This window comes from Lonchura striata, chromosome 5 (assembly GCF_050655825.1).
Source record: "Lonchura striata isolate lonStrDom1 chromosome 5, ASM5065582v1, whole genome shotgun sequence".
Taxonomy (NCBI): domain Eukaryota; kingdom Metazoa; phylum Chordata; class Aves; order Passeriformes; family Estrildidae; genus Lonchura; species Lonchura striata.
This window is the reverse complement of record NC_140707.1, coordinates 18141238-18285416: the sequence shown is the minus strand read 5'-3', so window position 1 is coordinate 18285416 and position 144179 is coordinate 18141238. Positions and strand designations below refer to the sequence as shown.

The 144179-nt window shown below is 38.0% G+C and overlaps 3 protein-coding genes across 11 annotated transcripts; 2 read left to right on the top strand and 1 right to left on the bottom strand.

The window, feature by feature from the left end:
- Positions 1-26397: 26397 nt before the first annotated feature.
- Positions 26398-30663, top strand: SVIP (small VCP interacting protein). The gene is made up of 4 exons (XM_021528540.4): positions 26398-26539; positions 27123-27173; positions 29008-29118; positions 29908-30663. The coding sequence occupies exons 1-4, from the start codon at positions 26477-26479 to the stop codon at positions 29920-29922; spliced, it is 240 nt and encodes a 79-aa protein (XP_021384215.1). The 5' UTR covers positions 26398-26476; the 3' UTR covers positions 29923-30663.
- Positions 30664-34801: 4138 nt separating this feature from the next.
- GAS2 (growth arrest specific 2) lies at positions 34802-138110 on the bottom strand. 9 transcript variants are annotated; one of them, XM_085579891.1, is made up of 12 exons: positions 121236-138110; positions 110518-110676; positions 102577-102701; positions 86035-86176; positions 84174-84193; positions 82102-82163; positions 79890-79967; positions 79292-79332; positions 76809-76872; positions 72180-72324; positions 68893-69000; positions 34802-36122 (listed from the first exon to the last, which is right to left on the bottom strand). In XM_085579891.1, exons 2-12 carry the CDS (start codon positions 110657-110659, stop codon positions 35904-35906), a joined length of 1146 nt encoding a protein of 381 aa, XP_085436017.1. In that variant the 5' UTR covers positions 110660-110676; positions 121236-138110; the 3' UTR covers positions 34802-35903. The 9 variants fall into 9 exon arrangements, with proteins under 9 accessions (XP_085436017.1, XP_085436009.1, XP_085436010.1 ...); XM_085579883.1 differs by lacking the exons at positions 79292-79332; positions 79890-79967; positions 121236-138110 and adding an exon at positions 119677-119800 and having other exon boundaries at positions 82034-82163; XM_085579884.1 differs by lacking the exons at positions 79292-79332; positions 79890-79967; positions 121236-138110 and adding an exon at positions 119265-119494 and having other exon boundaries at positions 82034-82163.
- Positions 138111-140525: 2415 nt separating this feature from the next.
- FANCF (FA complementation group F) lies at positions 140526-142023 on the top strand. The gene has a single exon (XM_085579882.1). It carries the CDS (start codon positions 140534-140536, stop codon positions 141752-141754), a length of 1221 nt encoding a protein of 406 aa, XP_085436008.1. The 5' UTR covers positions 140526-140533; the 3' UTR covers positions 141755-142023.
- Positions 142024-144179: the final 2156 nt, after the last annotated feature.

Below are 144179 nucleotides of genomic sequence, written 5' to 3'. Positions count from 1 at the left end.
TCACCTCAGCTTTTAAAGCATTTCAAGACTTGTCAACTGACTGGCATTGTGTATCCTCAAATGTATGCATAAGTTACAAATTTATAATAAAATTCAGAGTAGAAAGGGAAATAAGCAATGCCTATGCTGATCTCACAGATATAGGCTCCTGCTTGTGAACTAGTTTTACAATTTTCTTCACAAATGGCTTAGAAACAGACCCAGCTCTGCAGAAGCATTTATTTGAAAGAACACTCTGTGGCAATGCCAATTCTATTTTAACATGCATTTCTTGACTGATGTGCCCACTTGAAAAGTAATCTGAGAAAAATATTGAGATGTTATAAAATAGTTCAAGCTATTTATACAGTCATGCTGTGAAACCTGATAATGGAATGCCATTAATAAATATAAGAACAGCAGAAGAGTGGAAGCCTGAGTGTTGAACCAGTCAGAGGATGAACAGCTGCTAAGTCACAAATAATATTTTTGATTAATCAGAACTAGAGGAGGTCCCAATATCCTTCTTCAGTTTCATTTGCATTCAGTGACCACCACCACATCCACATTATAAAACACAGTCCAAACATTTTTTGGGAATTAAATGCACTTTAGAAGATCTATGCTTTGCCCTTATCTAAAATTTGTGTTCATAAAGCAATGTTGCAGGTATCATCTGGCTTGCTATGGAGCAGTTTAAAACCAATAGCATGGCTCTTAATTTCTCCTATCAACATTTAAGCAAAAGTCCCCAAATTAGATTCATCAGACTTGTGAATATCATTACTTTGTGATCTACACAGTAGTGAAATAAAGGCACAAATAAATCGAAAATATTTATATTATTCAAACTCCTATTATATTTCTAACAAGCATGCCAAGAGGTATTCCAAATTATGCAGATGGAAATATACTTAGTGTGTTAAAGTTTAGGACTTGTGGACTTGATCAGAAAGAAATGGAACATTTTAGCTATATAAAAGGAGACATTGCTTGATGTTGTCTAGAACTAAAGCACAACTACCTACATTGAAGCATCTATTATACATACAAAAACCACAAACAAGTAAATCATGCTGTATGACCTAGTCAATCTCTTTCCCTTGTTCTTCATAAAAAATATTACCATTTTTTTCAAGAATAAAAATGTGAAAGAGACATACATAGTCTGAGCAAAGATGCACAAAGGACACTTGAATAAAGCAACAGACCCTCCAGAAACTGAGCCCAAGAGTCTTGAGACTACATTGTTCTGATGAGATAGTAAGAATGAAAAAGAAACCTTGTGAAGAAAACCTTCAGTCCAGCAGGTTCTTTTCTACCAAGCCTTGTTTCCAGCCATGTAAACAGTGAGGATAAAAAACATTGATTTGCATTTCTTCAGCATATAGTCTAAAACCAAAAGCAGTTTATATGGTGAATAATATAGCACTTATGGATATTGCTATGCCAAAATTTTAACAAAATACTCTTTTAAAAATATTGTTTAAATAAAAATGCCAGGTACTATCCTACCCAGTAAGAAAGTTTTCAACTTTAATATAGGACAGATCACAAGTAAATTTTATGTTTTGTAATCTAACACTTCCAACTACATTTTTTCTGAACAGAAAGGTATTTGTCTTCTCTCTTTCATTGATTAAACTCAGAACACCTGGTGTCCAAATTGGTAATTTGCCTTCATTATCACCCCATGCATTTTCTAATGATCCACTTGCAAATCTGAGGGATTTCCAGCTTGTACAATTAACATGCTTTAATTTTTTCAGCTCCCTGCTGTTCAAATCTAAGCAAACATTTTTGTCTGTGCAGCACTCCCCTTTCTTATATGTGAGTTACAGACCACATATTTGTAGATTGTTCAGACAGTGTAAAACAGGAGAAGAAAAATAAAATCTTGTCTCTGCTTAAGTATATAGTCATGTGCTTTCTCCCATTTAGCTCATGAGCTCCCTGTTGGGGCTTTCATACAACACAAAGCAAGATGAAGGAGCACCATCTGGAAAAGTGTTATTTCTATTTTCTGCAAAGCCTATTTTATATATTCCTTCACCACCTCCTATTAAAGAAAAAGGACACTTTGAGCTGTGCTTTTTTTACAAACACTAGAAGTTCATAGCTCAAGTGATGCATATTCAATGTACAGGAAAAGTTGTCTAATCTTTTCAGCTTCCTGGAATGTTTCTTCATTCTCTGACTGCGCAAGATTTTCTTTCTCCCATCTTCTCCACTTTCCTTCCAAAAGTGTGATCAGTTGTTTCTTGATATGAACAGTTCTAGTTGTCATCACCATCCATCTAATATGGATTTGTGGTCATGTGAATTACATCATAAACTTAGTGGGTGATATGAGCTTATTTACTACGTGCCCTTTTCCTACCATGGAATTCCTTCCAGACTAAAGATCTTACTTCCTGTAGTAACCTAAGCTGCCTCCCACTAAAAGGTACATAAACCCACTTAAATTTAAAGTTGTATAATTCATTTTTGATTACCCTAATTTAATTTTGGTTTCAGAATTTCAATATCTCAACTGAATGAAAAATGATCCTGGAACTTTGATGCCAAGAACTATTAAAATTTGAGAAATCAAAAACACTATGAGAGATTTTTATTCCACTGCTTAAATCATATGATAGACTATGACCTTTAGCCTTCTCATTATACCACTTCATTCTACTGACCACAACCAACTGACAAGTATTGCTTTATCAATAAATTCTCACAACCTGCAAAGCACATTCAGTATTATAATAGCACAAAAATATCTTCTCATCTCTTAATACGGAATTTAGATCAATTTAGACCCGCAGCAGAATTCCCTCTATGCAGGCACCAGTAGTGTGGTTATGGTGCTGTTAAATGCTTACTGGAAAGAGAAATGAGAGAGAACTCTATACCTGGCTGCAGCTTCAGGGAATGCTGAAATGCCTGCTTGCCCAAACATGCCATAGGTAAACACAACTTTCAGATATAAAGCCTACAAGTATGTGCAGAAGCTGTAAATTACAGAATTTCCTTGTCTTGATAAGCACACTCTACCCAGAAAATTTCAATTAGGTGCCAAAACAAATTAGGTGCCAAATACAATGGTATTTCGATGGCCTCTTGAGCTGCTGTTTTAGGTGGCATGGAACAGCAAACTTCCTAACCCCAGAAACATCTAAAATATGTACATAGAATAAGAAACTGGTCGCTGATAGAACTCTCTTCTTTTGGTTTCTTTTTTTTGTCTCAAAGGAGTTTTCAAGGAAACATATTGTGAATATGGTGTCCTTCAACAATACTTTTTTCTTATTGAAGCTCATAAAGTGTTTGTTTTGATATTTATTCATATGGTGTGATCCAAAACCAGTAATTTTCTCATTTCCTAACACTATAATAAGGAAGCGCAAAGATTTTTTCATACAAATTTTGGCAATATATGCTGGTATTTTAATGTTTAAGACTATGCCTTTTGAAGTCAGCAAAAACCCCCAAACTCCAGCAAAAAACACTGCACCATTGATTTGTAGCAAAGTCGGTAGTGATAAAAAAGATATCTACTGGATTCTAGCCAAAACTGGAGTAGACAGGTGCTGCATTATAAGAAGTATTTTCAGTTTGTCATTAAGCAAAAGTGTTTAGCTCAGTATTTTATATAATCATGGAATGGTATGGGTTTGAAAGGCCATTAAAGGGATGTGGGTAGGTACACCATCCACTAGACCAGGTTGCTCAGGGCCCCATCCAACCTTGAACACTTTCCAGGGATGGGGCAGCCACAGCTTCTCTGGGTAACCTGTGCCAGGGCCTCACTGTTCTCACAGTAAAGAATTTTTTCCTAATTTACATTCTAAATCTGCCTTCTCTCAGTTTAAAGATATTCCCTTTTGTCCTATCAGCATATGGTTTGTAAAATGTCCCTCTCCAGCCCTCTTGTAGTCCCTTTAGGCACTGGCAGGCACCGGAACATCTCCATGAAGCCTTCCCTTTTCCAGGCTGAACAGCCCCAACACTCAGCCTTTCCTCAAAGGAGAGTCAGCAGTCACTTTCTTCACTTAAAGAAGTGAAGAAAACATTTTTAATATGTTTCAGCAAAGCACATGATTTTGATAAAAAGATCTAAATAAAGTACCATAGGGTACACACATCATGTCAGAAATACAACAAATTTTACCATACTAGTATGTATCTATGAAGTAACTCAGATTTGAGCATAGAGAGGAAAACACACTGAGCATGCAACCATTCAATCCTTCTGCATTTGAGGAAGTGGGACCTAATCCTAAAACCCATACTGCATGTGTCTGCAAAGTGACATTATTACCTAGAGTAACCCTAACAAGCATATTGCTTAAGAGTCTCTAGGAAAAATCATACATTCCCCCTACTCAAAATAATAGCAAAATACACAAAAATAGCATATAAAACACCCTTCTATTAGAGATATTTTTTTATCTTTAAAACTCTGTACTCTAATATCCTATGTCTTGTTTTTAATCCCTCAACAGAGCATCATTTGCCTTTTTATTTTTGGAGATACTGACTTTGAAAGGATGAGGCTTGCTGTCGTCCTCAGTCTGGCCATTGCTGTGTTTTTAGACACGTTCTCACAAGGAGAAGCAGAGTCAGAGTTCAGCAATGTACTTTGGAGTCCCAGCCTGTCAGTGGATTTCCTTTTGGGCACCATCTGCTCAGGAGTCTGAGGAGCTGAGAAGGAGGAGGTTTACTACCATGACAGCACCAGCTTTGGCAAAGGAACTTCATTCCTTCAGTGGAAATACCCATTTCAAAAGGCTTGATGCCAACCATACTTCAACAGCAGCCTCAGGTCTTTTTCTCTCCCCAAAGAGCACCCTTTTCTCAAGCCTTTGATAAAATTTTAACTGTTAAATGACACTGACTAAGCCTTTGTCTCTTTATAATTTGAATGGAAAGTGAACAGAAGTCTTTCTGATAGAAGAAAAAAATAGGGCTCATAAGCTTTCATGTTCACACTAAAACATGCTGTGGATGGGTGATACAGAAAGAAGTCATACAGCAGAGCTACCCAAGCTAAATTATTTTGCCAAGGCCCAGTGAAAGCAATGAGCACAGAGAACTATGCATTTACTTGTTTTTAAAACAATGTATAAAAGCAAAACTTCATCATTCTTTCTAAATCTACTGGCATAAACATAAAACAAAGGAAATGGCTCTTACAATTACCTTCCCACAACTAGTAGTTTAATGTTCAAGACATTTAGCTGGCACAAACAGATATAGAGATAGGATTTAACCATACAGCTCAGTGTATTCTTTTACATGGTTCTGCAAAAAATATGCTCTATCTTTCTAAATTATGCTCACTTAATTACTTGCTAATGTTAAATTAAGCCTAATCCGAGAATTACAATGACAACAACAACTACAAGGGGCAGTCATTATTCATTTAAACAATCATGACAAATAATTTGCCTGGTTTCAGACTCAAGATCCAAAATTAAATTTTGAGCAGTGAGCAGAGGATATGAACAGTGAATAACACATGGATGTAAAAATTCTCTGAAGGAAGGCCACAAAGCAATAAGAAAATTTTCCTCCTGGATATTTTTACTAGCTATGAAACTGAATTATCTACCCAGATCTACAGCTCAGTGACATGCCTTGTAAAAACTATCCCAGATATTGAAATAGAGCATTTAAATACTAAGGCAGAGTCCATTACCACGTCTCTCAATGACTGATTATATATATATATATACATATATATATATATATATATATACATATACATATATATATACATACATATATATATATGTATTATGTAATATCTTGTTTCTTAAAAAACCCATCAGTATTGCAGTTTCTGTAAAGATATTCAGAAGACACTTTCCTTGTTCTGATTTCTTATTAATTTATATGTCAAAAGCAAAGGCCAAAATCTCAGCTGTAATCTCAAGTGTAAAAAGAAAGGATTAATGCTTTGAAGAAGTCTTACACAAGAAACATTAATTTAGAATATTGATTCAAGATTGAGGTTATATACTCAGCCAGTGAAAAATTACATTATAACATCTGAGAGGCTAGGTGGCTCAAAGGCCAACTCTACTTTAGACTCTAAAATGAGCCACTTCTAAAACCAGAATTTTTAACAATGCTTCAGCATCAGGTACATATAATTTAACAGCTTTTAAATTATATTTTAATCAGAAAACTATCTCTTGATCTACAGATTTGTAACAGAAAAAGGAAATATGTTTTCCTTTGCATTAAGGTACACTAGATTATCTTATTTTCTTTCTTGTGGTGCAAGACTGACTTTCAACCTGTTTCATTTTAGCTTGCTAAAAATAAAAAATATCTTGCACCTTCAGGAACCAAACACCAGTGTCCTACAGACCTTGTCACTTAATGAGCACCATGACCAAGATATTGCTACACTGGAGGACTGGTTCAAATACATTCTGATACGATGCTACCCTATACATGGTGTTCTATGTAACACAGAATTTAATTCCCTCAAGAAAACTGTTTCTTTTTGCTCCTGTTCATTGTTCTACTAAATGGAATTTCACAGAATAGCTAAAATAATACTGTTTTTAATATTTCTTTCTATATATGTTTAAAAAATAGAATTTTATTTGTTTAATCTGTCCTGTTTTTAACTGTTCTTGTGAGATGGGAAAAAGACATTACATGTGTTAGGAAAGCTTTCCAGACATTCTGGACAGAAAAAAAAATGCACTGAAATTAGCTGCAATATACAGTAACAGTATAATCCTGCTACATCTCTCAAACTAAAATTAATCTTGAAAATTTAAAGGTTTACATTGCATTTTGTCTTTCTGGCAAGTCTCACTCTGCTTCCCTTTGAGACTCATTAGCCATTTAGAGGATGGCTGTGGTGCTACAAGTAAAAAAAAATTTTGGTCAATTTAATTGGTGATGACTGAATAAATTTTGGTTTGAGTAAATAACAGAATATTTTAATGATGTCTGATTAGATATAAAAATACTTTCTTGCTTGTTAACCACACACTAATATAATACAATGTACTGTAAGAGAGCCATTCCTAGAAAATTCGGAATAATTTAAGAACATTGTTAGACTTCACACAACTCTCAGGAAGAGTTTTTATTTGTCAAAACAAAACATACTAGAAGCTTATTAAAAACGGAATATTCAGGAAGAAGCAGCAGAATGAGTGACCCAGGTCTGTAAAGCAGCCCAGCTGATTCCAGCAATATGATTCACTTTAACAGGTGTGACTCTGCTTCATATGCACATTTCCTTATAAACTGATTAAGTCATACTGAAATAGCACCCAAGATCAGCTTTAAAAAAAAAAAACAAAAAAACAATAAATTCTACAAGGTGTAATGCAAGTATCAATTAGCTAGCCACGGAATGAGTGGAATCAGCACACATACATTCACCACCCTTCCCCCTGTTATAGATGAGTAATGAGATGGTTGGCTCTCACAATTAAGGGGTATGTATGTCAAGAGAAGTTTTATTATTCTTTTATTATATATGTCCAGAGAAGTTTTAGAGATGCATAGTTATGCTACTGCAAAGTGTTTCACCCCCCCAGCTTTGCTATCCCAGGATTGTTATCCTTGTTTCATGGAGACTACAAGGCTGTGCCCTTGAACTGCAGCAGTTTAAATTAGCTGAGCACAACTGAGAGCCAGAATGATTAGGTGAAAGATGTGCTGGAATTATTAAACTAACCAGACTCTCAGAAAATTCACGTCTGTCCCACAAAGACCTTGAAAGCCGACATTGGAGGTTAGGATTTTTCCTTTTTTCTCTCTGTGAATTTTCCCCCATTTGTTGCTTAAGAGATGATAACAATGATACTTAAGAGACAGAAGATGTGGCTGGGAAGAGGAGGGTGCGGGTGGCTACACTCCTGGCTGTGGGGCTTTCTCTTGGGAAGTGCAGATACCCCGAGATTTTGGATTTGGGGTGTGGGGCTGGGCTCGGCCCTTGCTCTGGGAGGTGAAACAATCATGGTTTTGGTGGCAGGCGGCTGCTGCAGGGACAATTCACTGCCACCACAGAGCTATGTCCTGCACTGCTTCTCCTCACTGTGGGTGAACCTGTGCCCATAAGAGCAGCTCTTCAACAGGGACCTTTTCAACACCCTATCTCAGAAGGGAACAGAACCCTGTGGTTCCATTTGCTGTTGCTGCCAGTCTTGTTGTTTGCCTTGATATACATACATATATTTTTTTTTCCCTACTAAAGAACTTTTCCCATGTATTTGCCTGACAGCCCCATAATTTCAAAGTTATAATAGTTTGGGGGGTAGGAGGTCACATTTTCCCTTCCAAGGGAAGTTCCCACCATCCTTGGCAGACACCTGTCTTTTAAACCAAGGCAGCTGCAAGAAATGCTTTGACATTCTCTCTCTCACAGATGCAGAATCATAGAATCACAGAATATGCCAAGTGGGAATCCTGATCATTCAGTCCAACTCCTGACCCTGCACAGGACATCCCAAGGGGTCACAACTGTGTCTGACAGTATTGTCCAAACCCTTTTCAAATCTGACAATCTTGGTGCAATGACCATTCTGGGGCGCCTGTTCCAGTGCCCAGCCACCCTCTGGGTGAAAAGCATTCTCCTAGTAATAAACCAATAGTGTGATGTTTGCTCTCGTGAATGTTAAATGTATAAGGTTAAAAAGTTCTGCTAAGATCTGGTGGTTTTTTATATAGGTTTTGTAATGCTGAAAGTTGATCTCTGACCACTGGGAAAGTCAAAGCAAGAAGGACAGCACAGACTCCAAGAGGTGGGATGAAGGAGGAGCTGTGTCAGAACTGCAGGAGTGTGGAGAAGGGTGGCTTAGCAGGGGCTAATTTACATTCTAAATCTGCCTTCTCTCAGTTTAAAGATATTCCCTTTTGTCCTATCAGCATATGGTTTGTAAAATAGCCTTTGTAAGGATTGTTACAAGTGTGGCTGGTGTGCCCCGGCTGCAGCTACATACCCAGTGCTTCCCCTTATTCCTTGTTCAGTCCTTTGTTGTGGCTCAATAAACCTTTTAAAGTCTTAAAAATTGAGGCATTGTTTCTCACATCCTGATACCCAGCCTAAAAATCCCCTCACACAGCTTCATGCCATTTCCCTGAGTCCTGTCAGTGGGCACCAGAGAGAAGAGATCAGTCCTGCCCCTCTGCTTCCCTGCACAAGGAGGTCATAGACTGATGAGGTCTGACCTCAATCTCTGCTTCTCCAGGCTGAGCAGCCCAAGGGACCTCAAGTGCTCCTCAAAGGGCCTCACTGATTAGTTACAGCCACCTACCATGGTATTGTGACACACAGCTCCTTTCAGAGGTCACTCACTGACAAGCAATAGATTTAAGCATTCTGGACTGCTCCTGAACATATTCCGTGACACAGCTTCACTCTGAAACTGCTTGGCTTATGACCACTAGCTCATGGCACTCCAGCATCTTCTACTTCAGGCCACTGTTGAATAATATTCACATGTTCAGACTTGAGTTACCTGTTGAAAAAACTCCTGGGGCTATTTCATGCTTGCCACATTTTGCAACCTGTGCTCTTAAAAAAATAACCCTAGTAAACACAGAGAGGACTGAAATGTTCATGCCTGAAATCACTCTTTATTAGCAGAAATTCTGTCCATAAAATTAAAGTAGAGAAGGAAATAACAGACATCAGAAGACGTGACCCTAGTTTAGTACAAAAAAAGGGGCAAACCACTTACTTCTTCCCTTCCCAAACACCCATCAAGCTAAAAGCAATTTACACTAGGTGGAGTGTGTCAGGTTCTGCATCTAAACCAGGAGCAAACTCTTAACTGAAGCAATTAAGCTTTTTTTTAGGAAATAGTGTAAAGGCTGCTTTCTCCGTAGGTTATCTTTGAGAGAGGCAGTAGCCTCTTCAGCTAGAACATCTTAATACAGTTGGGGAGGAGTAGTAGACAAAAGGATTTGTTATGATTTCTTTGGTCGTTAGCACAGCACTAAGACTTTTTTTCTCAGTTATTCAGAACTTGGAAATTGAGGTGCAAATACCACATAAACACATGGCAATTATTTTAAAGTAAAGGAGTTCCAGAGCATATGTTGTTTGTGTAGCTCACTTGGAAAAACATAGCACACAAATTTTTTATAGTACTTTTACTGCAGCAAAATTTAGCATTCTGTGCTAAACTCTGCTTGCAAATAGAGCTGAGATAATGTAGAGAGTGACAGAACCCTGGACAGAAGCTATCATACTCTCAAAATGTGACCTGCAGATGTCAAAGGCAGTAACAATTTTAGGAGTGCACTAACAAAGTACACCATCCTTTGCTTGAAGAATTCTGCAATTACACATTTCTAAAACCAATCATATTTATTTAAGCAAAAGTGTAACGAAGTTTAAAATGTGCTTCTTGGTTCACGAGTAAAATTTTAATTTATTCAAACTAACATAGGATTAAGTATGGTTGTTCATAAAGCACAGTTTGGTGGTTTGGTTGTTTTTGGGGTTTTTTTTTGCAAGATACTATAATATCAAAACAACATTAAACAGTGGACAAACACAAGAAATTCCAATATTTTGGGACAGTACAGCATACAGATCTATATTCTCAACTAGAATGACTTATTTTTAGGCATTCAGGTCTCACCCAAATATTAAAGATGTCCAGATCTTAAAAACTACTTAAATGCCAGCTATTTTGTCATAGTTCAAAATCTCCTGTTATTGTTCAGGTCTTGTTTGGAGACCCTGGGGGTGTCCCCTGGGCTGGGGAAACACAAGAAGCTTCCTTCAAAGCTGGCATTGGCTCCTTGCCCTGTTCTGTGCCTGTTCCATGCCCCTGAGCCACTCCCTCCCTGCTCCCTGACCAGCCTTTGCCTCTGCACTGCCCCGAGACCACCCGGCCCTGGGGAGGGAGTAACTAAATTATGCTTCACTACATACTTCAAACACTCACTGCTTTTGCTGCAAAAACATGGAACTCTGGTCATATTTAAACAGCAGCCTCATTTCACCTGCTTAATGTGGAGTGGTGCATAAGAAAGTAGAAAGTCAGGGTAAGTGTGCACGGTATTATCCTAGTCACAATCATTTTACTCCATTTAGTCCTGTTTCTTATCTACACACAAATGTATTAAAGATTTAATGGTCTTACACAGATGGATGGTTTTGAACTACCTTCACATTAAATTTTTCAGTAGACTGAAGAGCTGAACTAGTGCTTTTTCTTCCTACATCTGTAGGAGCACTAGAAGGATTTTGTATTTTTAAGAAAAATGGAAAATTATCACATAGCCACCAAGAAGGACACACTACCTGGCTTGTTCCCAACACAAAACAGTTGCAGCTCTGAGGGAACAGCAGCAACCAAGTACTTTAATGGAAATCCTTTGGTTCCTAAGCCAACCATGCTTACCTTTTGAAATGAGTAAAAATTCACACCTGATAGAATAGCCCTTCTTTCTTTGAGGATTTCAAGGAAAGTTTTAAAACATCTTTTCTTTCTGCTAGGCTTTGCCTTGCCAGGGGGCCCAAAAACCAGCCTGCAGCTGCCTTGCGCTGTCCCACTGCCTCAGCACGTTTTCCTCATGGACAGCGCTCAGCCTGAAGGAGACAGAGCACTGAGCAGAACCATGGAGCCATGGTCCCCCCCACCCTGATGGACAGCTCAGCAGGGCCCTTTCCAGAGGATGCTGGAGTCATATTTTGGCAAATAAAAGCATGCTTCAAATGGCCCTCAGATTTTATATAGTTATGAAGGTATGAGTCAGCATCCTCTACCTGTGCAATATTATTTTTGAAGTAATATAGGGGTTTTCTTTCCATCAGTCTGACTGCTATCTGCCAGGCTGCAAAGGCACCCTTGTCACATACTTGTCACTGGCTTTCTGGCACCAGCCTCTCAGCTGTGACATCTCCCACCACCAAAGATAGAAGATGTGTTTTCCAGGGGAACAGAAGTAGTGGAGATGGATGTGATCAACAAAGCAGCAACAGAAATGGTCAGCTGAGAAGCAGGAGATGCTCATCCCCTTTCTTGCTTGTCTTTCCCTAATGAGCCCATTACTTCATTGTCAGGTTCTGGAGGGCACATCCCTCTTGCTTGGAGGATGGTTTGATTTATTGTTACCCTGAAACCAGAAGCAAAATTTCCATGAATACAAGGACAGATGATCTGTTGACTGACTTTGCTGTATAACTTAAATCTCGGGTCTAGATGAACCCTTTCAAACACACAGAGTTTCCAGCACTGGGATATGCAGAGGGATTAGGCACTCAATTAGCACTTTAATCCTGATACAGCAAAGTACTTAGCACTGTTTATCTTTTAACACATGAAGACTTAGAGTAGCTTACTCAGACCTACTAAAGCTAATGACATATTTCACTGTCCTGCATTACAGCCATGATGCTGACAGGGCACATAGGAGCCCAGTGTTCTGCCCAGGTTCACAGGCATGAGAGCCCACAGTAAAATTCTGGTCAGCCCTTTCATTCTCTCACCATACATCACACTGTCTAACAATAAAACACATCTGGCTGGCTGTAATATATTATTGTGTCATTTTCCCTACCATACTAGACACTCCATAAGAAATTATTCTACAACAGCATTGATTGTTTGGGTCCATGGACTAAACTCTGATGATGTACTCGTGGAGAGATCACAGAACCAGAGTTAACTAGGTTGGAAAAGACCTTTGAGATCATCAAGTCCAACCTATGACCTAACACCTCCTCATCAACTAAAACATGGCACTAAGTGCCACATCCAGTCTTTCCTTAAACATGTCCAGGGATGTTAAATCCACCACCTCCCTGCGCAGCCCATTCCAGTGCCCAATCATTCTTCAAGTGAAGAATTTTTTCCTGATATCTAACCTAAACTTCCCCACGTGCATCTGTGTCCTCCTACTCTTGTCAGTTTTTGCCTGGGAGAAGAGACCAACCCCCACTTGACTACAGCCACCTTTATAGAGTCATAAGGTGTGGGAACTCAAAATGTCTCTCAAACATTTTTAGAGGTTCCAGGCCTTGGTCAGAAGCATTTGAGACCCTGGCAGGCAGTTGGAAACAGCTGTGATTTTGAGTTTGAGCCATGGAATGAGTTACCAACTTTGAAGGTGGAACAGGCAGTCACAAAGGGTTAGATAGTATAGTAAAAGTAATTACAAAATAGAGGGGAAATTTTTTAGTATTGTACAGGGGGGTTTAGCACCTGTCCAGGGTTTTTACTTTGTACATGGGGGTCAGAAGTTCTAAGATGGAGGAAAGTGGGCTGATCCAGTTCTTCCTCCTTTTTCCTTACCTCCATGTTCTTGGTGATGTTGGCACTCACAGATTGGTTTAGAGTAGAAAAGCACCTTGTAACATAGGTAGTAGGTATTGGGGGAAAACTATAAACTATATATATTATATCTATAATATACCATATAAAAAAGAGAGCAGCAGCCCTGGGTGGGGGGATAGAAGAAGAAGACAGCAGACAGGGAGGATGTCAGGGTGTGTGTGTGCCTCTGCCCAGGCCGCTGACCAAGCAGCCACAGCCTGAGAAGACAATCTTTTAGAGAACTACCAATAAACTGCCTTGAGACTGAACAGCAAGAGCCTGTGCTGTTTTTCTTTGGAATCACGGGTTGGAGGAGGAATTTCACCACCATATGGGACCCCAGAGCAAGGCTGGGGTTCTCACAATAAGGTCTCTCCTGAGTCTTCTTTTCTCCAGGCTAAACAGCCCCAGCTCCCTCAGCCATTCTTCATAGGGCTTGTGTTCCAGACACTTTACCAGCCTCGCTGCCCTTCTCTGGACATCCTTATTTCAACAGAAAAGTCCCCTGTACCAAACAGATAACCCAAATTCAGCCAAAGACCACGTGCTTAACTTGGCTCCTGGTCTTCCCATTTTCATGGATATTGAGTTCACCTTCTCAGCACGACCCAAGGTGCTGCAGGAGTCCTGCAGCTTTATTATGCAGTGACCAGATGAAAGGGAATAGCATCAGACACTGACCCAGGACTGTGACTGCAAGCAGGTGACTGTGCAAGCCCCAGCTGCAGCTCTGCTCTCCCAGGCATGCTGTCAGCACCAGCCTCCTTCACAAGGCTGTTCTGTGACAGCCACAGGGACAAAGCCTTTCCTCCTCATTCCAAGACTGACGCTTCCTAGGGCTCAAAATTAATTATTTCCAAATTATTTCCAAATTATTTCCAAATTATTTCTTTCCAGAGACATTCCAGGGAACAGTGAGCCCTTACTTAGAGACTATTCTTATCTGTTGGATCTCAGCTTTTTTAGAAGGACAGAGCAACTGGGCAGAATCCAGGACAGCTATGCACATCCTGCTATTCTGATACAATTTTGTTGCAAACGCTGCTATTCTGCACAAGCTGAGTATTCAACCCTTACTACTTCTGACTTTTTAATAAGAGACAACTTTCAGAAAATCATTGTTATCTCCAGTTTAACATCTAAGACTTGATGATAAGGAAGAACTCGGAGGGATTTTTTTTTTTAAAGACTCACTAGAATAAAAATTATTCAATTGAGGCCCATGGCTACAGGCTGTCATGCATGCTGAAATCATTCCATACTCACCATGGCATAGGAACACTCAGTTCTAGTGTAATCAGTCTTTTTACAGTATAGAGCTATCATTATAAAGTGATTTTGTTTTCAGAAATGGCATTGCAATACCTCACTTAAAAATATCCTCCCTGAAAATAGGATGCTAAGACTTTTTTTAGCAGAGGGACAGTAAGTTAGGCATCAAAGCAGACCTTGGCAAGGAGGAAGCCAGTCACTTATCTGGCAAGAGACTTGGCTAACAAAATAAGGATGAAATGCATGCTGAATTCTGCTATGGAAGACTTTCATACAAGTTTTGAATTATGTTTTTTGTACTAAAGAGAAGTAAGGGGGAAAAAAGGATAAGGCACAATGGATTGTTAAATAGCAAGCATGATGTATCCCTTCACTAAGCACAAGCCAGGACTGAGGCATGTGTCAGATGGTGCAGGATGTGTGATTCATCTTCTTCTTTCTAACATTTAAAACACTTTCAACAACTCAAGACTATTTTCTGCCACCAAGTCTCTGATGGGAATGTAAGAGAGGCAGCACTGACGTTCATCACCTGCTCTCAGAAGTGATGTTCCTTCTCTGACCCAAAGCCATAATATAATTATTTTCTTTCCACAATTCAGCTGAGTTACTGCAAGAACAAAACACTCTCCCCTTTCTTGTTATGCACACCAGGCATCATATATATTTTTTTAATCACCAAAATTTATATATTTTCTCCTGAAAAGGCCAAAGAGGCAGCTAATCCTAAACCTGTAAGTAGTTTTGTAATGATCAAAAATATTATAAGGCTGCTCAGCCAAGCACAAACAGCTGTGATACCAGCAGTAAATCTATTTTCACAAGTTGGCTGGGCTTGATAAACCAAAATATAGACAGAAAAGTAGTCATAATTCCTCTCTTAGGAATAAAAATACTTATTTTGATTTAAATATATGTATGCATCTCACATAAGCTAACAAGAACTTGAAAAGACATTTTTGTTATGTGTTTGGACACATTTTAAGGTTTGTGAGAGATTGCCAGGTTACATTTCACTCATCTTTTATATTTAAGTACTTAAATGACAATGCCTGCAGCTGGTAGCTTTTCACATAGCCAAGCACGGTTCAAAGTCAGAGTGTAGTTCCAGGTCATGCACATTTTAAACACCCAAAAGGTAAGAGTAATTTCTTCCCTTTCTATCTCTATTAGGTTCTACTAAAACAAATGAAACATTTTTTACCTCATTTTTAAATTCAAATCTGCAAAACTGATTCACCTGAAAGGTAATGTCACAACTCATATTATCATAGAACATCTTATGATGGAAACACTAATCACCCTAAAGTATCTCCTTGTATTGAACTAAAAATCCTGTAACTGCAATACTATTCTGGGAAAGGATTCAAAGATCTGCCTTAAAAAATAGATTATTCCTTTAAAATATGCACCTTTCTAGAGTAATTTATGTAGAAAACCTTATTGGGCTCCTTCCTGTAAAATGCCACAGGATTCTTCATAATGGAGTTAATTACAGAAGAAAAAATGCCATTTAATTTATGCAAACACATGCATTAATAAAACCATTTTCTGGCCTAGATTTAAAAAGGACAGGACCAGCCTAAAATGAAGACAACTCCACTGAGATTTTTTCATTCCTTTGTAAATTACAGCACTTGTTTAATAGATGAACTTACACATGAAATTCAACTCAGACCCACATCTTCTCATTCACACAAACAACTGAGTGTCCAGTATTTTAAAAGAGAACTAAAGCGGAATAGTGAGCATAGAATAAAAGTATTAAAAAACAATGAGCATTTACAAGTAAATAAAAATGCAACACTTCTTCTGCTGCAATTCCTAGAAAGTCTCCAAAACAATGGTTTCTACATTGAAAAGAATAATTTAAACTATGCAGTAATCCTAAAAATCACTACTTAATCAAGAATAGGGAAAGAGGTGAAACTTAATAGCTCTCAAAACAAGCTCTGCAAATTAATTAACAGTTCCTGTTAATCCAGAGATTAACAAATTTGATAAATGAGGTTTGTGCTGTATTTACATCTTCAATGAAAAGAATAACAAGAGGAGCTGTAAAAACACAAATAAAGCTCAAAATATCTTAGATGAATCATCATGTGAAGATGCAGGGTGCACAGCCTTAACAAATAAGTTATGCTTCATTCTGGAAAAGTCTCAAGACAATTAGTTATATACCTGAAGAACAATACCACCCATTTGCATTCCAATTAAAATTTCCAACCTCTTAATTCGATAAAATAGATAAAATACATTGCAGCACTCACTGTGGCCACGGATAGCCAAGGCACTGGGCAGCTCTCTGCCCGTGGGGCCGGGGGCACCCCCAGAGGGGCACCCATGGGTCTCTGTCAGGACTTTGGGTGGCAGCGCTTGCACGGGAGCACTGCCAGGACCCGAGGCACAGGAACGAAGGAGAGGACACCTGGGTGAGCTCCAGGGAAGCTTCACCCCCATGATGGGCCAGAGAAAGCACCAGAGAAACAGGGGCTGGCTAGGGAATATAAAGGGAGCGGGTGTGAGGGCGGAAACATGACCCAACCAATGGGGAGATGCCAGGGAGGAGCGGGAGGAGCACAGGGCTCAGCACATCCAATGGGGATAACAGGGCGTGGGCTTCACAGGCAAATCCTCCTCCAAACAAGGGGGACTGGCACAGAACATTCTGGAAGAAAATGGGTGGAACTGGGCTGATGGGCAGGAGATGGGGGCAGCACAACTCGGATTGACATGAACGTGTAAGGGTAGAAGGGGTGGAACAGGGAGATGGACAACTTGAGGGACAGCCAAGTGGCCAGAAAACTAAGGAGTAAACACCTTGGGACAAACTGTTGTGAGGGGTACACTGTGGAAAACCACTGGAACTAACTAACATCCAATAACTGTCATAATAAAACAACTGTAAAGCTATAAAAATACACCACCATAATATATAAAATATATAATATATATATAATATATACACTATATATAATATATGCAATATAAATAATATATATATAATATATGATATATGATATATGATATATGATATATGATATATGATATATGATATATATTATATATATTATATATACCATACATATTATATATATTATATATATTATATCTAATATATAATATAATGTATAATATAGATAATGTTATAAATTTTATATATATAATCTAGATAATATATAATATACAATATATATTATAAATATTATATAATTACTGCATTTTCTGAATTATAAAACACATATTTTGTAAATATTTGAGGTACATACATATATGCCTTTTTCACACAGCTCATTTGGAAGTCATTCATATGCAAGTTCTATGGAAGGGATATGCATCATGCCAACAGCTGTGGAATATCTTGGTCTTTCCAGGAATTTTTAGCTTTTTTAAGGACTCAGCGTGGGGCAATTATGCTTTCCACTTACTCTTCCACTTTTTCCACCTGCACAGTGTTTTCTCATAACCAGTCACAAAATCTCCCATGTGCTCCCAGTGCTGCCAAGGGCTGGCTGGCATCTTAATCACTGCACAAGTCCAGCATTTCCCTGGAAAGGCTCATTGCCTGCTGATTTAGAGCTGGTAATGAACAAGAACACATTTGATTCACCGTGAATGGGAATCAGAGGACAGTAAAAGCCTGGGAACGTGAAATCCTCTTCTCATTGCCACTCTTTTCTAGTATGGGATTAAAACATTAACATTCTCAGACTGATGTGCCCTGAAAAATATGGTAACCATTTTTGGAAACACCACTGAATAAAGATAATAATTGCAACAAGATTTATTGGCAACACAATACATCAGCAAAATTCTGAAAGTTAACCACATCTTTACTTATTTCCTGATTTTCACTATGGTTAACGGGATGAAACCTATATGGCCTGTGTGATGATTTCTGTTCAATTATTCCTAGAGACTTTGCTAAATATAGTCAGTCACAAGGAAAGCAGAAGTTTGATATAATTTGATGAAATTTTTCTTCAAATCATGCTATTTCAAATTGAAAAATAAAGATATTACATGGTTCACTTATTGTTAACTGACATACCAGAATTGTATTTTTTCTACCAGTGTGTCAGATGTTCTTGCTTTTCCATATAACTCTGGCACTTTAATTGTTAGAACTTCCTAGAACTTCATTATCGTGTTATATAATTGATTTTTAACTTTAGTTTTCCAGTTCCTATTCTCTCTTGATTTGACTTTGATGTAGCATTTCACTGTAAATGAAATCCTACAATTATTATTCATGTATTTATCACTAGATATAGTCCATGTGTCTAGATAAAGTTTAGGTATATTCTTTTCTTCTTTTAAGGACACAATTGAGGGAAAGAATATTGGTATTTAATGGAATCATGTGTTACTTTACATTTCTTATACATGTCAGAACATGCACCTATGGTAGCAGACTAATGTATATATCAGTAAAAGTTTTATCCCTAGGATCTTGTCTGATACTCTTGTCTGAGGCTGGAAATACAAGATGTGGGCAGGGGTGTGTTTTCTATTGCCACCTGTTAGACGTGGGGCAGTTACCTTCTGTTAATTGGGCCACCTCTTAAAAACATTTGCGGCAGTTTTCTTTATCTCTTCCACAACCAATCCTCCCTCCAGAAAATATCTTCTGTTCATGGCCCTGAGTGTCCCTGCATGGCTGAGAAAATTCCATCATCCCACTGGGAGATGCTCTGCCCAGGGGGAGGAGCCAAGCATTCCTACCTGGATAGGATCTGAGATTTGGAACACCGGAGGCAACCTGTTCCCACTGGATTCACAGAGGAGCAGCTTTTTTCTACACTGGATTCCCAGAGGAAGACCAGGCCCATCTACACCACCACTGGACCTTCAGAAGAAAACTCCACCCTTGTCCAGGATCCCTGCTCCAGCAGAAGCACAGCTGGCACTGCAGGAGCACTGCAGCCACCATTTAATGGGACTGCTGCCACCACCCTGACCCACAGGGTGTCAGGCCCTGTTCTGACTCTGTCACTGTTGTTTTGTATTACTGCATTTTTTTTTTCTTTATAAAGAACTGTTTTTCCTTGCTTGAGAGCCCCTTAATTTCAAAATTATAACAATTTGGAGGGAGGGGTTTTTACATTTTCCATTTCAAGGGAGGCTCCTGCTTTCCTTAGCAGACACCTGTCCTTTCAAACCAAGACAACTGTACACAAAAAAATGAAAGAGAAAAGTGGTAGATTTTAGTCAGACATTCCATCATGTGTTGACTGCAAGGATTAACTTGTGATGCTTTCTTTTGGTAGAGAAAATCTCTATTACTTTTGTCTTAAAATAAAGGTTTAGCTTTTAAGTCACATTTCCAGAATGAAAGAAAAAGAAATGCAAGTTTGTGTCCTTCCCTTTTTGCATTTCTCCCTTTCCCTGCAACACTTATTTAAAACATGTGAGTGAATCCAAGTGTTCCCCAATAAGCAAATTAATGAGTTTTTTATAAAAACCCAACAATGGAAATGCACTCAAACAGCACAGTTATGTATTAAAATACAAGAGCCTTGTAGAAGACTTTGTAAGATGTCCCTGCTCTCACAGCCCACTTTTTCTATGCCACTCTCTTTGGCTAGGGTCAAAGCAATTCTCAAGTCTAAAGATGCAACTCTACAGAGTGACCCAAATTACTGAGCGGTCAACCAGTGGAAAAAGAACCAGAAGGTGTTAGAGCAGCAGTATCAAGCCAATTTTGAGCAGGACAAAATTTCAGACAGAATATATTTTCTAATAGGGTGCTTTATGGCTGTACCAGTCTCTTAGAATCCAGACTTCATAGCAGGAAATTCTCTGTAAACCTGTGTCAGACTGGTGAGGGTTATTTGACACACAGAAGCAAGATGTGCAAGAGCTTAATTCCTTTTCATATCCAAGATATGTAAGTGGTGCCCCAGGCAGGGCTAGAGAATATCAGGCGCCTACAGAAATCAAGCAGAATCTATAAAAGCCAACAATATCTGCTCCCATTCTCATCCAGATGTGGGGAAAAATTTGTTTTAGAATTCATTTTATAGCAAATAATTCCAAGTCTACCTCTGCTAACATGCTTGAGGGAGGAAGCATATGCATTCCTGTATAGCTTGGAAAGGAGTCTGGTGCACAGTGATTTTTCAGACTCTGTAGCAGCACAAAGGCAAGCAGAGTTCAAAGTGACCTTGAAAATAGTGAAATCTTCCTCTTAGTTTTAACTGCACTTTTACTCAAACAGAAGCTAGTTTATGAAGCAAATTTATGCTTAGATATGGTAACTGTAAACAGATTTCTTTTTACAGTCCCTAATTACTGTCTAACTGAGGTATTCCGGACTGACAAAAGCATCTTATGAACATACTCAGCACAGTATCTATAAGTTTAGTTAGTATCTAAAAGTTTGGTTTAGTAAGAAATTGGAAAGGAGCATCACGAGAATTCAGAGTTTATCATTATATGCTTTTATAGATTTTATTCAAGGATATGGTGCTACTGAGTTTTACACTGAATTTTTCCAGACTTTCCAGTGCTTCATACATATGCTTTTTTGCACATAAGGAAAAGGCTTGTATTTAGTGTGCATGTTTTCAGTCACCAACTAGCAACACCCTTAACCCTGTAAAGCTGTCTTGTTTCTGTGGAGCAGTTGTGACAATTTATAAGAAAAGATGGGAAGCTAATAAAAAGGGATTCATTGCTGATGAAGGAAAGCTTACAAAGCAATTTAAGACATAGCTTTAAAAAATGTTCCGTTTTCATGGATCTCAACAAAAACTGTATTTTCAGAAACCTTATAGAGATTGGACAGCAGTCTGACATTCACAGTGACTTCTACACTAAAATGTAAAAGGAAATTTGAGGAAAATCATGAAGTGAACAATGAATATCTGCATCTGTGCTTAGAATTAAGCACTACATCATATTTGCTCATTTCTGATTAGAAAGTTTGAATAGTAAATGAATTTTAAAAAACAAGCCTTGCTACTGTCTTTTAAAAAAATCTCAATGATATTGAGAATTAATACATTAAATTTGCCATGAACTATTAATCGTATATATTCATCAAACTGCTCCTTACAGATCTCCTGTCCTTCCCTACATTTTAAGTTGAATCCCATATAAGTAGAGGGAAAAATTAACGTTATTATTTACCTGCTAATATTCTACTAAGGACATACATAATATCTTCTGTCAAAAGTTAGGGATATACCAGATAGTTTTCCAAAATTTCCAAAACCAGCTACTACCTGGAAATCTTTGTCAAATGTTTCCACATAGGTAGAAATCTAAGGTTCTTTTCAGAAGGAACTCTTGAAAGTTCCTCTAAGACAACTCAAAATACTAAGTCACTAAATTGTTCTCATCCTCTGCAACCGTCTCTTTTCTCTTGGCCCACAATCAATTGATTAAAATAAAAAGACCCTAAGGTGGAAGCAGTAAGAAAAAATCCAGATCTTTTTTTCATAATGAATGCCAGCGAAAGTACCATAAAGTCCTGAGGTGACATAGAACTTATGTTTTAAAATTCCATGATCTTTGTGGAGGCAATCAACCTCCTCATAAATAAATAAAATATTACGAATAAAAATAATCAGTCACATTGTTTGTTGATTCCTGACAGCTATACTAAGAGCCTGAGACTCCAGTAACCATGCTTTGGATGGAAGACTTTGTGCAAATGGCTGCTCTTGATCCCCTCAGGAACAAAGGGGCAAGAACAAAGTAGCTGAGGTTCTAAAACAAAGTACTATTGACATCTTCAATCTGTTCAGCATGCCTGAAGTGGAGCAGGGTTTTTTGGCTCAATTATACATATTTTATAGAGTACTGTCCTGGTTTGACACTGGCCCAACACCAGACACCCAGCAGAGCTGATTGCTCACCCTCCCCTGCTAAAGCTGGGCAGCAGAGAGGGGGAAAAAATAATGAAGGGTTAATGAGTGAGATAAGGACCAGGAAAAGTATTTCAAGGGCAAAATAGGCTCAATGTAAAGTTGCAAGGTGCATTTATTACTAACAGAATCAGAGGAGGATAATGAGAAGTAAAATAAGCCCTTAAAACACCTTTTCTTCCTTCTCCCAGCCCCTCCCTCCTTCCCACCAACAGTACAGGGAGACAGGGCATGATGGTTTTGGTCAATTCATCACCAAGATTTTCCTCTGCTGCTCAGGGAGAGGAGTCCTTTCCCTGTGAGGCTGTGGGGTCCCTCCCACAGGAGACAGCTCCCAGTGAACTTCTGCAGTGCTCTCACAAGCAGCAGCCAAACCACCCCTGCTGCAGCCTGGATTCCCCCACAGGCACACACTGCTCCCAAAGCTGCTGTGCCAGGCTCACTCTGCCACGGCTGCAGCCTCCAGGGCCAGGCTGCTCCAGCCTGGGAGCAGGGCCCCTCTCCCACCGCTCTGCCATGGATCACAGCCTGCTCCAGGCACCCCTGCTCTGGCATGGGCACCTCCCAGGGGCTGGGGGTGATCTCTGCATCCCCATGGATCTCTGCATCCCCATGGATCCCCAGGGGCTGGGGGTGATCTCTGCATCCCCATGGATCCCCAGGGGCTGGGGGTGATCTCTGCATCCCCATGGATCCCCAGGGGCTGGGGGTGATCTCTGCATCCCCATGGATCTCTGCATCCTCATGGATCCATAGGGGCTGGGGGTGATCTCTGCATCCCCAGGGATCCCCAGGGGCTGCAGGGACACAGCTGCTTCCCCATGGTCTGCAGAGGAATCTCAGCTCTGGCACCTGGAGCAGCTCTCCTTCTCCACTGACCTTGGTGTTTTCCTCACATGTTCTCACCTCCTCCTCCTCTTTTCTAACTAGAAGCAAAACCCACGTGACTTTGTTTTGATTTTCTTCTTAAATATGCCACCCCAGAGATGTTACCAGCCTCTCTCGTTGTCCCAGTCTTGGCCAGCAGCATGTCCATCTTCAGAGCCACCAGCCTTTGGCTCTGCTGGACATGGTGGAAGCTTCCGGCAGCTTCTCACAGGAGCCACCTCTGTGACCGCCCTGCTGCTGAAAACCAGGCCTTGCACAACCAATCCAGGTACCAAAATGGTCCTGAAGAGGCCATTACAGAGGTGGAAATGCTCCCTTCCAGCCTGACCTGCTGGTCTGTACCAGAAGGACTCCACAAGTACACCCATCTGAATTAGAAGTGGCGTTTACAGAGATACAAGAGCTCTTTTACAGACAGAAATTGATTATCCCCTTTGATTTACTACCCTTCAAGGATGGTGTCATGTAACCATACAGACAGAGAGGGATCAGCAGAGTGGGACTGAGTGAGTGGAGCTGCTGCAGAGTGCCAGCCCTGGAGCCTCACTGAGCCAAGCAGCCAGCCAGCAGCCCCACATCGCTGTCCATCAGCGTGCATCTGCTCCCGTGGCACCAGTGGCAGCACTGATTCCGTGCTCCTACTGCCATTTAAACGGGTGGCTAATGACTGAGAGTGACATCAGGGCCACAGAGATGTACCTAAGCATCTACAGATGCTGCAGTTCCTTTCCCAGCAGAAGGCCAGGCACTAAGCTGTTCCTTTTTCTTTTCCTGCAAAGCAATCTCTGTCCTTATTGCTCTAAGGCCTGCCTATAACAAGAGCAAGAATTTCTGACTCCCAAATATTGGGATATTGGGACACAAGACAGATGATGGACTTTGGCCCTGGTTAGCACGCGAGATTTGAAAACAGGATGCCTTGGCAATAGCAAATAGAACTTTGAGTATTAAATCAAGATTGCAAGAAGATTAAATCAAACTGGTTTACCGTAAAAAGAGAATTACATCAAACTCCGCAAGCAAGAAATGTAAAATGCATAAGTTTGTTTATGTGACTTTTTAACCTAATCGTTGCATTTAAACATTACTAGACTTCCTAAAATACTATATAAGCATTTGTATCCCACAATAAAATCTGATTCTTTGACCATCTCACCGAGTCCCCGTCATGGCCACTCTTACAGGCACTTGTTTTCTCTTGAATAAAGAGTCCTAAATTTTAAAATTCAAATTACTACAAGGTATATTAAGTAACTGAACAGTCCCAAGTTAAAATCCAACTATCATTTAATCATGAATGAGTTTTAATTTTTAAATAATTAAATAGGCATGATAACTTAATAAACTATCAGCCAGAACTGGTTTCTCTCTCCAGGCTCACATGCAATAGAAATAATACAACTGCCTGTAACATCAAACCAGAACAGTAAACTGAAGGTGTGATTACTGATTTGGAAAATACAGGATAATTTTGTGTCAACAGTACCACCTGCTGGATATCATGAAGATAAGAGGCAGAGACTAATCAACATTTATAAAAGTCAGATTGTGGCACAACTCAGTACTAGTCTTGCACAAATGCCCGCATAACTAAACTGTTAGAAATGAATAGATAACAAATTTTCAGATCTTCTAATGCACTCCCAAAACCCTGCATAATGGCCACAGACATTTTCAATACATATTTTTTCTTAAATCAGATATTCAAAACTCATTAAGCATAATTAATCAGATGAATAAAAAATTCAAACCAATCCACCTAACAGCCTAATTTAAAAGCAAAGCTACTACTATTAATGACTGTATTAAGTATAGGTTTTTTAAACTTAATTACACAACTAATATGTTATATCATTACAATCTTATTTAGCAGGGTGGGAGGAATAGACAAAAACGCCCTCAAAGCACTAAGACAAACAAACCCGCTCCCCCCATCTATTGCTATTAAGGTACTGAGAAATCCCAAAAATAAGCAGCTATTAAAGGACCTCAATCCAAGTGACTTCGCTGAAAGGTTAAAGCTTCAGCAAGAAAATAATTAACCTTGAAACTCCCTAACATATAGGCCCTCTGAAAAAGAAAATTGTTATCATGTTTCTGCTACTTCTCAATAGAGAACTTTCTGACTATATTATTGTATTGGTTTTGCACAGCCTGGTTTTCATCTGCTAGATGTGGGGCAGTTACCTTCTGTTAATTGGGCCACCTCTTAAAAACATTTGGGGCAGTTTTCTTTATCTCTTCCACAACCAATCCTCCCTCCAGAAAATATCTTCTGTTCATGGCCCTGAGTGTCCCTGCACGGCTGAAAAAATTCCATCATCCCACTGGGAGATGCTCTGCCCAGGGGGAGGAGCCAAGCATTCCTACCTGGATAGGATCTGAGATTTGGAACACCGGAGGCAACCCGTTCCCACTGGATTCACAGAGGAGCAGCTTTTTTCTACACTGGATTCCCAGAGGAAGACCAGGCCCATCTACACCACCACTGGACCTTCAGAAGAAAACTCCACCCTTGTCCAGGATCCCTGCTCCAGCAGGGTGTCAGGTTGTGTTCTGACTCTGTCAGTATTGTTTTGTATTACTGCATTTTTATTTTTTTGTTTCCTAATAAAGAACTGTTACTCCTACTCCTATATCTTTGCCTGAGAGCCCCTTAATTTCAAAATTATAACAATTTGGAGGGAGAGAGTTTTACATTTTCCATTTCAAGGGAGGCTCCTGCTTTCCTTAGCCTTTTCAAACCAAGACAGGGGTCATTAGCATCCCTTCCAACCCAAGCCACTCTACGACTCCACCGCCACGCGATTCTATGCTTAATTACAGATGTACGGAACAAACACGACGCCTTAAAATTTGTACTTGACAAAAACTGACAGAAACAGAAGAGCCAGAAAGCGGCTTCAACCAGCGGAGCCGAGACGGAGCAGCGCCGGTCGGGCGGGGCAGAGCACCGGGAGCGCCGGTCCCGGCGCTCCCGGTGCTCTGCCCCGCCCGACCGGCGCTGCTCCGTCTCGCATTCCCGGAATCACTGCCGGGGCACGGAGCACCGCCGGGACATCACTGCCCCGTTCCGCTGTGCCGTCACAGAGCGGAATCACTGCCGGGGCACGGCGCCTCCCCGTGCCGTGCCGTGCCGTGCCGGGCGGGCGCTGCCGGTTCGCCATGGGGCAGTGCCTGCCCTGCTTGGGGGATGCCGGCAAGGACGTGGTGGAGACGCCGGACCCGGTGAGTGCGGGACCCCGGGTTATCCTTTCCCCGGGTTTATCCATCCCCGGGTTTATCCTTCCCCGGCTCTATCCGTGGGCACCGGGAGCTCCGCCTTAGTGCGCAATTGTGACCCCCGTTTTGACAAGGAATAGGAAAAGCTGCGCTTGTTTTTTGTCCCGGTGGATGGTGATGCTCGCTTCTAACTACCCTTCACTGCATGACGTTTTTTCCTAGCTAAGACCTCTGGTTTGTGGGACAAGGAGAGGAGCCTGCTTTGCCTGGGAGAGCAAGCATTCCCCCTTTCCTGGCTCTAAAAGAATGTTTAATGCGCTGCTTGCCATTTCACTGCAGTCCGGATGTTTTGAGTGGAGGCGCAGAATAGCGGGTTTCACTGTGTGTATGTCAGCAGCTGCTCTTCTGGCGTATTAGTCATTAAAAACACTTTTCTTTCTTGGCAGTGCAGGAAAAGATTATGCTAATTGAAGTTGTCATTTTGTGGGAGGTAGCATCAGATTTGAGTCGTACTTAAAAATTAAGACTTTAAAAAGAATGCAAAGACTATATTGAAGTAGAATTTCACCGTCTTTAACATTTTATCTAGGAAATAAAAAGAAGACAACTAGCAGAAGCCGCTGAAAAGAGGCAGATGGAGGTAATGTCTGATAAAACGTCATTTGTTGAAATGATTTCTAGATAAACTGCTTTATAGGGAGAATGGCTGTGGCTTCTCTGGGTATCATGTTTGGATTGTGGGAATTGTAGCCGAGTACTTTCCTGGTATTATTAATGTTGTACATTTATATGTTTTTTATATATATTAAGAATTTCACAGGTAGGTGCTCTAAGACCATTGCAAAGTAACTGAGCTTGTTTGAATGGGAGATATTTTACAGTAGTTTATAAAACAGCCTAAAAACTGGAAGAGCAACTTCAACATTATTTTTTTCCTTGTTCTAAGAGTTGAAAACAAGAGATGGAGAAGTATTCATATCAGAGTGGTCAAACAATTGTTGCAGTGGCAATTTCAAATACACTTGTACTTTTCTTAAAAACACAGGTTGTATGCACTTGCAGGTTATTCTTTATCAAGAAAGCAACAGTTTGAACATGTTTATCAGCTCAGATTCCAGCAAAGATGTAGTATTAACTTAGTCTTTCGTCTTTTTAAAGTTGCCAAGCTTTAACTGCTTAGGTATCTTTAAAGTTAGAAGTAAGATACAAATGTTCTAGTAGAACAGCCAGCCTGTATTTTTTCCTTATATGCCTCTAGAAAGACTTACAGCATATACTTTTATTGCAGATTTTGAATTATGTGTCTTAGAGACCACAGCTGAACTGTGAAGAGAAAGGATTGTTATTTGTGTGAATGTTGGTGACATTACATATTGAATTATGAACTGGCTGTTATGCATGAGGACCATGTTGACCTGGGCTACCTTTGAGGTCATTTTAGCCTCTGAATGTTGGGCAATGGAGATGTCTTTCAAGCAGCCATACTTAGTTTCACCCTTGTGAGGGGACAAGACAGTAGATCAGATGTCCTTCCTTCTCTGCTTAGTGTTTTCTTGTACATGCCTGTTGGCTGCTCACTATCCCTCCTGACATCATATGAGCTGTTCTTCCTTTTGGGGTGCTGCAGACAGCTTGGGTGCCTGACTCACTTGGAAGCCCAGTTTCCTAAGAGGCAGAGAACATGTGGTCTAAGGAGGTTGTTATTTGGTGGTAAGATTTGTCTTGGTACCCCACTGACAATTGAGCTTATTGCCCGGACCTTGAAATTCAGGTGAGAACATCGCTGTTTTGTCTTGGTAGATTTTAGCATCTTTTGTATAACTTCTGCTGTGTTGTTACAACCCTAAACTTGGATAAGAATCAGTTTTTAAAACTTTTTTTTTTTTCTTACTTCATGGTGTTAACTGTAATTCTGATGCTCTTGCCATTTGGTCTAGATTGTCATTAAACAGTTCCACAAGGAACTGAAGCAGACAGTTCATGACAGAGTCTTCATTTGGTACTCCTGCTACCCACACACCCTGCGACATTTTGAAGGGTGGACCATCATGCAGGGTATTTTTCACAGATCACAGTTGAAAAGTTGAACTTCTTCACAGCCTGGGCTAGCACTGCAACACAGCTCTTTTCCTCCTCTGTTCATGAGGGTAAAAGTAGGCCCTGACACTGAAAAAAACAGAAAAAAATTTGTGGACTTTTGGGAAGTTCTGGTTCTGCATCTGCGGATCAAATATCTTCACCTGGATGTAATAACAAAGGGAAACAAAAACACCCTCATTTATCTATGGGACCAAGACTTCACAGAATGAGAAAATATCCTGAAAGGGCTACCTTGATGTAATAGTAGCATTAATGAATACTTCAGTCTTTTCATGCAAACCACAGTTCATAAAATAGTGTTGCCAACACTTGCAGTTTGGTTTCTCTCCAGAAAAATAGCTAACTTGGTCTTACTGAAATATGTTTTCTCCCAGGCTTCCTCTCGAGGTATTAAGAATGCTTACTCTGTAGAGCAGAAGAAAAAGAAACAGGAAGAAATAGAAAGAAGACTTGCAGCTTCACGTCCTGGAGAAGGAGGTCTGAGAGTAAGTTGAAAAAAGAAATAATGTGATGCAACTATTCTTATATTCACTGTGAAAATCTGTTTTGTTACGTAGAAGATTGACTAACTTGAGGAAAAACCAAGAGGAAGGGAAATGGAATAGAAATGGAAGCATGTGTCATTATCATGCAGTGTTCTTAATGAGACTTCATCACTAGGACAGAAAGGCAGCAGCAGTGGCAGAGAGCTTCACCCCCACCTTCTTCCTAGTTTCTACATGTATGATGTGTCACTTTTACAGGTCCCTCAGCACTGGGGACCTCATCACTGTTATCCTGCACTCAGTGTCCCTTTTCAGTGCCAGTTAAGATTATCTCTCTTCCTTCAGAGCTTATAGAAAACATCTGAACTAAGTAGGGTGATGGTTTTGTGTTTATATGTCTCTCATTATAAAAGAAATATAGTGTTGGCATAAAATTACTACTATGGCTACTCTAATGTGAACTTTACCTCAGAAGGCCAGGCAGAGAGTTAATGAAGAATTACAGTCTCTCCAAAACAATAGATGTATCTTATCACTGAAAGTCAGGCTTTGTAAACCTTCACCTTTTGCCCTCATTACCATATACGATTCAGAAGGCAGGAGTTTGTATAAGTTGCCACTGATACACTGCATGTCCATCACTTGCTGGGCTAAAGATTGAGAAATTAAAGGTGAATGGAGAATTCACTGCAGTTCGACAACCTTACGGTGTTTGTTTGCTTTGGGACTTTTTCCTTTCTTTTCCTTACCTCCGTACAAACCTGTGGTGTGGTTTGTTTGTGTTTTTAGTGGCAGGTTGGATAACACATGACTGCTGAAGAGAAGATGATTGATGTTTACTGCCAGCAACTTGTCAGGTTTTGCAGTCAAGTGACACTTGGTCATCATGTGCTGTTTACCTCTGAAGACGCAGCAGTACTTTGCCATTGTGGGACAACGGATGTGGAAGCAATTAACAAAGAAACTTAAGAACTAATTCTGAACACTATGGTTTTGCCAATTTTGTTTGTTTGTTTTCCTTGCATGGTTTATTGCTTCCCTGACAAGACTTCCTGTCAGCTGGAAGTGGCCTCCTTATGTGTAGCCAGTCAATATGTGTACACTGTCTGGTCAGCTGATGTCTGTCTGTCTGTCTGTGTATGACTGGCTTGAGCAAGCTCAGGTGCCAAGTGTTGGTTTTAATGCTTATTTCAAGCTCTGCAATTAAACCTTTCTCCAAGTCCTCATGTAGAAAGTTTTTCATATTTATATATGTATTTGAATATGTGGATGACAGCATTTCTTTTCTGTTTCCTAATGACTCTTGCACTGCTTAGGAATTAGTGCCTTTTTGAAAAAAGAAGAGTAGAGTCATGGTGGGTCCTTAGAAATGGAATAATTTTGTGGCTAGTAAAAGAAAAAATAGAAAGCTTTATAAATCCTGTGTACTTAGATAAAGAATGTAATTTTATTATGTGTATAATAATTGTTCTCGTTTTCTCATGTGGGTTAGAGTCTAAATATTTATACTGAATACTGAAAGTTAAACATGAAATTAAAAATCCTGTTATTAGTTGTGTTCATTTATTACCACAAGAGGGCAATGCTAATCTTCTCAGGATTTTGAAAAACAAACAGGAAAACAGCTACTATGCCACCATCTTGCCAGTTCATTTCCAAAAGTTTCTGTGTTATCTATTTAGGTGGACTACTTACGTGCAAAAACATTTTCTTTTCCCCAGAGAGCACTGTGCACATTATGCATGGGCTCAGTACCACAATTGCTGCATTTCTGACTAGTCAAGATACAGAGGCTTTTTTTCCACCCCCTGAACTATGTATTTTGTCTTTCACATCTCAGTACTGCCCAGTGTTGTCCTGAGAGTGCAGTCCTGACACAGTTTCCTGGCTTAGCCTTCAGAATTGAGCTGAGAAGGGAGAACTTTCAATATTAACATAATGGTGTTTGGGCTAAAAGAGGCTGTATCCTTGGCTGAAGACTGCCTTCAGTTTCCTTTGATTGCTGGCAATTGCTGTCTTCAGTGTATTAACTGTTCATAATAATTTTTTTAAAGTCTAGTGAAAATGCTTTGAGTTATAAAAAGGTACCTCAGATATTAATTTGAAATGAGAATTTCAGGCTAGCATTACAGTAGGTGTCCTACAAGACACTTAAGCAATACCTGCACTTAGTTGGTCGCTTGGGGTATTTAAAACTTTAAACATTTTTCTCTTCATTGTCTGTTATATGCTCCTCTGAAACTGCAAGGGGAGCAAATAACCATGTCTCTTGTCATCCAAGCTTCTGCTTCCATTAGTGCTATGAACACTTTCATTTAAAGCCATTTAAAGAACCTAGAGAAAAGAATCACATTCTTCTCTCTCTCCATCCTTTATGGAAAAGCCAGAGCTGTCTGTGCTTCTTAAGAGACCTAATTTTGAATGTTGGATTTATTCTACGGCTAAGGAACCACATCAGATGATGTGGGAGTATGTAGTTCTAGCTTATGAATCGCCTACAAAGCTGTTTTAAAAGATGTTCCTATATCATACATATCCAATTGGCCAGGCTCAACTGATTGGGAATTATTTGAGTAAATAAAACCACTTACTGTTAAGGTTTAAGTTTTGTTTCAGTTGACAGTTAAAGCAGATCAGTACTGTACAGCTAATAGCAACCTGACCTGTGCCACAGAACAGTAGGGCTGAGAGCTGCTCTCTCCTTACAGATGTCTTCTCTTGTCTTCCTTATTGTTTAGTGCAGCAGTTAGTTTATGTGAACCACAGCAGTTTTGTCCTTATTTCCCTCAATCCTGGTGGTTTACTTCACCTCAGAGGCTGTCAACATGCACCTTTTCACACAGATTATCTAGATGGTTGATAAATTTTGTTGACATCAGTGCAACTCTTTTTCCTTCATCTTCTCAAAGCACAGTCTTGTACTTCAAAAACTGACAGGCTAAAAAACAGTGCTAAAAACTGGACTGAAAAGCTGACTCTCCATGACTGTGATAGCATCATCTTTGTTGCAGCAACAAAGTGAAACCATTTGCCACTCCATATGGTTAAAATACGAAGATCATGCTAGAGAGAGAGTGTTTGTAGTAGATGTCCTGAAATTTGGGAAGATACAGAAGCTGTGTCTCCTCAAGTATGGGCAGCATCACAGTGGACTCTGAAGAGCACAGATGACTTCAGCATGTGGATTTGGTGCAGTGACAAGACCAAGTACTTGAGATGCAGCTCATCAGGCACAAGCAGTGCCAGCAGCTTTTCCAGAGTCTGGGAAAGCCTGTCCAGCCCCATCAACATTGGTGTGGTCCCACCTGTCTGTTCCACCTTACCTTAGTCGACACACCAGAGGCTAAGAAAGCAGGAGACACAGCAAAGCAGCAGCACTGTGCCTCCTCCCTTGTCAGGTACTCCCAGGCTGCTGCCAATGAGGCAGTACAATGGGTAAGCCCAAAAAGAGCCCATCCCTTGTCAGCATCTCTAGGAGATGCTTCTGTAACTCTCTGCTGTGGCAAACAGCTCATCTTCCAGATCTAAAGTGAACACGAGTAATAAATTCAGGATTATGTCTTCAGATACAAGAAACTTGCTGCACTTTTCCCACACATATAGTGCCTTCTTGTTTCACTCATCCCCAACAATCCTTTAACTAGCTGCCATAGATTTTCCATATCTTCTCTGAAATGCTGCTGGACAAAAAGGTGGTACTGCAAAGGAAGGATCAATTATCCCCATAATAAAGATGTGTAAAACCCCTATCCTCAATCAGTGATGTAAATAATCTTGCTTAGAAAAAATCTCTAGGTAATGTATGAATAGCAAGGTGACAGACTGCACTTCCTATAAAGAGTGGTAACAGATATCACAGTCACATTTCCAAACTAATTTTGAATGGCTTCCAGCATGACGAGTCATATTTGACATTATACAATAATAATGTATTTTTGTAAATAACTTTACATCATTTATCCGTTTTGAAATTAAGCACAATTTATTTACACGCATCTCCCATGGGGTTTGGTCTACAAGGACTTTGAGAAAAGGCTTTGTTGTAGCTCCTATCAGTTAAAGTTTTTAGAACTTCAGCCTCCTCAACTTTCACATTCAGCCAATTTACACAGCAAGACAGTTAAAATCACTACATAATGGAAAATGACCTGAATTTGTTCTGCCCCTATCACTGCAACAAGGGCTGTATGCCTTTGAGCAAGATTCTGCTGCTCAGCTTTATCTTTATAAAATGAGCCATAGGTTCCTAACAAATTTTCCAATTCCTACCTTGCTGCAGGACCTGACACACTATGAAAATTCTATTGATCAGATTAGCAACACTTACCTCCAACCCCTTCTTCCAGACTAACCAGTTTACTGCATTTCTTTGGTTGTTTTATTGATGCTTTCACTTCCTCATCTATTATTCGCACTCACATCAATGCAGTCAAAAGCAGTAAGTCCCACCTGCATGTTTTTTTACATCAGGTGGTACTGGCAGTACTTAAAATAAAATCCTATAGTCTCACATTCTGGAACCTGCAAAGTTGAAGTTTTAAGTCAGGAAGTGTTTTAATGTGATTTTTTAAAAGACATTTGAGTACCCCCCAAAAAAAAAAAAAAAAAAAAAATATTATATGTACAGTCCAAGCACATAAAGGGATTCATGTTTAGTTTAAAATATTGATTTGGATTTACTGGAACTGTTGAAGTTTACTATTAAAATAAATTTACAAATGCCTTTTTTATAATTATCTGCTCTGATTTATTAATAAACAAACAACTTCAAATATTTTAAAAACCAACATCATAATAAAAACACTAACTTAGTCTTGGATGATGGAAATAAAGGTTGAACTTTAAGATCTTGGAAGTCTTTTCAACCTCAATGATTCTGTGAAATGCAATTAATTATGTTTAAAAAACTAGCCATTATTTCTAAATAAACATTTCATATTTTTACGAGTGATTTTATTTCCTTCCCTTTTCATTTGAAAACAGATCTCTCATTGCTTATATTAAGATCATGGGGTTTTTTCAGCTATGCTACATTTTTTATAAAGTTATGTTTCTTGTGGTCTGCTTTCTGCTCCCTTATGGAGGACATATGACAACTTCTGTGACAACTGAGACTTCCTATAGCTTTTCAAAAGATTTATTGCTGAATATGTGTTTAATCTTCCTAGAAAGTGTTTTAAAATAATGATAAAAGGCTGTAACTTTGGAATTTTGTCCTGCTACTTTGCCTGCTGCACCAAGCAACTGTGAACTGTTTGCATTCAGCAGGTATTTTTACATGGTGAGGTGGGCCTTTTCCACAGAAGCCAGATACAACGTGCTGATTTTAATAAGGCATGGAACATGAAAGATGGTCTTGATCCTTTCTAGCCCACAGACATTTTCCTGTTAAAGACCACAGGAGCAGATCATAAGACCATTAAAAAAAAAAAAAAATTAACATCAGAAAATAGAGGAAAATACTAGTCAGGACTAAAAAAAGTATTTCCAGGATGCTTTTGAATTTTTTTCCTGCAAAGAAAAATTAATTTTCAAAAAATACAGGTATTTCTGTGTTATCTGTTTGCCCCTTTCTTTGTGCAGCTCATTATTAGGGCAGCAAGCAGTCTTGTGCATTGTAGGCATCCATTCAGTAGAAGCAAAGCAGATATGAGTGATTACAAATAATAAGAGATTCAAAATGTATGAGTATTTAAAAAAATTTATTTCATTTTTAAATTTATACAGTGAAACAATCCTATAAAATGATTTTTCTAGGATGCTACAAGGCACATAAATTACCAAATATAAACATAGAAAAGTAGCCAAAATCATGAAGCCCACATACAATTTAGCTATATTAGAGGCGTGCGAATGATTTATGAGAATGCAAATCACTTTATTTACAGGGTAATGAATATTTCACATTTAACAATAACCAGCAATAAAAAGAAGGGAAGGAAAAGCTCATACCCCAGAACAGTGCCATGTTTTGGGACTCCAGAAGGACTTGGTTTCCTGCAGCTCGTCCTTGGGCCCGAGGCTGTGCTCCTGCTGCTGCTTCCTTAGGGCTGCAGAACATCACCTGTGGAAGCAAGCAGCTCCCCTGTCTGACACAGGAAGGGGCCACCTCCCACTGCCCCATGCTTCCACACCGGGCAGCTTTGTGAAAAACAGAAAGGATCTACACACACATCAAACACTCAGCATTGTCTTCAGTTTTAAATAGTAAAACCGTGTGAAGGGGCTTTTCTTTTCTTTTAAGCAACGGCTTTCAGAAGTTGTTTGGCATGCAATAAGCCATTATATTCTACTAATTAAGAAGATTGAAAAACAAACGAATAGTCAATTTTTATTTCATTTCAAGAGACATTACCAAATCATTTCTCCAAATACCCATTTTCCACCTGCATATATATATTTCAACTAGACTAATGGTCAGGGATTCAAAGTAATAAGATTTTGGTACAAATACATTTCATTGTGTATTTTCTTCCATTAACAGGATGCACTCCTTTACGTAGCTCTAAGTATACATTCATGTAATAAAGAGTAATAATTTGGCTAAAAAGATATGTCTATTTATTATCCGATTGTAGTAATCTGCCTATCGAGGGTAATTTGCTATAAAAGATACAATACTAGAAATAAATAGTTCTAAATTCAAAGATCTTCAAAATGGGGTGTCATTTCCAGTCTGTGTTAAATTTTCCAACGTCCTTTTAAAGCATTACCTAACTTCACTACACTTGGGAGAATAATTTGGACCTACATACATGAAGTCCCACTCACACGAGAAGCTTATTTCACTTAATCTCCTTCTTGGTTTTGTAATGGGCAGAAACAACCAGATAATTGTCTGGATTCATGTCCCTGATGTTTGGAGCTTTGCTCTGCACTGGGGAGGTTTTCCCATCGACTCGGGAGATCTGGAGCATTCGGCAAGGGTCGTGCTTCAGCAGGTAACCCGCAAAGGTCTCCCAGCCGCCCCCAACACGAACCATCACGTGCTTGTTGTGCAGCATCTGGAATTACAGGGGAGGAAAAACCAAAAACACTCCTGAGAGGCAGCCATTCCTAAAGGAATCATGCTTTTTTTGCTGTAAAAAACTGCTTACTTTAATTGAAAGTCAAAAAACACGTGATGATAATACATAAAAGGAAATACTGTACAATAAAAGAAAAGGAAGAGAAATACCAGAGTGGTTTTTATTTGCATTTTTAAAGTAAATTAAAAAAAAAAAAAGTAAGAAAATGAGCTGGTATTTTAAACTAAAGGTATTCATATTTTATGCAAATAAATGCTACACATTTTCCTAGTTCCTCAGAATGGAGTCTTTCTGTTCTTCACGTGTTCAGTAGAAATATGTCAGGGAACATGAATACCTAAAGATTTTTTTAAAAATATATTAGTAAAGACACCATTTTATATTGAATTGAAACTGGCTTTTCTTTATAGGAGTAGTGAAGGGCAAACAATCAAAACAATTTCCCCTATCTTTGAAATATTTAAGAAAAAAAAATTAAGAGAATGAAGTTACATTTATTTTTACAATTAAGTTTTGCTGGCTATACATTCTAATAAAACAGCTTAATGCTGCAATTAAAATAATCCAATGAGGTACATCAGAAGTAATTTCTCTATGTTTGGAAACAACTGAATTTTCTGCCTAAATTCAAATAAAAGTTTTCTTCAAGTGCCAGTGTACCTTCTCCTTGCCTACCCTTGAATTCAGTTGGTGATTTTACTAATTTCTTCCTTTTGTTTCTCCATGCTGATGAGTAAAATAAATAGCAGTGAGGTATCGTAAAGCAGCACATTCTATATTTTATTGGTTTATTTTATAACCAACGTAAATGCCACATTGAAAAATGCTTTGATCAGGATATCTCATGAAATGCTAAACAACATTTAGCTGTAGTACAGGAAATTAAAAATTGGTCTGGTAAAAGGTTTCTAGAAGACATTTGACACAGTCTGGGTTTTTGAATTTGGATGTATGGCAGTGATGCCAATATCGAGACGTACAAAACTCCCTTGAGGGCTGGCAGTATTTGCAGTTGGGACTTAGATGTTACATAAACCTTTTGTAACACAGCATAGCAAACAAAACAGGAAACATCCTCAGTCAAACAAAATCACACATTATAGAAGGCAAAAAATTAACTTAAAAAAATTCCTCAACCAAAGAACCCCCCCACCTCAGCCTATTGTTTGAATTCTGTGACATCAGGAGAAAGACTCACCTGGAGTGAAGAAAGCATGGCCAGTTGTACATCTTACTAAAGTTTGAAAATCAGTTTACATTTATAAGGAATGGAACTCTTCATTAGAATAAGCAGCTGCAGATGAAATCTCATTTGACAGTTTTCATTTAAAACATGGTTACACAAGGAAATTCTTGCTTGTGCACTTTGGCTTTTATGTGAAACACAATGTGCAATCAATTATGGACACTGAAAAATTAAGTTACTTCTGATCCATCAGAAAGAGGTGCTCAAGCACTCTCAGTTTGATGAGTATCTCCCAGCTATCAAGCCTGCTCTGGGTTGTGGAGTGTTCACTTCTGCAATAGCTGTACACAAGTGAGATTTTTCTCTAGATTGATGGGAGTGAAAACAGAATCAGACTTTTTCTCTCAGGGTTTGTATTTTAGTTTCAAGACTTTGATTTGAGCTGACAAGGATATGAGATTTGAATCATACCTTTAGTCTGGATAATATATCATGAAAGAAACAAATGGTTTTTGCATCAGGTTTGAAAACTGAAGTTCAAATTGAGACAGAGCTTTAAGACAGTCTAGAGAATTTTATTTAGCAACTTTCTTCTCTTTGAATGCCTTAAAAAGCTTTTGAGAAGTGCCCCAAAAACTTTTAACATTCAAACAACTTAAGCCAAACTGGTGCAATACAACATGGAGTGGGGAGGGGTTGATTGTGCCTGAATTTCAGCTTCCCTATATTATCATAGGACGATTCATGTTCCAAGAGCAGTTGGGCTTTTGATTAAGATGCAAAGTTAGCAAAAAGTATGTTTAGTTCAATTTCCCTTGCTGATTACTGTGCACACTATAAACACACTATTTCCTGATGCTTAGGTTAAATGCACATCTTTTGTCTTTCCCCTCTTTTATCTTTTGTGTTATTATACTATTACAAATTTTACTGAGTGTTTGCTTTCTACGGGCTGAGTTTTTCTACATCCTAAATGTAGTAACTGCTTATGCTGTGCTGTGTCACAAATGCATCATTTTACTCCTACAGTCATATTTTGATGTTAGTAACATCAACATGAATCCAAAATAATTCTGCTAGTTTCAGAATTGCTCCAGCTCCACAGAAGAATGAAAGGCTTCTCAGCATGGAAAAAAAACACCAACAACTTACTCTACTTTCTAACTGAAAAACCAATATTCTCCCCAAAACACTTCAGCTGAAGATGAAACTTCTGAGATTTCATATTCCATCCAATTCACCTTTTCAATTGCATCAGATCTCCGAGAAGAAAAAGGTTGGATTCTACAATATTAAAGTTTATTAGTATCAATTTAAATACATTAATGGCGTACATGTATTTTCACACTGCTAGCCAGCCAACTAAAACTAAGAAAATCCTTTCTGAAAAAAAATCCAACTTATGTTTATGATTGCCATAAATTCCATTATTTCAGTCTGAAGGAGGGCTGTCATTAAAGCTCTTTTCTCTTGAATCTGTCATTGAATCTACAGTGAACCAAACATATAACAAACCAGAGGACCAGAAAATAGCATTTCAGAGGAAGAAATGATAGATTGTTTTGGTAGGCACCAAGGCTGTGTCCAGAGATAACAAGGGAAATAATTAATAGAAGTTAGGTGACCCTAAGCTGTCATTGCATAGCACCTTGGCTTCAGAGTAAAATATAGTCTAGGCAGTTTTCAGATCCATCAGTTTGGTGAGTTTGATGCCTTATTAAAGAGGTATTAGGCTGTATGTGAAGACAATAAGTTCATCTAAATAAGCAGCATTTTACTGACTTGAAAAAAAAATCTATTCTGTTTCATAGGAACTAAAAATCTGGCCCAATATAGTTACACTTCTGTGATGCTGACAGTTTAATCAGAAAAAGAAACAGGTAACTTTCCCAGGCATTGCCCTGGGGAAGCTGTGAGAAAGCTCAGGAAAAGAATTAAAACAATTCTTACCTTAAGTCTCTGCAGCTGGTGTTTGTGAACATGTGGAATATGTTATACATGATGTTATGGAAAGGTATTTACAAAGAGGTGTTGTTCCTAATTAAGCAATGGGGTGACAGGTGTCATTAAGAACCAATCAAGTTCTGGGTGAATGATGTTGCTTATAAAAACATGAAGTTTTGTAATAACGTAGCTCTTATGCCTTCTGAAAATGCATGGAGTGTGTCACCTTCATTCCCATTCCTGACTCAATGGTGACACACTCAGATTATAACTTTCTTACAGAACATTTCAGGAGGTGAGAGGAAGAAGAAGAAGGAATTACACACTATAGATCTGACCCAAGTACTACAAAAGCCAACACAAAATGCCTGCTGAATCAAAAGGAACCTGGAAGATAAATGCAGCAAGCTAAGGCAAATAGAGTTAGTTGGTATGACTTCATACCAACTTCAGAAACAGTGTAGGCTACATACTGAGAGAACATTGACTATAAAAATTGAAGGTGTTTGGCAAAATAATGCAGACCACCACACTAGTGGCTGTGCAAAAAAAATTTCACACTTACAAAAGTGAAATATTAATGACATTGCTAATGAGAAGAAATCAGATTTTACTCAATATGAGCCACTTAGACTTACTGTCATCAGTAGATGTATCTTGTTGCTTATATCTTAGGACTTAAGGATCCTTCTTTGAGTGGCGTTCAGAGCAACATCATGAATTGGGCTTCTAGATCAGTACATTTCACAGCATCCCCAGAAACATCACAGGTCAACACTAAGAAAATACCACTGTTCTGAAGACTTATGTGCATTACTGTAGCAGACTGCTGCCCACAGCAAGCTTGAAGGCTTTGCTGCCTCCACTGAGAGGTGCACACACCTATTCTGTCACCCACAAACAAGGCACCCTCAGACATGGTACCTCTAGCTGATGATTCTGCTGCAATCCCCACTGATGCTAGATAGGATCATTTTTGATGATCTACTCTCCTGTCTGTGAAAAATAAATTACTTTCTCAAATCTCAGCAGTATTCAGCATTCACCAACCATTCTTCGTAAAAAAAACAAACAAAGTGAGACCAGGATACAAATCTCAGACCAGGAATGGGACTCAGATCTAGGCTTTTAGTCTGCCCCAGTGAGTCTCTGGGCCTGTATCTAGAATATGCTGTCGTCAAGTAATGACAAATTATTCTGCAGTGGGACATTTTCATGGAGTAGGACAACCCTTCCATGTAAGAGACTGCAGTCCTTCCCAGTTGTGAGAAGAACTGATGTTTGGTGCTGGCAAAAGGTGAAGTCTTGGAATTTGATGCACATATCGATGAAAAAACATTATCAGCAGACTTGAGACACTACTGCTTCAGGAAACAGGGCCAGCAAAATTAGTCTTCCAAATCCCCAGAGATTCCAGTGCTTGGCAGTTACCCAGGTATGCTTGAAGGTGGCCACTGAAAATTCTCACATTTATCACTTAATGTGGAAGCAGGTCTAGCTTGGTGAAGCCCTGAGACAGACTCCAGACGACTGGCAGTGTGCAGAAAAGTCTGTGCAGCTGTATGGCTTCCCAGGGGCTCTGATGGCAGAGGTTCAACATCCCTGACAGTCACCAAAACATGCAAAAGTTCTTGCTCACAGTCCATGCTGATAGTCCATTCAAACAGGATGGCTGGGGGCTGGCCAAGAAGAGGACACCACCATAGCAGGTGGTAGAAGGCATTCATACAAAATTAGATGTTTTCTAAATTCATTCAGAGATGCAAATTTTCTGAAATTTATAGGTAACTTTGTTACTACATGAAGTTTTTCCACTTCTCTGAGAATTCAGTGACCTGAAAACACCAGAGTGTGTAATAGGCTCCTGATTATTTGCTTGCAAGCCAAATGTAGATATTAAAAATATCCCATTAGCAAAGATTATGCAACTTCATCACTAGAACTCCTCATAAAATTTACAGCAAAATCCTGAAGTATGATCTGATTTAATCAGCCAGGTTCTATTTAGAGACAGTCCTATTTTAAAAAGTTTATAGACACTGTAGCATAAATATGATAAAAGGCAGTACTGCTCTTATACACAGAAGGATCACTTACACACAAGGAATCAGGGGAGCAATTCCCATCAGAATACGGAAGAAAATCAGCTTCCAGTGGGAAAGCTAGAAAGCTTCTCTCCAACAACACTTCCTCTTGGCTTTCATTCCCCTTTTGTCATAGAATTTCTGTCTTCTTAGAGAAATGTTTTAGTCTAATAAAACAGTAAAGCTTATTTTAGACTTATTTTAAGGAGTCACTTATGTGCCTGAGTGCACGTCCAAGGGATTAGAACAAAACCTCACCTCTACAAACCTGAAAAAGTGCAAATTATGTAGCCAATTCCAGCTACTAATTATTAATCCATACTGAAGTAATCTATTTGCAGTCTATTAATGTATATTTTGGCAGATGATAATTTATTAGTCCCTTTATTAGTCCTATTATCCTAAAAATAAGTAAAGATAAGTAAGTCTTTCTCCACATGAAAACCAGGAAATATGCACTCCTCATGTTCTCTTATCATCCCTCATTAAGTCACATTTTGCCTAGCTCTCCTCTTTATACAGGATTATACAAAAATGTTTTTATAAAAACGTCTACTAGTTTTAAAAGCTCCAGATGATGCAACCTCAGCCATTACATATGGATTTGTTTAAAGACCAGCTCTGACTTTCTGTGTTGTCATTCTGAAGCCCCAATAGAATAGCCTGCACTTCCTCTGTTTCTTCAGGCACCATGATAATTACATAGAAAATAGATGGCTCTCTGGATTAACATTTCCCTCTCATTTTTGGGGAGTTATATGTTGTGAATCACATTAAACAAATCTCTCTTAGCTGGAAAAAAAGGTCATAAAAAAGCTCAGACTGAAAAAAATACGTCAAAAACATATGTTAATTGCTTGTCACAATATTTCTAGCTACACTACAGTTTGGTTTTAGCATTAACATACTTTCTGAATTACAAAGGATTTTATGTTACATCTTTGGCTGCATCAGATTAACAAGTATCCACTTAATTAATTTAAACAACTTCTGTTTCAGATCAAAAGAACAAACAGATTTTGTTTACGCAAACACAAAAGGCATCTAAATAATCATTCAGATATGTAAATACCCAAAGGGCTATTTAAACATTAAAAGTATTATTAAAAGAAAATGGCAGGTGTAACTATCCACTTTTCTTATTTTCAAAATTTAGCTGTCACTTCCCTCTGCAAACAAAATTCATCCAAGAGGACTGCAGACATCTGTCTGCATGCGGGACACTGAGGAGGTCAGCTACAGTAAAGACAGTGGTTTTAAGCAAACCCTTATCCTTTTGAAGGTAAAAGTAAGTGAGGTTTTCTGCAAAACTGTGCTGACTACTAAATGCCATGTAGTCCTCCTAGGCAAAAACAATAGTAAAAGTACCAAATTAAAAAAAAAAAAAAAAAAGGGAATGGCAGCAGAGTGGTATATTATATATAGTGGCATGTTTAAGACAAGCACTATCTTCTACTTAAGTTATGGCAAGATCCCTCATCTGCCCAATGAAGAATTTAGGGTTCAATTTCATATTTTTGTACCATTTTCCATATTCAACTCCAAACTGCTTCAGATATCTACAGTAGACACACATTAATAGTGAGGGCTTCTTTTTCAGCAGTAAGAATGAGATAGTGTTATTATTGTGATCTATCACAGATACCACTGTATCTTCAAAGAAGACTTACTCCTTAAAAAAAGCCATCTCTCTTCAATTAAGACATAATGAGAGACTCATAAGATTTAGTGGGCAACAGACACGCCTAACAGTCACTATTCTATGACAGAATTTTTAAATTCTAAGTGTGTTTTCATTAAATTTTCTTCCCTACACAGTTGAGTATTCAGGATTTGTAAAGTGATACCAGCTTATAGTATCATTATAAAATACAATATTGGGTACTATAACTTGTTACTGTAATATAACATTGCATTATATTCTTAAATATATATTACCTATTGTTTCACACTTTAACCTAGTAATACATTTGGAAATAAAGTAGAAATGGATATGTTTAAAGATATAAATAAAGTGAAGATCTCCTTGCTGGACGCTTACTCAGTAACAGATACACTTTTTTACCAAGTGAAACCAGTTACACATTTTCAAGAAATGAGAGAGGTAGTTCCTAGTGAAGACAATGTGAAGTCCAATTCTTCAAAACGTATTTTGGGTCATGTGTTTTGGAAATCTGAGTCAGACCCTTTTATTAAAATGAAAAGGCCCCTAGGATAAAGGTTTTAAAACCCTAACCACTATATTCTTTGTTAATTAAATCCACTTCTTTCAAGCAGCCTTCTAGTTCTCCTTTTAATCTCACAGATATTTCTATGAAAAGACATGTAACAACATCAGCTGTTTCATTTCACTAAAACACACAGCAGAGAGTTCTTGTCATTTAGAATAGGAAGTTAACTCCTTCCACCCAATTCATTTTTACTTAACTGATTAGTCACTTTGCTTGTGTGTTGATTTCTCCTTTTTCTAAACTGATATTCCTGTCCACTTGGCAATTGCCTCCATTTTCAAAACTACTCCTTTCTGTGAAAAACTTAAGCAAACAAGGGTAAGTGAAGAGGAGTTAAAATGAGATTGCCTTTATCTTTTGGGATTCAGTTTCTTTTCAAGCCTTTTGTATTCCATTTGTGTATGCCTAGAGATTAGGACCTCCTTTGGGATTTCTACCTCATGACTTTCCAATTTGTTTTTGCAGTAATTACTCAAGTTGTTAAACTACTTTATCAGTCAAAAATCTTGTTTTTCACAGTGCTTATGGAATGCTAATATAAGATGTCATATTTTCGGTACAGTGCTGGTAACACAACTGGGAATAGAAAACATCTGTAAGTGTTTGCTATTCCCAAAAGTAAGTGGCTAGTGATTCCACTGTAATCAGACTGCTGTAGCTCAAAAACAAACACTTCATATATTACTATACCTTGTTGGTATGACCTATATTATGTTAAAACACTGCTTAAGCAACTTATAATTCATACATGATTGCAAATGACTCCTAGCAGGAAGGCAAGTGGAAACTGTAAAACCATTTAAAAATCTGGGAACAGTGCTGCCAAGTATCACAACCCTGCACTTTTCACCATTACGCAGGGCTAAACCCTGCTCCACTCTTTCAGTTTGTGCAGAAAGCAAATCTCCACTAACCCTCACAGCAGTATGAAATGAAAACAAAATCTGACTTATATTTAGTCACAACTCAGGAAAACTAGCATGTAATCAGGTCAGAAACCCAATACTACAGGGAGAAAGTTTGCAAATTGTTCCTAGAGAGTTCCCCTAGAAGAGGTACAGAAGTGGAAAATCTGATGGCTTACTTACATCTGGGTTTATAAAGGTCTGAAAGAAGCTAGGAAACACATATTTGATCATGAAGACACTGTGTATCTAAAAATGAGTAGGATGCTAAATTATTAAAGCCCTATGTGATCTAAGAGAAATAAGTAATTTCACAAGCCTCCATTTATAGCAGAGAGCAGGTAAATGACATGTTTGCAGAGGTATCAGGAACAACGTACCAGAAAAATTTTTTATTTTATGTATCATCAGAATATCATACTATGACAGCACCACAGCCTCCCGAAAGGGGCAACACAATGGCTGAAAACAGTACTCTGATAAATATAAGAAATACTCTGATAAATCTAACAGTACTCTGATAAATCTAACAGGGTATCACTGAAGATCAGCCAGTTGTGGATTGTGAGAAGTACATCAACAGCAGGGTAGTGACGGAATAAGAAAGTAGAAAACAGGATGTGGAGATGAGCAAAATGGTAACAACCAGGTGGCCTAGAAGTACCCACTGGAATGTTAGAGACAATAGTACCTGAGAGCCAAGGTGTCCTGTGGTGATTGATGCTGTTACTGTATTCCGTATCTCACCACACATATCTATCTGTGCCAAAAAACTGTTACTGTCTCTTTCAGATCCTGATGACTTGAGAAGGCTAGAACAGAGCCTAGAGAGAGTTAAAGAATAAAGTAGGTTTTTATTAAAAGGCCTTAAAGGATCCACCTTGGGCAGTACAAGAGCCTGGCCAGGGCCAGGGCTACACCCAAGATGAACCAAAATGGTCACAAAATGGACAACTGCTCACAAAGTCTCACACTTCTGTAAGGTTTGGTCCATTAGCACATTTGAGTTAATTATCCAATTATAGCTTTAGGAAGTCCCATCCTTCTTGTTTTCTCTCTTCCCATGCTCTTGGGCCTGAAACCTGTAACAGTTGTCCTTTGTCCCAAGCTAGAAAAGGAATTGTTTTGCCTCCCTACCCTGTGAAGAGAATTCGTTAGCACTTAATATGAAGCTCAGAACTACAAAGCTAGACAGCATGGAATCTGAAAAATATAAAAGCTAAAACTTAAGGCATCACCCTGTGTATGTGGGGTTGTGATCATGGGTGTTACCAAAATCTCCCTGCTCAGGTGGTTTGCTGCTTTTCGCTGCATGGTGTTTGCTTACGGGCTGCTTGGTCTTTGCTCAGGGAAAAGTTTTGGTTTTTTCTTTTTTGTTTCTTTTTTTCCCCCTTGGCTTGGAGATCAGGTTTGATCTTCCTTGGGGGAGTTCTTTTCAGCAGGCATCTAAGAATAAGCAAGAATCTAGCAGCCCACTGAAATCCTGAACTGACGTAGCACATGGGATAATGAAGGATAGATAGGGAAATCTCAAGGCAACTCACAATAATTACAACTTAAAGGACTGAAAGGACAAATTGGAAGCGAGACTGTCAACACTGTCCCATAAAGTATGGGATCCAGCAAAGCAGTGATTTTTAGCTGATACACAGTCTGCTGAAGAGATAGTAGAGATTGTTGCATAATTTCGGTGATAAAGAAAATTGCACATGATACCTGACATCAGGACCTGAGATATCTGCAAAGACCCATATGGAAAACTGTGCCCGGGAAACTGAGAATTTCACAGGAATGAGATAGGAACAGAGAAAGATCCACTTGCACAGTGAAGTGAATAGAAAGATCTCATGAAGCCTGACACATTGAAGAACAGTCCTTTGATTAGTGTAGAAGTCCCAGTTTGAGGGTGAGCATTTCTGCAGTCATTCTGTGTATCATTAAAGATACTCAGAAGCCATGAAATAACATCTTGCCTTCTGCAAGGCAAGTGAGGAAATGGAAATTCTTCCCTTTCACAATGCAAAAATGCAACATCCTTCATCTATTTGTGCATGGCAAGAGATGAAGTCAATATGCTTGGTATAATGGCAAAAACCACTAATGCACAGGAGTTCAGCAATGTGTATAACTGAAGCAGCCAGGAATTGTTTTAGAGATTGAAACCACAGCCAGGTAAATCCTGTATGGCACAGATAGCTATTGACCTCTGGAATTAACAGTTGTGTTAAACATTTCTGCAAAGGGAAGGCATTGGGACTGACTGATAATAATAAGCAGTTAATGAAACTGCTTATTTCTGTTTCCAGACAACAGCAGGCTCATTGAAATAATTATTCCAGGTAGTCCTGCCAAGCTAACTGAAATGGAGATACATTTTTGAATCGATAAAAATAACACAACAGTTCAGACATTTGAAATTCTTATTCTTGATTGAATTTTCCCTCAAACCTTACATTTGGCTTCTGTCTGAAACTATTTCCCAGAACTTAGAAATAGCATATGTTTCATGTCTAACACTAGATCTTGCTTTACTGTTTGAAAAAGGCATCCAGCACAGGTGAGCACTCTGTGTACAAGAAATAAGACAGATGCAGAAGTAAACACAATTCCTGTTCATTAAGAACAAGTGTATTTCTGACAAGTGAAGGAATTTATGTCCTGGACAAAGATTAATAGTATCAAGGAAAATTATTTAGACATGGGATTCATGCTCAGAATGGTATTTGCAAGTACAGGGACTGTGCATTTCCAAGCACTTTGGGTGACATCTGGTGACATTGAGGCCTGAGGGCAACTAAGGTGACACTTTTTTGTTTCCTACTCTCTAGACACGTATGTCTGGGCCAACCACAAGGGGGACCTTGTCCCTATCAACTGAAATGTGTGATATTGAGCAGAAATCTAGTTCCTGACTCATAAGAATTATTTTATGCAACACTCAGCAGATGATATGGCAAACACATGAAATACATAAAAAGAAATCAGACAGAGTTTATGAGAGTAAGTGAAAGTGTCAACTTTCAAATGCTATGTCTGGATGGAGTTATGGAAAACCATATGTATTAAAATCAAATAATAGGGGTAGGGGAAGACTATTTAAGAAAAGAATTTAAAAAACATTAGCATTGGCCTGCTAAAATAAATTTATGAGAGATTTCTTAAAAAGAAGAAAAATACTTTATTCTTACCTTTGAATAAAAACACTAAAAAACAACTAATTTTGTTAATTGTAATGATTAATCTTTTTATTAGCATTTAGAGCCCTGAAAAGTTTCTCTTAAAGAAACGCAAATTGATACAGACAATTCTCTCTCACTTTCTAATGTCAACTAAGTTTTTACCCCTCAAGAAATACCTCTAAAATAATGTATTAGAGCAGTGAGGTAGTAGTAGTCAGAATAAGTTAGAGTCAGAATTTAATAACAAATAAAAATATGAGTTTTATTTATGAACTGTGCACAAATTTAAAACAGAAACCCCACTGAATACAAAAAGGAATTAATTTTACCCAGACTATCAAGAGTCTCCTAAGTTACATTCCTTTAAGGATGTTGAGTCACTTACAGAGTGTATTCATGCAGAGTGATCATCCATTTAGATTTTGCCCCTGAATTCAGCTCATCTAGGGTTTCATCAGGCAAATGTGCGTGGGCTGCATGCGAACATGCTCGTGTTACAGGATTGCAGAAGTGCATGGAAATGTTCTTACGAATCCTGGGGTGCCATCTGTTCTCCAGCTATTTTTTCAAGACTCATTCTGTCTCTTCTGATTTTCTGCCTCAAAACAGCCAAATAAAAGAAAGTACCTCCTGCAACTGAACAAAAAACTGCACATCTTCATCTACAGAATTCTTCTCACTGCTTGCCTCTGGAAGTGATGTGCATGTGGTAAGTGACAGATGTTTTAAGTCCAGCGCAGACTGATTTCAGTTACCACATACACCCAACTGCAGCCATCTATGGGTTTCCCTGTCTGGATTTTTTTTTTTTTTTTTTACCTTCCAAATTGCTTTAAACAGCTACTTGCAAGTGTATGCAAGATTAATGCAGAAGCTGGAGTTAAAATGCTTACTTGTTTCTTTTATTATGCGTCCCCATCCTCTGGGATACCAGCACAGCAAACCCAACAATACCTTCCCTGTAGTTGTGATCTTTGTAATATTTGTCATGAAAGTGATTGTTGGCCATTTTCCCCAGATCACTGACTTTTGCCCCCTGTTGAAATAAAGATGCTGCCAGTCCTTTAGTGGTTAAAATCATGACCCATAAACTTTAAAATTTTGCTTAAGGTATTTCAATTTATCCAACATTCAAAATTAAGTCAAGTTGAGATAGGTATGGTAACATTCTCAAATTGACCATAGCATTTCAGTTTAATATGTAAGTCCAAAATGAATAAATAAATAAATAAACAAATAAATTGACATCTAGAATCATTGCAATTCAATTCAGTAGCTTAGTATAGCCTATTAAAAAATTCAAACTAAACCAATTCACCAACAAATAAATCAAAAAAACCCCACAAAGCCAAAACCATCGAACACATCAAGTCAGGATTGCAGTAATAAAGAAAATCACAAGGAGGCAGGCAAACATCACAATCAATTAAAAGCATGAGAAATAGAAATAAAAAAAAATATACTCCAGAGAAATGAAGATTCCTAAAAGGATAGCACTTTTTCATTTCCTCATGCAATAAAAACTAAAACAATTTAAACATTTCCAGATACCTTAACAAGGAACTGAACACCATGTATTTTATGCTTGCAGATTTATCTTTGGGAAGAACTAAAAAAATAGATGATACTGTAGAGGTTTTCTGCATTACTAGTCAGTGTCACAAATACTTTGATTTTTAGATGCTTTTCTGCCTTCTATGAATTTATTTAGGATTAGCAGCTGCCTCATTTGATTTGACACTATCAAGTAAGCAAAAGGAAATTCAATAGTTTTAAAGTGAGGGTCCCAACAAAAGAATACCAGAAAGATTTGAATTTTTCTGGACATTCTCAGAACTGTCTTTACACTTTCAGATACAGAAACTGCCTACATATTTTTGCATAAAAACTTCAATAATGCATTTACTACTCTGGCTTTTTACTTCTTCCTGGTATCACTTTCAGGAATGGCAAGTGCTGAGGTTTCTGATCCAACCCGTAAGAGAAAATAATACGTAATGACTATAATACTATTTCACTTCCTCAAATTTATGAGATGTAGGTTTAATTATAAGCTCTAAAGACATATTTTTCACATGTCCTTCAGCAAGTAAGTATATTGTAATTCTCTACTTCAAGTCTCTAGGCTTGGTATAACAACTTACTTTGTCCATTTCATCTGTCTACAGGCTTGCCGGCTAGTCAAAGGGAGGAACTGTGAGTATATGTGAATAAAATATCAACATTAAAAGGTACAGTTTCTGATAACTGAGATAAAACCAGTCAGAGGGTAGATATAGTTGAAATCAGGAGTTTTTTAAGATTTAACATATGCACAACATAACTCGTCACTGAATGCTTGCAGATGAAATTGGTCTATGCTCAAAATTGAGCTGTCTATATGTTCCTGAAGATGAAGAACTTATATGGCACAATTTCAAAGTGCACTAGCCCCTGCCTTACTGTGCCTGCAGCTTATTAAAATAAACATATAAAAATAAAGAAACAAACATAAAAGATTACCACCAGCATGATGCATGGCAATGATGGTAGCTATGAAGTTTAATTAAAGTGAGACATGTAAAACTATATGACCACACTGGCAGGTGCAGATCATGTACTAAAATCCAGAAGTTTTCCAAGATAAGCTATAATATGCTTACAATCAGTTTATCCCTGTGCCAAAGAATGAATGTTCCTTTAAAAAGCTTTTTAAAGCAATACAATACACTAGCCAGACATAAAGCCATTTGTCCTTGGTTGCTTAGCAATCCTTGAAAAGAGATGTAAATAAATTAATCCAGCCTTTATTTCTGACTAATTCAAAATTACATTCTATTGCCTAATCATCGTAAATATATTTAACAATACGGTCCTTTAGAAGGAAACTATTATTTATACTATCCTCTACAAAAAGACTCACTAAAATGTGGCTATATTGAGGATACTGCTTACAGGAATCTCTTCTAATAGCATCAGCAATACATAAATAAAATTGAGACACATCTATTTTTTTCAAGCATGGGTTATACTTCAGTAATTTAATCCATCTACTTTTCCTCCATCTTTCCTCTACAGGATGTTTATTTCCTGTACTTTCTCCATAACCTAACCCACAAGCTTCATGGAAGTCTGATCCCTGGATTGCAGGTGAGAGAAAATGAAAACCTCCTAAGAAATAGAAGTACAAAGGAATGAGCATTGAAACAGGGAGGAGTGCAAACCTTATCTTTACAAGTGCCCCATGGCAATCCAGTACACCAGAATGGCAAGGAGAAAAGAGGGAGCTGTTCTTGTTCCAATGTCCTAGCTGTCTTGTATTCTGATGCCAGAATATTCCTCAAAGAGATGCAGTACAATTTTAGTATCAGTCCAGTAGGAACTATTGCTTAACATTGACATTAAAGTGAAACACTGCATATGAACATTTGTTGTGGAGTAGTAGTAGCTGCTAACTCGCATTCCTAAAATTAATTTTGTTAATTTGCCCAAAAACCTATGTTACAGTCTAGTTCTACAGAAGTGTAAATTAATTCCCAATATACTGAAAGAGATTTTCTAGTCTGACTCTCTTCCAAAAAGTTCTGGAGCATGGTGTGAAGGCTTGGCCTCATTTGCTTCTCCCCACTGTGCAGGTGTAGCAGTGGCTGTAATCCCATCTCCTCCCACTCAGACTCTGCTCTGAGTTCCCAGGTTTGCACCACTCCAGACTCCACCTCCTTCCCTTGAGGAGCTGCACCACAACCCTCACTGTGTGTAATGTGCAGTAAGGAACTCTGGATGCTGCACCAATGCCACTCTTTCTTTATCCTGAACTGTATCATGTATACTTTTAAAGAAGGAAGAGTACATGGACAGAAGAACAAATAATGGGCAGAAGACTTCAGAAAAGAAAAATACTTCCCCCTCCCATTCATATTTATACAATTCCACTTCTACAGCTTCATTCAATTTGATGTCCTTTTCTTTTGAAAAATGCTCTCCTAGATTCATAACCCTGTACTTTCATATCATAAGCCTGTAGGTGGACCATGGTAAAGTTAAAAACACGAACTGACCAAAATTTAAGATTAAAGGTAATAATGTGTATAAGTCTGTATTTGCTCTGTTATTTCCTATATGTCTTGTGAACAGACAGTAATTAACAATTTTTTTTAATTTGTTGAGCAGTTATCTTTGCAAAATGCATCACTCATATATTATATTTTACTCTTTTTCTCTTTTTCCCATTATCTCCTCAGCATAGTCCCGAGTGCCAGCAAGTATCTGCTAACATTGTCCTTCGGCCTCACTCTTCAAATTCAGAAAAAAAAAAATTTACCCTTATATCTTTTAACAACACTCTGTTCTCACTGTGGCCAATATCCAGCTAAATTTGCCTTTACATATAGGGTACATTATAAATGGAAGCAATCTTTATAGTTTCATGTAAATTGAAGGAAATAGCTGAGAAACCCAAGGTCCCAAGAAGTCAGTACACTGCCAGCCAACTCTACCCTGCAGTATCATTACTTCTATTGACCTATTTCTGGAAGAGGAGCAGCTTTCATGGGAAAATTATTTTAGAGAAATGGGAAAACTTTTCAAAGAAAAATATCAGTGAGCTGGCAATATTCCTTCAACCAATACCAATTATATTTATGAGCACTGTCAGGACTGTGTAAGGTACTTCAGAAAACTTTGCAAAGATAACCCATGATTCTGGTTGGCTGCCTACAGAGTGCCTCAGATTCCTTCTGTTTTATGATTCCTAGCTATGCTGGAAACCTTAGTCCATGTGCTTTTAGCTAAAATCTAATAGGTAAAGAACAGAAAAGTCTCAAGGTATGCCTTCCAGTCTTATATACGATCAGTTAAGGGCAACACCAAAATGATGAAAACAATTACACAGAAATCTGGAAACTGTCCTACCTCCATCCCCTGGTTTTTAAATCAACAGCTACATGCATAAGCAAGAAAATTACATTTGGAAAGTATATAGAGGCAGATTGTTTTATTAGATCTTGCTTGAATTTAGACTAGAGGTTATTATTTTAAATAAACAGGCCTGCAATAAATTTATTTAACTCCATGGGTTTCATTAAAATGCCTTCTAATTTACAGAGTTATGAGGGGAGAGCAAGGGTGGCATAATTTCAATAATATTTATCCTTAGGCTTAATTTTCTTTAAATAGTACAAAGCATTCTCTCAAAGTTTTCAAAATTATGTCAGTGTGAGTCTATGGGGCATGATGTTACAAAGTTGGAATGAAATTATGTCACTGTAATTCTATGAAACCAGCATTGTCAGTAATAAACCAAAGCTATACTAATGTGTTTGAAAAACTTTAAATAAAATTAAGATATTACAGATTGCAAACTATTTATCCAAGACTGCAGTCACTGGTTTTGACTATAGATCCAAATACACATATGTATTTGGCTAGAGAGTCAAATCTAGCCCAATGCCATCTGTAGTATTTTACATATTTCAAATCTACCATATCTCAAGTGACTTGACTAACATGGAAGTCTTTGGGCCAAATTTGACCAGAGTGTAAGTAACACTGGGAATTACATTTAGTTGTACATCAACTGGAGAAGAGTACAAATGGCTGGAAAATTTGAACTAGCATACTAAGTGGACAAGATTTACTCTTGCTGCAATGTGAAAGCAGGAAATCCACAACTGGTCACTCTCCCAGCTTCTAAAAATAGCCATCCAAATGCAAGTCAGAGGTGAATTAGCTGCATTTATGGGGATAGCATAAATGCAGAAGTTAACATATGAACAGAAGTTAACATATGGCAAATGGCTGCATGATATTTCACTGATAACAAATTTTCTTGCTACACCTTTTTCTTTTCTTTCTGGGCCCAGATTAGCACTTGCCATCATCTTGAAACAAATTTCTAATATATTTGAACTTAAAATGGGTTTGCTCTGTAATTGTATTGCCATAGAGAAATTAAGGATCAGCATTTCATCTTAAAAAATTTATGACTTTTAGGTATTTAACTGTTTAATTTCATACACATTGCTACTTTGCCACAGTCATTACACCCATTTTTTGAATCTACTTACCAGATCTACATGCATATCCTTACACTATTCCTCCATTAATAATGAACATAACTAAACATACAAATTAGAAGTATTCTGATGTTCTTGTTCTCCACAGCCCTACTTTGACAGCACATCTGATGCTAACTTTGTTCATAATCCTCACTTTTCCATGAGACAGATCCAGGAAAAATCATGGTAATACTATCACTTTTGTTCTGTGGGATTCCAAGTTTATCTTTGGAATGCTTTCCAGGAGTTTACTGTACTTTCATGACACTTGTGAGTGGCTGACCAGATGCCAAGCACTGAAATCCATTTAAAGTGCAGTGAATGTTACCAAAAAACCACACTTCCTTGGCATGAAATTTTAAAGATAAAAAATTGTTGGGGTTAAAAGGAGAAGCAATCAGACTTAAAGAATGCACAGAATTTTCATATTGTGCCATTTTTCTGTGGGGTATTTAATAATTTTAGGATTCTGGTAACTCTCTTGACACAGGAATGAATTATTTAAAGTTTGTATTAGTAATTCAGTTTAGTTTTGATAGCTGCTAGCTGTAACCTGACAGCGCTTCAATTCAGTCACATGGAAATTCCCTGTTGTATATATTCTAGTGTGCTGGATCTCTTTGCACTCATCAGTTTCATATCTTTCTGCAAATACCAGTAGAAACATCGTTCTAGGTTCTGGCAAAGATCTTGGAAAGGGAAAATGTGCTAGTTGCCAAAAAGACGCTGATTACTCTAACAGAGTAGCCCAGAGTTTCTATCCTTTCCCTTTTAATATGTAAACTTGTTTCTGATTTAGAGCCGATTCCTGGCAAAGGTGCTTTCCTCAGTGCTCACTTGTGTATAGCTAGGCTCTACGTTGACTCTCTATGTTCTCTCCTAGAGAACACAAACCACTTTTCACTTACTCAGAAGCATGAATAAATTTTATAACATTTAGTCCTATATTTCAGGACAGGAAGGCAGATCAAGAACACATAATAGGTACAGAAGCAATACTTCCATTGCATATATGCTTTTAAATCATGATTGCAATAGCAAGAATTATGTAGAACTTGTTTAAAAAAAATAACAGAAAAAAGTGCTATGTTTAGACAAATCCAGTATGTACACATCAAGTATGCAAGTATCCTTGCAACCTTCAATACTTCATCCCTACATTTCACTTCCTTCAGATATGTACGTTTTAATTAATGCTGGAATAATAGATTTTCCTTTGATAAGGTGATCAGGTGATGCTTTGGTAAAGCCTGAAAAAGCAATGGAAACATTGACTGAAATGCCTTCTCAAATATTGTCTGCTGTTCATTGCTGCTCCATCTGAACTGTGCAGTAACAGTGCACACCTGTATAGTATGCCCTGGCCATCTCTTAATCCATGAGAAAGCAAGACTTTTTTTTAACCTTACCTCTCCTCCTATTTTCAGGTTATCACAGCAGAGGCTGCATGCTCCATCTGAATATTTAAGAAACCCTGTGTGTCCAAAATTGTATCTACTTCATATTCTAAACACAGACCTGACCAGGAACCACCATTGTAGTTTCTAAAAATTTCAGTTGACTGTCTACAGGTCTGTTAAATCTTTAAAGCTTTATTCAATTTTTACTGAGGAACCAGTTTCCCAGCTGGCACTGAGGAGAGTAATTTCTACAGAATCTTTGTGCACTGATCTTTGTCTTCACAGTGTCTCTCCCTATATGAGTTTAATAGATATTTTTCATTATAGTGCATTTGTTCTGCAAAACAGTTTGACTAGATTAAAAATTAGCATGCAGACATAAATATTTCAAACTCAGGGCCAAAACAGAGAAGCTTAAATCAACATTTCTTTCCTGCATTTGCCATACTTAAAGGGTACAGTTTTCTCTTTTAATTCACCTGGATGTCTAAAAATTACCCAGCTAACATATTAACTCTCCTTGATGTATTTTGAATTGATATTTAAATTTTTAGTCAAAGGACTATGGTTTCACAGATAGTAGTGTGGCACATGTGCATTTGTATGCACCCATGTATAACTGTGTACACACATAAACACACTCCCATAAAATACATGAAGTACCCTGTGCACAGGTAAGATGGGGTATAAAGCAGACAAAGAGTTCCTAAATGCAAACATATGTGTTAGGTTGGTAGATCATAACAGATCTTCATAACATCTTTTCCATTTATGTATTATGAATAAAGCAAAATGAATGTGTGTTGTAAAACAAAGCTTCTTCAGACTGGAGAATCTATTAAGTTAGTATTAGCTTTTGTTCTAAAAAGACTTCACTTTTTAAACAGGTTTTGTTATTATGTTATTCTTGAGAGTACAAATTGTTAGGATGGCTTTTAGTTCTAACTGCATCATGGATAGCCCCAAGCAGTAGCTCTAAACAGAGCTAAAGCTACAGAGATCTTTCCCTTAGACAAGCTTTGCTAATGCTAAGCACCAGTGCTGAGAAATTCTTTCCATTTAACTTTCTTCTCAAAGTATCTCCTAAGCAGTTATTATGAATTTTGAACAGTTAAAAAAACATGAATGTGAAGATCATAGTGTAAAGTGTAATTATGTCTCTTTTCACATCAATATAATCTTTCATCATCAGGATACCCTTAGTTTTTGAATTGGATTCTTAACTTCATTATTAGCAAAAAGGGAATATTACATAAAAATTCCTGAAGTATTAAATGTCAATACATTCCTATTCACTAGAATCTGCAAAAAATTACTTGATGGCTCAAAGTCAAATACAGCCAGAGTCTTGGCTTCAAAAAATACTCATTGATGAGCCTTTTAGATATATACATATGTATGTACTGCCAGACCTGAATCAAACACTTGATCTCCATATTTCCTACAGCAAAGATTTCATGCCACAGACACCATGGCATATAGCAAAAAGCTTTGAGCTTTAAGGCATCTCCTCTGGCTCAAACCTCAGGCCAGTTTTTGGACTAAATGTAAATAACAGTAGAGAAAGACAGAGTTAGAGAAGCACCATCACAAGCCTAGTCAGTATGTTTCAGACATTGCTTTTCACCAGTCTGAAAGAAGGGATGTGGATGCCTTGCACATTTGAAAAAAGCCTTTGCCCTGCTGTTCCATATATAATGAGGTACTCCAAAAGCACTCTTTGCTAACTTGTCTTCAATACTTTTCTGTACTGATGTGATTTCCTGAAGCACTGAGAACCAGCTTTACTTCTCAGAGATTTAATTTTTTTGGTGCTGTTTGCAAGGGACTCAGGGCTAGGTCAAGACTGAATACTAAAATGATAATAGCTAATTTAAAAAAACACTGACCAAAAGCACATTCCCTTTGCTATTACGTTTCCTAAGCTGAATTGTGTTTTAAAATTAGGCCAGTAAGACTGTAACCCTGAGTAAATTAGCTACGTTATAGCTGAATCTGTAACAAAATTATAAACAATTATCAATACATGCAGACCAGGTTTTAATGGCCTCCTTCAAAATCTGGGTTTATGTCCAGAATTGCTAAGAATTGTTAAGTAGGACTTACTATAGTGTCTTTTGCAAACACTATATTAAATTTAAAAACAAAACAGAAAAAAAAAAAAATCCCACCACTCTAGCAAAGACTAAAGAGAAGGAGGGAGATGAGAACAATGTACACTTTCAGCATGAAATTGGCATGATATCATTCTTTGGCTTGCCAATACTTTGAGAAACTGGAGTGGAGAGGAGAGAATGAAAGAGAAACAGGGTTCCTTGTACCCTTACGAAATGCTAAATTTTCCTTCTCCCTCTTGACTGTCAGTAAATCATGAGAAAGTTGTTGAGTAAAAGAAATTTACATGAGCACCACTGAAATTTCTAAAAAACTGGGTTTTTTGCAGCCTACCATTTAACTTGATTTATGTGAGTTGGGTTTGAAGGTTCTGCACAGAATTCTGAATGCTACTATGATTCTACACCTTAGACACAACCGAAATACATTTAAAAAGGAAAATTAAAATAAAAAATATCTAAAATACATTTAAAATGCATACATTTTGACTGGGAAATGTTTAAGGTGAAGAATTTTTAAACCCTATCATATAAAGAATTCAATTTATTGATCAATATAATATTTAATTATTATCTTCAACTACAATGTCTGAAAATAAGTGAGCTGTATTAGTTTAACTGGGTTTATAGTAGGCTAGCTAATAGCAACATGTTTTTCAGGTCTGATATAGAAAGTGAAACCTGAGCTATAAAAAAAATAACTGCTTCAACAATTTTTATGCATTCCTTTGATGGAAACCAGGAGGTATTTTGGAACCTAAAGCAATACCAGTTTAGTTGAGCTAAAATATCTACTAGGGAAAGCAACATGCTAAATGTTATCAAGGGCAAAATGGTATCAAAAGGTTAAATACCTATGTCAGTTAAAAAATAATATTCTAATAGAATCTCATTTTGTGACTTAGCTGGGTTACCTTGAAGTGACCTATTGACATGCTGCATGTAAAATCACGCTAGTAGAACTAGTGTGAAGCTATCAGTTTGTTGCAAAGCCAAAAGACCCTGGCCACCTCTGTCTTTGCATCTCCCTGCCACACCAGAACCACTTGCCCCAGCTCAGATCCATCGTTACTCTAATGGAAAGATTCAAAATTGTGTCTGGGTTTCAGATCGACATTCAGAATGTAGAGATCAAATATTCCTTGACATCTTCCTTCAAAAATAAAAATAAAAATTAAAAATTCAGGGAAAGGAAGGATTTAAGATGGGGGGCTGCAGGGGCAGAATACAGATGAGGTAGAAACCAGCTCCTTTACAGGTAGTCTAACACATGAGAAACCTTGACACAAAGGCAGAAGCCCATTTCCCTCATATTGAAAAAGTCTTTGAGATTATTAAAACTTACTTCAAATGAGACAGAAAATTAGCATGGTTATACATTTGCCAGACTGTTAGAAACATATCTCCTTATGAAGAAATAATTACACTTAAATCCATTAAAGTTCATGTTAAGCTAATGTGGTATTATGTTAAAGGTTGAGAAAGCAAGACTGTCAAGGGCAGCAAACACAGCAGAGGAAGCAGCAATTTTCCATGTGCTGTTTCGTGACAAAGCAGGGCAAGGGATAATGGTTTTAAACTGATGGGGGAGTTGATACAGATTAGAGCTAAGGAAGAAGTGGTGAGGCCATGGCACAGGCTTCCCAGAGACAATGTGGATGGCCCATCCCTGGAGGCATCCAAGGCCAGATTGGATGGCTGAGCAACCTGGTCTAGTTGAAGATAGCCCTGCTTATAGGAGGGAGCTGGACAAGATGTCCTCTAAGCGTCCCTTCCAAACCAAACCAAACCATTCTATGACTCTATGTATGTTAAAACTTTAATGCAAATTTAAAAATTACTTCATGTCGTTTCAGTATTATTTACAAAAGCAATCACAACCTACAAAGTAACAAAAATGGCATATTTTGGGCAACAGTTCTGGCTCTCTTCTGAATAGTAAAAGCTTCAGACAGAGTTGCATCTAGTTGATTAGAGAAGAGGTGTATTCTTAGAACTGCAAAACCTAAAATATCTAGCAAAATATCTAATAAATTCCACAGCATATATTTATCTAAATAGAGTGTTTATAACAACTAAAGCACTTCACCATCTGTTGCCATGATTGAAATACTAGCTTAATAAAATAAGACCATTTTAGTGACCTAATATGTGGAATTTTGTGGGGGCGGAAAGGGGGGAGCTTGAGTTGCATTTTAAACCTTTAGGTAAATCCAATTTTGATGACTTGAAAGCAAATGGTGTGCTTTTGATAGCACACTATTAAGTAATCACTATCAAGTGATGCTGATTTATGACTTGATGAGCAATCTATAGCTGGTCTTCAGTTTAGTAGTTGCTGGTTTTTGTAAATACACTTAAGATAACAGTTGACTCTGAGATCTCCCAAGTTTACTAATCTTTGGCAAAGAAAATGTTTTCTGTGTTTAAAACTTCCTTACAGCAACATATTCTTGCTTTGTTCTGAGATTCAAAAACCAGTGACAACAAAAAGAGTAAAAGGAATTCTCCTAAACGTCCATTAAAACATGCAAAACAATGTTAAAGTGTCAGAGCAGATCTGCTAGATCTCAATGAGATTTGCAAGACAAACTGTTAAAAAAATTATTTAAAAGTTTTAGAAATTTGAGCATTCACCGTTTTAAACATCAAAATATAGGGGAAAGTTAACCCCCAATGAAAGAGTTTATTACTAGAAGATGCATGTTGAATTATGTTGCTTTCCAGAGGGGATAAATAATGGCAACTGCATATCCAGTTTTAACTCCAAATTCCACATTAGGATAGAAGTTTTATCCCTTATCTTGTGTGGGCTGCCACTGACTTCAGGGTATTTCTAACAACTTGAACCAGTCTCTAAGTTGGTATTTACTCTGTAGCATTCATGTGATAATTAATAAACTTTTAATTAAGGCAAAAATGCAGTAATTACCATTTCCTTAATGTTCTGTTGCTAAAGGAGAGAAATTACACAGCAAACTTCAGTGAAAATTCATTATCTGATGCACAAAGCATGTAAGTGGTCTTGGACTCAAACTTCTACTGTCAAGAAGAAAATAAACAAAACCAAAGAAAATAAAGTCAGGGTCAAATGACAGCCTTTGTTGGGCGTTTATGATTTTTGCTGATGAAGGTGCCGTGGAAGCACAATTTTGGTTCCATGTGAACTGGCAAATTCCATTTGTGATATACAAGGAGGTGACCAGCTCAAGAAGCACAAACAGTAACTAACAGTCACTAGTCCAGGGTCTTACAGGTACCTGTGCAGAGCTACTAACACCTGCATTTTAATCTGTTCATGTATTTTGATAATGAACTGAATTTTAGAAAGTTCAGCACAAATAGCTTGAAGGACAAGTAGTCATTATATCAGAATAACATATATAATCAAATTTGAGTGCACTTAACCTTAAAATCTTTTTTGTAGGCAAGAATATTTGCCAGTCATTTTTCTTTAATTATTTGCATTAACAAATGGAATTTAAAACATGAAGTAAAAATAGCTATTAATACTATCCTAAATTATTAGAAGCAAATTATATTTGAAAGGAAATTTTTTTATATTGTGGATAGATAAAAATCTAAAAATCTGCACGGAAAAAGCATTATTCAGTATATCCTAAGAGTATTATTTCTATGTTATTGCAATATAAGAGAGAGATACTGAATTTATCAAGACTGTTTCAAAGACTATGAAACAGTCTAGACTAATAAATAACTAAAGGACCTAACTGTTATGGATAAAAGTCTCATTGTTTTATTCCTTTGCTACCATAAAAGTTTCTTGTTAAATAATTATTTTTACTTTTTGAAAGATAAATTGATTCCTACTGACTGATGCAGAGGCAGCTAAAGTTTTTTGGTTTTTTTTTTCTTTTAAAGTTGCAGCATAACATCTCAAAATAGGATGTAAATAAATCAATGTAAAAAACATCCCCAAAATTTATAACAAAAAATTTTATCAAATTAATAGTTTAATTTTTACATTTTTAATCTGAAAGATAAATAATATAAAATACTATGTAACTCTGTAGTTTGATTATCAATCCCATTAATCATCACAGAAAATTGAGAGGAATTTCTTGTTCTTCTCCACTGAAACAATCCTGAAGGAGAGATGAAAGCATCCCTCTGATTCTAAAAAAAAACCAAAAAAAAAACCACCAAAACTTTTTAAGAGGATAAAACCAGAAATAAAAATTCAACTTCCTGCATCTCTCTAGAAAGAGTGAGCATGTGACAACTTCTGCTAGCAAAGACAAAATCCTAGTGGAACAGACTAGTTGATAAATTCTCTGCCATGCAAATAATGACTATTCTGAATGTTCTGCATTTCAGCATGACAAAGAACTTGGAAATATTTTTTACTTTTCCTCTGGTCAGAACTAGAAGGCATCAGAGAGGACAAAGTCATCAATAAACACATGGGATAAAATCCTGCTGTGTTGATATATTGCAAAAAGTACTTTATACCTTTACATGGATATTGCCAGAGGTGCAGTTTGAAAATTAAAGATAGTAGATACAGGTTTTGGTGAACAACATGAATGCTTACAAAGTGTAACTGAATATAACAAGAGGAAAGAATTTGCTTTCACACTGACAAGAGAATGACAAAGAAATAAAATATTTTTTAAAAGGCAATCTAACTTCCACTTGTTATTTTAGGAATAGAAAGGTAAAACCGCATTGTATTAAATATTTTAAAAAACTACGTACCATTTTTGTTAAATCGTGGCCACCCCAGTTCTAGGCAGAACCATCACTCCTGAGTCAAGATATAAAGCCCAAGGGGAACTTCCCATGTAGGCTAGAATTTCTCTAAGAGTATTACACTAAAGCTAAGGAATATGGCCAGATAATCAATGCACTTTCATGCCTGAATCCTAAAAGTCCAATGACACAATCCCTTATGAGCAGAGCAGAAGCTTTGGTTAACAGGTGCCACCACATAAGCCACATTTTTTCTTCTCTCCAGATGGCAGCAGAAGTTATGTTTACAGTATAAAAGTATACTGTACACACTGTATCTCGTAAAGAATCAGGTGGGATTTTTCCCTCTTCAATTAGCATTGCATAGCAATTATCAAAATCCACAGTGAAGAATATTAACTTAAATTCACCCTAAAAATGCTTTAGCATTTTTCTATAAAAGACAGATGTATTTACCTTGACTCTATTAAATATAATTCCCATTAGTGTCACACTCACCAAAGACGTTTAAAGAATAAATGTAAATCTCAGTGCTGTCCTTTACATGCAACACTACAAACAGCAGCATCTCCATTTCTAAAGCATCAGGTTTACTAAATTGCTTTCCAAACTGCAAGCACATGCTGCTGTCCCATCATTAATGTAGAATATATTATTGCCTAGTAAATGTCAAATGGATTCTTATAAAATGATTCATCTATTTAACAGAAACACAAGATAATAACTGAGAGAAAGGAAATACCTTCCCCCAGTAACATTTTCAGTATAAACTTATGGGACCCAAATCCTTAGTTCTCAACAACACACTATAAATAAAGGCCTTTTTGTTTTGAAAATTCTTGTCTGTATATTAATGGTGGGCTTGATTAGCAGTCTATATGTGTTCTTAGCTGTGGAGATGCTGGTCCATTACCTGTAATATAAAAGGAGCAAGAGAAGCAAGAAAAGGAGAAGAGGGGAGTTATATAATGTGGTCTATTTCTGTATTCTTGGTATTGAGAGGAAAAAAGTCTAAAATAATGAGAAGTGTTTTTCTAGCTTTGTTATTAATCTTTATTTACCTTTAATGTATTGACAATTTTTTGTATAATTAATTACTACACAGAAAATACTTCCAATGCTGTTGTGCAAGGTAATTTTACCCTAGTTTTTCTTGCCAGAAAAGAAAACTCTGGCACCTGGGGAATGTCTTGCGTTGCCATCTTTAGCTCTTGCTAAGGAAATCAGCTGAATTTTAAGGTGATACTTTTAGGGTGATATAAATAATGTATATTTCAGAATGCTGTACCCTAGCCTCCTCCTGAGAAGAATCCTCATTCTACTAATTTCAGGCAATGTAATATTGTTATCACTTAAGTTCTAGAAGCCTAAATTACAAATACCATTATAAATAGTAATTTTCTGCTAAGGCAGTAAATTATCACAGGTGTATTAGTAATTTCAAGAACTAGATTGTTATTCTTCTTGAAGATGCACTACACCCTAAAAAAGCACAATATGATTTGCTAAAATTTTTTCTAACCCCCAAATGGAGTTCTCATTGTGCAATAATGGAGACACCTGGAAATAAAGAAGGTATTTGATTGTCCATAGAAGGAGGTCACTGAGGCAAACAAGTCTAAATTAGTGAAAAAAACTGCAGAGCTATTGAACAGCCTGTCACTTCCACTGAATCTGAATATTGCATCAAAGATTTAGTCTGTAAAAAATTTTTCACCAAGTCTAACAAGAACTTCATTGCATGAAAGTAAAAAGGAGTAACTTCAACAGTTTACCATTAAATTAGGAGCTAATAATTTGACTTACAAAGGATTTTTTTGTAAAGAAGTTTCTGATGAACCCTTTCAAAGTTCTAGACGCTAAATTACCATGAATGGCTGCAAAAATGCAGTACGTCAGTGAAAAAAGATAGAAAATTAAATCAAGAGGGACAAAAACCATGTATTTAATTTCTCATACTTTATGGGTTTGGATAACCCTCGGTGAAAGTCAGTCAACTATTGAACTAGAAATGTCAGTTCTTCAAAGGACCAGCCAGTGGAGCTGTAACTGTTTTACTGTGTGCCAAACCAGCATCGTGAGGTACAAAGTGAAGAGACCTGTCCATGGGTTCTGGCTCCATGGAAACATCTAGGCCAAATTAGAAAAGCTGCAGGCAGGAAAGGGAAAAAATAAAGAATGGAGAGGCAGAAGAGAAAGGGTAACTAGAAGAAAAAGCAAACTGCAACTTAAGCTGGGGCAGGGTTCTGCCTAATGCCAACAGATTAACGATAGAGTATAGAACAAAATATATGATAGAGTATAGAACAAAACTGATTTCCTGACAGTGCTGTAGGCAGCACTCAATTCCAGCCACCCCACTGACATCTTTCATAGAACTGCTTGTCCAAGAGCTTTTGAGTCTTGTGGAGTGAATTTTACTGGCCCTCTGAGTACTTTCTTTTTTTAAACAATAAATGAAACCTGAGAAGGTTGAGAAGAATTCCACCTTCAGTAGCACAAATAAGACTGAAATGTCATCTTTTCTGTGATTGCAAAGCTGTTGGAGAGGAACTGGCACAGAGTAAAGAAGTGTGCAGCTGAAAGGTCTCCAAAAGCACCTTGTATCTGGGCATAAACTAGGGCTGGACTTCAGACATGCCTTTCCCCACGTCTGTTGCAGTGTCAAGCTGAGAATTACTGTAGTTGTCTACAAATACAAAGAAGACTGAGATTAGAAGTCCAAAGAGACCAATGACTGCTGCTGTCCCAAGGCTCAAGACGTGTTTTCAGAATTCATTCACAAGATCCCAGGTGTCCTGCTATATTTCCTTTGGAGTTAGGTTAATTAAAACTCCTGATGTGCCCATGATTTTGACATTCTAAACATCCTGGAAAGTTATTTCTTACGGATAAAGCTTAGGAAAGGATTTTCCTAAACTCTTTCACAGATTGGAAGTGAACAGGCCTGGGAAAAGCAGAACAACTGGGAAAATCTTTGGAGTAAGGAAGACAAAAAAAGCTAGGAAAATTATGCTGAAAGAAAAACAGAAGACAGAAACACACCATACAAAAGCTATGAGCACAACTTTTGCATTTGAACTGGAGAGGCAGAGCAAAGCATCTGAATCTTGAGATCTGTATAATCAATCTGCTTTCTAGTTCTCCTTTCCAGTTCTCATCTGGCATATGGTACATCATCCCTACCTGGATGGTTTTGAGTAAAATGTACTTCTCTATTAATACACAAGTATATTTTTCTCACCAGGAAGAGGCCATAGTGTATAATAGACCGCCTGCATGCAGAGCAACTTTTATATATATTATATATATATATATATATATTAACAGACTTATTACACATCTATTATGTTAGTGAATCTGAAAAGAAAGTTTCTACACAGGTGCTGTTGCAGGTAAATAACACATTTCCTTTCCTGGGATTTAGAAGAAGAAAATGTCAAATAAACTATTTTATTGCTATAGAAAAATAATGTTACATTATATTAATTATTGAGGATATAAGGTCAAATATTTAAGAGCAAGCACATATTTATCAACTGGTCTGCAAGAAAGAGAACATCTGTATGTCATAGGAAAAATCAGAAGCATTAAAATCAGGACCCATTACATCATCTAATGTGACTCCAGTTGCACTAAAGATAATTTCCCAACGATTTGAATGTCATCATAGGTATGGACCAAAATGACAGATCTTTCTGAGAGAAGCTGGTTAGTTTGTGGGAAATTTTCATACTAATGCATATACAATGCAACATGAAAACAGAATTCTTGTCACTGAAACTGTTAAAGAAGTACTTTTTGTAAAGGAGTGACTGACATTTCTTACTATAAAAATCTCGACTTTGATGCCTTCTGCAAGAAGCAAGCACTTCAAACTCTGTGACTCTCTTTCCCAATTTAAAAACCAAACATTTGTACAAGTTTTCAAGACTTGTTATTCTTTATTTTTTAAAAATAGGCTTATTAATTCAGTTCCATTCCAAAAGATAAAGGCATACGGTAGGATGGTAGGAGAGTGAAAAAGCAAATTATTAATTGTATGTTGCAGTCATACAGAGATCCTGCTAATTGCAAACCAATGTTTCAATTTTAAATAAACTGGTCATTTTTTTCAACTTGCTAATATAAACCTTTCCTGTAAAACATGTCTTCTGTCTTTTCTGTGGAAGTGGAATTTAGAATTGTTCCTACTTGGAAGGAAGGAAGAAGAATCTACAGATAAATTTTAATTGAACATAAATTTTTAGCATCTAAGCCACCACAGCATTTGTTTTAATCATATTCAGTTTATGTGCTACGGAAACACTTCATGAGAAAAAAACTGCTTTTGGGGCATGCAATGTTATTAAGATTTAAATATCTTAATGCTTTTATGAAGTGTTGTAATTTCCCTTAATTCATGGATTTAAAACTTCTATTAGGAATTGAAATATTTTCCCACATTAAAAGAAAAAATTTACTCTAATTTTAATGGGAACGTTTTTTACTACATATTCCAATGGATTTCCTCTCCTTAGAATTACTTTAAACTGACATATGTATTTTCTTTCTGTGATTTTTTGCATGAAATCTATGCTCTGCCATGTTTTATTTTGCTCTGCTATTTCTTGTTCACTTATTTCATATATAGATACATATTAATAAAAAGAGGAACCTGGGACACTTTTCTGGTTTGAATGCTGGTTTTGGGTTTTTTTCCTAACAGAACTTGAAGAATCAGAAAAAAAAAATTTACAGATATTATTAAATAATACCTGAAAAAAAAAATCTTAGCCATCAATTAATAGGAGTTAATTCCTACCACATGGCATACTTGCAGCATTACTGAAATGATAGAGGTTTTAAATTCTATAGAGGTTTCTGGAAAAAAAGCTAATAGGCTAATACAGTAGTGGATATACTATGCCATCTTAAATTGTTGATCTGAATTCAACTAGAACACACTGGGTTGTAAACAAATGGCATGTGTTTGGCTGTGTCACGCTGTGCAAAGAACATACAGCCTAGAAGGCATCAAACAGGGTGCCAAATACCAACAAAATAAAAAATCAGCTACACACAGCCTAGGAGGAACTACCACAGTGGCATCAAATAGGGTGCCAAATACCAACAAAATTAAAAATCAGCTACATACCTTAAATCTGCTTTTCCACAACTGTCCGAAGGATTCCAAAGAAAGACTAATATATCTAGTTATGTACTCAAGAACATGTAGAGTGAAGAGTAAAAACTTACTGTGATCCAATGAAGTGTTCCAAAATGAAGTTTAAACCAACCACAACCAAAAGACAACTGACTTTTAAAACCTAGGAAAATGAACTTGTTCCCACTGAAATGCATGGCAAGTTTCCATTGATATGTTTTGTAGGAATGATCTTTAGTACTGCTGTTTAATGCCTAATCCATATTACTGTTATTTTTTTGCACAATTCAACTTGGAATGCAGCAGTGTGATATGAAAAGGGATTTTTGTTTGCAAACTTGGAATGAAATCTGGCTTGGACTAGATTGCATAATAAAGAAGCCAGCAAAAAGGAATTTGACACTCACCATTCTGGCAGAACTCAAGTTTCTCAAAACAAAAAGATTAAAAATACTTTGATATTGTTTTTAAAATGAAAACCAAAAGGAAGAAAATGTAAATGTTAAACCGTGCCAGATTACTGAGGTCTTTTTAATAATTATTACCTTTTTCAAAGTGGTTTGAAACTAATAATAAAGCTTACCTAAATGTACTGCAAAATTTTTAAAAAGTCTCTTACTGGCTACAAGTCAGAAAATCTATTATTCCTTTATACTAGCATGTTGAATCTCAAACTGTTAGATTTAACAAATCCCTTATTTCTTCTTCTTTACAACCTATTACTGAATTAATTAGGAGTTCTCAGTACTTATTCAGCACAGTACTTACACATGCTCCCAACTTCACACTCCCAAGACAACCCAAATCCTTATCTGGCTTCACTGACTTTATTGTAAGTTAAGTTAAGCAGAAGTTTATGACTGAATAAGCACTCTGGTATTTTGTTGAAACAGGAACTTGACTTCTGCAGATAAGAAGGAGTCCCTCTGACTTCTTCTGTTTACATGTGCTCAGTTTTATTAGGTCACAGTTATATGCCTTTAGCATAATAGGGATAACAGTCATTTGAGTTTCAGACCTATCATTTTGTCAAGTCATGACTCAAGAATAGTGCATGTGGAGAGGAAGATGGAAAGAAGTGTAGTATGAATCAAATTCTTAATATACAACTACAGAATAACAAGATTAGCATATTTTCAATTATTATTACCACAGCCATTTGTAGAGAAGATTAAGTGGATCAGAAGAATTAATCTTTGAAAGTATAGATGTACTAATTTCAGCCATTGAATAATGGTAGCAAATATTGATACTGATTACCTTTGTGCTATGGGAGTTAAAAATCTACCTACAAAGTCTGAAATAAAACTCTAGGTTTGGAAATATCTGTTAATCAAATGACATACTATGGATTTCAATGGTTTGCTCATGCTGCTTTAGCAATATATCTTAGTCATGACTTGGCAATTCAATGATCATGAAGCCTTTGATCTCTCTCCTGACCAGCTAGACAGTATCAGCCAAAAGACAGTGGGAGAAAGACTGTTTCAATGCAATGGATATTCTTTCAAGCCAAACTGAGAAGTCACCAGCTCTATTTCTGCAGACTTTTATTTTTGTTGCAATTAATTAAATAGAGAGCAAATTCAATGACCTAAAGTCAGAAGGATATTTATCACATAGTAATAATTCCTTGGGTCAGTTAACACGCTGTAGGTTATTTATTCTCCAACTGTGTCACAAAAATGAGTCAGTGCTGGTTAACCAGAAAATATTTTTTCCTGTTAATCAGTGATGTAATTTTCAAAGTGGAAGGTAGCAGTAAAAGAGAAACAAAGTAAAAATGAAAAGCAAAAATAAAATCTTTACCCTAATAAAAAGGATCTTCTCTCCAACTCTGTATCTTCCCTGTGAAAGACGCTCCACGCAGAACTTATTAGGGCATTTACAAGGTGGATCTTCAGAAATGTGTTTAACCTATAAAACAAGTTATTAATAGGAACTGTTTAAAATAGCATGGATAGCAAAACATTCAATAAGACACTTGTCATAATTAAAGTCTAAATTTATGATATTTTTTTTGGTTTTGCTTAACATTTCTGTAACCCCAGAAAGCCTCCTATGGTGCTTCCAATAGCAATTATTGAGTAGTTGAGTTTAAAATGTTACATAATTCAGCATCAAATTTGCACTCTTTATCTGAATTCAAGCAGCCTGTTACATGGAGTTCAGCACTAAACTTTTGTAACTCTATTCTCAGTATTTTATGATTAATCAGCTCAAAGTGCTAATACAGCTAACAGGCAAAATGAAGATGTCATAAGATGTGTCCTACCTTCTAAATATATATAAATATAGAGGTATCTTCCTTACCAGTAAGAGGCTCTGCCTCTTTAAAACTGTGCACAAACACCTTAGGAAAAAAGCATACAGAAAATACTGTGACATCATTAAAAATTAATGCCAAGACACTCCTCAGTAGTTTCAACTGCCCTTTGATGTGCTCCTTGTTAGGGCTAGTTCAATTGAAATTAATTTAAAGGGACCTCAATAGCACTATCATTGCCAAACCTAACTACATAACCCCAAAAAATAAGGGCTGAGAAAAAACAGATGAAAACCACTTTCCTGCATGCTATTAGTTGCATCAGCTTGACTTTGGCCTCCTTGCTCTGGCATGTGCTACCAAAGACTGATGTTTAGTAAAAGTACATTTTGTACTCTCCGGTGATGGGAAAGTAGCAAAGGCATCAATATCAAAAGAGCAGATCTGGCTGTGAAACTCTTCCTTGACATTCAAATTGCACTTCTGCATAGGAGCAGCAAGAATAAGTGCAGCATTTTCATACGCTGTGGTACACTTGGACAAAATTTGTAGCTTGTATGTCAGCATCAAACGATGCAAAATGCCAGAGGAACTTGCAGATGTTTGTCCATTTCAAACAATATTCCAAAGACATTTTCATATCCAGTTTGTAAACCAAGGCCTGTAAAAATAGTCTGAGGCCCAGGAAAGGATATTGTCTAAACAGCTAAACAGCTAACAAATTAAAGTCTTAAATTGTTCCATAAAAAGAAAAAATGCTTGGCCAAAGATATAGCACTTTAATGAGTGTTTTGTTTATCATGAACAGATAAGGCTTCTGAAGTACAAACGTTTTCCAGATCTGCTTTAAGAATTAAGTTATAGTTTGTTAAATAAGCCAAAACAAACTTAGAAGGCAACCAATTATTGTTTCTATACTTTTGAAACTAGCCCTGTTGAGTGATTTAATGGCTTTCCAATTATTTCTGAAATGGTTCAATGCCTTTATCTGAATAACTTCATCACCCTGTGGAGAGTGTTTTATAAGTATTCTTAAGACTTACTTATTTTTAATCAGGGCATTATATTTTTATGAAGAAGAGTAACTAAAATCAATTTAACAGAGGAACTCTACATGCATTTTACACACAAAAAGTATTTCTCAAGTATCAGATGAGATGTCCTCATTTTGAATGCATCAGGTTTTTAATTTTAAAATCAGTTACTCAAATTATTTTTATCAACATGGATGAGACTTAGCCTCCATTTCTGGTGAATAAACTATTTAGATAGTTAATCAGTGGCTAATGACTTAAATCCAAGTGCAGGTTGCTGAGGATGAGAAAAGTGTATTCCTGTATTTCTTGGAAGGTGGTACCAAGACTGGAATCATGCCTAGGAAGCCTTTTCAACGGCCCTCTGAAAACTGTTAAATAATGAGGGATTCCTGACATAATATCCTATGGCACTATCACCCTGATAGCTGAAAATGGGTAGTAGGAACTTAATGCTTCGTCCACTAGAGTTCATACAAGGACTCAAAAACCCAGAGTAACTGGGCCTAACAAGTTCAAAGTTGTTTTGAGCTGTGTAAGCAAAACAGACCCATCTTCTGCCTGTGAAGAGTGAAAGGCAACAGATCTATTCTGGTGTAAAAGAGAGGATAATAAGATCCTCACTGCTGATCCTGCTGGTGCGAGTTCCATTGCCTGACTGTCCCAAAGGACACAGAAGTATTGAGTGGAATTTGGAAATCAAATAAGGAAGCAGGGGGAGGAATTATATTCTATTTTATTTTAAGTCTGGACTATATGAGAAACTGCTGCTATTTTATGGTGTGAGTGTCTGGGGCAGTGCAGGTCAGGGCTCTAGCTGGATGAATTCCATTCTGTTTCTACCCGTGCTGCTTTCTAAATTAAAGGAGATGGTTAGAGAAAACCTACATTCTCTCTGTTCAATTTCTACAAGATATGCAGCCACCAGCCTCCTTCTACATATAACTGTTCTTTCTCAATTCTTTTGAAACACAAGTGCTTTTGCAAAGTTAAAGAAGAAATACAAACCAGAAAATTTTAAATGTAATTACAGTCATCGAATAAAAAAAGTGTTTCAATAAAATGAAGGAACATTATATTCCATCTGCTCTTTGTAACAGGAAAGTGGCACATGGATTTTTCAAGAAGTGCTTTGTAACTCCCAGGTGGCACATCTACCTTGCAATGTAGTAGTTACTATGGTAACTGCTTCTTTTTACAGGCTAGATTTGTACTTTTCCAGTTTAACCTCTTCATGGCCTCAAAATGTGTCCTTTTCATCTGATTCCAGCTATTTCAAATGAACCCCTGTGGGTTTGCACCAGAAACATGAACAGTCAATATGCTGCAGCAAGTTTAATGAAATTCAAAGCAAGATTCTAACAATGAGGAAAACAATGCTTGTTTTTTTTACTAAGTGAGAATCATGTAGAACAGCATAAAAATTAGGCTGAAATATCTCAGAAGTGTTTGTTAACATTCACTACAAGTCAGTATGAGACAAATCTTGTCCTGACTCAGTCCTTCCCCAGACAAAGCACCAAGTGGGAGTTGGTGAATAAGGAGTAAAAGTAATAATAAGAAAATGTGGCCCTAAGCACAAAGCTAGGCTAAGCTGCAGAACTCCTACACAGTGTGACTTTTTTTTCCCCCCTAAAGCTTCAGACATAAATAATTGTGGTCAAAAACCAAATAATTCTATAAGTCTACAAATGTTTAAAATAGAGTGAGATGTTAAACTTAGGCTTGTGTGTGTTTTTCAAGTAAGCACATATCAGAATCAATAAAATAGGAAGAAGTTTCCTCCCACAACTTACAGCATCATCCAACAGTTTTCCTGTGCTCTTTTTCCCAGGAGACTTTGTGGGTGATGGTGAAGGAGATGGAAGGGGAGCTGAAAGTGTTTCCTCCTGTTCAATCTCTTTTTCCAATTTTATTAATCCAGGAGGTTCAACCCCACACCTTTTAGAAACACGCAAATAATAAATTACTAGTCCGTATAAAGTATTATATAGTTTAAAACAAAACAGTGGAAAGAATTTCTACCTTGTGTGCAATAACAGAATGATAAACACATTAATAAACATGTTTAAAATACACCAACCCATATTGCCATAATTTCAAATTAACAGAAAAAAATTAGATGCAGTTTCTCAGTTAATCAAATTTACAGGAAATACAGGTACTTTTTCAGCTTCTCTGTCTGATATCATATATGCTGGTGAATAATTTATGAACAACACTAGACCTCACAGAATCAAGTTCAGTACATTTGCACTTTTTTCTATTTTATTTTTTTCTTTCCAAACAGCATCTTTTCAAATTACTTAACAACTAATATTTCATGTTAGTATTTTCTGAAGAAATACAAATGCAAAGGGATTAAGGGTTTTCCTGGTTTCAGCTACTGCACTGAATTTATAGATAAGTAAACTGAGACATGGCCATTACTCTTCAGAAGTGGTTAGTGTTTCTACTAATTCATTTTTGACAGCCAGTCTTCAGATCTCTGTTTACAGTGGCAACACACCTGTAGCTCCAGCTAGAACAAAATACATGCAACTTCATCATGGATAAACTCAAACCAGAGCACTTGAAGAGCCAGACTCTTTTTGAAAGATCTTCTGAAAGCTTTATGGCAAGTGATTGAGTCAGTGTCTCACAGCAAGCAGCAGAGCTTGGACACAACTCAAAAGCTTAAAAGTGCATCCCATTTTCCTAATTACCGATAAGCCCCTTCTGTTTTTTTATCTGCCAACACTGAACAAACCCCAGAAAAACATCCAGAGTTCCCTTCTCAGAGAATGACTTCAGCTTGGAAAAGTTATCATGCCAGGTAGACCTCTCATAGCAAACTACTTGCACAATTGAAATTATATTTTTTTCTGTAGCAGAAAAGTCCACAGTGTAGATACAGAACTATACTGACTTACCTAGGTAAGACCTGGACACTAAAATATTGAGCAGTAACAAATACATATCATGAAAATTAAAGCTAAATACCATAATGATCTTAGAAGGGTACAGAGAAAAGATATAAGCACACATATTAGCTTTTGAGTTTTCTGATAATGTTTAATTTAGTCATACTACTGCCTAGTAAATTAATAGAAAGCAAACCAAGAACCAAATCTGTGCTTGTATTGGCTTCTAACTGGTGCAGTCTGCATAATGAAAAGTCAGCCAACATTGAAGCAAGCACTTATACACAACCTATTTACTTCCTGTCTGCCTGCAGATGCTGACAGGCTGTAAATTATGTAATTCCCACTGGGCTCTAAGCCTACTCCTGCATACAGCCTTACTCATCAAATAAAACTCTTCCACTGTAAGAAATGTTGCTTCATTGCTTCTACTACTTTTCATAGTTTCTAAATTTTGTCTTTGTGACAGACTTTTAAAGTTCCCTGTACTTCCAGTACTCTGAATTCCTCTGACGAACAGCTGAAAAATAAAATCAGCAATCAAACAAACACACACGCTTTTTTCCCCCCAATGCTGTATGAACCCAAAGCAAAGTTGCTGGAAAGCTGAAATTGTAAAAAGCCACATCTTTTCTGAGAGGGGCAGAGGTGCAAATTCTGGGAAGGTATGCTAAGCATTTCCTTTTCTGCTTCTTTCTAGCCTGGCTTCTCACAGCTACGCATGAAGCAGCACTGGACTGTAACATGATCTCTGTTAGACTTCTTAGACCACTTTCCATTTTTATCAAGGTAAAATTGAATACAATAGCAGAAAGACATTGAAACTGCTCAACAGTAATCCAAAAGACCTGTGAGAGTTGTTTAACCCTGTAAGAGTCTAACAGTAACTGAGGACCTTCATTCTTTGTGCAGAAAAACTAATTTAGCTGTTTTCCATTGCATAATCACTGACTTTCAGATACTTCGGAGAATGCTGGACCTGTGTAACCGACTGCAATAGTCCTGTGCATTTTCAGAGGTCAATTCCACCCTGTAGGACACTTTCTTCTCTCATAAATTTCACTGTATTGACATAACATCTGCCAGTGACACAAGGCCTCATTTTAACTACTGAAGTGTTGCAGACGATCTCAGAATGCTGTTTTCATAAAGAGATGAAATTCAGGATAATTTCTCAGGCAATTGTACTTTTATTAATATCTTTGAACTGCCACTCTTTGAGCCAAGTGGCACACCAGTTTCCCACTCAATGTGCAGTCCATTCATCAAGACCATCTGTCCCTAATTTGTCTAAGAGGACACTATGAGATAACGTGCTAAAAGCATTACCAAAGCAAAGGTGAATGATCACCTGTCTCCCTTCCTCCAGAGAGTATCTGCTGAATACCAGTTCAAGTTCAGCAGAACAGAGCTCAGTTTAACTCCTCCTCAAGCAATCCTCATTCTGCCACACTTGTGCCCCAATCACAAGTCCATTTGCATAAAATAAAAAAGCTTAGGTTGACTTTTGGGCTTTACAGACCTGAAGACTAACAGTAATCTAGCTGGGCAAAGTGGGCCAAAAGCTGAGCCCTTGTGATGAGTTTGAACATATCATTCTGCTTCTAAAATTACTCAGGGTCTCTTACACTTTTTGTTCTTTAAAAACAGACTGAGGCACCTTTTCAAAGTGCTTTTTCTGCAGCTCCTGTTCAGGAAAGCAGATCCCTAAGACTGCAAACAGACCCGGTTTGCTCTACAAAGCACACATCTGTCTTCTCCCTTGTTTAAAGCAGCACAGGAACCTCACTTTAATGTGCTCTTTCCTACACTTAAAGAAGGCAATTATCAATTCTCCTTTCCCATACAGTTCTAGTTTACCACAGCACAGGCAAACGGGCATCATATATTTAGTTTTCAGTTATATTAACCTGACATTTCAGTTCTGTTTTTGTGTACCTTGGAAGCACACAAGATTATAAATGGGGATTTGTTTGTTTTGAAGAGATACTAGTGCGGGAAAGTAGACAGATATGTTGTTTGACCCTAAGCTAGAAATAAAATTAAAATAAAGAAACATAAATAACAGAAATGGAAACACAATATATAAAATAATCATTAATGATATATGGTAATATTCACGCATTATAAATAAAAAATACAATACAAATATTTTAAGGGTAAAGGGATAGATATGCATAATAAATGAAAGCATGGGTTATTTATTTCTTCAGTACTTCTTTTCATGTCTGGAACAGAAAGCATCCGAGACATGGAAGCTTAAGACAAATATAAAGGATAAGATTCTATTTTCATTCCCTTGTAGACCTATTGAGTCATCAAATCTCACTGCAAAATGAGATTAATCTAACTCAACCAACTTTAGCAGAGTCTGGCACTGCCTAACCACACCCATGCATTACCTGAGGAAGCTGGATACTATAGAGTGACCAGCTGGGGCAGATACCCCTGACAGTTATGCCCCAGGCATAGGGGCTCTAGGTGCTGATAGATCTATCTCCCAGCTGGTCTTGAAAGCACAGTTTATTTGCTCAGGTAAATTAAGATTCATTAAAATTATTTTGATTATTCATTTGCAGATCAAAATACTTTCTTCTTTGTGGGAAGTTAAAACAATTTGCCATTTGAACACAAGTTCTGGAGATAACAAAATAATTGAAAACCTGAAATCACTATTTTTTTTTGATCATTGCTGTTCCTATGCAAGCTTCCACTGACAGCAAGTGTTTTTCTGAAACTTGACCATGAGAAAAATTTCTAGTTTTCCATGTGAGTTCATTCACAAAATATGAACACACATGATGCAATTTTAACACAGCCAATACTAGTCCTTAAATTAATAATAAACAGGGGTCTCCCTCACCTTGATTGTTACCACAAGGAATTCTTCTGAAATTAATGAAGCTATTTGAATAGCAAGATACTTGCTATTTTACACACATTAATGAAGGCAACTGCAATTTACATGCAAGACTGGGTAGCAGTCCTGATGCTCATGTATTTTTCAGTAAATCTTATGCACTATGCTAGTTAAACCTACATCTGCAAAAAGGGGGAAAAAAATCACATTCTAGTTTCTGTAATTTTGATTGCTTAGCCAAAGTCTTTGTCTTGTTGTCAAAGATAACATTACAATGTACTGAAGTTCAGCACAGTTAAAATCATCTTGGTCAGATTTAGATCATGTGAAGATCATCTTATTATCAACAGACTTAATTAAATTGCAGTTATTTATAGAGACATCTGACTTTGGAATGAGAAACAGCTCAAAACTGTATAGAAAAAAATTCTCAAACCCTTCCTCTCCTAATAGAAGGATAGCCTACAAATATCTTCATTGAAGGACTGGTATTTTGTAGTATTTGTTAAGAACTGGCTTCAAGTGTGACATCAAGACAAACATTCTATTTGAACCTAATGAGCACAAAACTTAGCTTGAGATGTGCTGACTTAATATGTCTGTCAATACCCCCACTGTCAAGAATGCAAATATTTCAACAGTCTTTAAATATTTTCACCTACCTTGCTGCAATTCTTCCAAGTTCCAGCAAACAAAGGCACACTTCTCTTGGCTGCTTGTGGAGTACTAGAAAAGCAAAATGAAGATGGAAAACAATGATATATAAAAGCTATTTTAAAGATCTTAGTGATGGAATGGAACCTAATCATCAACGTCTGTTACTCTTGACTCTTATAAACATTTGTTTTCTTTGGCTTGCTGTAGAGTTTTATTGGAATAAAAAGGATGGGATTGATGAGTGGCTCTCAGAGTTCAGATAGTTCAGAAGCTCAATTTAATTATCTAAATCACTGAAAAATTATTTGGGGTAATTGGTAATCTGCAAGCAGTTAATAACTATTTAAAAATATTTAAGAGATCTGGCACAAAACTTTAATTAGTAGAAAGTCAAAAATAATAACATTAGAGCGATACATTTCTTTCTATAAACTAAGAGAATTCATATCCTTTAGATCACTATTTTTCTTAACCAAATTAATTTTAAAAAATAAAAAAGTTGCATTAACAAAGACGTACCTTACTATAAATTTGGTCCTGAATTTTTTTTCACATCTACTCTTAAAGTAAATATGAAACTAGAATGCTTTAGGAATCAGTTCTTCACAATATAAAAATACCGAACAGACAAAAAGAGTTTCTCCTTTACACATACTTATATATAATGCAAGTCTGCATGCCTGGATTCCACACAGAATAGGTTTTTTATGATTCAGAAGTAGCTGTGACACAGCATGATCATCTCATTATTGTGAGAGATTGAAATGTTAGGGATTATTGTCCCAACCATCCACTTGCAAAAGCAGCAGGGGCTTTGCTGAGGCCAGGTTTGCACTCCTTATGGGAAAGAGAGGGGGAGAGTTTTTGGGTGTGTGGTGGTGCAATATCTCAGCTGTGTAAGAGCAGTTCCAGGCACAGAGGTGGTGTGAACTCACCACCAGAGGATGACCACGACAAACCAAATTCTGTTTAGCAACAAACTGGGTTTTGAGCCAAATAAGGGAAAATACTCATAAGAAGCAGATTCTGCAAAGTGGAATAGTGCTTTTTATCATGGCAATGTCCTACCTGACATAACTGGCTGAGGTGTTAACTCCCCTCTGTGGAAGGTATTGGGACAGTCACATACATCACTTCTGATGGGGCAAAAGTGGCTCAGCTACGCTGATGTGACAGCCACCTGTCATGCTTTAGGTGTCACAAACCATCAGAGTCCTCCAAAACATGCTCAGACACTTTCTGAGGCTTTCCACAAGAGGACTGCACCTGATCCACAGTGCTGGATCAGACTGTGCAACACCCTCGTGATGCTGCAGAGCCAGGGACAGGCGAAATGACTCGCACCATTTTAGAAGGCCAAATGAGTGTTTATTCAAAAGTACTTCTCTCTTCTACAGAGAATATTGTGAACATTAATTTTATTGGTTTTAAAGTAAAAACATTTTGTTTGATTGGTACACTGGACTTAGGTCAGTGTGGTAGAACATATCTATAAACAATATGAACGGAAAGCAAGGTAATAGATTGTTTACATTTTTCTTGGAGATTTTCCCAGGCTTAGCCTGGCAGAAATCTTTCTCTTTTTCTCTCTGACTGAACTGAGAATATCTACACCCTCGCCTCAGGGGTGGCATCCTGGGTGTTGTCACTTGACCCTGACTGTATTTTAACCCACTGAACCTGGTGTTTCATGGGCTTACCCCACCCTCAACAGATCAAGACTGTGGCCATCACTTTAAACAAGAGATATTGCAATTGCAACAATTAACTCACTTCACTCTGTTCTTATCCTTTCTCTCTTTTCCCTCTGTATTTGCTTAAGTGGTATCTTCTTACTTTGCTGCATTTCTATAGATGATAATAGCCAAAATGGTTACATACCTCCTTTCCATTGCAACCAAACTGATCTAAATAAACCTTCCAGATATACTAGCCACTCAAGTGTGGTTTCACTCTCACCTGCCTCTTCTTCTATTAGCAAGAACCTCAGCTACCCTTGCCTTCAGAGGACAGTTATAACAATTATGAAACACCACCACAAACCAATATATTTTTTCCTCCATGATTCAGAATAGGTAATGTTCTGTAAAGAAATTCAGCAAAGCATATAAGCAAAATACTAAATTAATAACTCAAGAATGGTCTGTGGCTGTTTCTATAATCAACTCCCTAAAACCTCAAGAACAAGAAAGGAAAAATAGAAGAAAAGAAAAAATAGTAATTATGAGTACATTATCATCTACTCTTCAGAAATACCTACTAAAGTAAAGCCCTCATGTTATTTTAAGTAAAAATCAGGTTTTAAGAAATTCCACAATATTAAAAAAAAAGTGCACATTACACTTCAGATGGAATTGAGACTAAAAAGTAATTGTGTGACTTTTTGTATAAATCAGAAAAAACCTGAACAACATCAAAAGATATTTGTTTTTAATGAGTTAAGGTCCAGACATCAGCTACATAAACTTTTGGTAATCTAAAGACTCACCTAATTTAAATGCATGAGGAAAAAATACCATACCTGAAAAAGATATTTTAAAGTCTACTTAAAGCCCTGAAAGCAATTACTCTGTTCTATGCATGGGTGAGACACAAAGGGACTGGAAAATCTCCAGGTAAGCAACACCCCAAGGCAGAACTCCAGCCTCTGTGCCTTCAACTTGCAGCTCCAGGGATAGGAACAAGTGTAAGTGGTGTGAGCTGAATGATACTTTTATCTCTTCCCAGTGTCTATGTAGCCCTTTGGGAGGTGTGCATTTGTCCTCTAATCTCATCCAAATACATTTCCAGAAATGAAACTGCAGAGCATGAAAACTAAACAGGCAGTGCACTAGGAAAAATATACTTATTCTTCAGCCATCTGTTACTAAGAATATAAATGATGAACACTTGGATATTCAGCTATTTTCAATATTCTTCCTTCCCACAACATAGTAATTACATTAAATATTTACCTTTACTAGTAATCAGTATTTTTAAAGTGCTACATTCATGACCCTAGAAGTGTATTCTGTTATTTTGGTTTTAAACCGGTTTTGACAGTCACAAAATAAAACTTGATTTTAAGAAGTAAGGCATACTCCAAAATATAAATGGAATAAAGTGGGTTTGGAATAGTCAAACCAAGTAAATTGCAATTCATACATATGTACATCTGCATGACTCTGGAATGGAAGAAAAAGAGAGGTTCAACTACCACTATTTGCAAAAAGATCTATAAATATATCTAGAAGAAAATTTGATTATCTATCCAAACAAAATTCATAGACCTTTAGCGAGTCTGACTCAACATAATCTAGACACATTTCATGCATTTCACACTGAACAATGTGGCAGAGTGACGTCATTGTTAGAGGATGAAGATGTGTGCAGGCAATAACCAACCACAAAAACAAACATCAGGTCATCTCATAAGACAGTGCTTCAGATGAGAAAATACCAGCATTCCTGAGGACTATACAGCATATGTATTTGGGGACTTCAGAGACCAATAAATATTATTTTATGCAGATCCCCTGCATAAAATGAATGGAAATATCCATCTTTCTATAGACTCTCACTGGTGGGATTTGCTTGACAAGAATGCAATGGGAAGACAGAGAAATAATGCAAACAAGTCTGGCTTATTTTAGGTGTCCTGCCTTTTCACTTTTCATCTCATCCCTTTAAATGCTTCTTACTTGCTGTTCTCATTGCCTGCATCTTTGCATGCTACCTCCAGCCACTCTTTGTAAACAATAATTCCTTTTTAGTTCCTGGAAGTTTTTATCCTTGCTTCTCTCTGGCAATGACATTTCTTCACACTGCTCCCATCTTATTGCCATCCCATTCTCTTTTTACAAGTATTCCTCTTTTGTTCACTCAACCTTTGTGCTTCCTCAGAGGTCCTTACCTCAGTGCCTGGATGCAGAGGAGAAGCAGAGGAGGAGCAGCCTCTGCTTTCAGCATTATTAGAGCCTGTGACTGTCAGGAGACAGAACACACAATGCGCATGCAGTCCACGTGTTTACTGAACAGGTTTAAACTGAAAGTTCACAATAACATTCAGGTTTTTTGTTTTGTTTGTAGTTTTGTGTTTGTTTTAAATTAGTAGAATCACAATACAGAAATAAACTTCTCACAACTTCCCCTGCCAAGTTTCAAATCTTGGCTCCTAACACTTTTATAAACCATTTTTAATGAAGTCAGTCTTCCTTCTAATATAAACTTTTTTTTTTGCTTTAAAGATTAAGGTATCAGGCATAGCTGAATCATAAAAAGTAAATAAGATTTCTGTTTCTAACGCATTTCTTATCCCACTAGAAGCAAAGAGTTTTACCAAGTGCCTTAGTATTTATTATCACAGGCTTCCAATTGCCATCAGAACTCATACTAGTTTAGGGAAAGTTTTCCAAAAGGATGGTCCTTTGATCCTTCTTCCTATTGTCTCTCACATTTTCCTTTAAATTTTATTCTGATCTTAGAGAATATTTTTTGTTCTTAAAAAAAACCCCAATATTGTTTTGTCAACACTCTGTTAACCTATAACAAACTTACCCTTGCTTTTGCATCAGAGCTATGCTATGATACACTCGTGCTTCCTCTACAGTCCCTGCCCCATTCAGATCAATCTCTTATGGAAACCTCGAAAGAATTAAGGTGTCAAACACACTAGATCTAAGGATAGTAAAGAATTAATGTAGAAGGGATACATAGTCATCTGAACACTCATCATTTACTGAAATTCAGTAGTTTAACATGCAAATCCATGGTAACAACAAAGAGTCTAGGATGCTTCTATAGTCCTCAAAATGAGATGTATTCAGTAATATTATGAGTAGTTTAGTAAAGAACTGTGAAAGATGGGACAAAATCTTGTTCTGATGCAACTTCAAGTAACTTTTAACATGGTGTTACAATATGTAGATGCTTCAGTATAAAAGAACAGAAAAAACTTGCATCTTGAAATCAGATAAACTACAGTAATAATTTAAAAAATAATCTTCCCTATGTATAAAATATTTTTAAGCAAGCAACATTTGAGTATTTTTTAAAATAACCTTTAAACCAACAATGTTAGAAGAGAGATCAGAGGTGTTTGTGTTTCAGTTTACTATTTCCACTAAAATACGAAATGCATTTATTTAGGAAACCTGTCCATGAAACTCAAATCAATTAGTTGCATCAAAAGAAGTCCATGTCACATACTGTGTGTAGAGGTGCATAGAATATACAAGCACAAAACATGAACCATCAAGAGCATCCAACACCTCCCAAAGCAGATGACATATCAGCATGCTGGCACACTCAGTGGCAAACCCTTTTCTTGCCGGGTAGACTTTATCATGGAAGAGCTGCAGAATATTCATTGGTTCCAAATCCTACAATCATCCAACAACACTCTATTACTACAAAGAGGTCAGAACTTACGCTTTATGTTCACTGAACTAAAGCAACCATAGAAAATCTTACCATGCTTATTTGTCCAATAAGTTTTCTTTGAGTATTATACTCTTCAGGCATGAGCAAAATTACAAATATCTCCACCTAGTATGCTTCCATAAAGAAAATTACCAGAGCTGTGGGGATTTGCTGTCCTAAAGCCTACAGGGGCTATTCCCTACAGGGGGATTTACCAAGTATATTTATGGGAGTTAACAGGAGTTAAAGGCAGTATTAATATCCTCACACTGCATGAGAGAGTTGGCACATCATGTTCAGTCCCACATAATCTGATACATCTAAGATGACTATTCAATGACACTGTACCTCAAGATTTGCACGGATGATCAAAATTTGGATTTTGGATCATAATTTTTGGTATTAACAAAGCTAATTCCTTCTCCTTTAAACACACTAAGTTTAAAAGTAAAAAATATGACAAGCATGCTAAATTTGGCAATGAGCGCAGGGAGCACAGATGGTGTCCCTCTATTTTGCAGCACTCGAAATTATCACTAGGTACTGTGTTGCTATAATTTTTACAGAGGTTCACGTGTGAGCTGTGGCTCATACATCAGGTATCCCAGCCACCTTTTCTTTGCAAAGGCATTAACTTGTAGACTTTCCTGCCATGTCTCTGCATTTAGAGATAAATTGCTACAAGTCAGCTCTGACTGTACTACAAATCTTAACAAGAAACTCTGTTCCCAATTTGTTTGCATTGTAACCTATGTTAAAGCATGATAACATTCAGCAAGACAAACTACATCATATTATAGATTGCCAACAAATTAGCAGTAGAAGTCTTCAAAATTTTGACCTTTCTCTTCCAATGATTTTTAAAGTAACTAGTGATTAGATAGTATAATCATATCTACTAGTATATCAAGCACCTCTATTTTTCATTTATTTACTTTTCCTTCTATTTATTTTGAAGACCTCAATCTTGTTTCCTCGTTTAGCTCAGCTGAATAGTCCAAATCCAACAAAGCATTTGAAACTGTGCTTAAATTTAAATAATTACATAAATTGCTAAATTAGTCCACAAGTGAAGGACAAGAATAAAGCTACCTGAATAGGTCTGCTCACCTGCTTGTGTGGATCAGCCCTGAAATGTTAACCCTTTGCAGAAGCAAGCCTCTAAGAATACTGAGGCTTCCCACCAACATCACTTACCTCCATGCTCACCAGGCATGGACTGCCCCTATCTGCCCTGGTCTTTGTTTGAGACAGCTCCATTCCAGTGAGGAATACCTTTGTATCACTTGAATCCCAGTGCTAAAACGTTAGGAGTGATGGATGCATCTGTGTGCAGCTATACTTGCATGATTTCAAAGACTTCAGAACTTATAACATGAGATAATATTTTAAGTAATGAGAAACAATAACAATTAACAATTTCTTAGCCAGTATAGACATTTTTGCTTTTGCTGATCTCAAATATACTTGGTAATTTCTTTTTTTAAACAGTGCCATAATTCCATCATTCAAGTATTTCAGTGCACTAGATCTTCAATATCACTCTTATAATTCTAGAATGTGTATTTGCCAGAAAAAGACCTCAGAATGTTTTATATGATGCAGTTGCATGATGAAAATATTACTATGTACCTTTAATTAAATAACACAGTATTTGCATACCATAAAGCACACAGAATAGGAGTAAAACAATGAGGATAAAAATCCACTCAATTGAAAAATTGATACAATAAGGTTCTCCAATGCAGACAGAAAAAACTCGCTTTATCACTAACAATTTAAACACCAATTTACTGAGTTTATTAGCCATGAGGAAAAACAGAAGAAAATATAAAAACCAGTTACCACTGTAACCATAATTTCACCACAATTAATAATATAAAATGCAGAATTCAATGAGGTAGTGCAAATACAGATGCCATTCACACACATTTCTCACGACTTTGAAAAGAACCTTTGATATTACTTACCTTTGCTGAATTTTTGCTTCCTATGCATTGGTGATTTGTGGGAGAAAGAGGAACATAAAAGCTTTAGATTGGCAACTGTTAAGATTTATCATTATTCCTAATGTATTAGGAAAATCTCAAAAAAGCAAAATTTTGAATTAATGACTAAACTGAAGGAGAATAATAGCTACTTGGTTTTATCTTTTTTTTTTTTTTAAGGCATGATTACCACCTCCTTCTCAAGTTCAGAAAAATGGGTCAAAAATGTTATCAAGTCCTAATCTTATTTCAAACAACATAAATCTTTTCTATTAGTACATTATACCATAAGGGAAAAAAATCTCAGAACCTAGTTTTTTATCAGTGAAGAAAATCATTCACTAGTCAAACAAAATAGAGTACAGGTTTGCACAGTCAGTCATATTTCCCTTCAGTTTTCTGAGAGAGGAAGTCCTCTGGAACACACCTTTTTTGTTGTGTTTGCACTCTGTTTTACTATGGTAGGCAAGGCACTGTGTACGTCTGCAAATGAACTATCAGGAAATATCAGTATTCCAGCTATGGCAATTCCATCTCTAAACAAGATCTAGTTTCTTAAAAATGCACAACAGATTTGTGGAACACTGGCAAACGACTGGGCTTACCCAGCAATACAAACTTCTAATACCTTGAAGTATTCTGTTAACCAGAGGTGGTTCTGCCCATCTCAGGCATTGGAGGTCTGCATCTCCCGGTGTTTACAAGATTCTTGGTAAATGTCCAACTTATTCACCATTTCAAATCATTGAAACTACAATTATTGTTTGCCTTCCACATGATTTACCATATAAAATAAGAATTTTATCTTAAAGATTTAATTAACAAATCAGAGTCAATACATATATTCAACTTACTATTTGTCACCTTTGAGATACTAATCTGTGCTCTGCCAAGCATTTTCTCCCAGACATATAAAATAACGTGATTAAAAAACTTCCCAGGATAAAAAAACAGACAAATGAAAAAGAAAAACTCTCAGAAATATTTGTGCTGGACTACAGAAGCAGAACAAGACTGTAAAAGAATGGGATCAGTCACAAGTAAGAGCTTCAACAGGCTTTTTGAGCAACAGAACAAAGAAGCCTCAGCATAGTGTGTTCATTTGTCTTCCTTAGAAATTGATCTGTCACTATGCCTGCTTTACACTTTTATCTGATTGCAGATAACAAACATTGCATTCTCTTCATTTCATGAGATTTGGCTGAAAAACTGTGATGTCAAGATTCCTAAGACTTCCTTCGAAGAAAGAAAAGTTAAAACAACACAGACTGTGTAGTATTAGAACAGTGATTTCCTGAGCAGTACAAGTCTTTTCATGAAACACTGTGAAGCAGTAGTATTGGATAATTTTTGTCCAGAACTGCACAAGGGAACCAGCTGGAAAAAACGGTCAGCATGGGAAACAGAAAAATTTTGTATCATCTTGGCTCCTGTGGAATTCATTAAATCTCCACAACTAGCCAAATGTCTGCAGACAGAACTGTGCATGCACTTGGATCCTACTCTCCCAAAAAAGAAAAGCACCATCTTATCCCACTGAACTAAGGAACAGCATTCCATGCTCAGAAAAATATGTGTAGGGTGGAAAATAATTTGTGTGCAAGAAAACATAGCAAGAGTTTTCTCTCATTTAAGTTCCTCTTAAAATTGACTTAAATGAGTAGTATGTGATGTGAACTTTATTTGTTCGTTCTATGGACATGCAGCAGAACTAACACAGTCATACAAAGGTCAGATTTAGAGTTAGGACCTATTAAAAGTCTTCCTGTCTTTCAAGGCTAAACACAAAGAAAAACTTATTTTAAATTACTAACTATTACACAACGAATAAAGAAATACATACCCAAACCTTCTGATTCAAACAGGCAGGTATCATCCACACCTACATCTCTGCACCAGGCTAAGAAATTTGCTGTGTTGTCCCGTGCAAAAAAAGACCCTGAAGGAGCATTGGCTTTGCATGGAATTTTCCGAACTGGTAAGGCCTGAAAAACAGGAATTCTTTATTTAGCTAAATTATATATGCTATCATAATACTTAAGTATTATGAAATCACTACACAAGTTTTGCATAGATGGGTAACTCCCACCAACTTATTTCCTTGGCCATTAAAAAATTCAGAGTAAAGAAGCATGAGAAGTGAATTTAACAGCATGAAGTTCTTAACTAAAAACTATTTCCAAAAGTCCACACACTGAAGTTGAGAGCTGAACCAATATTAGTTACTTCTTAGGAATATTAATAACTACAGGCTTTGGATTTAGTGTTTGGTCTAGTTTGCTGAATTAAAAAAAAAAAAAATACTATAAAGACAGACTTTAAACTAGGAGCTGAACTTTCTCACAATTAAGGGTGAATTACTTTCAGTTCTATGTTAGGAGATAATCACAGTGTACAGGAATGGATCTTGAGGCCCAAAGACTACAGACACTTCAGAAAGGTCACTGTCTCCTGTTTAACAGCACCCAGAAGTCCCCAGTGCACAACACAGGCCTGTAAATCTAGCTGGGACAAAGTCAAAGTCTATAGAGACAGGTTCTCCCTGTACCAGAGTAGTTCCATTTACATGATTTCAGTATCAGAAAGGATGCTACTGATACAGCATCAATATCTGTATCAAACAGAGTAATTACCACAACAATCCTACTGCCTGTATTGGTAGGTTTACTGAGACACATAAAAAGTAAGTCCTTAGCATTTAGTTCTCAATTAAGGCTTTTTTTCCTCAAATAAAAAATAGCTGTACTACATGGCCAAGTGAAGGCAGAAAACAAAACATTGCTATGTAACTTTAAGGATCCCTAAATCATGGAGGAATTCAGACCTTATGTTGATTTGAATGCACTGTTTTACCAATGCTAATGTATGAAATTTTTTCCTCTGTCTGGAGTCAGTAGTTACTCAACCAAAAGTGAGCTAAGAGGTAGCAAACTGTAAATATGGTTTCTCTACTCATTCCTAGCTTAAATTTAATGGAAATGGGGAGAGCGGGTGTAGGACACAGGAGTAGGCTTTCCCTTACAACAGCTTCTAGCAGTATAATAATATCAGTATTAAACACAGCTTAATAGGAGTTTAAATATTATACATATTATACATGTGACAGCAGCAATGAAATGGCAGAATATGCCTACATGCACTGAGCTACTCACTGCTATCTACCCATAAGCCAAATAAACTGAAAATAGAACAACTGCAGGCTTAATCTGCATTGTACTTATCAGTATGTCAATGGAGACTAACAGATTGTCTCAGATATATCAATGTGTCTCAGAGATTTATGCAATTAAATCTATTCCTCAAATCACCATCTAGCTTTCATTCCCCCATGATTTTTATACAATTACTCAATATACATTTCCGTGTTTTGGAAAAATTAACTTATGGTTCAAGCTATTTGCAAGGACATATTATTTTTTCTATAATTTATATAAAACACCGACCAATTTTGCATGTTATTTTAAACAAAAAAAATCTTATCTTATGCCACAGATACCATATCACTTCCTGGGCCATCCTGGAACAAGGGGGGGAAAGCAAGAAGGAAGTAGGGAAGTAAAACCAACTCTTCTCTAATGCAGAATAAATGAAAAAAAGTACATTACATGAATTATTAAGGTATTTTCATTCCTTCAAGTCTTGCCGATTAATCTGTGGTTTTTAGTGTTTCAGTGGAATCAGAAACACTCAGTACTTTAACTCCATCTTGTCAGTAGGTGCAAAGAGGTGCCATTTCATAGCCCTCTATCAATCCAGTTCCATAAAACATCCACTGTACATACATCATACTTGATCATATTCTCACTGAAGCAAATTATCAGCAGCTCTAAATTGGTTTAACAACAATAAAATCAAACAGAATAAAATTCTTTATAAATTCTTATAAATTCTTTATAAACTTTATAAATCTCTCCTTGGATCAGATTATCTGAAGCGGTACAGGGATGTTAACTGAGTTAACAGTCAACCTAAGGGGGCCAAATAAATGGTATCTGACACTACCATACTCTTTGTAATTTTTGATTTATTACGATAAATTAAAAGCACAAATTCTGGATCATCTATTATGGATGAACAGCACTGTGACAGGAACAAGATACCAAAAAGCCAGCTCCAGTACTCCTGGTACTTGCAGACTTATGCATAAGAACTTCAGAGAGCATAGAAAGGAGATAAGGGTACAGTTACTTTATGTGTGAGAGCAGACCTGCAGTGTCAGACCATATCACCTGTCACTTCCCTCTTCAGTTCTCACCTCTGGATTTTTCCACAGTGTCCATGTTCTCAGGCTTGCCTTTGCAGAAAACTAGCGAGTCTCCTCCAAGAAAAAACCTTCTGTTTGTAATGGCAGGAACAGCACAGAAGAGCTAGTGACATCATACTGGGTTTGTTGCTTGCACACAGATCTGTACCTTTAAACTGCTTTGTGCTGAGACAACCACAATAAATAGCCTATATCCTTTCAAGTCCTGCTAAGGATACTGAACACTGTTCTGGAAGTCTGTAATAAACCACTTAGATAACCTTAGAACTAATGAACAACAGAAAACAACAAAAACAACTCCACCAAACCGTGAGAACCCCGGGCTTGGTCTGGCATCTCATGTGCTGGAAAAGTCTCCTCCAACCCGTGCTTCCAAAGAAAAACTCCGCAGGCTCTTGTTCCGTCTCAAGGCAGTTTATTGCAAGTTATCTAAAAGATTTTCTTCTGGAGCTGCTGTGGTTTGCTCACAGCTCAGGCAGAGGCACACACACACCCTGACATCCTCTCTGACTCCCGACTGCTTCTTCTCTCCCCGCCCAGGGCTGCTGCTGTCTTTTATATGAGATATTACGTATTACACGTTTACAGTTTTCCCCAATACCTACTACCTATATTACAAGGTGCTTTTCTACTCTAAACCAATCTGTGAGTGCCAACATCACCAAGAACATGGAGGCAAGGAAGAAGGAGAAAGAACAGGATCAGCCCACTTTCCTCCATCTTAGAACTTCTGACCCCCATGTACAAAGTAAAATCCCCCCTGTACAATACTAAGAAAATTTCTCCTCTGTTTTGTAACTACTTTTACTATACTATCTAACCCTTTGTGACTGCTTGTTACACCTTCAAAGCTGGTAACTCATTCCATGGCTCAAACTTAAAATCACAGCTGTTTCCAGCTGCCTGCCAGGATCTAAAACGCTTCTGACCAAGGCCTAGAACCTCCAAAAATGTCTGAGGGACATTTTGAGTTACAAGACCAAACAAAAACCCAAAGTAAACAACACAAAAAAGAAATTGTTCTGTGTGACTGGTGGCTGCCATTTGGCATTCAGAGGAGGTGCAGGCTCAGTGGGGGCACAGCCCCTCTGCTCTCCGGGCCTGAGCCCAGCAGCTGGAAGAAGCCTCCAGCACTGCTGCTGAGAGCAGCACTGCAGTGTGACACTCCAGCAGTGCGACACTCCAGCAGTGCAGAGCAGATGGAGCAAGGATCCAGCATTGCTCCCAAGAGCAGCACTGCAGTGTGACACTCCAGCAGTGCAGAGCACCTGCAGCAAGGACCCAGCACTGCTCCCAAGAGCAGCACTGCAGCGTGACACTCCAGCAGCGCAGAGCAGCTGGAGCAAGGACCCAGCACTGCTGCTGAGAGCAGTACTGCAGCATGACACTCCAGCAGTGCAGAGCAGCTGGATCAAGGACCCAGCACTGCTGCTGAGAGCAGTACTGCAGCATGACACTCCAGCAGTGCAGAGCACCTGGAGCAAGGACCCAGCATTGCTCCCGAGAGCAGTACTGCAGTGTGACACTCCAGCAGTGCGACACTCCAGCAGTGCAGAGCAGCTGGAGCTAGAACCCAGCACTGCTGCTGAGAGCAGCACTGCAGTGTGACACTCCAGCAGTGCGACACTCCAGCAGTGCAGAGCACCTGGAGCAAGGACCCAGCACTGCTGCTGAGAGCAGTACTGCAGTGTGACACTCCAGCAGTGCAGAGCAGCTGGAGCTAGAACCCAGCACTGCTGCTGAGAGCAGTACTGCAGCGTGACACTCCAGCAGTGCAGAGCACCTGGAGCAAGGACCCAGCATTGCTCCCGAGAGCAGCACTGCAGTGTGACACTCCAGCAGTGCGACACTCCAGCAGTGCAGAGCAGCTGGAGCAAGGACCCAGCACTGCTCCAAGAGCAGCACTGCAGCGTGACACTCCAGCAGTGCAGAGCAGCTGGAGCAAGGACCCAGCATGGGGAACCTGCAGGGTCTCTCTTCCAGGAGCCATGGGGAAGGCATCGCAATGCCTGGCAGGAATGCAGCAACCCCAGCGACCCTTGGGTCCCTGCTGCTCCCCAGTGCTAACTACACATTCATAAATCTTCTTCCAAATATTCTGTATATTTTGATTTATGTGTATTGCACTGACCGAACGTAGAATTTCTTTCAAGAAGAGCAATTCAGAACAGATGGTGTATGTGTCAGTAATCACCTGAAATTTCATACTTATAAATTACAATTCTTTGCCTGCCTTGACAACTAAGACTTTTAAACACATCATTTAACCTAGCTTCACTAGGAAGCTTAGACATTCATGGAACTTACAACATTACAATGTCTTTCAAAAGCACATTTTTGGTAGTAAGAGCTACTCACAGCAAATAGTAAGAGTCTAGGTACAGAACATCACACTTAACTAAACAAATCTGTGATATTCTTAATTTCAGAGTGACAGAAAAAATGTTTGATTAACATATGTCCTAAACAGCTCAGAAGTGACAAACAACCACATGTAAGAACAAGACATTGCTGTGAAAAACAGCTACATAATTTAAGGACCAAAAAGACCACAAAAGTTTTCAGTCATTTTCTGGAGCAAATACTACACAGAAAAATATCCCTGACATTGCACGATCTCACTAAAATATATAAAAGTTTCATCCCATTTCCCATAGTATTAGGGTCTTGCTGCAGAGAACACCCTCTCTTCTATTCAGTAATAGCCCTACCAGGTTTATCACACAAATTATATGGAAATACTCATATTTTCTAACCACCTACTAAATTTTCCTACCACCTCTTAAACAGAAGTCTACTTTTTTTAATATTTCCAAAACTGTCACTGTACTGCTCATACTATAACACATGAAAGCTTTTATTCAAGAAAGGTTTCATGCACAAATATTTTTTACCGAGTTGTATAAATGGCCTGACTATTTTAAAAGTGCTTTCTAACAGATCATTCTGAAATAATTAGGTTTCCACATGGCAAAACTGACTTTTGTTGACATAGTATAGTATAACCACAGTTGCTTTGAAGCAGCAGTGGCCGCAATTACTCCTATCAAGTATCAGGAAAACAATTCCCCAGTCACACTCCTTTTACAATCTTGTCTTGTTGACGTGCATGCATGTGGTTTAATACAGGATGTGAAAGTGTGAGTGAAACATATGATGCAATCCTGGAAAAATGCTGTCAGGTTCACTTCTAAATCCAACAGGGACTCTCTTACATCGATGCTCTGAAATCACATGGAAAAATGTATTTTTTGTACTGCTTTTTCAAAACGAGTTCACAAACACATGCTAAAATCCCCATTTATTTATGGCAGACTGAGGCTTGACCCATATTTTGAAGATTGTTCATCACATTTCCCTCTTTGAAAAGAGGATTTCAGGACATTTTGAATTATCACTTATGCTTGAATAAAAAGAAAAAGATGGGCAATTTGTCTGCTATGAAAGAGGGTTGAAGTTCCTATGTACTCATAGGAAAAATTTGCTTTTATCTCCTGATGACCTACATTAAACAAAATGGGGGGTGTGGGGGGGAAATTATGCTATGCAGTATCTAACTGCTGTGGTATCAGTTACGTGAGCATAAATTCCTACTGAAATGTGATTTTATCAGCTGGATAGAATATGTATCTATTTCAAAACTTTGTATCATTTGCCTTTTGACTTGGTTCTGTGGCCAATACCAATTCTTTTCCTCCTTCAACACTTTCCACACTTTGCTCAAGTGTTCTTAAACAACTGGACCAATGGTCAAAAGAATGTGCTAAATGCACGTATAAAACAAAATATGGAAATACATACATAGAATTTAAAATTAAGCATTTCCCACTGAAAAAAAAACAAACTACAACAAGAAATATAAATCCCTTAGCCGTCCAAAAGCTACAAAAGAGAAGTTAAACCCCATGGCAAATTTAGAAAACAGAAACTCAACAAGGAAGTTTTGAAGGCTTAGAAGACACACAAAAAAAAGCCAAACTTTTCTACAGACATAGAACTAAGAACAACTTTTAGATTGATGAAAAATAATATTGAACATGCAACAAAGCAAGCACCCCTAAGCAATTCACTTAACAAGCAGCAAAACATTGTCCTTCAGAGAAATATGGTCTTTACATTGTCATATCTTGTCATTTTAATGGAATAGGAGATTGGATTTCAATCCAATCCAGTTTACAGATCATATGTTAACCAGATTTTTGCCCTATATAATTTATACCCTATACAATAACCACAGAGACCATCAAAAGCCAAAAATCACTCATTATCAACTTTCTAGATTCTAAGAAAGCATTTGTGAATACTTTGGAATCCTTAACATATTCACAATAGGTCAATAAAAATAATTAACATCACCAAGGCTTTAGAGTAATATACAAACTTCAACATTCAAATAAATGCAGGACTAAATTAATGCTTTAACCATGTTATTAAGTGTCAAAGTAGAACACATTCTTCGATGTGGCATTAATGTTAGCTTCTTAAAAGCAAATGTATATGGAAAATAAACTTAATTTAACAATATAATTTTAAAAGTTAAACATTTTTAATGCATTTTTTCTTCTAAGTTCTCTGTCCAAGACACAGCTTAGTCATCACACAGCAAAATATTGGTTACTTAAAAAAGATATTGTTAATAGTAATGAAAAACTAGTTCCACAGAAACAATGCAGCTTTTACTTCTAACAGGGTGCCAAAAGGCCAAGGAATGCGAGACTATTCAATCCACAGACAATGCACTGCAATGCACTGTGATATCCAGAAGTAAAAAACATCAGAAAGCAGCAAGGCAGACACTTCATTCACCAGCTACATCACGTTTCATCACTTGACTAATAAGTCATTTAAAAGTAGTCTCAGGATATGTGCATTTCAGCACATCAAGGCCAAGTCCCAATGTCAGAACCCAAAGACCATCTCTCAGAGGCACATTGAGGCCAAGTCCCAATGTCAGAACCCAAAGACCATCTCTCAGAGGCACATTGAGGCCAAGTCCCAATGTCAGAACCCAAAGACCATCTCTCAGAGACACATCGAGGCCAAGTCCCAATGTCAGAACCCAAAGACCATCTCTCAGAGACACATCGAGGCCAAGTCCCAACGAGGGCCATCTCTCAGAGGCTGGCTAGTCCAGGATGGCACACAGAGATCCACAAGCAGGAGTCCTGCACTGTGAGCACAACTCATGGAGGCTCACAACAGAAAGCCCACCTGAAGAGATGTCAGATACTGCTCCTTCCCACTCCATCTGTGTAATTCAGGGTGGCATTAGGTCACTATAGTCCAAAGACTTGGGGAGGTCAAGAAATTGTCTTTTAAAACTTCTAGATATCTATGTCTGCAACATATCTATGCCTACTGACAAGTTCACTTCTATCAACAGTCTTTCAAAATATCGAAGAAGTAATTTGCAAACTCCAGGCATGTATACAACAAAAATTAAAAGGCATTACTGCTACTCTCTGAAACTGCCAGCAGGTCAAATGCAAAAATCAATGGTGGTTTGTTTTTTTTTTCTAATGCTATAATAGCATTAATACACTGACTAAAATTAGATAGCATTCAAGAGAGAGACTTCAAATTTTTTAAGTGTATTAAAGATTTTATAAACAGAGACAACAAGAGAGAGACACTAGGGTAAGCCATGGCAAAGGCCTCCCTACAGTATCCATGAAAAGAGGGATTGAGTAGCTCATTCACATTCAATAAATGGTCTGTGTTTTTTCCTCAGATCTCCGGGTTTCAGAATTAACATTTAGATGGGGATTTTTTAAATTGGAATTTCATAACAGGCTTCTTCAATAATATTTTATGAGAACAGAATGCAGCAATTCTCACAGTTGCTCTTTCAGAGGGCAACTATACCTTTTCCTTGGTAGATGACCCTGAGCTTTTTCCCATCACAATGTCAGAACTCAGAGCTGAATTACCAAAGAGTTACTTGAAGAAGACGGAAGAATCCTAGTTTCTGAATTTCCCTCATTTTTATTAAAATTAAATGAGAAAAAAATGGGAGGATTGCAATTAACAGGAGAATTGCATTTGTTTTGTGGCCTTATCACACAGTACGACTTAACATGCCAATAAGTACCAAATATTCCATGAGATGTGAAAGTATTTCCATGACATAGAAACGGTGAAATCTGGGTGGATTTTCAAGGGCCATATTTTTAAAAACATCTTATTCCTAAAAGGAACATGATTATCTCAAAATTAAGCATAAAACACACTAAATTTTGGCAAAAGCAACTAATTTTAGTAATAGCAATTTCAAAATCATTTTACCCCTAATTATTCCAGAAGAATCCAAGCTAAGGAAAATGATTCAAAAAAATTCTAACTAAATGGTTGAAGTTCACCAAAACACATTAGAAGTTCTAAAATTTCTTATTGAAAAATGTTTCCATAATTTCACTGACAGTGTGGTCAAATACCATATTACTTTGATCTGTGGAATCATAGTGAATAGCCCTTCAATGTCAGTTTAAATAACAAATGTAAGAAGCTATTCAAATTCCTTGATATAAAGCTGTATTACCATTATGCCTCCTCTTCCTCTTCCACCTGTTTTTCTCCCAGTGATCAATCTCACATTTTGTGACATTCTGAAGTGCAAGACAAGGTGAGGGTTTTCCAGCCCTTTTCTGTAAGATCAGTTCCAAATGGTGCATTACCTCCCTTGAGACAAATGTCAAGGAAGACTCTGAAATATCTAGACAGTCTAAAGAAATACAGAATTTTTTGAGATGCTTTATCTGTTTGCTTTTTAAATTTTCAGATATTAAACAAAGATAAAATTTTTATGCAGATGCTAAAAACATTCAGGAAGAATTTAGCATGTACCTCTCTGCAGGTAAATCTGATGCTCCAAAGGCCTGGATGTTAATTTTTGAGAAAAAATTGCATCTTTGTCTTTATGATAAAGAATCTGAATTTCTGTAAGATTTCCAATTAAAAACCACAAGGAAACTGCTAAAGCCCAGTAGTAAGTGTAGAACTTAAAAACTTCCATTATTTGAAAAACATGGTGGACTGTTTATCTATAAAACAAAATTTCTAAATCAGCCTCAAGTTAAGAGCAAAGCTTTACTGTGTACTTGAAGCATTTGGGGCTGATTTACATAAATAAACACAAATTTGAATATTTATCTGTCTTGGTTTGACAAGACAGGAGTCTGTGAAGGAGGGCAAAAAGCCTCCTGTGCAATGGAGAAGGTAAACCCCCTCCCTCCGAATTACTAGGATTTTTAAATTAAAAGGCTCTCAGGCAAAGATATGGGAATGGGAGTAACAATTCTTTACTAGGAGAAAACTAGATAACAATTTAAAAAGGCAAATGCAATCAGTACAAACAAAACTAGTGATAAAGTCCACAACCTTAGGATTCGGGGTGTTGGCAGCAGTCCGGTTGAAATGATAGCTGCTCCTCTTGCAGTGGCTGATGAATTGCAGCTGCAGTGATGATCTTTAGAAGGGTATAGTTTTCTCTGAAGATCTGGAGGCAGTTGGTCCGGTCTTCCTCTGCGCCGGGACCGCCTCCGAGCTCCGCCGCCACCGCCTCACCGGGCTCCGACCGCTTCTCTGGGAGTCCTGCCGAAGGAGCTGCTTCTCTGGGAATCCCGCAAAGAGAGAGCTGCTCTGTCTCCCAAAAGGTACCCCTTTATCCAAAAAAAGAGTGCTTGGCTTCCCCCTCTGGGTGGAGCATCTCACAATGGGATGGTGTTACATTACCAGCCCTGCATTGAATCAGTCAATGGCCCATTAACAAACCATTACCTCTTCGGAGCAAACCATCGTTCTTGGAAGAGATAACAAACCTGCCCAACCTCCAACAGATGGCAAATAGAATACAAGCTTATCTTACAACCCAGGACATTATCAAAATGAACAAATTAAAAATAATTACGGTAGTTGTAAATTGATGTCTATGCCTCAAAGGGACTTTGTTTTCTTCTTCTGCATTGTAGTCATTACTTATGTTCACCATTCCCATTGCTTCAGACATAGTGGCTTATGTTGGTTCAGGAGTCACTATTGGGAATTGCATCAAATTCTGTAGTTCTTCCTTATTCATTATTACCAAAGAACTGCTACCACTGACTTAGACCTAAGAATTGCACAGTAAACTGGAGACAATTGGTCTAAATTATGTTGTTTTCTCAAGCTATACGGCAATTTCCATGCAAGTCTCTGCCACACTACTGTTCCAGACTATTCCTAGTAGTCTAAATAAAAAGCCAAATAGAAAGATCTGTTACAAAGATGTCTGCAGTTTGCTTTAAATACTTAACAAAATAAGTAATAGGAACATTACAATGCATTTCATATAAGAGGCAAAATCTAAAAAAATCTAAAAAGCTAATCTAAAAATGGCTGTTTCTAAATTTCTCGCAGAAAATATGTCATCCCTGTCTTTAATACATGTATTGAAGTAATGGCAAAAATGTTATGAAAACCTCCAGGTTTAACATAAATTTTATAAAGTGTGTTAATTATTAGCATTCCATACAAAGTCAATGTTAATTATAAATCTCTGGGAAAAAAACTTGGTGTTCTCTCATTAAATTATGCTATCAAAACTTGGTCCTCATGACCTGATTTGCAGTCTGAATCATTATATTTTCCAAAGCTGGAGCTACCAAGTAGCTAAATACTTAAATCTACCCTGCTTTTTCCCTGACAATTAGCTTCTGATGCAAATTCTTGTTGTTTCTGCAATGTTAAACAGGAGCAGAGAGAGGCATGCAGGAGAATCACGGGAAAGGGCAAGGCCAGTTCACATCCACTGTTCTTCAGCCAAACAAGGGAACAAAGCATGCCTTCCCAAGGACAAGAAGCACCAGTGAGAAGAAGAATCCAGAGGCACATGATGTCTTGGTGCTGCCTCCAGGATTTTATAGCTCTGCTTCCAACACAGTGCATGGCTTGAAGTGCATTTCAAACCTTTTTAAGTAGTTCTTCAATGTATTCACCTGGAACATGCCAAGCAGACAAACACATAATATCCTGGAATTTTTCAGAAATGTGCTTTCATAGTCTGATGGGCAACACCACTCTATCATACCATGCCATCCTCCTGCAGGCATAAACTTTAGTTGTAGGAGTATTTGCTGAGGCGTAGAAGGTTTGTGCATGTGACCTATTGCTGACAAATCCTACAATATCTGCAAGAAAACTGGTAGCAACCCAGCTGAACGAGCAAGCTATTGACATGTCTGAGAAACACACAAAGAGGTCTCTAACAACCACCTTTACAGTCTTATGGAAATTATCCCTTCTAGCACTTGTGAATCATTTTGCAAGATTATTCTTTTCCTCTCACATCCACATCAGTCTGCCACTAGAAAGATTAATACACAAAAAGACAATGCTGTAGTTTTTTAATCCTCCCAAGTAACTGAGAGCCATATCTATCATGCATATAATTAGAATTGTCTCCATCAGCTTTCATTGCAAAATAAGTTGAGAAAGTACAAGTGTGCAGAAAAGCAAATTGCTGCTGCAGACCATAAAGGATCTGTTCATAGGCTAGCAATTAATGCAGCCCCATTGATGAAACACATCTGCAGAGTCAGATTGGTAACTCACAGAGTTACCAATTGGTAACTCACAGTGAACCTGGTGTCACTGATGCAGCTGACCTTTCCTCACCCTGGGCACACAGGCTCAAGGCACCAAGGTTATAGAACACCACACATTCATCCCATCTGTAGGACACAGATAATCTGGAGAAATTGAAGCCTACAGTATAAATAAAACCACCATGTTCATTAGATAAGACTTTCAGCTTGGCCATCTGAGGTCTAAGAGCAAGATCCAGATTCCAGATCTAATTCTGAATAATTGGTACAGATGCTTTTAATTGTAACTCTTAAAATGCGTAACATGACTCTCAAAGATAATTCATTTTCAACCTGCTTCATGAAGACATTGTTTTAAGTGGAGTGTTTGTAAATATATCAGCAGTTTCAAGGATGGTGGCAGTTTCAAGGATGACAGGTATTACTGTGCCCTGTCAACAGAAATGGTAACAACAATTAACACAATTTATTTATGTTTATTTAAAAATCTTTATTACCGGTCTTACTAAACTAAGCCAAACCAAATCAAACATGGACTCTGTGCATACTGCACATGTCTTAATGCTCTGGATTTATTTGTACAGCTGTGAAATTCTCAAATTAACTATCTGTCAGTAAAATAGTGACAGGAGACTGTGCAGAAGAAATCCAAGTCAGTGGGAGAAAATCACAAAATGGCATAGAGCAACATTAATTACTTTTATGGAATACCTGCTGCTATAAGAGTAAGTTTGTAGTTTCAAGACTGTACTCCATTAGCACCAGCACAGGTATGATCAACAACTTACTACTACACAAATCTTGAGCATTTATTAAGATTGATGCCAGTCATCTGCTTGTCATTTCATAAATGCACATTATTAGATTTATGACTCTAAAAATCTCCAGAAAGAGGAAAAAAATATTTCTTAGAAATATTTTGTCACACTGCCCTCCCTGTTTAAAAAAACTATTTTCATCTAAGACTCAAAAAATTTTATCTGCTTGTAGCAAAGGATCAGATACAACATCAATGCTTTCAGAATTATCAGGTTTTGAAGCATGGTTTAACTGCTTAACAATGAAATACACTGTGTTCTGGGATTTGCAAAAGAATCCTATGACCTAACATCTTCTGAAATGAAAATTTTTAAATGCTTCCTATTTAGAAACTGAAATGCTTTTAATATCTTATTACTGAGTATTAACCAATCAAACAGCAAAGTAGTGAGAGCCATGGAAGCCACAGAGTACCTATTATGATATCCAAAGGTGCTTATTATGGCATTAGGCTCACAATAGCAACGTGCAGAGACTGCCTAAATAGCACCAGAGGCTGCCAAACTCCTGTACTCTAGAGTCCACATCACTCTCCTGAAAAAAAAAAAAATCAAAGTGGAGTGTGGCCCAGGTGGTATTTTTAGATGCAGGGATTCAGTCCTAGAAAGGCTTTATACAGGAAAAAAAAAGAATCAAAATATAATTCAAAATAATTTCTTTGACGTTTGACTCCTGTGATAGAAGTCCACCAGCACAACCAGCAGGGTATTCATCCCCAAAAATCAATAACACACAGAACCTCTGAGTGACCCTGATGCTTTCTCAAGTTCTAATACTTTTCAGCTATAGGGACTTCCTCCTCTGGGTGGGGTTTCTGTGCATTCATCCTTCCAAGATCTCTCTTCCAATACCTTATTCAGTATTTACTTTTAATTTTTTTCAATTTAAACATTCCTGGACAAGAATCTTCCAACTTAGATGTAAACAAGGTCCCCCTTTTCCTTGTTTGGCTTCCACCAGATTCCTTCAATGTCACATAGCTTTTGTATAGAATCTGACCATTTACCACACCATTCGTGATTTTGCAAATTCCATCACACACTCTTCTTCCCACACTCAAGCATCCTAACCTATCCAGTCACTCATAAAAGCAACTCCATTATTTCCTTCATGCATAAAATGTTATGCCTTTTTGCCTGCCTCTGACTCTTAAAGAAAGAAGACAACTTCTTTATCACAATCCATTTAATCTCCTTTTCAGTCTCTTAAAGCACTGTCCCCAAGTCACATTACCATTAGATTCCTTTGTATTTTGAAAATGTCCCCAGTATCCACAAGTGTTTCCACATGACAAAAAAAGGAAGTGTTGATATCAACATGACAATCTTCCTTCCAGGTTTGGAAAATACAGTATTTTGGGAACTTTTTTGACCTCTGTTTTCCCAATTTATGCCACATTCAAAATAACTGATGCTGGCCTAGGGGATTCCTGAAATCTGGAGGAAGGTCAATGCTCACTAACAAGAAAGGGAATTATATAGTTTAGTTAACAAACTAACTGCTAAACTGACATTGACTTGAGACTTATTGCACATGCTATTAAACCAGAAGCAATAGGATTTAACCTCTGACATTTTGTAGAGTATTGCAATATGAATTTAGGGAATTATGGCACAAAACAAAAAACTGATGAGTCAGTACATGTAATACTAGCTTTAATGCCTTCTTAAATCTGCTGCTATTGTTGCTAAACTGGCCAGACAGCCCCAAAGAGCTGCACAATGAATTCATGATCAATCAGAGCAGGATATATAATCTTTCTTTAAGACAAAACTCAACCCAAAATATTATATGAAGCTTTTCCATAAGAACAAGTTCACATAGAAGGTAAGACTTTGCTTATGAAAACAGACCGGGTCTTCAAGCTTGTGGAAGGCTTAGTTCAGATTACACACACTGACTCCATTAACCATATCCTTATCATGCATCCTCACTCAGATGCAAGCTGGTGCAGCAAGCAAACTGATCCTTCTGGCTCATTTTATATCAGCTGCTTCTAGCTAAAAAATGTGAAGTTACATAACAGATAAAAAAGTTAGTTATCTATTTTGACAGAGGCTGAACTCAACGGAAATCAGTGGCTTCCCCCAGCTGCCAGTGAAGTCATCAGAACACCTTGGTGAAAGAATATCTTTCTGTTATCCTGTGCAGAGCAAAGTTCAAATGGCTTCAAAATTCCACATATATTATTAATAAAATGTGGAGGATTGTGGAATTCTTTCTATGCTAAATTTCATACAGCATTATCTCCTCATAAATGGTCTTGGCACCAGAAAGTCAGATTTCTCACTGTGAAGACTAGTCCTATTGCCCGAGAGTGCTATACAGGGAATTAAAATTTGAAAGGATTAATAGCTCCCTAATGGTATACAATGATACAAATCTATTATTCTGCCATTTCTTTGAATTCTTACTAAGTATGAAATAACATACATTGAGAAAATAGCAGTGAGGTAGATTTTTTTCCCTTTAAATGCATTGTCAGTTGTACCAGCCTGATAAATAACGACCAACAAATTTAAATAATGACCACATATGGGACTGCAAATGCCTAATTGCCTTCTAATGGAACTTAGAACACAAAAAAACAGGACAAGTACCTCTTCTTTCTGCCTAGCTAGTTCCTAGGCTCAATAAAAAAGACTGCCCTATGTGTTTTCTCACTTAAAAACTCCATGACACTTAGGTGAGACAAGCCAGACCATATTGTGAAGAGGAACTCCAAAGTCACCCAAGACTTCTACTAAAGAAGTAATTATAATCTGAACAAGGAAATATGACAGACAATTATTTTTTTCTATAACAACAATTATGCATGTGGAACCAAGAAAAACAACTTACACAGGTGCAACTGACACAAGACTCTGTTCTCAGACCAGCTGATAAAATTTGTCATGCCCTAATTTCTGCTACAGGCAAGTTATGAAACATCAAGAACAGAAAATGCATTATGTGATTTCTGTTCTTGGCCTCTTTTTTATCTGTTCTTTATTTTCCTGTTTTAGCTTTCAAGGAAGATGTACCTGAATGCAACCAGAAAAATAAGAACAGTTTCACATCGAATGTGCTAATGTGTCAACCATTTAATTCTACTTTCCCAAGAAATGAACTTGCTGCACTCTCGAATGTTTCCCAGTAAGACTGTCCCATGAGAATAGTTTAAATTAAAGCAAGGTTGTGTTCAAACAAGTGCTTAAACGGATCCTTCCAAAACTCCTAAGTATCCTTTTAAGTTTCACATTTTCCATGTAATTCCTTCAACTCTTTACTGAAACCCCTCCCAGTACACCAAAAGTATCTTTAAACTCAAGGCACCAAATCTAACTATAGAGTTTCATTATTGGTCTCCCTAGAGCTGCTCTGAGAGGAGAAGATACCTTCCCACAGCTACTTAATATTTCCCTTGAAAATAAATAGAAGTATCATATTTTCACTATGGCCTACCACATCCCACTGCTAGATCTGGTTTATTCTTATTCTCCACATACTACAAGTACTTTTTGAGAAACTGCTTTGCATAGATACTTAAATAAATACCAGATAAGCATTATTTCCATCACTTTCATATTGCAATTTTTCTACACAGAGCAGTTACCTTCCCATCCATTTGCAGAATCTCCACATATAAAATCTCTTAACTGTTAAAAAAAACCCTCAGTACCAAAATGTTTGAATACATCAGACACTAATATTAAATGCTAGAGTGTTGAGCAACACTTACTTTGCCAGGCTTGTTTGCATCAAAGCTGTTTTCTTTAAATTTCTCCTGCAGGGTCTCAGCTAACCGGCAAAGCAAGGCACCATTATCCAATTTCTCCATAAAGGTTTCTGCTGTTATTTCGCTACCTGAACATCAAACAGAAAGTTAACATGACAGAGAGCACACAACGGTATAGAGTGCATTTGTGTAAAAAGAGAACTAAAAAAAAAACTGAAAAAAGCTCAAAGTGAAAAACTGGCATTACTTTGAATAGTTTATGAATAAGCTCAATACTACTATACTGGTAGATATACAGCAAATTATAAAAAAAACTCCATGCTTTCTTTGGGAAGGCATGTGATATTTGAAAAATAGTTGTAGCATATCCAACCCCGTGTATTTCACTTTACCTATGAAGACCCAGTGCTTTTAACGTAATGTTTTAAAAGGGAGAGTACAGCAGGAAAATGGTTTACACCAGTGTGCATGTGTAGCTATAGCATGAATCGGTAAGAGTTGATTTTGTAACAGAAGTAGAAAAACATGTCAAAAAGGAAAGTATTTTTAGCTGACTCTTAAATATTGATCCTGCAAGGAAATAGACAAGATAGTGACTGCAATGCTCCTGTGAATGTTCTTTTTCAGAAGTAAAGTTAGGTACATAACAAAATAATGGAGAGTAAAATTTTATGTCATACAACCACTTGCCACATGGATCAAAACTTTCACTAAAAGAAGAAAACTGAAACACACTGCTTTTAAATTATGTAAATTCATATATCATGCTATATGACAGTGCTTCAGCTGCCAGGAACCATCCTCTCTTCTACAGCAGGCCTTCCATAACACACAACCTTACATAACAGTGTAATTACATCCCCCTGGAAGAGGGGATTATGTGTTTTTCACACTTCTACTGAAAAATTTCCCTTTACTTTGGACACTATGTTGATGAGCTGCTGTGTTTTTTCAGCCCCTTTAACTTCCACTCACATCAAGAGAATATCAAGGAATAATTCTTGCTCTTCCAGTTATGACAGAATTTTTTCCTCTCCAGTATTTAAATATACTATTTAGAAAATAATACTACAAACTCATTTTTCATAGGCTGTTACACAGCATGCATTAGCAAAAATAATCTAATGTGCCAAAAAAGAAAAAAGAAGAATATTTAAAAACTGAAGTGAGACTGGTTCCTCATCCCATCCACATCCACTCCTGCTTCCATGAGATGTCTGGAAACTGAAAATATTAATCAGTTTAGAACAGGTTCACTGCAACTTTTTGTCAAACAAAATAGGAAAAGTAAAGCTTTCCCATATCTTTTTACTAAGAAGAGAGGGGGGAAAAATAACATTAAAAGTAACAAAAATGAAGTATATACATTAGTACTGAACATCTTGCTGATGCATTGTAACCTGATACTCCATGTCACAATACTGAAGATAGCAGCACTATAAAGTAATATGATTTAAAAATGCTATAGGAAAGCTGATTTCTCTAGGCCCTTGTCTGAAAGCTTTGAGATACTAAAGTATCTTTTGGGCAAAACCAAAAATATTAGTCTTTTCAGTTTGGTAAGTTAAGATAAAAACAATAAAGATTATTGCAGCAAACCATCCTCAGATACAGCACACTTCTGGTTTTCACTGAAGCTAATTTTTTTTCTAACATTTTTTACTTCAGAAATATCTTTTTAACATGAAGATTTCCTTTTTTTTAGTCCCACTTAATTCTATTTGCCATGTAGCCCACTTTATAGCTCCTGTATGCATAAGTGACTTCTCCAGGGCAAAAAGCATGAGTAGCACTGCAGACATGCAGAGTTATCTTATGCCTAACTGATAATATTTCTGCCATATCTCCAGATTAAATGAAGCCAGGAATTAAACTATAATAGCCCAGACATAAAGAAGCTGAACAGCTCAGCATCTCAGAATACTTTGCCACCGTTCTAGCCTACATAATTTCCCATTTGCCCCATCAGCATTTTTATAAAATGCTCTGAAGTCACTAGAAAGCTAAGTTTTAAAAATAACTGCTTGAGTATTACATCTTATAATACACTCCTCTTCAAAAAAATTATTTCAAGTATCTTTAACAGACTAAAAATTTTTATTTTGATTTGCAACTCACAAAGATAATTTAAAAAACCCACACATTCTACATATCTCTTCAGTCCTATGATTTATAGATGTATCATTTTATTAAAAAATTGGTTATCTTCTGCTATTTAACAATATATTTATATTATTTTAAGTGCTGAATTGCATTAGCAGTTTGGTCACTGCATATCATACACTAAACTGGATTATTTGAGTTCTATTTGCCTTTATGAAATCTGAAAGAATGAGTTTTGCATTGAACATCTGTCTCCAATGAAAAGTATATTAGGTGTCAGCTTTCAGTTCACTGTATTTTATGGCTTCATAAGGTGGCATTTCTTTGCTAAAACAGACACGCTGACATATTTAACAGTAGAAATGTATTGATTCAAGTAAGAGTAATGTTCATAACCTGAGGAAAAAAATTGGTCCATGTATTTGTATGGAAAAAACATCAAACTCCATTAAAAATGTACAACTACCCCTATAATTACAAGAAAGCAGTTGCAATGTTTTTATAGAATGGTAATAACATTAAGTATAATAGAAAAAAAAACAACACTGAAAGTATGAGAAGAAAATCCAGGCTTTCTGAAACCTCTCAAGTGCTGCCTGCCCTCTCTCCTACCACAACCACCAGATTCCTCTTAAAAAGTTAAACAGCTGCACCTGAACACCTACCACTTGCAAACTGTGAGCAACTATCCCTAAGGTCACCCAGTCCTGGGGAACCCAATAAAATCAGATTGGAGGTCCATGAAAAAATGATGGAAGAGAGTTTATGCCTTGGGTGTGTGCCCAAGAGGTTGAAGGTCAAGTTTTTCTTACAGGTCTCAGACATCCAGAGCCTTCAGAAGAGGAGATGGACTTAAAGACCCAGGAACCCAAATCTAGTCAATTCCTACACTTAGTGCAATAAGTACAGTGTGAGACTGATTCCAGCCTCACAACTTGCTGATGGACTATTTTAATTGTATATTTCGTATAATAACACATAACTATTAGTTTGCAAATAGAAATATTTCACTGAAGTGAATCCCTGAAACATCTACAATACTGAGGCACTACTGAAACAATTGCTCCTGATCCTCTCAATTCACATAGCACATAAATGCAAGAAAACAAAATGTAATAAAAATAAAGAAAACCAAGGCAAATGACTATGCATATACAAAACTGGTTTTTTCTGACAAGACTACTCTGTTCCCTACAATAGTTGACAGTAGGAGAAATAATTTTGAAATCTTTGAGACATTATTGCTTACTTGGAATGAGACATATAAAAAATCCAAAGCCATGCTGATAATAAAGAAAATTATAAAGCAACTCAACTAAATAAGAAACTATATCAGTGCCAGTAGAATTACTGGAGGTATCAGTACTGTGAATATCTTGACACTCAGACAATTAAAATCTGTATTTCCCACTGGATCAATCTGAACAAACTATATTGAAAATATCTGTTCTGTTACAAAATGCTCTTAGGCAACACGGTGAGCAAGAACACTAAGCTGACACAGATCTAATTCAGAATCAAAGACAGAGTTTTCTTGCAGAAGACTCACCATTCTCCAACTTCAAACCGTACACCTCCTTCAACCTTTTCAATACCTAGCCTTGTCTTCAAACTTGATGCTTCTCCTAACATCCTCACCTGTTTCTTTCCTCCAAGCCTCCTTCACTTTTTCACCCAAGCAACTTTTGCATGCATCAGACAATATTCAATGTTTACATTTATCCAATTTATCAGCATCTTGCATTACCTGGCCCCTCAGCTATGAGGTTCTTAAGCCCTCTTCTGTTAAGAGGCCTCCAGACTGAAACCTTGGAACCCAACATATGCCTGAGGTGTAGTCAGTCCCATGTGCTAAATGAAGCTGGATAGAATAAAAAGAAAATATAACCCTCTGTGTGGCAGGCACATTCTTCTCTCTCTCAGGATTTTTCCCTAGAGGAGCACAGAAGAAAGAGAAAACAACTTCTATTTCTGCTCTTTGTTTTCCCATGTGGAATGTGTTTGGAGAACTGTTTACCTGGGGGTGATTGCTTGGTTGGATTCAGGTGAGGATTGTTTGAGCCTGATGGCCAATCCAACCCACCTGGGGCTGGACTCTGGTGAGAGGGTCACGAGTTGGGAGTGAGTTAAATATAGTAGTTAGAAAAAGTAGGTATGTAGTTTTACTATCTCCTTTAAATAGTATATTAATGTATTCTAATATAAAGTATAATAATATTAATGTATTATAATATAGTTATAATAAATCATTCAGCCTTCTGAACTGGAATCAGACATTTCTTCCCACCAGGTTCACCTACATTTACAATACTCTGCAGCTTGTAAATTGGGAAAAAGATTAGAGGTGTGTAAAACTGCCAAAGAGGTGACAGGGAAACCACCTCTCTGCACCTGTCCTAAATACAGGCTGGTGAGGAGGCTCACTCCTCCTCATGTCACCATTTCACTTCTGTGACACACAAAAGAAAACAAGACAACACTAGAGAGTAAAGCAGACAAGCAAATCTTTCAAATTGCCATGTTGCCTCTGCTGGAAGAGTTCTGTGGCCCAAGTGTGTTAATTCCCACATGCAGCTTGCTCAGGGTGGAACAGAACTTTTCAGTATCCACAAGAACATTCTACTAAAGTATATACACAATCTACCAAATTTGGAGTTTGTCAGAAGTGCAAGCATTCCCAAATGCTTCGTTAGCTCTATACCTAATAGAAACAAGGCTCAGGGATCATCATGACTTGCAAGTCAGCTAGACTAACACATCTCCTTAGCTTTGTCACTGCCACTCTGGGCTGAGACACCAAAGCTCAACAGAAAGAAGCAAGGACATCTATGGCTACAACCTTCCTTTCCAGCACACAAACCACAACACTGACATGTCCCACTTTGAAAATCTTCTAACGTACAATATCATATGAGTTAATCCTATCTGACACATGGATTTCATCTGCAATGTCCTTTTTCCATCCCTCAGAGTATAGACAGCTACAATCTTTTGAGCAATGGAGCTGTAAAGACAAACTATCCTCTCAGAAGCTCTGAGTCTCTCTGACATGGTTCCAAAAAATAATTAGCAAAGTGCACACAAACATACTAGTGATTACTAAACAAAAACCCCCACAACAATGTCCCTGCTAAATTAAATATGCAAAGTCTCAGAATTAAAAATTCTTCCAATGTTATTTCCCAGCTGCACTATTTATCTCACTTTTCTAATTTATCAATTGGGTAAGGTCAAATTCTAGCTATGCCTACTTTCTACCTGGTATCAAAACAGTTTATTCATACTATAAAGTGCAATATCCTGATAATGTTTTCCAGTTTGATTTTGAACCCACATCAGGCAATGCTGCTGCAAAACCATCACCATTCCAACTTCCACTAACATTGTATAGGATATAACTTCCCGCCACAAAAATCTCCTAAAAGACCATCACTTGATCAAACTACCTCAAAGAGTTTCAGCCCTGTATTTGCCTAAAATACTCATTTTTTAAAAAATGTATATTTATTTGAAAAGATTATGTGTCCTTGTTGAGTCCTAGTACAGATGAATAACAAAAATATAAATGAAACAACATGGCAAAAGTTAAATGAAATGCATATTAATTTCCTTTGAGAAAGAAAATTGAGAAATCTTATTGCATGAAAGATGCAATAAGGCCACTTACAATGAAGCCACACAAGATACAGACAGAGCAAGCTAGGATGTGGATACATACAGTATTATCTCCTCCATGTTACTTGCACATCCATGCATGTAAAGATCTACTGACCATCAATTCAAAATATATTATTTCTTCCATGTAGACAGGAAAAAACCCAAAACAAACAAAAAAAGCCTTCCATATTCTTCTATCCTTTTGGATGCTGAAAATGCATGCTGTATATTCATTTCCATTTTACTGTACAGCACATGCTTACACATACCTTCTCTATTAAAAATTTATACAAATTATGCAGTAATTAAACAAAATTTGAATTCTGAGTTAATATACTCTTATGAATAATAATTGTTTTAATTCACACTTCATTTATTTTGAATGTGAATTTTAACTTAATTGAATTATTAATTTGAATAACAATGTCTACATAGGAATTCAAAACACTCTAACAAAACACTATAATTTCAATTCATCAGCAGAAACTCTGAGAAAAAGAGAGCTTGGTGCAAGAAGGTATGGGGGAATGAATTAAGCAAATGAACTGTATACGCTGCTTAATTAAAAGAAGGTTGTGCCCATTTAGTTCTGCAGTGCAGAACTTGGCATCCATATGAAAAATCAGATATTTAATTACAGCTGGCATTTTGGAACCTCCTGCTGGTTGCTACTTTCCTGCTCAAAGAGTGACCTCATTCCTAAACTTATCACTGGGAGAACTCTGTTACAAACTGCAAGCAAGCTTCTATTTGTTTTAGAGTGGATCACTAAAACTTCATTGTTCAAAAAATTTAAACAATATATTGAATCCTTAATGGAATGTGCTGCTTCCAATTCAGAAAACAGTCAGCTGGATTACTGTCTTGTGATAATTGGAATGAAAAGTTCTGAATTTTATATTCAAAACACATTAATTTAAATGGAAGAACCATACAAAGAAGTCATTTAAAACACCTTCCATTTTTGCAGTTATGGATTCATAACTCAACTCAAGAATAGGTAGAGTCTACCTGCAAAATATTGTGTTCTATTGACATTGTCCTTATTGACCACATCTGTCATAAGTGATATTTCCTTTTCTTTCTTTTAAAGAAGAGGAAATAGAGCAATATATAATGTGCTGATGAAACACACTGGATATATTCTGTTACTGTATGATATCACTGAAATGGTTTAACTACAGCATTTGCTGTGACAAGACACTGCACATGTCTCACCAGAAGAGATTTTCAGAAAATATTTAAAAAAATTAAATAAATCCTCCAAAACCACATACAACAAATTTTCTTCCAAAATCCCATCAACGAAAGTTTCATGTAAACATAGCTTCTGACATATTTTTCTTCTCTTTATTTAATGAGAGGAATTACTGGCATGTCTCTCCCTGAGGATGAAGTATTGTCTGTCATCTATTACTTTGGAAGTATCCTCTGTATTTACAGAGATCACATAAAATACATTTTCCCCTGAGAGTTCTCTGCAAACTACATACTATTTCCTGGCTCATAGTTTCTAAATTCCACCTTCTTTAATAATTTGCACATCTCAAACTACTTTCCCTTCCTGCCAGGGACAATCTCATTTGGTCTTTTTTATATGTACCTAATTTTTTTCCTCAATTTTGGTTTGCATCCTCTTCTGACAACAAGAAACTGTGTCATCACTCACCAAGATGTGCACCAGTAAATCTCCCGGTCCCAGCTACACTAGGACAAACCCCTCAATGCTCAGGCTACCACAAGTCTTAGCATGCATTGCCTTGGGCAGCAATTATCGATTACTAGAGAAGAACTATTAAATGCTTCCTTCTGTTCAAGACAGTCACTACACCATACTCTTTAGGAGGCCTATGAATAAAAATGGAAGACACAGGTGAAGGCAGCAATTAGTATTACTCATCTTAGTGGTATAGGTACAGAAAATACATGCAAAAAAAAAAATTACAAGGAAATTTGAAAGAAAACTAAACACAGAATGTAAAATGTTCAGTTATGCTACTCACAGCAACACAATGGAGGCAAAATACACATTAGCTTTTCTGACCTTGCTAATATTGTGGTATATGATGGTAGCTACATAATCGTAACTTTATTTTTGAAACACAAAGAAATCTGAATTCCCTGCTAACAGCGTAAGGAGTTCTCACACTGCCCAGTATCTCATTCCATCTTGTTGTAGCTTACCCAGTAGGTTGGTGAGCCAGAGGGCCAAATCCTCTTTCATTGGCAGCAAGTTGGCCTCGTGTCTGCTTGCAAGCCACTGACTGTACTGATGCATGTCGGAGAGGCCAGGCCCACGTGCCTTCGGGCTCAAGGCAGTGCACATCGCTTAGCTCGTCCTCCCTGTTCAATTATGGAAAAAGAAAAAAGAAAATAAATTCTTCATTATACCAATTAAAGTCTCCTGTGCTCTGTTTTTAGACCTGTAGAAAATAATCCCAGCCAGAAAAGAATCCCCACCTCTGGAAGTGTTCAAGGCCAGGCTAGACAGGTCTTTGAGCACCCTGGTACAGTGGAAGGTGTCTCTGCCATGGCAGGGGAAGGGGCTGGAATGAGGTATCTTTAAGGTCCCTTCCAACCTGAACCATTTTGTAATTCAATAATGACAACAGCAATTGTGTGTTTAAGAGATCAGATATCAGACAAGCAGAGATGGATCTAACACATGGTGGCACAGACCAGTGACCAAAACTTTGTTTTGTTATTGGATTTTTTTTGTAAGTGATTAAATCATACAGATAAATGTTAGCTCCATTTGTACTCACCAAGCTACATGTTGCCAACACAACAAAATGTTCTGCAAGGAATTATTAAAATCAAAATAAAAGAAACATTTTGCACAAAGCTAACAACTCACTATGGTGCCTGACCCAATACCCATTCAGATTCATTGAAGAGCTTCAGAGATTTTGGATCATGCCCGGGAAAATCATGACAACAACCAAATTACATTCCTACAGCAAACTTATTTACAATTAATAAATGTTGTAACCAAATGGAAACAGTCTATTCTACAGCTTCAAAATTATTAAAGAAAAAACTACACCAAATATATTGACTCAATCGCATTATTTCTTCAGAAAGCAGCAGAACAGCCAGTGTTGGTCACTCACACTTCACAAATTCTCCTCTGCTTCAGTGACGACTTACTGAAACTTTTCAGGTGAGAAAACTAATCTTTACCACATGCTGCATTAAGTGCTGTCAGTCCCAGGAGCCACTGCTGCTAGAACCACTGAAGCTATCTCTGTGTTTGTAGGGCTAGTTCACCTCTGGCAGAAGTGTGCAAGGTTATTTTCCTCTCTGAAAGAAACTTGTAGCCATTGCAGAACTGAGCTGAAATACTTCTTTGCCTGGCAGGCTGTAGCCCACACCAACCAGCAGACACAAGGTCCTGTACAAGCAGCATTAGACAGACATTAAGTAAATGTGAGATCCATAAGGAATAGCCCTTTGCCTATTCTCAACTGACTGATCCACACCAATTGTAGTAAGACATGTCAGCTTCCTTCCATTTATGAATTTGCAAACACTCTCCCTCTGTCCTTTGCATACCTTTCATACCAGGTAAGAGGTATCTGTGACCTTAAAAACAACAGCAGAAAAAAAGAACAATTTGTAATACTATCCATTATGGCCTGAATATCAAAGATACTGAAACCAATTTCTTTGCCAAAAAAGACAATATTTACTAAATGTAATAAATAAATAAATAGCCTTTTCATAAAATTGTGCTGTGACTTATTCAAATGTATGCAATGGTATTTGGGATATCTTAATACTTGTATTAAAATACTCCAGCATTTTTTACCCTACTCTATGTAACTAAACTCCATGTTTGCAAAAAGATCTGCATAAGCTCTTTTTGACAGTACCTCACCCCAAGTCCTGAAGTTTAGCTCGCCCTTGAGATAGACACAGCATTCACTACAAATATCTCTTACTGAAATTAGACAAATAATTTTCCATTGGGGAGAAGCAAAAACATACATTAAAAAAGATTTATTCTCTTGTATAAACACATATTTCTGAATTATTAGTAGATTTTACATTTTTCTAACAAAAAAAATCTGTATGTATCAAAGTTTCTTTGAAGGCAGAGGATTTTAAAGCAGACTTAAGTGCTTAACTCATGCACAGCTCTGTTGTGAAACTGACTTTGTAAAAATGTCGGCTTGGATTTATGGCTTCCTGGTTAATTAAATTCAAATCATACCTGTTCATTTAGGGCAGGCTGCAAGGGAGGGGAGGGAGAAGACTTGGACTGTTAGCTCTGCAAAAAGCAATCTGGACTGTCACTCTCAAAATAGAGTAATTCAGACTAGAAGCTACCAATAGCTAAGGAATTTCAATGACAGTATATTTAAGGTTTCTCTAAGTTACAGAGCCACATAAATTACTCTTTCAAATCCTGCTTCATTTTGGATAGGAACAGAGGCAAGGCAGTGACACCAGTTGTCATCAAAGATTATATGGGAAACATCAAGTATCTATCACATACTTGCTTTCCAGAAGGAGTCTTCAAATAATTTTGACCACTTTCTGGGGTCTATAACCTCCACTGATACACTGAGAGCCAGAAATGAAATAAATTTTTCTCTTGAATTACCTCTGAATTACCTCTGCAATGACAGTGGTAAAATGCAAACAATTAAAAAAAAGCAAAACGAAACCATTCTTATTCCTATAATTTGTTTTTCTTTACATACAAATTGGAAAAATACAACAGAAAAAGCAACACTATTTCACTAAAGGAGCAGTTAGACCCTGCACCTCTTCACTAGGAATAATTTCACATTTCATAATGCTTTGTGGAGGGAGTTAACTGGATGACACTTGGAGGTGCCTTCCAACCCAAATGAAAATGCAGAGTAGAGAACTGGGGGAACAGGGATGTTATTTCAGTTTATCTCTAAAATACAGCATTGCTTTTAAATATATTTCATACTGACCTAACTCAGCTATCAGGCCATGTAAAGTCCCAAGAAACTTTTGAGACTCAGTCAGGGAAGAAAAGTGAGAGAACAAAGATTTTGGAGGATACAAGGGTGCTCCAGTCTCTTAGTAACTCTGGTAGTAAGAAGAAAACAGAGGAACAAGAAGGGTATTCTGAGTTTAAGGTAGTTTTCTTAAGACACATCCTCAGAATGAGAAACTGGAAAGATAAAAAACAGGTGAAAAAAGTCTCTAGAAGGTGAAAATTATTAATTCATCTCCACACTGGGACTAGGTCTGCTTGAAATAATAGCCCTGAATTAAAATAATGTATGCACATTATTGAAATAACATATGCAATATATGTATGCAATACATACATACAATAATGTATGCAGTGGGCATGCAAAGTGAGGGCTAAGGAATGAGAGAGTTAATACTGATGAAGAGCCTGAAGAATTACAGATAAATCACACACAAGCCAACCTTACCTCTGTGTAAATTTTCTTTAATTTCAAAAAAAACCCAAAATTTTTCACTTTTCCACTACTTTTCTGAAAAACTGCCCTACACTTCAGTAAAATCCATAAAATTCCTACCTTGGACTCATAAAATTAATTCTTAAAAAATTAAAACTCAGCTTTCAAGAAGCACAGTATCTCCTGTCACAAACTCCACAAGTTATACTGGAGGTCAGTTATCAAACTGCAAGCATCAGAAACTTTCAAGCTCTGAATTATCCTCCACACAAACCCACATCGCTGCCAAACTTATTAAATTCAACTTAAGCCTTCACAATACTTCAGTACTGAAGCACCCACGTTTCAAATAAAAAGTTCATGTACTTCATAAATTGTACTAGCAGATACATATTAGAACTTCATCACCCAGCAACTGGGATCCACAAAGAAGCCAAAATGTGATAGTTATGTGAAGGTGACAACAAAGGAGTACTGAGCTCCTTCAAGATCTGTTTGAAGATTCTTCCTGTGGTGAAGGCCAGGCCCTTGTTTCATCTCAGATACCTTCAAATCTCTTCCTTAAAATGTCTTAATATATTTATTTTCTAGTGAACTGATGAAAAGTTTGTTGACAATTTATCAGTGAGGAATCTGGTCAGGGGAATGGACTAACTTGCATCAGAGGTGGACAGCAGCTTTCAAGGATACATCCCTACAGCTCAAGCGAGTCTCTAGCCCCAACAACTACTTCATTCTTTCCTTCTGGCAGACAAAATATGAATGAAGTAGCCAAAAAATATTTGGTTTCCTAATCTCACTCTTTTCTAACAAAAACATCAAATCACCATATATACAGCTGTTTAAAACTAGCCAACACAAACATGTCAAATATTTTATAGAATGTTACACTTCTCTGTAAGCTGTTGAGGTTGACGTGATATGCAGAAGCATTTTCAAAACTTACCTCTAAATGCTTTAAAGCAATTGCTTCCCCTTACTATTCAGAATGTAGATGAGGAATAGCCTTTGACTACTTTTCATCCTATTTTGTTACAGTTCATATTTATGTGGCACAATCCTTTTTTCAGCCTCTCTCAATAAGAGGATGGCATCTCAAATTCTTAGCCTTATTGTCTAGATGAAGAATTCTGTGTGGGATGGTTTACAGTACACCCAGAAATGTGTATCAGATTCAACACACTAAAGGCTCCTAATTCTCTCTGCCTGCTCCTACTGAACAGTGAAGTTCTTATTCTGCTTTACAGCAGTGCATTTAGTTATCTGTTTATTGCAGTTCATTGCTTGTATTTTGCCAGCAGCATAACCTTACACTATCTGATGATTGTTATCAGTGATCATCAGGTGAAAGCAATGAGAATCAAACAAATGATCTTCTGTGTTTCTACAGGCTTTTGTTTGGGCTAACAGGTAAGAAAAAAGGAATCAAGAATGATACACTGTACTCAAAACACACAGAAGGCAAAGACTGTTTAATCTAGAAAGTAAAATTGGTGCACAATGAAGCACTCACAGATCCCCAGATTCAATTCCCGTTCCTATTCCAACCACCCTCCTTACCTGTAAAATTGTGATCATTTTCTTCAACCAAGTATAAAAAGAGAGGAAAAAAAAATATATATAAAAGCTTGCATGTATGCACAGATATACATACAAAGAAAATATATGTACTCCACCCTGCTAGATAATCATATAAACCAATACGCTTTTACTCTAAAGTACCCACCCAGCTCCAGCATACATGCAAAACAGCTTATACTGAGTAGCTGCTGGCTATGCAGTGCTCTCTGTACCACCTGAGTTTCATTATCACTTCGACCTTGTTCCCAATTACACGTGCATTAATTCTCAAACAGAAAGTGGTTTGAACCATTTCTTTCAGCTTGCTCCCACACACAATCCTTCCAGGTCAGCAGTGAAGAAGTCTTGCTGAGTCACTTGCTCTTTATGACTTAAGAATTAGCATAGAAGTCAAGTACCCAGTGAAACAAGCATTTTTCTTTGTGTTCAGTTAGAAAAGAATAAAAACAAGCTTAAAGTGTCTGTGGAGGGGAAAGAAAACCATCATAAAGCAAATGCAGAGTCCCTGCAGTGACCAATCAAATCACCTCGGATGCAAAGGTCCCACATGATGTGCCCTTTGCACAGCTGACAGGGACACTGTGCTCACACATCAGGTTTGGCCCACCCAGGCACTATTGCCCAGCAGGCAAGGTCCTGGACTGGCTCTGTGCAGTTGGCAGCCAAACCAGAGTCATCCAGGACTGAAGATATGCTGCACATGCACCAGTTCAGTGGCTCCACAAAGCTGGAATAACTGGAATAGATGTCACCACTCTGCCTCGGACCCTGTGCTCAAAGATTATTTTTCATAAATCTTATCAGAATTAAATATTCAGGCTTTAAGCTTGTGCAATGAAATCTGTTATAATATGACTGAAGAAGTATATTAGCCACCAGTTGTAGAAGAAACTAAACATCATACACACAACTGTGCAACTGCTTTACTGTCAGTGATGGAGGAAACAGACAGCAACTTAAGACAAGATCAGCAAGTTTTTCTCTGAAGGAACTGGAACTTGAGCACTAGACTGTACATTGGCTTTGACAGAGGGGTATCAGCTATAAATACAGACAATCTCCTGCTGTCTTAGAGAGAAGGTAATGCTACTGGAAAGCAGCCAGCCTGGAAGGAGAGGAGACAGAGGATCAAAAGCCAGAACAGAGCTCGAGTGTATCTGGCAAGGGTCTCTGCTGGATCTCCCTGCTAGTTCTAATGACCTCAAGCAGATGGAAAAGAACAGAACTTTTGAAATTTTACTAGAGTTTAAGTGGACTGCGTGCATCATCCACTAACTGTAACAGCAAGCTGAGGGCAAAAAAGGCATAAGATTCAGTGTTCATAAACAGATTAAGCTGCGGAACAAAATGCATAATTGTGCAAGTAGAAATGAAGCTGCACACAATTTGGGACCCATATTGCAATCACCACCTTCACATCATCAAGTGCCATTTTATAGACATGGCAGAACCAATTCACATTTTAAAACTTTGGCTTTCCTGTCTCAGTGTTGAAATATTTTTCAGTATTGGAGAGTATAACATCAGTTCACAGACTAAAGGTTACTCTTGTTTCTCCATATATATATATACATATATGTATATGCACACATATATGCAGAAACAGGGGGGGGAAGATATATGAATGCTTTCCTTTGAGAGCCACAAAAACAACTAAAAACGTTTCATTTTTTAATGTCAGAAAACTGTTCCCCATGGTGAGATCTGCTAGACAGTGGAATGACTTTCCCAAATGAAACTGTGAAAGCTCCCTTTCTTGAAACGCTAAAAATGGACTAAAAGAAGCAGTAAGAAAAAACTCAGAGACTTGCCACTCACTGTTAGATGTTACTTAGACTTTACCACCTTCATTTTTCAATTTACTACAGAAGAGTAATCACTCTCCTTTTGCCCTTTTACATACATGAAAACAAAACCAATCACTTTTAAAGTAATTATGCCACTACCTTGCGTATTTCCTCTTCCAGAGCTATTTGCAGAGCTTTCCCTGCTATAAGAAACAACAGGTCATTCTTGTCTGCATTATCATACAGGTACCTTACATGTAATCTTAACTTTGATCACTACAATAAACAAGCAGATAAAACATAAGCTGACAAATGCAGCAGCATAACTTTGTAAGGAAACTTAATTTTTCTAGCTATTTTATTAGCCTTATAAACTACACCACAATCAATTCAGCCCAAGGTTTCTGAGTTTTCCCAGATCAACTTGGAACATACTGTACATTAGGAGCAGGGGGAGGGGCACTGAAGGGGAACTACCATCTGAAACTCATTAATCAATTAGAATTTTTTATGGCTTGCATCAAAATGTGATCTACACTGATAGAGTAAGTTTTAATCACAAGAAGCCTTTGTCCTTTACATTAAATATACATTATGAGCGTGTGCAGTACTTTGAGGGGAGGATGGAGAACCTGGCACAACAGCTTACCTATACTTTCTTTATACCTGTAAGGCCCTTGGTCTGAGGCCAGACCAAAACAAAGTTAACTGTGTTTAAAAATCTGTTCTAATCATTGCAAACTTAGACATTTTCAAGACTATGCCTAGTAGAAACAATTTTATTGCCTTGATAATGTCTTCCTTACCAAAAGGAAAGCAGAAAGTCTTTCTCACACAGACAAATTGAATGTTCCTAAAGCAAAACTTTAGTAGCATTCAATATCTACTTGGTCATAAAATTATGACTTCTGGAAACTGAGCCTTATTCCTAACACTGTCCAAAACCTTTGAAGTTGATTCCTCTTTGCCTGGCTCTTACTCTATGTTTTTCTATTGTCTAAGCAAAATAGCCATTAAAAATTAGTACAAAAGAAGTTTCAACCTCCACCAGTTAGAAAATAAAATACATATTTAAACTGACATATCACATCTCAGGAGTAGAAGTGTCTCTTGCTGTAAGGACACTATGCAGGCAGTACTACAAGCTGACTTCCAATCATCAGCTTTGCTTTTAATTCTGATGTTCCATTTCTAAATCCTGTCCTGAAATTAGTATTAAGTTTAACTGAGAGGTGTAAAGTGGAGTTGAAGAGGTACTGTGGATAGTAACTGTGCCAATTTAAATAAGACTGTAGGTAAAATAAATAAAGTGACCAAATAAGTCAGCAGGAGAAAGTAAGTGGCGCCTAGAACTTGAGGATAGTATTGACTCTTCAGCACTTCATCACCTTTGTATAAGTATGACCATGGATCCAACAAGGGCAGTATAATCCTGATAGATGGCCTATGGCACCATACAGTATGAATTTAGGAATGTCCTATTTAGAAACTTCCTATTAAATCAAAATACACGTCACAAAACCGTCATAAAACTGCTACACTTGGCACAGCATCTACTTTGCAATGAAACAAAAAAAAAATACATCATGTACATGGAAAACCAATAATAATTCGTTGATTTTTCATTGCAAAGTTAGCACTGCACTGGGGAGCCCGCAGTGCATCCTCCTGGTGTCCCGGGAGCTGTACTCCCCTAGGAGCGCGCAGAGACAGCGGGCTCAGATGCCACCACTGCACCAGGATGCACGCAGCAACGCTAGATACGGACAGCAGCCTTCATTCCTTACACGTAGAACCTCAGTGAAGAAACAGAGCCTTCTTAGCAGTGAAAGAGATGGGAGATGTGAATCTAGAGCCAAACCAAGAGCTAAGCAGGGCGGCTTTTGGCACAGCAGGGTCCGGTTCCCTGCCACCGGAGGGGCGAGCGGGGAGCGCCCGGCGCCGCAGCGGGGCTCGGCCGCTCCGCGCCGCGGCTGCTGCTGCTGCAGCCCCGCAGGCGGACGCACCAACCCGCCCTCCTCCTCCTGCACTACCAGCACCCCAGGGCTGCCTAGAGAAGCCATAAAGAGAAACCAGAGGTTGGGGCCAGGGGTAAGTGCTGAGGGAGTAAGAGCCACCCCCCATCCCTTCTTGCCCGCCCCGCTCTCACCCGCCACGGCGTCCGATGTGTCCGTCCTCCTCGGGGCCCCTCCGCAGTCAGGCTGAGCTAATGGCTTTGCCATGAGTGCTGGAAGCGCTGCTCCCAGGTCTGCCCCTCGGGGCCAGGACCGAGCGAACCCCCGCAGCCCCCGGCCCTCCGCGGGATGCCCAGGGCGGCCCGCCAGCAACCCGCATCCTCACCGCGGTGAGCCCCGGGAGAACCACGCGTGGACCGCCGCCACACACCCACGCACACTCGCATTCCGCCTCCGCCATGCTTTCACACCCCCACGGTCGGAGAGCGGGAGGACAAAAACCTACCCCGAAGCCCCGCAAGTCCCCGGACCGGACAGAGGCGCAGCCACCCCCGCCGTGAGGCGCGGTGCCCGCCGCCCACCGAGCCCCGCGCTCCCCCGACGTACCGCCGCGGCCTCCCGGGCTGAGGAAGGAAGGGAACAAAAGCACCTTCTCCCACCGCCGAGCCGCCGGGCAAAGATCACCTTCCCGTTCGCTCCGGCCCCTTTCTCTTTAAACTCGAGAGCAGCCGCCGAGACACACGAAACGCCCTCAATTTAAAGGAGCCCGCGTGGCGAGCTGCGCCGCAAGGCTGACAGCGAGCCCCGCCGCGGGGCAGGCAGGGAGGCGGGCAGGGCTCCCACCTTGGCTGCGAGGGGGAGCAGGCAGGCAGGGCTCCCACCTTGGCTGCGAGGGGGAGCAGGCAGGGCTCCCACCTTGGCTGCGAGGGGGAGCAGGCAGGCAGGGCTCCCACCTTGGCTGCGAGGGGGAGCAGGCGGGCAGGGCTCCCACCTTGGCTGCGAGGGGGAGCAGGCGGGCAGGGCTCCCACCTTGGCTGCGAGGGGGAGCAGGCAGGGCTCCCACCTTGGCTGGGAGGGGGAACAGGCAGGGCTCCCACCTTGGCTGGGAGGGGGAGCAGGCAGGGCTCCCACCTTGGCTGGGAGGGGGAGCAGGCAGGCAGGGCTCCCACCTTGGCTGGGAGGGGGAGCAGGCAGGCAGGGCTCCCACCTTGGCTGCGAGGGGGAGCAGGCAGGCAGGGCTCCCACCTTGGCAGGGAGGGGGAACAGGCAGGGCTCCCACCTTGGCTGGGAGGGAACCGGCAGGGCTCCCACCTTGGCTGGAAGGGGGAGCAGGCAGGCAGGGCTCCCACCTTGGCTGCGAGGGGGAGCAGGCAGGCAGGGCTCCCACCTTGGCTGGGAGGGGGAGCAGGCAGGGCTCCCACCTTGGCTGCGAGGGGGAGCAGGCAGGCAGGGCTCCCACCTTGGCTGCGAGGGGGAGCAGGCAGGGCTCCCACCTTGGCTGCGAGGGGGAGCAGGCAGGCAGGGCTCCCACCTTGGCTGCGAGGGGGAGCAGGCAGGGCTCCCACCTTGGCTGGGAGGGAACCGGCAGGGCTCCCACCTTGGCTGGGAGGGGGAGCAGGCAGGCAGGGCCCCCGCTCTGGCTGGGGCGGGCAGAAAGGCAGGGCTCCCACCTCGGCCGGGGGGACAGGCAGGGCTCCCACCTCGCCTGGGGAAGAGGCAGGACGCCCACCTTGGCCAGGAGGGGGGAGCAGGCAGGCAGGGCTCCCACCTCGGCCGGGGGATCGGGCAGGGCTCCCACCTCGGCCCGGTGTCCCCGGGGCCGCGGCGCCGCTGCCGGGCCGCGGTCGCTGCCCGCTCACCTCGGGCGCGGCGGAGCGGGCTGGCAGCAGCCGCGCTGCCTCTCCTCCTCCTCCTCCTCCTCCTCCTCCTGTCCGCCCAGCTTGATGCTGTCTTTGGGAAACTCGGTTTTGTTTTTGCTTGGTTGGTTTAATTTTTTTTTTAATGTTTGTTTTGTTGTTGTTGTTTTGGTGGTTTTGTTTGTTTATCGTTTGTGGTTGGTGTTTTTTGTTTGTTGTTTAGTGGGTTTCTTTGCAATTCCCCCTCCCCCATCATTTCCTCCCCCCCTTTTTTTTTTTCCTTTCCCCTCTCTGACACCGATTTCTTACCCTTGAGCAGTCCGCATTGACTGAACGGAAGTTTAATAGTTTTTTCAGAGGGACGGCAAAGGCGGTTCACACTGATTTACCCTTGAAATGCTGAGATATTGTATTACAGCCCTTGGCAGCGACTTGATTCTTGGTTCCATTTATCTTTTATTATTGCTCCCTTTCCAAGACTCGTGGTTGTGGAAATGGAAAGAAAAGAAGAAAGAAAATGTCACATCCAAGATAAAACTCTGTTTTTTCTTCAGTTTGACTATTCTGTCTGGAATTTTTTAACATTTATAGAAACATCTTTTAATTGTCACTTTTTTTTTTAATGGCTAGAGAAATATTTGGTGGAACCTCCTTTATTGCATATTTCTCCAAAACCATTTCATGCCACCTTGTACATCTTGAATAAAAAAGTACGCTGTTCATAAACTGATCATTCATTGTACACATTTTAAAGAGTGATGGGTAGAGGTTTAGCTTGTTCTTGTTATCTGTACTTCATTTGCCAAGCTAACTTTTAGCACACCATTATTTCAGACATTTCATTCTCACGTTACGTCATTTTTGTGATACAACATTTTGTTAAATGTCAGAGATAACCTTCTCCAACTATTGTTTGTTCATTTATTCCCTGCCCAGTGAAGCCTCTTTTGTGAATTCTATAGTGAGAAACAGATGTTCAGACTTCTTCTCTTAATGCATGAATGTAGATTGTCTTGTTGAGTTTCCTAATGGTATCATGCTATCACTTTCAATAAGAGTGTTCCAGATGAACAGTGCACTTATTTTTATCTTTCAGTCTAGAGTCACTTAATTAAATTGTTCTAGCCAAAACACATGTATAATTATACTGAAATAATTGTTTTAACTTGATTGCTGAAACACTCATCAAACTGACCTTTATTTTTTACTTACATCAATTTCTTTGTACACTGGGAAAACTTGATTTGTTTAATTAATGCTGGGCTATTTCTCAATAATAATTGCACTACAAGCAAATTCCTATTCTCTGAATAGCAGATATTCATTCCTGGCCAATCAAATGCACTCGTTATTTATTGTATTCCTGTACTACTATTATGCTTTTCTGGTGGACTATTAACTGCTGTGATGAGTGCTACTTAAATGAGAGCAATTCATCAGCATGCTGATACAGTTAACTATGGTGAGCTCTAGCCATCTACTGTGTGAGTAACAGCACAGAATTACCTCCTAGTTTTGATCCAGTTAGCAAAATTGTAATGCCCCTGGGCATGACTGCTTTCATTGGCTCATCCAATTCTTTCTTCTCCGGAAAAAAAAAAAAAAAAGGACAAAAAAAGCCTTAAAAATATATCCTTAAAATATATCCTAAAAATGCACTGGGTTGGAACCAATGGTGAGCTGATGAGGCGATTCCTGCATCCACTTGATTATCTTACAATTTTTTACCTTACCTTGAGAAAGATTTTGTTACTTAATAAGGAGCTGCAATTCAAATCCAATTTATGTCAACTCAATATAAAAACCACCTTGAAATGAGAAAACACATTTTGTTAAAATGTCCCTTGTACTTCAAATCCTGCCAGTTTTTAGAGAAGTTGAAAAACATTCTCCTAAGCAACAGTTACATCTTGACTAGAAGCTTCTCATGGTTCATGTTCTCATGAAGTTACAAGATTCCTACTAAGTTTAGGAGCAATTCTGCACATGGAGTTAAGCTGAGGCTTTTCCAGATCTCAGAAGTAAATCTTGTGTGAACATTTGCACAGGTACCAGTAGGAAGGACTAGAAAAGCAGTGGTAAGATTTTGAAGCTGAAGATGGTCAGTTTGTACCAAAGGATAATCTAACAGCATTAGAGTATTCATAGATACTTTATGTGTAGCTTTTTGTATTGAGGATTGATAGTAGACAAGCAATATTTAACATCCAGTACAAGAGTTAAGAAAAACAAAAAACTGAGGGTTAGATCAAATCTTACTCGAGCAAAAGGGATGGACACCCAGAGCCAAGTATGCATCTGAAATGTCCATTATCTGAATGCTGTGAAAGTTTCAGGAGCAACATCACAATTATGAACAAACTGAGATTCACACTTCTTCTACCCTTTAACATTAGAATTTGGCTTTCAAATATGACACAGTAACTTTGGAGCTCCAACAGAAACACATTTTTACATAAGGTTATTTCAATAACAGCGTTGCTTACCTTTGCAGAAGAAATACACAACACTTTCCTAGTCAGATGCTTCATTCTCGTTAGTCCTCCACACAATTAATCTTAGGTCCCCACACTTTCAACCTCCTGTGTGCACATGTTCTGATAATACTTTTGAGTCTACTTCCAAACAAATAGGAGGATGAATGGGTACAAGAATAAGCAAAGATTTGAAGACAGACATAGGAAAGGAGAGGAAGAAAGATAAAGCATATTGGGAAATCATATGTGCATGTAGGAAAGCTGAACAATATTAATACCACAACAAAATGCTTCTATATCTTGTAATCTAGAGAATATCCCTTTCTTACAGTTAAAAATAATTCTCATAATAAATGTGTGTATATGGCTGAGATGCAAGAAATTCTATCTAAAGATGTCATAAGCTTTCTATGATTTAGGACAAAAATTCAGGATTAAAGATTCTGAAAGATTCACCTGGTTGCACGTCTAAACCTTGACGCATAGATATTTGGAAATTAAATTCTGGAGCACGAGTCAGCAAGGATGACCACAATAGCCCATTTTATCTGTGTAATTCCTCAGCCCTTTTCTAAAAACTGTCTTAAAATCACCACCTCTGATGACCTGAGTGCTGTATGGTCCTGTGACATTGTCAGGATTTTCTTTTGAAGGTACCTTGGGGATCATTTACAAATGGGAGAGAGAAATCACCTAGGTGAAAGGTTTCTCAATGCCCAGGAAGCTAAAGCAGCAGTCTCTGAATGGGAGGAGGAAAAGAGACCAAGAGAAAGGCAGTGCAGAGTGGAGGATAAAGTTCTCAGCAGGCAAAGATACAGGCATCTGTCTTGTCATATTCCTTGGTATGACTTTCCTGATAATTTTCCAAATTTCCCAAACACTCCTCTTTCCATATGTTCTTAGTGTCACAACTGACCAGAAATCTAACAGATACATTGAAATTGATCACTGGAAGCCCAGTTCTGCATCAACTCCGAAAGCATATACAGCATATACATTAAACAGGCCATACTTTGGTCAACTAAGAGAAAAGAAATGGGAGAGAACAACTGAGTTGTGTAGCAAAAATGCTGCATAAATTGTATATTGAGTTAAAAACATCATACCTGCTCATTTTCTTGCTTTTTTGCCATTAAAGGGACCATATAATTAAATTATTTAACTGAAAATGAAATACATGCCACAGAAGTTAAAATTCAAAAAATAGAGTTCAGAGGTGACTAAAAATTGCTGGTACTTGAGTCAGTTTGTTAGAATATGAGCAGCCACAATGAGTGCAGAATGTGTTTCATAAATCATCCGATATTGCTGCAATATTGTAGTACTTACTTCGCCACACATTTCCATGTCAAAGAAGACATGGAAAAATCCCTTTTAATAAAGGGAGAGTAGTCAATAGCTTTACAGGCCTGAGAGCAGTAAATACAACCTTATGAAACTCACTGAAATATATTGAACTAACTAGTGTCAGATACACCTTATTTTAATTTTTTTTTCTAAAACAGTTGGAATATAATGCAAAAATCTCAGTTAAAATGTGTCCTTTTTATGGAAATTTTAAGAATAGTGGAAAAAATTAAGTGGGTAGAATTTAAAATTGTTTCAGTTATGCATAATTTACTATTTTCATTACTATGAAAATAAGACAAGCTGTAAGTTAATTCCATCTTCTTATAATTCCATTCAACACACACAGTGACTTTACAGTCAACTGAACTTTAAGCCAACCTGCAGTGAAACACTCATGTCAAAGCTCTATGAAAAAACTTCAAACTACTCCTTTACCATAAAAGTAGTATGTTTTGTCTTTCCATCTTGTAAACTTACTATGCGAGAATTGTACTTTCTATCTATATAATTATATATAACTAAAACCATTTACCAACTTAATGAAACTTTGGTTTCAATCTTAAATATGAAACTGAGTGCTGTACTCTAAGAGAAGCCGATTTTCATCCCAATACAAGTTAACTGTTTCCTCTGCATCATATTTACTAAAACATACTTATATTTTGGGGTAATCTTAATTAGTGTCATAGAAATCATCTGGATGAAATTTGACACAATAATACAGATTTCTGTGATGCTTGTGGTGCACTGTGCATCAGCATACAGATATTGCTCAGAAGATCCAGGTCTATACAATGTGCATCACTGGGAAAAATATTATAGAATAAGTGCTCACAATTCTGATTTATATAGAATGGTATTTTTTGGCTGGGTGTCGTTTATCCATGGATATAGAGCATGCAGTTGATATGCACAACTACACAATAATTACCAGGCCAAATCTGTCTGACAAAGCACAAGTCTGTCCCTAAACAAACAGTGCCTTAAACATAAGTGAAGCAGACAGTTATTATTAATTTTTTCTTAAACCCTCAGTTACTACATTGATAAAGGTGATTTAAATCCCTATGTATATTGGATAGGCTTCATAACACCTTCTTTCTTGGAGTGAAATCAGTGATACTCTCACATACAGAACTCGAAACATTTCTAATTACAACTCATACTACACTGTCTTCCTCACAAGACAATGTAGCAATTGAAAGTGATTACGACATATAGCAATTTAATGTGAGATATTTATCAGAACTAGCCCAAATGTAAATGAAGTGATGATCTCTCTTCCTGTTCCTTATATTTTACAAGAGATCTGGATTTTGTGGTTGGTCTCTTTTTGGAATGGACAAATCATTAAAATAGGGTGCCGAGGTCACACAGAAACACCGGATTTTAACTGCTGACAACACAAGAAGAGCAGTGAGAAAAAGAGGATCTAAACAGCTATCACTGTCACATTGTCTTCTTGTAAGTGTTTTGGAATAATTTTATCAGCTTCTTCTTTTATAGTAGCTGAATCAAAATACAGAAACTAATTTTCATAGGAATTAACAGATGAGTGCTGGGTTTGGGAGGCAATTTACAAAGAGTTCTGATGTACATGTTGCATTTTCTTGAAACTTGCAAAATTTCCAGGCAAGAATAGCAGAAGACCAACCAGTTTTTCAAGACCTCAAAAATTATTTTAAGCAGAAAATGTTCTAACAGAGTAATAATGCCTGCCCACCCACTTCCCCCATGGCTTGTCAAATTCCTGCCTTCCTTCCTTTTCTTTTCATTTTGGATGTCTTCCTTCTCTTGACACAGATCTAATTTCCCTTTAATCATTAATATTCATTGCTTCAATTTTCCTTCCCTTTATTTCATCCCCTTTGTTATTGGGCTTTGTATGAAAATAGTTTGTTGAGTTTAGTTTATAGTTAACCGGGTCCCAATTCTATCCCTTACAGTTGTCCTAGATTGCAAGGCAAGATGTATTCCATTGCCATCTGTTGGAGTGTGGCAGTTATCTTCTGTTAATTGGGCGGTTTTCTTTATCTCTTCCACAAACCAATCTTTCCCCCCTGGGGAGACATCTGCTGTTAATGGGATATTGAATGTCCCTGCATGGCTGATAGAAGTTACAGCATCCCACTGGGAGATGCTCTGCTCAGGGGGAAGAGCCAAGCATTCCTACCTGGATAAGATCTTGAGTTTCTGGAACACCAGCATGACTTTTTCTGCACTGGATTTGCCAGAGGGACAGCTGCCTCTTCTACTGGATCTTCAGAGGAAGACTACACCCTATTCTATAGGATCCCTGCTCCAACAGAATCACACCTGACACTCCAGTAGGGCTGCAGCCACAATTCCAATGGGACTGCAGCCAACACCCTGTCCAACAGGGTGTCAGGTTGTGTCAGTGTTGTTTTGGTTCACTGCACTGTTTATTTTATCTTTTTATTTTCTTCTCTAATAAAAAACTGCTATTCCTGCTCCCATATTTTTGCCTGAGAGCCCCCCTTAATTTCAAATGTATAACAATTCAGAGGGAGGGGGGATCTATGGTTTTTTTTTTCCATTTCAGGGGAGGCTCCTGCCTTCCTTAACAGACACCAGACTTTCCAAACCAAAACAGCAGTGAAACTCCCATTAATAAAATCAGATGAGGCTTTTTTTTTCAGCCTAGTTCCTAAGAACAAAATTATTAGCGGTTATTCCAAATCTGAAAGAACTGCAGACAACTATAGACATAGTTTTAAATCTCTTCTTACAGAGAAGTATATGGACAAAATTCAAAGTCTTCCTAGCTTCATCATAACCACACTGACATTTTCCCGGACCACTTCAGTCTCTACTTGCCAGAGACATAATCATAATATTTTACTGAATGGGGAAAAATGTATTTCAGTAGGAGAGGGGCTGATCTGATCTAGATGAAAATGCTAAGGTCAATCCCAAAGGAAATAGGTGGCATAGAGAGGTATTTTATGTGAGACAAACATGTCTTTCTTCCCTATTGACTACCTAATGAAAACAATTTCATCAAACCCTAGTCACTGAAACAACTTCTGCAGTCCAATTTAGGATCCTGTTTCCATATTAAAACCCCCTAAATCAGAAGATACTGTGGCTATCTCAGAAGTTCAGTTCTATTTTTCTCATTGCTTCATCTGTGAAGCAAAAAATTCTACCCTATTCCAAGTGATGCACAGTCACAAAACGTGTAATTTGTAATAAACCTGCCTTTGGAACAAGGAAATTAAGAATTCATTGCCTGGCTAGCATGGTAAAGGAAGAGAGACAGGATGGTCCTTACAGGTAAAAATTAGGTGCATGCTATGTTTCTGCACGGCTGAGTTTCTTCCCATGCTGCCTTCACAGTTCTCCCAATCTTTCTCCTGGTGCTTCTCACACAGCTGTTCAGCATTTATCCCTTAACCCTACACTTTCTCCATCAGCATTCCAAATTAAGTTTCCTGAACCTATTGTTGAGACACTACCTCTGTTGTTATTTTTTTCCAGGACCTTTTTCCAACTCACAGTTCAAGCAGGCAATCTTTACTTTAAGGAATGCTTCAGGTCCAGCATTCCTTCTCATTCTTCTACTACAGTGTCATCATCAAAGCATTCCTAATGGAAAGAACACTATTGCCTCTGCACCAGACTATGCTGCCAAGTGAAACAGGGTGAATGCCAGCTCATTTAATAAGTTATTTCTGTCTTGTGGGGTTGGGAGATTCAGTTCCTTTTCCCACCTCTGCAAATGTATCTGTTCTATCAGTTTTGCTAAATCACTTTTTTATTTTAGTTTTCCCACCTGTAAAACAGACATTTATAAAAATAATCTCATAAAGTAGTCTGATTCCAGTGGACACCAAAAATTCTATGGAGATAGCCTTGATTTATTAACTTGATTTATAGAAGCACCCTGCACTTATTTCTCTTCCCTGACTTTCCTCCTTCCTTATCCTGCAAGCTACATATCTGGTGAAAAGCTAATAGAGAAGGGAAATAAGGGAGTTTGGGAATAATCCTGGATCTGGTTATCACTTGCTGTCATACCAAAACAAGAACTCTGTGTGTGATCTCGAAGTATTTAAGTTATTAAGGGAAAGTTATTTAGCCTTCCAGATGCTTCAGATTTATAATCTATAACATGATTATCAAGTATATCTCATGAGGGTTGTGAGGCAATATTAAACATTTTGATGTCACAGACTGAAGATTCAACAAATCAAAAATATTACTTTTTTAGTGTATTACCTCTTTCACAATCATTCATGTTAGGAAGAGGTTGATCAATAACAATCATCTCTATGACTTTATACTTCATGTAAGGACACTTTTCCTTCAGGAGAGAATTCCCAGTTCACAGTGTTACAGTCTGAAAGATGATAAGGGAATAGCTAATTGCTGGCAAAAGATTAGTGTTTATATTTTTAGGGTGTTACTTCAGCACCTGCAATCCACAGATCATCCTTTTCCAGTTTGTCCTTTCCTTCACTGGGAATGATTCTTTATTCTGTTAACTATACCAGTGTTAAAATAAGGAGTTGGTTTTGTTCAACAGTGTGCACATTTAGTTTTCCTCTTGGGAGAGCCTAATGCGTTGCTTTTTAAGCTATAGCCAAATGCCTTGGGCATGTTTTTCTAATTGAGGTTGGCTGAAACTGTTCTGCTTTCCTGCTGCCTGTCATAGGCTGAATTACAAGAAATGATGGGACTGGTTACCCAGCTCCCCACATTAATGACATATGTAGCTGAAAGGCCTTGAGAAACTTTTACTAAGATCAAATCGCACAAGAACTTCAAAATCAAATGCTCCAAACCAACAATGAAGAGAGAAAGAGACAGAAAGCTAGTTTCTTAACTTTGTGAACATCATAGCCAAGCTTACAAATAAGATCAGAGTCATAATTCCAGTATTAACATTTGTCCTGTGGGATCTTTAAATTTAGGACATTTCTATTTCTTCATCTGCCACAATTCCTTGCAAAGAGCCCTCAAAATAATTAAATAAATAATTCAGAAAATGTAAAAAAAACTGCTTGTACAAAATATTGTGGGTCTGACAAGTGAAAAAAAATAGGAACCAAATAGATCAAACAACTAAGACTAAATATTTAGAAAGGTTATCTGAATGATACTACAGTCTGAGATGCTAGTAATTCCATATGGAATTTGCTACCAAATATGGTACTGTGCATTTGTGGCCCTCAGGCTTCATACAACAACAACGGGAAAAACAGTAATTTGAAATACTGCAGTTTTGGGATGCACAAGTGCTAGGTTCTAAATCCATCATAAGGACCCCTATTTCTACCCTCATAGCTATGGATGTGAAATATTCATCTGTAGAAAAAAACATATGGTAAACAAAATTATGCAGTGTTCTCTCATGGTATAACTGGTGATGCACATTTGCTGTAACATACATGAAGTATTCCTGGACAGAGATAAAAATTATAATGTTCTTAGGCTTACTTTAATTTTTATTACTCCAATAATGAAAACTAGACTGTTAACCTAATAATAAATAGGTTGTCTAAGTAGAATATATAATGATATTTTATATCCTATGAATAGGCTAACTTCACTGTCTGCTTCTCCACGAGAAAAGGCAAATCAGAAGAAATGCTGTGAGACTGAATTGTTAATAGTTAATGACTCAGAAAACCAGTCATTTGCAAAAGCAACAGGTGCTTTTGCAGACATGCAGAAGGTAATTGCCCAGGTGCAGAGGAAGTGTGGGAGCTACAAACTGGGTTTTGTGCCAAAGAAGAGAAGAGGCTGATAAGAAGTAGATCCTTCAAGGTGGGATAGTGCTTTTTATCATGCCCATCTGCCCCCTTAAATAAATGGCTCAGGTGTGAAAACTCCCCTCTGAAAGAAGCACCTACAGTCACATGTAGACCTGACTGTATTTATCCCTCTGATGGCCATAGCTGGCTCAAGGACACTGATGTGAGAGGCAGTGTCACCTCCTAGAAGGTGTCCTGAACAAAGGCCCCAAAGTGCCCTGTGCTCACAGCATTACAGCATCCCATGTAGAACCCCACCTGGATCTGAGTCTGTACTAACCATTGAACTGTGAGCCCAGCCCTGATCTATTGAGATTGTGACGACCACTGACACCAAGGGACCACTTAGACCGAGGGACGATGAAATTGCAACAATCCAGTCTCTTTGCTTGATCCATGGGTGCTGACTATCTTTCTTTTGTATCTTTCTTCTCTTACACTTTTGTTTTTTTCCTTCATACACGTTTTGAACTGTTGAATTTATATTGCTATATTACAAGAGACAATAATAACCAAAACAGCTACACAACTCCTTTCAAATGGTTCTAAAATAAACCCTACACACACACATATATATAAATATAAACCTGATCATTCAGGGTTGTTTCACTCTAATCCACCCCAAAAAAACCTGGGCTACCTTTGTCTTCTGGGGCAGGTCATAACAAATTCAAAAATGTGAACGAAACCAAGAGATTACACTTCTGTGAAAGTACAAAGGATTGCACTCCTTATCAAGTGCAAAGAATTCTAGACCCACAACACCTAAATTTTTGAGAAGGGGAGTCTGGAATAGCTTTCCTTGAGAAAATATTTTAAAAATTAAATAAAAGACTACAGAGTCTCCCAGTTTTCTGAAGAAGAACATAACCCTCCCCTGGGATATGGTACAATTCCAGTAATTTTGCTGAATGTGGCAGACCAGCTACAACTCACTGAGTATGTTCAGTGAGCTTTTAAGAACTGGGCTGCTGAATCACTTTGGAGACAAATTTTGTGGGAAATCCATGACCAAACCTTGTGGATTAAATTTGTGTTTATGTCCATTAATATAATAACTGAGACATGCTTGGAACAGGACTGAAGTTACTATTTGCAATTTAGTAATGTAAACCATATGTAAAATAAAAAAATTTAAATTAAGTAAGATCCATATTGTTATTTTGCACCAATATCTTTGTCAGTACTTCCCAAGTACTGGTTAATTCAAGTTACCTGAGACACTGATGCGTTGGCTATAGTAGCAAGTCAGGCTATCTATTCGCAGCACAAATTACCTAGAAACAATAATTTTTGTATAACTTGTACCTTACATGCTTGCTATGAAGCCTAAATATACACATTGTAAAGTTTTCCCACAGGAATGATTTCAAAAACTGTAAAAGCAAAGACTTGGAAACAAGGAAGAACAAAATGGTATTAGAAATCCAGAAAAACAAACAAAACACCCTGAATATATAGTAAGTAAAAGGAGAAAGAAACATTTTCTGTTCTGAATATCAGCCCATTCTAAGCCTATTCTCTGAGGAACCACTGCATCCTAGCAGGCAGTCTCTGCATTTCCAGTTCCATGTCTTCTCTGGTTCTTTGCACACCAGCAAGAGAAATGGTAGTTTTGAACCAGGACATGTATCTCAATTTTGTCAACAGGACAGGGATTGACATGACCCTTTTTTCTTTGCCAAGTCCTTTGAATAGAATAGATAAACCATACTGATTTTATGTAAACGAACATTTTGATTTTAGCCCAAGTAATTTTATTTCATAATTTCATTCCGTAGAAAATTTGAACCTCTCATTTGTAGTGAAATCACTGTTTTGATAGCAAAGACCAAATAAAATAGAACCAAACTGCATTCTGAGATTAAAAAATTACTCATATTACTCCCATGGAAATGCTCTGGACTATTTCCTTGGATAAACCATTTCTGTACTCCAGTTCATAGCATCTATCCACTGCAGTATTTAGACAAGTTACACCCAGATTACACACTGCTGAGTTTCCCATATAAATCCTGACTACTGCCAGATGCACAGGATGCTTCCACTGCATGAATGAGCATCCCTAACTTGGACACAATCATCTCTCTTAACACAGAAATTTTCAAGAGCTCTCAAGACCCTTAGGCATCTGGTTCCCATTGACTTGCTATTGTGGCAAGGTGCCTAACTCCCTTAGGTGGTTTAGAACAGTTAATCATCAGCAAGTTTTGTCTGGAAGATTTGATCCATATTGTCCATTTTCTAAGAACTATTAGATCCAACTCTTTCTACAAAAAGCAAGGGAACCAATTCCAGCCCCCAGGGGTTGTAAGTTGTCAGTTAACAGACCTTCACACTCTTTCAAATGCTGATGAACATCAGCATTTCACAGGGAGAAAACCAGACACAACATCTTTTCATTGTTTTGTGCCATTTTCTCCACACAGAATATAAAACTCAAGTACATATACTCAAGTACATACTCAAGAATATAAACAAAGTACATTTCTGAGAGAGTAATTATTCCTTGATGAAGTTACCAATGTATTTTTCTCAAAATACAGAAAGTTATTGTAACACCAAGATATATGAGGATACTTTCAACAGTAGTTTCTACTAAGAGTAGTTTTTGTTTTTTTTTTTTGTTATAACAAATGGAATTAATATGAATTTTATTATTTCCAGGTTTAATACTGGGCTATTGCTACTTTTTTTTACCAAAAAACCAAAACCCACCAACCTCCTCCCCCCACCCCCCCACCCAAATAAAAGAAAATAAAAACCCTTTACTAAATCAGACTTTTCTTTTAGACTTTTCCTTTAGTTCTGGAATTCATCTTCACCCATCACCCCATCCCCACAGGTTGTACCCCACAGGTACAAACTGCACGAGAATTTTCTTTTGCTGGCTTTTAGTTTTATGCAAATATCCTTTGTGCTAGATCTCATCTCCGCTGCCTTTTTTGTAGCCCATTGTTATTGTTTTCTGCAAGTCCAAGGGAACACTGTTAATTGGGAAAGCTAATAGCAACATTTCAAGACCAGCTATGAACTAGCATATCCTACTACATGTTACCTATATTGTCATGCTTTCTGGATATACACAAAAGCTTCAATCAAGTAAACAAAAAATAATATGCAATTGACATGAAATACACCAACCTGACTACTATAGAAACTGCAACACCATAACATTTTGGGTCCTGGGCCTTTTTACTAATTAAGTACCTTTGTTTTCAGTAAAAAAAGTGGGACAAAAGCTTCTTAAAGAACACCATTAATTTAAAAACTCTGAAGTTAGGAAAAAACCTTTAACTGCTAGAGGTATTTTTGAGCCAGCTACAACTTGCTATTAGCAAGCAGCTCTCAATAGAAACCAAAACTGCTTTACTGAACTATTGATCCTAGAAGTGGCTATATGAGTTTTAATGATCTGCTTTTAGAGGACAATATGAGTATAGGTAATAGAATTCAATATTTCTTTGTATATGTTTACATAAATAAACCATCAAATTAAAAAAAAATCTTACAATTTTCTTAAACAGGAAGAAAAATCCCTTCAAAGCTTTGCATTAATATTTGCTTGATTCACACATTTATATTCTTTTTTTTAATGGGATGTTCTTCTTGATATGCTAGGACAGAGAAAATTAAAATCTTTTAACCTTAATGAGATTCACAAATAAGTTCCTCCTCACCTGAAGAATGTGTCTTACCATTCCACTCTCCCACATTTGCTTCACAGTGAAAAGGATGTTAAAATGGAAAATCAGATTCGTTTGTAAATATTAACCAATGAACTTCTTAGCAAAGACTGAAAATAATTACGTATACATTCTGTGGTTTCCATTTCCTTGGTTTTATTGTCTTTATGTAAATTCTCCCAGGACTTTTCAGGTTATATGTCTGGAAGCCGCAGCCATTCAGTAGAGTAAAAGCTGAGAGAATAATGAGAAATGTGCTGGAAAAATTCACATAAAAGCTTTGGAGACATGAAAATGGAAACAACAGATACGTAAAAGCCTTAACACTCAAAAAACTAAATGTCTACCAAGCATGTGCATACATGTGTTTTAGAGTAGCTCTCTCTGAATACAGACATATTATTTGTAAAGACACTGTATACAGCAGCAAAGGAGTGGTATCTGACAATTTTGAGATGTTTTCAGGATATTAAGGCAATAAAAGTCAATAATGCAAAGAACCAAATATGATATGAAAACGTGTTTATGAGATCTCCCTGAATACTTGTGCATGACAGCAATTTAAGTGTCATGCAGAATCTACAAGTAGGAAAGAATCTCTAGTTGTTATTCTTAAACATTCATATTTTTTTACTTCCAACACTCTCACAAAGACGTTGTCATTCAATACTAAATCTGTGATGTTAAACTAAGCTTAGCCCAAGTATGCTTTACTTTATACAAGTACTAAAGTATTACATATCAAAATTCCAAACCTTTAGCCATAGCCAGCCTTTATGACTCAAGTTTTATGGAGTAGTATTTTCAGAGGATTCTGATAAGATGATCTCTAAAACAGATAGCTCTTTAAGACTGTTCTTAACAGGTACCCAAAAAGGGGGTTTGGGTTCAAGATGGAAGAATGGATGAATTTGTGCACCTGATTCTGTAAGAAAAATACCTAAGATAAATAAGAGTGTTCTTGGCTTAAAGGAAAAGAAGGCATGTAGGCAAACTAATGCTCTGATCTATCAAGCCCACCACCAACCACAACATGCAGCAAATAAAATCTCTCTAAAGAGCATCACAAAGGCAAGTGACCAAAGCACACAGCTCAATACTTTACCATTCACCAGCTGAGCAACACTAATGCATACTTCTATCCTACAGCAAATATAAATTAAAAATGCATTAACTCAAACAAGCTCAGGCAAAATTACTTGTAGCTAATACATGCATACAGCTGCAACTGGTTTTTGGAGTGCATACATGATCATTTAAAAAGGCTTATGTGCTGCAAGGGAACTTTGAATGTCTGCACTAACTTCACTTCTAATTGATTAACCACACAGAAAAGAGGACTTCATTTGCTACCCAATTATACTTATGTTTATGTCTATGATATTGAAGAGCTATACCCCTAGATTAGTAGTTTTGCTAGTATGGTTCTGACTCATAGTATCAAAATTAGACATAATTTTGACTGCAAAATTGGACTTTTTATACAAAAAAACCCAGTTTTGGTATAGCCAGACATAGGTCAATTAGAGTGATGTTTTTAGGTTATCTCAGTGACATGCTATATATAGCATTCTTTCAACATACTGAGATTTAGTCAATTTTCAGTTGACACCAGTTACTAAAATCATAGCCTAACTCATCACAAATGGGCATTGCTATTAATAGAATGACACACCACAAGCAGGCTTAGAGGTTTCAGGGGAAATCCCCCTGATGACAGATACACCTTTTGTACAATCTGAGGCTCATGCTGATGTACAAATTAGTAGGTTCAACACCTTTATTATGCAATTTGATCTGTTCTCATACCAACAGCCCAAAACAGCCTTGCCCCTTTTTGAGATACTGAGAGATTACACTGACACAGAAAAAAATAAATCTAAGTACCTCATCAGAAGATATGGAAGGGGTAAGATAGTCTTCCAGGTAGGGGTTTGACTATTAACCTCAGTTTTCCACAGAGTTTGTTGCAGAAATAGAAAGAAATTCTACAAGAATAGGTCACAAGTTTAAAGTCTTCACTACATGTAAGATAATAAGTATGGCAAACTTGTGCCTAACACACAATTTGAGGCAGCAAAACAAATCTCCTTAAAGTTAGAAAGTGAATATTAGTGCCAGAAATATAAAAGATGATCATACATCTCTCTCTCAATGTATTAATAACACCCCCTTATCTAAGGAAAGATAATTTTTGAGTTTTATAATGCTAGTTAGAATGAGTAAACAATGTCCTGCATTTCTGTTCAGGAGAAATAGTATAACAATTTTATAGCCAACATGACTTCTGTGAGGAAGAAAAATATAGCAATGAAATCCAGACTTCTGGCTACCTTGACCAATTTTGCTTCAAAACTGGTATTTCCTGCCAGGGTGAATTTTACTGGCTCTGTAACCAGAGTGAAGAAACTCACTAGTTCCATAAAACTTCATATGAATCTTTTACTTGACTTCTCAGCTTAGATAAAACAGCACAGTAATTCATATTAAATGCAAGACTTGTGAAACTGCTTTGCAGTGCTCCACTGAAAAGTGGGCTTGTTTTCAGGGAGCTGTGAAAATGACTTCTCAGACTTTTGTATCTCTTTACTTCCTCATCAACTTTCTCTGCCATGTATGTTATCAATCAAAAGCTGTAATGGAGGAACATTTACTGTAGCTGAACACAACCATAGATGAATATCCTCAAAACTCTTATTTTAATGCTCATTTTAGAGATTAAATTTTAAAAATTACAAAATAGACTTTAGACTTTTCTGGGGAAAACCAAACTAAACAACAAAACAGAAACAAAACCTATAACATGAGAAACACTGGCCACGCCTGTTCACACTATCACACCTACTTAGAAGTATACAGCAGACATATGAACAATCCAATATGTTGTGATGGTAAATCTGGGCTCTAGCCTATCATTTAAGATAGGCTGTTCTGTCTTGTATTTTCTTATTTGCTTTTAAATGAGACATTACAAAGGTTATTTTTTCAGACTCTGTAATGAAGTGATAATTCTTCTGTATGATTTTCTTTAAGGTATCATTGTGAGTTTCACTTCTTGTTAGGTAAAAATAGAGACTCTATATAGTTTACATAACATGAAATACACATCCAAACATACCATAAAACAGTATGAGAGACAAGCATCATTAGTAGAGAAAGCAGGAAGCCAAGAACACTCTTATCTATGTATCTTAGGTATTTTTCTTACAGAATCCGGTGCACAAATTCATCCGTTCTTCCAGCTAGAACCCAGCCCTCCTTTTTAGGTACCTGTTAAGAACAGTCTTAAAGAGCTATCTGTTTTAGAGATCATCTTATCAGAATCCTCTGAAAATACTACTCCACAAAGCTTGAGTCACAAAGGCTGGCTATGGCTAAAGGTGTCAAACAGCCAAGACCTATGTGAAGCCTAGAAATAAACTCTTGGGTTCTTTTTAAAAAACTAATCAAGCAGGAAAGCACACTGTACACAGTGCTATCTGAAAATCCACTCACCATTCTCTCTGCCCCATCTCTGTGCTCTTGCTGTATTTTCTGACATCCTAACATGAACTTTTCCTATTCCTTTCCCCAATACTAACTCTCTACCTCACCTCTTCAGTCTCTCAGTACTTACTTCCAAAGTATTTCCCAACTATCCTAATGTGTTCCTCAGATAGAAAACCAACTCAGTACTGTACAGGTACTTTCAAACCATACCTATACAACTCAGCAATACTATAACGTAGCAACACCCTTAGTATGAGTTGATAATACAGTAAGTACAAATTTTGATGTTTAATAATAATGCTGATTACTAAGAAAGAACCCTATGGCTATGCAAGATATTACTTAGCTAGATGTAAGACTGGTCATAGTAAAGAGAGCTCTCAAATTCATATGCAAATAATTCACCTGTAAGAAGAAATATCACATTTTTCAATTTAATTAGATTGCTATGTGGTACCACCACCAGCAGCTCAAACAACTGATAAACAGATCCCACTCTTGCAGTAGAAGATCCTAAAATGCATTCTGAGAATGGGCAGGGTCTCAAATAATAACAAACTTCAGAGAAGAAAAAGAGTTCCTTTAATGGTGAGTGTAGAGAAAGACTTTTGGATTTTATGGGATATTGTAGTGCAACAGAATCATACCCATCTCACTGACACCTTGTTTCTTTTTCGTTCCTTGAAATTATTTTCCAATACATTCTAATAGTCTAATGCAAAACTCTGCTGCTTCTTCAGATTAGGCTCTATTTTTCATTATATGCATCCCCATCATGACAGGAGACTCCAAATGCAGCTGCAATACCTAGAAATACAGAAAGATCTTTTTGCATTAACCATTTTATTATAGATGTCAAACTGTGCCCTTTTGATGAACACTTTTAATTTAGAACTTTCATCCTAAGTTAAAAAAATGCTGAAATATTCAGTTTTTGTAAAATGAAAATTTAATTTTTCAGTCAGAGACCCACTAGAACACACGGGCTATCTCTCTTCACATACAAAAGTATTCCTGATAACAGTGTTTTTTCCAGACAACTTAGATTTTCACAACCTGTTTTTGTTAGCATTCTGGTGCTGCAAATGTGATTGATTTATTTCAAATGAGACATATAGAGATATTAATATGATATAAACCCATATGCTTTATCCAATAAAGAAAAAGAACAGTAATGTGGAAGATTTCTTGTGAAAAGTTGTCTGATGCAAAGGGAAATATCTTTTCTTCTTTACAACATGGAGACCATGCACCTCCAAAAACATCCCTACCAAAATAAAACAGGGAATTCATTGAAACAGTTTTCTTCCTCTGTGCCACAACCCTTAATTCAAGATGTGCAGTATTAAACCAGAGAGGCCTATAAATATATGTGAATATATGTATTGCATATTACATACCATGTATACAATCTTGAATTATATTCCAACTGCTCTAAGTTTCTGTCACTTTTTCATTTAAGTAAAACACAAACATCCCAAAGTGCTGCACTCAACTGCATGTAACTGCAAATTTTGCATGCTCTTTCTTCTCTTCATTGTATATTATTTTATAATATGCACTAGAATATACAGGTAAGGCAGATGATAGGTAAGTATAAAGTTATTAATTATAATAGCAATTCTATCATCAACAATGCAATAAAGTGCTAGACAAGAGATACTGTAGCCAATATGCGGTAAATTCCAGTCAAACCTCCTTTACTGTGCCAGGTCTCACTTGTGCCTTTCAGAAAACGAAAGGATTTGCTTGGGCAGGTTGGCAGTGCTGTCCCCAGGAGTGGACACAGGGCCAGGTTCTGGCAGGCTGGGTGAGAAGGGTGTCCACCCTCCTCTGCTGGGTATTGCTGCAGCCCAGCCCAGTCAAAGGCACCAGGAGCTCACCAGGTAGGCACCATGCCACTCTGCTATCTCCAGACGTGTTCCAGGGCTAGGATTGTGCCACAGGGCTGGCAAACTTCCAGAGACATATCCAGCAGCTCCCAAACCTCCCAGCTCCAGCACCTGCAACCCTGAGGAGCAGGGGCACAGGGCACATCTGAGGAAGCTGCCAGAAGCCAGACCAGCTTGCTCACTTCCACATTCTGAGGGAACACTGGACGTAGCTCTGTCAAGGAGATGAGGACGGAGGGAAAGAACCTGTAACCCAGCTGTGTGGAAGTCCTTAAGGCAGTGAACATTAGGCAAGCATCTGAGAGCAGTCACTCCAACACAGGCTGTATCAAGTCATGCCTAACTTGCTTGCCACGTAGCAGAGGGGTGAAGTAGAGGAGTCACTAATGGGGAATCGCTAATGAGCTATGAAGCATTAATTGGTGGGGCAGAAGGGTGAGCCCAGCCCCTGGCAGAACCTTGAGCCCTGGGTAGCGATGGGCAGCTCCCTGCTGAGCTTGGGCACGGCTGCCTTCCAGGGCCTGAGCTATCACCGAAATTGAGAAGCACCCCCAAAGCTGGGGCAGGGGAGTTCTGCTCCTGAAGACGTTTATTTTTTAGGGGATAATTAGTAATACTATGCTACATATCGTTCTATACCTCTCAGCATAAACAGAGCGGCCGGTCGCGGGAAGTGATTGTCCTGCTCTGCTCTGGTGTGGCCTCACCTCGCGTCCTCTTGGGTGGCTTTGGTCGACACGATATAAAAAAAAAAAAAAAAAAAAAAAAAAAAGAAGTGGTGGTCAGTTGTTTTTCTGTTTCAATTCGCAATTCGCAATTTCCCGCCCCGGTGGGCGATCGGCGGAAGTCCCTCAGCAGAGCCCGACCCGCCCCAATAGGGCGGCGAGGCACAGCGCCGTCCCCCGCTGGAGCCCGCAGCGCCCGGCCCGGGCCATGGACGCCGTGCTGAGGCAGGTGGAGCAGCTGCCGGCGCTGCTGGCTGTGTCCCGCTCCGCCCAGGTGCGGGACTGGGACTGCCTCACCCTGGACAGGGCTCTAGAGTGGGCCCGGTACTTCCAGCACCTCCACCACCGCTTCCGTGCCCGTCCGCAGCTCCGGGAGGCCCTGGGGCGGCGGCTGCGCCGCTCTCAGCCGCTCCCCCTGCTCGGCTTCCCCGCGCTGGGCCGCTGCCCGCAGCTCCTGGGGCTGGCGCTGCTGGAGAACCGCGCTCTGCCGCCCGCCGCCTGCCGCTGCCTGCTCCGCGGCCTCCTGCCGCCTCCCGGCGAGGGGAGCGGCTGCGATCCCCGCGGCCTGGCGCTGCTGGCCCGCCGCAAGGCCGCCGCCCGCCTGCTGGCGTTGGTGCCCGGGCCGGAGGGGCAGCTGCAGGCCGAGGCACGGCTGCGAGAGGAAGGGCAGGAGGCCGAGGCACGGCTGCTGCTGGGCCGGCTGCGGGAGCAGGGGCAGGAGGCCGAGGCTCGGCTGCGGGAGGAAGGGCAGGAGGCCGAGGCACGGCTGCTGCTGGGCCGGCTGCGGGAGCAGGGGCAGGAGGCCGAGGCACGGCTGCTGCTGGGCCGGCTGCGGGAGGAAGGGCAGGAGGCAGCGGAGGCCGCGGGGCAGCTGCCCTGGCTGCGCGCCGCTCTGGAGCAGCTGCCCCAGCCCCGCGCCTGCGGCGTGGTGGCGGCGGCGCTGGCTCTGCTCCCGCAGGGATGCGGCACCGAGCAGGCCGGGGACACGGATCGGGCTGCGGGCAGCAGCCAAGGCGGGTACCAGGCCGGTGCTGCAGGAGATGGATGCGCCGCCGGGCTCCTGCTTTCCTGGCTGCTGGGCGACCAGGAACGATTTTCTGCCTTCTGCCTTTGCCTCCCGTCTTCCCAGCTTGCCTTCCTAGCTGGTCACTATTCCCAGTTAAGCAGATCTTATTTGGACCTCTTAACCAGCTGGGGAAGCCGCTTGGTCTATGACCCCTTGCAGGGGCGGTGGGTTAAAAGTTGCCTCGACAAAGCTGAATTGTCCTGGGAGGAATTAAGGGAGCGCTTCATCTGCCTCTGTCAGGGACCTGCGCTGCTCAGAGAACAGACCCAAGCTGCTCTGGAGCTCCTGAGGACACGAGATGGAGACTTCAAAGTCCGTGGCCTAAGCGTGTGGACTGACTTACTGATGGAAGTAGGCTACTAATGCATGAACACAAAAGCAACATGAAAACTTACAAAATCAAATATGGTTAACTCTATTTGACGTGAAAGGCTAGACATCCACTTCTCACTTTGTTGAAAACCAAATGTTATTGTAACTGATCACATTGATCCTGACGGTGTCAGGTTCTGAAGTCTTCCAGGGTGGCCTGTTGTTTTTTTGTGATTGTGCTGTCATTTCTGGTTAACACAGAAAATTCCTTCTTTTTCAATACTTGCTGATTAATTATCTAATAAAATGAGGAAAATCCATTCTGCTTCAAATATGGAGTAATTTTCTGTTTAGAAAATATGACAGTTCTGATATGGTCATGGTGATCGTGTTTCTAAATGTTGGAGACTGAGCAAAACTTCAAAGGGAGGGTGGCGTTTCAAATGTGAAAAACACAAATTCTTTAGTAGTGATTGTCCTCATTGGGCTGTCAGCTCTGGTGACCCCATCAATGTTGATGCTTCTATAGCTCTTGCACATGACTTAACCCCAGTGTCAGTGAAGAAAGTGAGTTAAAGCTAACTGGAAAGCTTCTTGAAAAGTTCTAAAATAAAGGTCTTTATTAGTTGCTATATTATTTGATAATCTCCAGGTATTTCCTAAGAAAAGTGAGGTAAAAGGTAGAATGTTCTGGGTTTCTTCCCATTTCCATAATTTATTACATAATTCATTGCCTTGTGAAGCAGAAAAGTGAGTGAACAGTAAACTTTTTTATTACATGTATATATAAGATGTATTATATATATAAAACTTTGTCTATATATTTATACAAAATATTATATAATTATATGTATAAAATATGTTGTATAGATAGTATATATAATATTTCTCCCCTTTGTTTTCTGTCTTATCTGCTTATTTTAGGAAAACTTGAACAGGGTAGTTTCTACCTTTCCACTTTCATTAAAATGAGTACTGTAATGCAGAAGTAATGTGTGTATTCAGCTCTGTAAACTAGTATTACCAAAAGTGACCTCTGTAAAAAGAGTAGTCAAGGAAGATGAGACAAATGTATGGAACTGCTGCCAAAAGAGTTACTCGTTAATCTTTTGTGTGGAGAACCTGTCAGAGTTCCTGTAGACCATATTCTTATGGTTTCAAGATCAATTGAGACATCTCTTTCTTTTATTGCAAAAGCTTTGTAAGAGGGATTAAAAGATTCTTCACTTATGCTTATAAGCTTAAAGAAAGCAAACAAGCTATTAAATGTACTAATTAGAGTAGTAGTCTGTCTTATGACAAGAAATAGTGTATATAACTATGGCAGATATTTCTGAATGGTAAAACTAAAGTGAGAAGAATCTTGTGGGTTTTAAATGGAAGCAATTGGTACAAGAATTGAATATTGTTTATCATAGGAAATAGATTATGCTTATGTAAACTTGTATGGATGTAATTGCAGGCATAAATAAGTTCTTATTCCTCACCTGTTCTAAAACAGAAGAGATACTTAGGGGTAGCAGGTTTTATGTAGTTAGAAGGACATCCTACTAATCTGTTGAAAGTACAACTTTTCTTTGCATTCCTTGCTATGTTACAGTGAGGCAAGTTATGGAGATCTGTGGATGAACATATTCTAAAACTACAACTGTGGCAGTTGTCTTGCTGTGTCTTAAGTAGAGTTGTTGCCCTTTCTGGAACTTGCAGTCAGTCTATAAAGACACCAATGTCAGTGGACCTCCTGACTGAGTCAGTATTTCTGTGGTATCAAAAAAAATAAAAAAGAAATCTCTCCAAAAATCTGTCTGAAATCTGTCAGTGTTTAAAACTGCTTAGAAGTGTAAAGCATGAAGTTTGAATTTATGTTGTCTAGCCACAGTTCCCTGTGTTATGTAGTTTTGGCATTTGGTGTGGAAACTCTGCACTTGAGCTTGCTCTTAACGCTTTTAACAGGCATAGGATTTTTTTGTCTGTTAGAATACTTTCTGCTATCAGAGGTTCCTGATGAATAATATACCCAAAGATGCTAGACAAAGTTATTTGCTTCTCCCCAGATATACTTTAAGGGTGATTAACAAATATTGCAATAACCTTGCAAATCTTGTAGTATCAAACCAAACTTCAACAATTAAATCCTACTGTTCCCAGGTATCTGAATCTCTGGGACAAATTTAAGTGAGGGTTAACTCTTAGTTTTGCTTGTCAGGTTAGATATGTTTCCTGATTATTCTCAGAATGTTCACTATAAATTCTTTTAACTATTTCAAGAATAAATCAGATCCTTGTAGGGAGTTTCTTCTTTCAGTATTTCAAGTCTTCCTTTTGATAAACTTTGTGCTACAAAATTCAGTTCATGAAGACATATGTCTTTCTTTCAATTAAGGTTTATTACACCTTTTAATAACTAAGTGCAACTACAGAATATTTTACTGGCATAGCTAGGAAGTAATAGGCCCATCAGCGACTTTATTTAAAA

Excerpts from the sequence above, each read along its gene's own strand:
- SVIP (XM_021528540.4), top strand. The coding sequence starts at position 26,477 with ATGGGGCAGTGCCTGCCCTGCTTGGGGGATGCCGGCAAGGACGTGGTG. Across the intron at positions 26,540-27,122 it reads TGGTGGAGACGCCGGACCCG|GAAATAAAAAGAAGACAACT; the intron begins GTGAGTGCGGGA and ends CATTTTATCTAG. Across the intron at positions 27,174-29,007 it reads CTGAAAAGAGGCAGATGGAG|GCTTCCTCTCGAGGTATTAA; the intron begins GTAATGTCTGAT and ends GTTTTCTCCCAG.
- GAS2 (XM_085579891.1), bottom strand. The coding sequence starts at position 110,659 with ATGTGCACTGCCTTGAGCCCGAAGGCACGTGGGCCTGGCCTCTCCGAC. Across the intron at positions 86,177-102,576 it reads ATGCAAACAAGCCTGGCAAA|GCCTTACCAGTTCGGAAAAT; the intron begins GTAAGTGTTGCT and ends CCTGTTTTTCAG. Across the intron at positions 72,325-76,808 it reads CTTGGAAGAATTGCAGCAAG|GTGTGGGGTTGAACCTCCTG; the intron begins GTAGGTGAAAAT and ends TGTTTCTAAAAG.
- FANCF (XM_085579882.1), top strand. The coding sequence starts at position 140,534 with ATGGACGCCGTGCTGAGGCAGGTGGAGCAGCTGCCGGCGCTGCTGGCT.